We start from the raw sequence: 144,179 nt of genomic DNA on the forward strand, positions 1-144,179 counted from the left end.
TTATGGAAACATGCTATTTATTTATTTATTTATTTATTTATTTTTTTAGTTTACAATTATTAATCGTAATACAACAATATAACAATATATAAGCTTAGTATCTGAAAGAAGATCCAAAAGATCTTACCGTTCAAGAGAAGAAATGTCTTGAAAAGTGTTATGGTGACTCCGCTCCATCAAAAACAACAATAAAACGTTGGTTTGCTGACTTCAAACGTGGTCGTAGAGACACTGATGATGCAGAACGCAGTGGACGTCCAAATGAGGCGGTAACACCAGAAAACATCAAAAAAATCCACAAAATCGTTTTGAATGATCAAAAAGTGAAGTTGCGTGAGTTAGCTGACATCGTAAATATATCAAAGGAACGTGTTGGCTTTACATTGCATGAGCATTTGACTATGAGAAAGCTCTGTGCCGGGTTTGCTCACTGTTGACCAAAAACAAGAACGTGCTGATGATTCTGAGCAGTGTTTGGCCATGTTCAAACGTAACAAACCGGAATTTTTGCGTTGATATGTGTAATGGATGAAACATGGATCCATCACTTCACTCCGGAATCAAAACGATCGTCATCTGAGTGGATAGCAACTGGTGAACCTCGTCCAAAGCATCCGAAAGCACAACAAGCGGCTGGAAAGTTTATGGCTTCGGTATTTTTGGATGTGCGTGGTGTAATATTCATCGGTTATCTTGAAAAAGGAAATACCATCAACAGTGAATATTATATAGCGTTATTGGAGCGTTTGAAGGCCGAAATTGAAAAAAAACGACCGCACATGGCAAAGAAAAAAAATTTGTTTCATCTAGACGTGTCACAAGTCAATCAAAACAATGGCAAAACTACATAAATTGAACTTCGAAATGCTCCCACATCCACCGTATTCGTCAGATTTGGCTCCCAGCGACTATTGGCTGTTTGCAGACCTGAAAAAAATGCTCAGCGGTAAGAAGTTTCGCACGAATGAAGAGGTTATCCCTGAAACTGAGGCCTATTTTGAAGCAAAAGATAAATCGTTCTACAAAAGTGGTATTGAAATGTTAGAGCGGCACTGGAATGATTGCGTTGCTCTTGATGGAGATTACGTTGATGAATGAAGCTAATTTTGAACAAAAAAAACCGTGTTTTCTTTGTTAGGCCCGGGACTTTTCAGCCTTGTTCCTAGTTTCTAATAAATTCCCTCAGGTGGTTTTACTATGTTGTTAAATGATAATCAAAACTAAAATGAATCACTAAAGTAGTAAAGTGAGTGTATATGGAGTTAGACCACTTTACAGTAAACAACACATTTTTTACTTTTTTTCAAAATTTTCTGGAAAAAAAAAAAAAACTATTTCAAATACTCTGTAAACCGGGCTTCATTGGATAAACTTTTCTTCGGCACCTTGAGAACCGCTTAGGTTCATGGTTTCAATTTTTCCATTTACTCAGTCCTTACTCCAAGCAGTACATCAAGTATTCAATATTTTAAAAAAATTTGGTAGATATTAATTTTGGGTGATTTCGTATGGAATTACCCAGAACTAAATATTCAAATTTGTTAAGTTTAGCTCGAGAATTTAAAATAGCGTGTAAAAAGAAAACTGCACTAAAAACTAGTTATTTAAATGCTTAAATGATATTTCTTTTCCAATGCCATTTAAACATTTAAAAATTGACTAGTTTTTAGTGAAGCCTTACCAAAAAATTAAAATTGAATAGAAATGCCGAGCGCTAAAGCAACAAAATGCAATAAATCGTCTCTATTGATAAATAAAACTGACGGTAGGTAAACACTGTTGCAAAGCGTCGCATTATTAGACAAAAGTTGATACTGTCATTATGTCCCTCGATGTAAACCTTATTGGTATTACTGGTTTGAAAGGAAAAGCTGATCGCTTTTGCAGATTTTTTTTTAGAGGTTCAATATTTTAATGTACTTTGAAAAATTACCCTTTTTCGAGGTTCTAAGTTTATGAACAGGTAGTTATATAAGCACTTCTAAGTACGGTAAGGTTGGTACCAAGGCAAGTAATATTTATTGCTACCTGGCTGTACACTTAATGTTATTATTCAATGTCAGATCCCAGATATTTAAATAGTTAATAACTTGTAGGTGTTCCTGCAACTTCTAATATATTACAGAATTGTCAAGGGGATGCTCTATTCAATGAGGTATGTATTTTATACATGCATCATATGTATGTACGCATGTATGTATGTATGTATGTATGTATGTATGTATGTATGTATGTATGTATGTATGTATGTATGTATGTATGTATGTATGTATGTATGTATGTATGTATGTATGTATGTATGTATGTATGTATGTATGTGTATTCATATGTGTATATATTTATGTGTACAAGTGTACATGTGTATGCATGTGTACAAGTGTACATGTGTGTGCATGTGTATGCATATGTACACATGTGTACACATGTGTGTATGCATGTGTACACATGTGTGTATGTTTGTGTCAGTTAGGGTGCATCATCTGTCCCACTATTTTGCAAAATATGTCCAAAACCTCTGTCCCTATTATATTATTTTTCTTATCACTAAATGCAGAAAAACCATAAAGTTTAATAGTGTTTTAGTAGAAAGTCCATTATGTGTCCCACCATGTTGGACATTTTTTCAATACTCAAGAATCATTGAAAATACAGTGCAATATCAAGTAATGTTAATAGCTAAATATTTCTAACAAATCTGTATTAGAGCTCAATTAAAGCTAATGTTGCTTTTTTAAAGAACAGTGATAAACATTATAAAATTAATCTTGTTAATTACTGTTAACCTCCAAATTTTTGGATTAACCAGTCATTTCTCAGTTTTCTTGTGTTTGCTGCTCAAATTTGGCATCTACTTTTAGTCTTGTTCAGCAACTTGCAGCACATTCTAATAATATTCTTTTGATTTGGCTTCTACTAAAAAATCTGAGCTCAGCTTAACTAATCTTTCAGCACAGTCAATAACAATGTTCAATGCACACAAATTTAGTTATGATAAATGATATAAAGCACAACTTAACCAGTCTTTAGTAGCTTCCTTCAAAAGTTTTAAATCCAATCTGAGGATATAGGATATAAACCACAAGTCTATTCTAGTTAGGTCAATTAACGTTATTGAAAGTCTAATGCTCTCTGGTAATTTTGGCCTTCGAATATTTTCCATAACTGGTCATTGGTTGATACAAGTCTTTGATTGACTTCATTCCAGCACCCAATAGCCAGCAAACATTGGTCTGTAATTGGTACCTTATCACTGAACAGTGTAAGAGGTACCAACTCTTCTATCAGGTACCACAGATGATTCATAAGTGCACATGTTGTATTAGCAGATATTAGAGGATGAACAGCTTTGTGCTTGAGCAGATTGTAAAAAATCTTTAAATCATTCCATGGTGCATTCACAATTACATGTCATCCTCCATGAGCTGTAGACAAGTGTTGAGAAATTTGAAGATATTGCCAGACATGAACTGGTAATATTTGAATTGGCTTCAGTTATTCTGCTGCCTAGATCCTAGAATATGTATGTATGTATGTATGTATGTATGTATGTATGTATGTATGTATGTATGTATGTATGTATGTATGTATGTATGTATGTATGTATGTATGTATGTATGTATGCATGTATGTGTGTATGTATGTGTATGCATGTATGTTTGTATGTGTTTATGTGTGTATGTTTTTTTATATACACCCATGTTAATCTTGCAAATTATTATTGAAACTCTCTTAATAACTTTCAGTTCTTGTTTCATGCTGTGTCTTGAATTTACATATAACTTGAATTTACATACTATAATTACATAATTACATACATAATTACCCAATTTACTTGGGTAATTCTTTGTTTATTCAAGTTCAAACAAAATTGATTGGGTGAAAATCTGTCAATTAAGCTGACTGGGGCATTAAATACATTTCATTTTCTTCCATCCATGATTTGACTTCTCAAGCTGTGTAATAAGTTGCTTCATCTTGTTGGAACTGCCACCATTTATTCAATCAACTAACATGACTTCTAATGAAACTATAGAGTTCTCCAACTTCTTTATGTGGATGTATTGGTTAGTTTAATCTGTATAGATATTGCACAGACCTATTCTTTTTAAATTAAACTAGACCTCTTTACACTCTTAATCTCTTGGAGTCAGCATTGGTTTTCTAATGGCTGTAACTACATCTAGTAAAATGGTTTCTTACTGAATTTAAAGAGAGTTTTTCACTATTGTTTTTTAAAAACTTTTCATAAGTTCATGGTACTTTACCTTAGGATTGATTTATTCTTACTTGACAAATTATAACTGTTCTTGCAGTTGGTGGCTTTATTGGGGCTTTAGTATCCAGGATGAGATTGGATGTAATCTTTCTTGTTTAAAGTTAAAGTATAGCTGGTGCTATTCTCATAAAAATTGATATTTTTAATATTTTGCTGTTGCAATTCTTTTATATCTATTATGTGCAAAATTTCATAAAAGTTCTTAAATGTGACTAAACCTGTCAATATTGACCATTTTTATGCAATTTTTTTATAGAAGATAAACAAGTTAACAATATTTGATAAATTAGTTATCCTTAACAGTTTAATTGAAGAGAGCAAAAACTAATTTAAGACATCGTCTCAATATTTGCTTTATCTTCTTTTTTTATTTGGGTGGTCTAAGCCTTTTAATCAAATATGCTGAAGCACAGCTGTAAACTTATTCATTTAAATTGTTATTGGTCAATCATTTTCATACTGAAGATCTGCACTAATATTTGTTGCGTTAGTTTTAAATATTTTTGTTGTTTGTTTAAAGAAACTTTTTTTCTGTTTTGTATAAAGTGAAAAAATTTTCTCTTTTTTCTTCAGTAAAGACTAACAGTTTTATCATTATTAATAGTCTGTTAAACGTCCTCTACATCACTCCATTTATCATCATTATTACATTCTCTACATTTATCCAATTTCTTTAGAAAAAAAATTATGACATAGTTTTAAAATATGCCTAATATTATATTTTATTGCAGATATCAGCCTGCTAAACACAGTATATACTAAATAGTATATACAGTATGTATAGTATATTTAAATAGTTTTATATCTGCTGTCCAAATTGAGTTGCAGAAATTGTAATTGTTAAGTAGCAACCTCTATGGATATAGCTGCAGCAATTGCTTCTTTTGTATTTAATGTATTTACATGTCAAAAGTTTACAAATTATTTTTTAAAAATTAATTAGAGTTTTCTAAAGTTTTGAAGCAAACATTTAGATATTTTTTAAATATGTTAGGTTCTCTTCTAATCTAATATATTGTAAATTACGTTGTTAATTCTTAATGATGTTTTTTTAAAGGAATTTTATTGGCCTTTGGAAACACCATTGGATAATGAGGAATGGTTGGAATTACGGTTATATAATCGTAATAAGATATTTCAAGATAGGTATGTTATATATATATATATATATATATATATATATATATATATATATATATATATATATATATATATATATATATATATATATATATATATATATATATATATATATATATATATATATATATATATAAAGCACTGACATTATATATATGTATATATATAATGTCAGTGCTTGAAAGTAATAAAATCAAGATAAAGTTACTAAAGAATTTAAATATTTATCATTTTGAATAATCAGTGTAAATTTTGTAATTTATTTAAAGTTTGTGCTTCGTTACTTAATGATTGCTGTCTTAACACCTGATCTCATGTTAAATTGTTATATGAATGATTTCTATAGATTAATTGGAGCTTACCGACTATCATTATCAACTATTATTGAAGGAGGTAGTGCAGAAGTTGTCGACAACCTTATTGATATCAAGCATGCAATATTGAGGGTTTTCTTTTACTTTTTGATTTTCTCATCTATCACCTGATTATCTGGTGTTTAATTTTTATTAAATAAGTTGTTATACTTTTTTTTTCAGGAAATGTTATTTTACTTTATTCAATACTATTTTAGTTGAATCAATTCACCAAAAAAATTTACAGTGGGTTGCATAAATAGTCACTACTTTTTTTATGCGAAATTTTTGTTTTTTCAAAATTATCTTTGAAACCAACTAATTAATACAATTAAAGCCGTATTAAATGTATTAATTAATTGATTCTCTATGGAATGGTATATAACTCGCACTCGTTAGATTTACTAGTCTTGAGTAAATATTAATCCAATTAGAACATACCTGTATTTCTAATGTAGCAAAAACATAGAGTCAGTTAAAATTAAGCGTCTTAAGTTAAAATATATCAATTAAATGTTATCCAAATGGTCTAAAATTTGGTGGTTGATTTCTTTCTAACTATATAAACGTTCTTGCGAAAGTAAAATTAAGTTATCATTTTTATATCTTGAGTTATTCGCATTGGTAATTATTTGCTAAAATAAAAAGACAAAAATGGGCAGAAAAGCTGTTTCAGACAACGTATAATGGCAAATTGTAGGTCTGCTAAAAGATAAAATAAAAAGCCAACAAGAAATAACTCAAATGTGCAATGTTTGGCTTAAATGTGTACAAACAGTGTTGAAAAACCACGAGCTACATAATGATGTCAAAGATTTACCAATGCTTGGTAGGCCTTTAAAGCTAATTTCAAGAGACCAAAGTTTTCTCTATCGAATGGTTAGACAAGATCCTAAAATTTCTTACTGCGAACTTGCTGAAGGGTTCACAATTACGCCTGATAATGTTAGTGTTAGTAGATGGACTGTATGAAAATGCCTAGATAAGAAAGGCTTAGATTGCTATTTCGCTGCTTAAAAAACACTTTTGTGTGTCTTAGATTGCCTAAAAAGATTAAAGTGGTGTAGAGAAAGACTTCACTGGTGTGTAGAAGACTGGGCCAAAATAATTTTCAGCGATAAATCCAATTTTGAGGTGATAAATTGCAAGTCAAGATTAATTATCAAGAGACTGGCTAGTGAAAAGTTCAAAGAGTGTTTTTATGTACCAAGGATACAAGGCGGAGGAGGATCATTTAGATTATGGGGATGCTTCTCCCATAAAGGAACAGGGTCATACAACATTTATAACAACAGAATTAACTGGTAGAATTACAAAGAGACCCTCGAAAGTAGACTTTTACCAACAGCCTGAGCATTTTACGGAAGACAACAACAATGGATTTTTCAGCACCATGGCGCAACAGCTCACACTGTGATCTTGGTTAAAGAGTGGCTTAATCAGAAAAACATTACGGTCATGCCTTGGCCAGCTTGTTCTCCAGATCTCAATCCCATTAAGAACATTTGGGGTTGGATAGACAAGAGATTGGTCAAAGAGAGCATAATCAGTGTTGTGCAATTGCAGCAGGCCTTGGAAAAGCCTTGGAAAGAATTTCAAAGAGAATTATACATCAGACAAGTTGAATCTATGCCTAGACATGTTTGTGCATTTGTGAAAGTTCGTGGTGCTCATACAAAATACTAAAATTCACCCTGACTCTATATTTTTGCTCTGCTTTTTGTTATCTTTTTTAACAGTTGTATATATTTCTCATAAAAAATCTTAAATTTTTTTTCTTGAAATAATTTTTTTTCTTATTTTGTTTATAATAGCACTGTTAATAAAGTTTAAAACAATTTAAATTAACTTTTTTGTTTGCTTTAAATTTTTAAAAAACATAAAAAAATTATATTAAAAACCAACTGACTCTATATTTATGCAACCCACTGTATTACTAAACTTTAATCAATTAGACAGTTGTATTTATTAAGTTTGTATTTTGAACAGACTGAAGTACGAATGAGTGTAACATACAGAAAACCTGAACCAGGAGGAAATTTGTATGATTTTGATACCAGATCTGAAGAAAAATCTATTATGGGTAAAAGTGTTTTGTCTAGTTCAACAGCTAAACAAAAAGATAATCAATTACAAGATAAAGAGTAAGTTTTTAAAACTAAATATTTTTATAGACACCAACTGTGTAGTAATTTACTTCTTAATAGTCTTTGAAAATTCAGCAAGAAATTTTAAGATCACATAATTAGTTAACAAGAAACATTTAAAGCTTAGCATGATGTATTTATAGTTTTCGTTTTGCTCTAATTTGCTTTCTATAACTGATTGAGAACTGTAAGGTTTATGACATTTTATTATGTTTCTTGAAAGAAGCTAATTGCTGTGGAGCACATTATCCGTTCTTCATTTTCAACAACAACGATCAAGATTTCAATAATTAAACATGATTTTAGCAATTCTTAGTTTTTCTTGACACAAAAAGAGGCTTATAGCACTCTTGATTAGTTAAATATTAAAATATTATATATAAAATATTAACTGTGAAAGTATTTAAGTAGGGAAAAGACCTCAGGTTCCACTACTTCTACTGCCATGTTTCTACTGCCATATTTGTGAGTGTAGGAAAATGTACAAAAAGCTACTGAATAGTATTTCTAACATGAGTTGTTCCTCTCATATTAAATTGTTTTTCTTAAGATTGAATTAAGTAATTACATTAAAAAATCAAATCTTGAATTTATTAAAAATCTTGAATGGTCTCTAATAATGTTAAAAGTATACAAAAAAAACTTTAGTATGTAGTAAATACATGCTGGTATAGTAAACCATACCAGCATGCTTTTAAAGTAGTTTCTTCAGTTATTTTATTTCATTTTTCCTCTCCTTTAGAATTTACCATCCCAAAATTCAACACCCAAAAGTCATCAACAATGTGATTTCTGAGTGGATCGTAGGGTTTTTTTTTTTTAAACATTTGGAAAATTAAGCTTAAATTTTTTAACTTTTAAAAATTTAAACAATTTACTTTTTTTTTTTTTCTGTTTTTTTCTTATTTCAATTTTTCATATAGGTTCAACTCCGTATAATCCAAGGGAAAGATTTAGCAGGTGTATCATTAGACCCTATTGTACTGATAACGTGTGGTGTTCAAAAAAAGCAGACCTCAATAAAAAAACAAACAAATAATCCAGACTGGGATGAGGTATAAGATGCAATTTAAACTAAAAACTCAAAAATGTTGCTGAAGGTAAAGCAGAAGTCCTATCTTCTTCTTTCACGATTCACCAACATTATTGAGTTTGATTAAGTCAGTTATGTTATAAAAAATACTCTTGATTTGAAATAACCACATCAAATAAATAATCCATTAAAACTTTTACAAATAAAAAACAAAAAAAAAAAAAAAAAAAAAAACAAACAATGAAACAGAAAAAAGGTAAAAATTTTTTGTAAACATTTTGGTCTGATGAACAAAAAAATATTTAAAAAATTATGAAATCACAGGAGTGTCTGTTAAAACACTGGTTCACAGTTCCCTTTTCACTCTATTAATAGCTGCTTTCCAGCTGTTTTCTAACTTTAGGTCAGCATTGAATAATTTCTGTGACTATGTGTATGTTAGATATAAAAATCATAATAGAACTTGATGATCATTGGATGCTTGTGAAACAGAAATTGAGCATTCTGCAACTTTTCTCTGCTGAAGGCAGATAAATATACATGACATCATAAGCTCAGAGGTTGATCCTTGAAGATAGAAGGGTTCTTGTAATTGCCTAACAGGAATTATATTTTGTCACATGAAATTTTAAATGTTAAAAATAAAATGATTTAAAAAACCTCACTCAAGTAGAAATCTTCATCTGACAATTTATCGGGATTCAAGTTATCGCAATTAATATTTTCAAGTTATCAATTATTTACTTATCTTCCAAGTATACAAGCTCAATACAAGTTCTATAAAAGGCACCTAGTGTGCCTTGTTCAGAGATTATACTTGCTGATATCTGCCACTCTTCTTTTTTGACAATCACATGTTCTTGAATAAGAGCTGCTGTCATTCCTGTTTCATTTACATTTCATATTTGGTGTAATTAAAGCCTAATCTTTTTTTACAAAGGTACAACATTATTACTGAACATATCTTAAGATTGTGCCAGTTAAAAGCAGACATGTCTAATAGATGCGGCTTCAGGTTTTTGAAGTGACAAATCTGGGTTACATTTTAGAAATTAGGTCAGACAATCTTTCCCTGCTAGTAAATGTATTCTTTGAATAACTGTTCTCTTCCTTCATTGAAATCCTTCATTGAGCTTATAGAATATGCCTTTGAAACTCATCATTCACTGACTGTCAAGCTTACACAATTTTCTTATCTAAAATGGATCTGTTTATTCGTTGCATTCCTCTCACTTAGAATTTTATTCTGAATGTCTTCAACAGCTTGAATCATAGATCCTTCTCCCCTCCTAACATTTCTAGTTGTTGAACCATAGATTCTTGTCTCCACCTACCATATCTAGCTGTTGTATTTTAGTTATATTTAAGGTTTAAAGTAGAAGGTTAAAATCTAAAAATCTAAAATCAGAAAGTAATCTTTATATTAACATTAGGGAAAAAATTTTTCATTAGAAATTACCAGATTTTTACCAGAATATTTTTCTTATATACTTTTGATGTGTTTAACATTTAATATATATAAAGTAAAATTCTCGAGTAAAATAATATAGCATTTTAATAATCAAATTAACTTGAATGTTCTTGAGTTTTTATAGTCTCATAAGCAATATTCTTGAGAAGATTTTTAAATAAGTCTTTAAAACTACTGTTTGTATTTCATGGCAATTTATTTAATTTATTTAATTTATTTAACAATAAAACTTTCATAGAATTCAAATTTCTTAAAAAAAACTTTTTAGAATGTAAAAAATGTTATCTTCAGCTTCATTCCAACTAGCTTGCCATGTTACATCTCTCAATTTGTTAACTAAGCTAAATATGTCTTTCTTTCTCTTTCACGTCATAAGTTGATTGCGTAGAACTTACAATCAGAAAAACAATCATCGTACAAGTGTTAAAATGAATAACCTATAAATTACTCTTTTCCATAGCATTAGAAAGTTTTATAGCTAAAAAATTGCTTTTGATTTCAAAAAATTATGTTGTAGTTTTTTATGTTTTGGTATTCACAATAAACATTTATTGGCTAAGAAGAATTTTTTGTTGTGAAAATAATTTGTAAAGAGTGTCTCTTAAGGTACTAATTATTTCAATGCATGGTTTTTTCAGTACAGACTTTCCCTAAACTTACTTTGTTCTGAAATAAAATCTTTTAAAAGTTTCTCATGTAAGTTGTGATTTTATTAAGTTTGCAGCTTATATGAAAATTTTGTACTGCGAAATGCGATTTTTTATTACAGCTGTGGAATTTCTATATTTTAGTTGTTTGTTTTTGATTTCAAATGTTCAGATCAAGAGATACTTGATTCAATATTGCTGCTGGAGGTAATTTTTCATTTTAAAGTTTAGAAAATGAAAGTAAACTTTTATTAACAATTTTTTAATAAGCTTTCATTAGAATAATTTTTTTCTAACTTTCTTTTTTTCTAACTTTTTTAATATTAATATTTTTTTAAGTATAAATATTTTTATCTTATTTGCTAGGTATTCACGGGTAAAACTATTTTATCAGATGGCTCCATAATAGGCTTGTTTAAGGTAAGTTTTTTTAGTTTTTTTTATTTTATTTTATTGGGCATCTACAAGATCATCACAATCATGAAAATTGTTATAGTAAAATTGTTATAGTGAAATTGATATAGTAATCATCAGGAACACCAAGAATGGAGGGTTGTGAATGTGAGGGTTTTTTAGAGTAAGAAGCCTGTGATATGAACATAGATTTTTTATGCAAATATAACAACATTTGGTGTATTTACAAATAAAGGCTGATCAAGAAATGTATCAAGTAATTCAAATTTTAACATAGTACATATAGAAAAACCAAAAATTTGAAAATAGAAATTTCTCAGTTTCAATTATTAACCAAAGATAGAGTGGTGAAATTAAATGTTTGTATATTCAAAATATTTTTTCAAAATTGTTGAACACAAAGACATGCTTTATATAAAAATGAAAAGAAAATAGTGTCTAGTTTTTGCATTAACATTTATTATCTGAAAAAAATGTGTATACAGTGAAAAATGAACAGATTTTGACAATGTAATACAATAAAGGTATAGAAAAAAGTGAATATAAAGCTCACATTCATAAGATTTATATCAGGGAATTACAAAATTGTTACTGTAGAATTACCTTATTCTATAGTTTTAAGCTAAATTATATGTTCCTAAGCAATTTATGTGAAATTAGTTTATTTAGATAATCATTTCATACTTAAACAAATCAAAATTTTGTATTAGTTGTGTAAAAGGGCTTAAAAGCCTAGAGTTTGCTAAAGCATTTGTACATAAGCCAATTGAATTTTGGAACCTTGCTTGTTTCTCTGACAACTGAGAAAAAAAGTTTGAAAAAAAGTTTTGGAGTTTGGAGAAGAAAATAAGGCACTTAAACCAAAGAATGTCAAATCAAAAAGTGAAACAGCAGCACTGTTATCAAAATTAGGGATAAGTGCCCTTTGAGCTGACCCAAAAGTACAATCTACATTGCGTGAAAGTGCTGTCTACATTGGGTGAAAGTAAACACATTCTACTGTCCAGAAAATCAAACTTTAAAATCCAGCTATGATGTCTGCAAAAAATTAAATTAACTTTGAAATTGTTAAAACTACTGTTTTCATGCTACAAAAGGTTAGGAAATGTTTATTAAATCCCACCTACAGGCAGTATCCACATAAAAATTGGTAGATTTGTAACTAATACCTATGTTTATAAGTAGATAAAATTTCATGCAAATATTTTGCATGATTGCTGATTTATTGATTATTTAACATTCAAGTAACGCTTTTTTTCCAAAACATTTTCCACTGGGAGACTTCTTTCATGATTATTGGCCTCAAAATAAATTTACTATCTCTTTGGTCCCTTAGGAACCATTTTTATTTACAAAAAATTTCATCAGACCAACAAGCTGTGGTTTGATTTTAAAAAATTAATATTTATGAATTTTTTTCAGACAAAGCAACTTCTTTGACAGATAATAATAAATATTTCTCCAGTCTGTTGTCAGACAGATTAACATAATTAAAGAACTAGTTTTGCTAATTGGCCTTAAAATGTCTATTTGGCCTCTTTTTTTTTGTTTGTTGATAGTAGTTGCATCAAGTGGTGTATTTTTTCTGGGAAATGACAGTGTACTTTTTTTAAAAACAAATTCCAAAGGCATTGAAAAATTTGGTTTCCATTTTCCTGTTCATATATTTTAATTTTACATATGTGTTGCATATTATTTTGAAATAAAACTGCAAAATTTGGGGTGATGTTGTATTTGAGGTGATGTGATAGTGTGAGGATGTATGGCGACCAATGGTGTTAGAAATTTGGTACTTATTCATCAAATTATGACAAAAGAAATATATTTGAACATTTTAAAGAGTACAAAAACTTGAATTGTAGAAATGGTTTTACCTCCAGCAAGATGATAATCCAAAGCATATAGCATGCATTGTGAACCAATTGCTGCTCTATAACACCCCTCATATGCTCCATAATCACCAGATTTAAACAATTTATGAGCCCAATTGGGAAAAACCAGTTAGAAAAATTTAAAGAGCTAAAATTAAAATGAAAATGAATTGAAGAAACTGTAAGAAGAAATTTCATTTTATTTATGCTAAGACTTCTCTAAGCACCTTCATCTATTCCAAAGAATATCAAACAAAGTTTTAATTAACCGTATTGTTATATATTTCCTATAAGTATATTGTATTATGTTCTTAAAATCTGTTTCAATCTCATTTATCACTTTATACATTTTATTTTCAAATGTAAATGTAATACAAAATCTACATACTATTTTCTTTTCATTTTTAAAATATATTCATTTGTTTTTGCAGGCATGCATTTGTGTACAACAATTTCAAAAGAATTTATTGAATTTACAATCATATTTCTGCAATTAATGCAACCACAAATACTAACACTCCTATCAACATTTTGCCACTTTAGTACAAAAATTGTCATTTTAGGGCAACCTTTATCTAAGTGTCAGATTTCTAACAGCTGTATATTTAGTAAAAGTTAAAATTTTTAAACCTACCACATAATTGTTTAGTTGTTTTTTTAAAGACATTTCTTTATATCTTTCAAATCACCTGAAAAACCTTATAAAAGTGACATTTTGAAATTTAAGAACAAGATAGAACAGAAATCAATTTTGCAGATATCAGATAACAGATAAGATTCAAACATTATACAGATAACAGATAAAAATTCAAACATTAAAAAGTTATTCAACTAATAAACTCAAAGGAACCTTAAAAGAACTAAAGAAATTTGCTTCTTTCTCACTGCAGACATTTTGTTCTACTTAGTCGTTATTCAATAAGGTCCAGTACTTATTCAATAAGGTCAATTTACAATTGATTGAAGAAAATGTTAGTCTAAGTACTTCAGGACTTAAACACTTGATCTGTTTCTGTTCTACAGATTTTTTGAGAAAAACCATCAAAAATAAATCTTAAACATAAACATTTTCATATCCTTAACTTTTATTTAATTATTATCAAAATGTTAAACTGATGTATTGTTAAAATTATTTTGGATACATGTAACTAATTGATTTTAAATTGAGCCTTATCAAAGCTATTCCTCAAAACCTCAATGTTTTAAATATCAAATATATTTGCAATTTTTTTAGAGACTTTAACTAAATCATAAACTATGTAAAGCTAAAATCCATTTATTGTTAAAATAGGACAAAATAATGAAGGATAAAAACAAAACCTGCTAAAATGAAAATTATGTATAAGTATGTGTGCTAGATTGCTTTTATACATATCCCATATATACTTTTTTTTTTCATATATGCTTTGGAATCTACAGCATCTAGAAAAAAAAATTATTTTTTTTCAAGTTATGTTACATGAAATATTAATATAGTTTGATATCATACTAAAAGTTTGATATCATACTGCAGTTTGATATCATACTGAAGGTGTAATGTATGGATTTTATTTCATAGTGTGACTTATGGTATGTTTACAACCAGCCTGGTAAGATTTTCTCTGATAACTCTTATTTATAGTTAATTGATTTTAAAGATGTCACACTAAGTTTTTGTTTTTTTTAGTGTTTTTTGCACTTGTTTAAACATTTTGCAATGAAGAAATCAATAAAATCTTGAAAAAATTTTAACTCAAATAATAATTCCTTTTTAAAAACAAATAAAACAAAAACAATTAGTAAATGAAGTATTTCTTTGTTTATAAAACTAAATAAAAAACTTGTTTTCAGATTGAGTCTCTTGTTGAAGTTTAATTAAAGTTTCCCATATATTTAAAAGTATTTGTGTAAACCTTTAATTTTAACTAATTATGTAGGATTGTATATAAAACATATTTTAAATTAGAATACAACGTATTCAATTCTGTTTTATGCTAAATATATTTTTGAGATTATTAGTTGATTTTTCATTCTGAGATTTGGGGAAACAATTGGAAAAACTATTTTTATAGTTCTATAAATCAAGTTTGTAAATCACTCTTTTCAGATCATTCCTTCTTTAGCAAATATGTTCCTCTGCTTGATGGTTCTACTACTGAAATAAAGGTTAATTTATATTTTATGTTGATTCGAAAGTTCGTTTTTTTTTTAAATAAAAATTTATATATTAAATGGATGTTAAAAAAAAAAAAAAAATTGATAGTTTCCTCAATTTTCAATTTCATTCTTTTCTTCCTCATTTTATTCTCTTCTTTCTTATTTCATTCTCTTCTTCCTCATTTCAGTCTTTTCTTCCTCATTTAATTCTCTTCTTCCTCATTTCACTTTTTCAATTTTTCTCTCATAATCACAGGCTTGCAAAAATTATTTTCAAAGTTTATGCTTTCTTAGAAACTAATTTCAAAATATGTTTTCTTTGTTGAGTTTTTTCTTTGTTGGTATTTTTTTAGGGTTATATACGAGTTGATTTGCAGATGTTCACTAAAGGCGATGTTGTCAAGGTAATTTCCTGTAAACACGGATTAATTGACATTTTAGAAAGTATTTAACTTAAAATAAATATTAAAATTTTTGTAAATTTAAAAATTTTACTCTCTAGGATCCTCCTCCAAGAAAAGATGACTTAGAAATTGATCAGTAAGACAAATATTTTGTCTTTTTTTTTTTAAAACAATAAACTTGTAATTTACATATTTTTGAGTTTATTATCGATTTGTGTTTTGATATTAACTTTAGATATTTAACAACCAAACTTAGCTAACCAGTGAAAATTTTTTTTTTACTATCCACAGAATTTCTAAACTTCAGGTTTAGAATGAAACCAGAATGTTTTTAACATCTTACACCTGAGTAATTTAAATATCTTATATTGTTATGATTTGATTGCTTATATATTTTATCAAAGTAAATAATAAATTTTTATACAAAAACATAAAAAATTGAACATAAATAAAGAATTTAAATGTTTTTGTGAACAGCGTCAAAACTTTTTGGCATTCTTACTACAAGCTTTTGGTTTAATATCACTCCAACATGTCTGCAATCTCACTCATGTTGGCAGACACTCCCAAAGTTGATTTAGTCCAGGTTGTCACAGTTCCCTGAGTTTTCTCTCAAGGTCATTTTTTTAAAATGACCTTGAGATAATTTGGAACTTCATTTGAGAAGAAAGTTAATTTGCAGGTTTATGCAAAATTCACTGCACATTTAATGAACTCTTCTCTTCCCCCCAAAATTTAAAAATTTTGAATTTGTAAAAAGCACTTTTGACCATTTAACTTTAAAAACTTATACTCACATGCAGAATGATGTAATTTTTTCACTTTTTTTTTATATTACAGAAATTTAATTCTTCCGCCAAAAGTGAATCCATTTCGACCAGTCCATCAATATCAGATTAAAATATTTGCAGCAGATGGAATCCCTCAAAGTATGAAATGTTTTTGAAATTTTGTTGTTTTGTAGAAATCTTTTTTAAAGGTATTTTTAATGGTTAAAATGACAGAAGGAAAAAAAAAAATTCTGAAAGAAAAAAAAAAGGAATTTCTTATAATTATTGGTTTATTTTACATTTTGAGATTTCGGAAAAATTATTAAAAAATTAAAAGGATTGTTAAAAAGTTATTAACTTCAAATGATATTTAAATTGATCAAAAAATTCTCTTTTTTTTTTTGTCTGCTTTCAGAAAAACTATTTGTGTGTAAATATTTATATAATAATTGTGTAAATATGTAATATTTATAAAATATATGGAAATACTTTCTATTGGGTTTTTGCACATTAAAAAAAAAAGCACTTTATAAAAGTATTTGACAAAATAATGATAATGAAATTTTTCTGATTTAGTGAATACCAATCTACTGGCAAATGTTAAAAAGGCTTTTACAAACAAGGTTTGCTTTCAATCAATTTTTTTTTTTTTTTTTTTTTTTTAGTTTTCTCTGATTTGTAATTTTTTTTTCATTGCTTTATGTTAAGTTATCTGATATGGCTGACCCTTTTGTTGAGGTTACATTTGCTGGATTAACGGTAAATTCTTTTTTATTAATTTATTTAGATTTTCTTCAATATTTCATTAAATAATTTAAATTATTAATTCGTTACTTAGAATTGTCTTTGCTTGAGCATTTTTTGACATATGTACAAGAGCTTGTGAATACTGCATTTAGGCAAAAACACCTGTGATGAAAAACACATATCAACCAGAGTTTAACACTTTAATTACATTCACTGAGTTTGTAAGTTGTTTTTTTAAATTTTTGCTGTTGTAGATGAAAAACACTTATGATTATTAGATATTTTAAATTGTATCAGGTTAAGGATTATGATTGTACACATCTTACAAGTAATGACATTTGCAACAACAAAATCTAGAAATTTTTTTTTGCAAGAGCTCTTTAAAGCAGTGTTTCCTAATGTGGGGACCATACCTCACAGGGCAGAAGAGGAGCAAACGTTAACCCTATTTCAGATTCTTCAGTAAACAATTATGTGTGTGTGTGTTGTATGTGTGTGTGTATGTTTACATATAAGCATATATATGTATATTTTTTTGTTTCGTGTTGTATTATTTTAAGATACAAAACCTTATGCTCATATGAGAGAGCTGAATATTTTTTGTTAATAGAACAATATATATATGTATATATATAAAAGAAAAAAGGTTTATATATATATATATATATATATATATATATATATATATATATATATATATATATATATACATGGCCTACTTTATTTATACAGCCAGATATTTTGCATTTTGAAAAAAAAAATAGAAGGCCAGTTTTTTCGTAAGGTGTTTTTACAACAAATGTTGTATTGTGAATTGTCGTTCAAATTATGATGGTAAAGTTTCTACAGTAGTATTTACGTTTCCAAAAATTGAAGAGTTGAAAAAAAATTGGATTAAATTTGTAAATAGAAAAGATTGGACACCTACTAATTCTTCCGTAAAACGCATCAAACATTTTGAAAAAAAATATTATAAGAAAGTTAATACGAATCAAGGTTTTCGATTAATAAAAAAACTAAAGCCTATTTCAACTATTTTGGATTGCACAAATTTGCCTGAAGAAGGTCCATCACAACTTATAAAATCTTCTAATTCGTTAAGAAAATCACCAACTAAATGAATATTTCAGCCAGATCAATATGGACTGTTTTTATTGAGTGATTTGATTAATAACTTGGATGATATTACTGAAAGTCTTGCTCCAGATGGTTTTTCATTCTTGAAGTATGATGATCATGAAATTTTTTATAATTTAAGTCATAGTACTTTATCTATTCCTGAAGTTACAGAGTGCATTCGCATAAACAATGAGATGCATGTTAAATTATTTTACAAGGGTTCACTCCTGCCATTGCCTCAGTGGTTTCGTCATGGAAGAGACTGTTGTTTATCTTGTAAAAGTATGCTTTATAATTTTCCTACCTACATTAAATCACAAGCTAAACAGTTTTGACTGAATTACAGCAAATTAAGTATATAAAGAAACCTATTTTTTCAGCCAATATTATAAAGTATTCACTGATGTTACGATTTACTTCTACACAATCATACCAACTTTTGCGTGAAGAATTGCCTTTACCATCAATATCTTTACTTAAAAAAATAACTAGAGGAAATATTGATGCTCTAAGTTGTGCAAAACATTTAAAATTAGAAGGGAAGATATCTCAAGACATTTGCTTGATTTTTGATGAAATGTACTTGCAAAAATGTGAAGAGTATTTTGGTGGAGAGATGATTGGTAGTGATGAGTCTGGAGAATTGTATAATGGAATAGTTTGTTTTATGATAGTTGGCCTGAAACAAAACATTCCATATGTGATTAAATCATCACTTAAAAAAACAATCAATGCTGAATGGTTGAAAGAAGAAATTTTTGAATGTCTTCATATTCTTACTGAATGTGAATTTAATGTTAGAGTTATTGTGTGTGACAACCATTCCTCTAATGTTTCTTGTTTTAAAAAAACCCTTTGTGCACCAAATCAACAAGCTGAAGATTTGTTTTTTATCTACAATCTAAAAAAGATTTACCTTTGTTTTGATGTTGTACATCTTATTAAAAATATCAGAAATAATTTGTTAAATTGTAAAAGATTTTTATTTCCAGATTTTAAGTTTGATGGATTTAAAGATCCTATAATTGTATGTGGTGGAGAAATAAAATGGAGCACCTTCCACAATATTTTTGAAAAAGACCTTGCTCTTGATGCTGGTTTGCGTAAAGCACCAAAAATAACAATGAAAGTATTACATCCTGGAAATTTTAAACAAAACGTTTCTTTAGCACTTGCAATTTTTGATGAAACTACTTCTGCAGCAATTCACTCATATTTCCCTGATCTTAAAAGTAGTGAAGATTTTTTGACATTGTTTTACAAGTGGTGGGTTTTATCAAATTCAAAAAGTCAGTATTTAACGTGTAATATTTTAGGTAATGCAGTTGTTTCTGGAGATAAAAAAACCTGAATTTCTTAGGGAAATGGCTCACTGGATTGAAGCTTGGCAATTGCAAAAGGTACCAAACTGTGAGAAGTTTACTTTAAGTGCTCGAACAGCTGCAGCATTGATAAGAACACTTAATAGTCATGCCTCATTGATTGAGGACTTACTTAATGACGGATATAACTTTGTTTTAGCTGGGAGGTTTCAAAGTGACCCATTAGAAAGGAGATTTGGACAATATAGACAAATGAGTGGTGGAGGATTTTTGGTTGGTTTAAAAGATGTCTCTATTTCTGAAAAAATATTAAAAATCAAAAGTATAGTTAAAGAAAGTATTAACTTTGATGATAGTTTGAAAGTACCACTCAAGTCAGAAAATAATTTAACAGATTTGAAAAACTTTCTTTTTGATATCGATACAACTCAGTGTACTCCAGAAATCATGAATCTAGCACCAGAAAGTAGAGAAGTAGGTGCTCATATTGCTGGATATATAGCAAAGAAACTAAAAAAACGCTTTGGTACATGTTGCCAAGAATTTTTGTTGTGCTAATATTGATGAAAGCAATCCTGATCATACTTATTTAACAATTATTTCTAGGGGTGGTCTCACTATTCCTTCACCATCACTTTTGGATTATGTTTGCACATCGTTTGCTATGATTGACTACTCTTATAACAAAATAAAGAAATTTAATTTACATGCATGACAAGCTTTAGAATATTTGTTAAATCACTTTTGTGACTCTTTTCAGACTTTTTCTTGTCCCATGCATGAGAAAACTGGGATAAAACTTGCTGGAAGAATTGTTATCAACATTTTTCTTAATAATAAAAGAACTATCTCTACCAGCGAAGTAGCTGTTGATCATGTAAAATCTTTTAAAAAGAGAAAATTTGTAAAAACTCAATAAATTATATATAATACAATTATTTTTTACTTTGATGAAAAAAGAAAAAGATTTAAAGATTTTGTATAAATATTCTTGTTTTTTAAATTGTGTCTGTTTACTTAAATTCTAAGTTTTAAAATAAAGGCTTGTTTTGATATCTTTTTATTTATTTATTTCTTATATAATATGTGTTTAGTATCTAAATTTATGAATATAAACTACTTTTGTCAACTTTTTAAATTTAGAAAGTAAAATACATTTGCAAATATTCAAAAAGTCTTAAGTTTTCGAAACATTACGGTTTTGAAAACTGGCCTTCTATTTTTTTTTTCAAAATGCAAATTATCCGGCCATATAAATAAAGTAGGCCATGATATATATATATATATATATATATATATATATATATATATATATATTACTCTTCCATTTTATTGCTGCCAGCAGCTTCTGTTACAGTCTAAATGGTTCCTCTATTCTTTGAAATCTTTGAAATGTTCTTTGAAATCTGGACCAATTTGGTTTAAACTTGACATGTATTGCCACACTTCAACATATCTTCCCAGATCACAATTATGATGGTTGGCTAATGGTTCCTCATGGGAAAAAAGAATATAGGTCTTCCAAGTTAAAGGTAACTTTTTGTCAAAGCATGCTGTTAATTCTTGTGAGGAGAGGAAAGAGTTCTTAAACTCATGACAAATTCTTGTTTTCAATGTTTTACTAAAGTAGGACTCTCTAACAGATTGAATATTTTTAAAAAGATTGAACAAATGCTGAGATGAGGAAATGTTTTCCAGCCCTCATACAGAACCAATTATAAGATGGAGTTTTGATGGAGCTACCATTCTCCTTAAAAAGATCTACTGAGAGATAAAGAGTTATCTATCAAGATACAGGACCTGGCAGATAATACTAAGATTTATTACATTCTTAGAGTCTTGCTTTTTTGTACAAGTGGTTTGTTAAAATCAGTCTCTGTGTATTTTGTGTACCAATAATCTAAACTTTAAATCTAAACTACTGATTGCAGGTTTCCTGAGCTTAAGTTAAAGGTCCCTTCCACCAACAGCATATCTCTTTCCAGAATGAGATGTAAAATAAAATGCTGCATTTGCAACTTAAGATCCAAGGGTACATTAATTTAGGGCTGCACTAAATCTTGCAAGTTTAGCTTACCAAGATCATAGTTGGACTTAGATACATCTTCTACAAATTGCAGTGTCTGATATATTGAATGGATTCAAGCTGATCATTTATGTTCAAGAAAAAGGCAGAAATCCCTTAGCAAAACACAATATTTCTATGTAGAGAGGTTAGACGATGGTGTAGCAATCCTGCCCCAATTCTAGAAAGCAACTTCAGCATAAATTTGTCAAAACAAATTTGTCTCAGTTTCAGATTTAATTTCCCATCAGGTTTTCTTTGAATACTAATCTTGCCTTCTTTGACCATTCAATCTTAAGATTCTTTGACCATTCGATCTTAAGATTCTTTTACCATTCAATCTTAAGTTTCTTTGATCATCCAATCCTAAGATTTTTTGACCATACAATCTTAAGATATTAAAATTCAAGTACTAAACCAGTGGCAAAGATGTTGATCTCACAGAAAAAAATCAAAGATTTAACTTTGTTTACAAAAAAAAAACTTTTCCAAAGGTTAAACCTACATTGTAGTTACTATACATGTTCTAGAAATGTATCATGGATATTTTTTTATTTTCTTTCAAAATCTTCTCTCTCCCAGGAATTGTTGAGATATTTCCCTTCAAAATCTTCTCTTTGTGTTGTATATTCAGAAAATATTATAAGTTTCTTTACTCATTTACTTTATGTTCAGAATTTACATCCCAAGTTTTTCCAGGCAGCAGCAGTAAATTGGACAAAGCAACGGAGAGAATATTTTTGTAAAGTCAGGATTAAATAAGATTTCTTTTGTTTGTTTTTTTTGTGTCTGTTTTAATAAATTAAAAAAGTAAAGTACTTCTTTGATGGTGATTTTTTACATAAAACTTCTTTCAACATATTTTATGTAAAATTTCAGGGTCATAAACAAGACTTTTTTTAAAAACCTACATTTTTTTTTTTTTGGATTTAAAAAAAAAAAATAAGGATAATTAAACCAAACAAATTTTCAGATTTTAAAATTTTTCCAGGCAATTTATATGGCTATATTTATATATAGTAAAAAATAATTTGGCGTAATGAGACAATATTTTATCTACTGTTATTTTGTGAGCACTTCATCTATTAAAGCTATCAAATTTTGTCAAAAAATTTTAGGAAAAAAGCTAATAATGTGTTAGTTTTATTAACATTGTCAACTTGCAACTGTATAAAAAAAATAAACTGAAAATGAAATAAACTAAAAATAAAAATAAACTAAAAAAGTGACAAGTCTTACAGTTTCAAAACTTTTTAACTTAAATTTTTTTTTTATTTTGATTACAAAAATGAAAACAGGTATCAGTGTAACAGTAACAGTTTTCATGTTTATTGTTATATTTACATTAAGTTTAATAGCAGAGGTTCTTTGTAATTATGGTAATTAATTGTAGATTTAGTTTACAACCTATTTTGTAACAAAGTTGTTTACAATGTAGGTGTTTTGTAAACATTCCTTTATTTTTAAGTTTCCGCCATTATGCAAGCGAATTAAATTACAGCTCAAAGATAGGTAAGTTTACTTATTTAAGTAATTTTTTAAAGTCATAAAATAAAAAAACTGAGTGTGCAGCAAGATAAATCCATGCTGTTTTCAAATGATCTGGAAATATTATCAACTTCTTGCTCCTTTGTTTTCTGATATTATTATTTTTTTTAAATGTTTAGTGATGTAACAACCAGCGAAATTATCGGCACTCATTTCATCGATTTGGATGAAATCTCAGATAAAGCTGAAAAAAGGAAAGGAGGTATTTTTTTATTACTTTAAGTTGAATTTTATATTTATTTTATTAAGTTATAATTTATATTAGTAAAATTAAATAAAACTTGATAATTTTAGGCTTTATGCCAACATTTGGTCCATCTTGGGTCAATTTATATGGCTCTACACGAGATTACTCTTTATCAGAAGAGCATATTGATCTTAATAATGGGATGGTAAATGTTTTTTCAATGACACATGTATTATTCATAAGCTTTTAACACTTTTCATTGAAGTTTATTCTTTTATTTCTTTCAGTTAGTAATAATACTAATTAAAATAATTTCAAAAAATTTTTAGGGGGAAGGAATTAAAACTTTTAAAAATCATAGAAACTGATTAAAATAAAGATCACAAGATTAAATTGCTTTTAGGGGAAAGGAATTACAACTTTTAAAAATCACTTTTAGGGGGAAGGAATCTCTTACAGAGGGAGAATACTTTTATGGATGGATTGTTTTGAAGGAGAACCTAATGATACTGGTACTGTGGAAGTTGAAGAATGCGACCCAATACCTCCAGTAAGAAGTTGAAGTCAAAATTCTATTTATACTTTTAAGTAACAATAAATAAAATACGAAAAAATGTTAGCTATTACAAATAATACAAATGCTTAAACAATATAAAAGAATATCTATTTAAATGAGAAAAAGTGAGTCTTTCTTGGATATACATTTTTTTAATTAAATTTGGGTTTAGAAAGTATTAGGTCGCGAAGAAATATTCCAGTTATTTTCAACATTTTATGAGGCAAGCATGCTACCAAAGAAAATAGGGGACAAACCAGTGCAATTTGAAGTTACCATTGGTAATCATTTACCTACATAAACTAGATTTTTTCTCTCTTTATTTGTGCTTTTAAATTATAAAATTAATTTTTAAATAAGTTGAATAATATATTTTTAATTTCTAGTAAAATGCAAAGTAGATATATTAAATTTGTAATATGTTAAAATATTAAACTGGAAAAACTGAGAAATGTATAAAAAAAAATCAAATTTTTCTTTTGATAGCACATATAACATTGGAGTTCATACATTATTATAGTAGGTGTTGGTCATTAATGGGTTTTATTAGGGGTTGGTGGTTAATGGTTTATCAATCAAAAGGTTTTTGATTAATTTATGAAATTCAATTGTTTATTAGTTATAGTAGGTCACTGCAAGTCAATAAGTTCTACATTTAATTGAGTCTTAATTATGTCTAGATTTAAAAATCAAATTGAATCACAAATTCATTTTAACATTGGGAAAATTCCTCTCTTTCTTTGCAATGAACATATAATAGGATACAAAGAGTAAATAATCTTTATAGAATGCTGTTGATGTTGGATTTTTAAAAAGCCTACATACAGAAAGAAGGGTTTGTTAAAGCCATTTATCAGTTTGACTTTATAACCTTGTATTTATAAGTTTGACTATATAACCTAGTATTGTAATAATGGTTAATATGGGTTTATTTAATAAATTTTTAATGTAACTTTTCCTCAAAATTGAATCAAGTATAGTTTAGTATATTCCTGCATGGCGCAATAAATATATTTAAATGTATCTAGTAGCCCATGATTCATCATGATTATAAATGATTGTCGTCTCGCTGTGCTGTTATAGCTAATTGTATTACTGGTGCTGAGCTTATATCTTCTTAACTCAAAAAAGTTTTCTAAAAAGTAATTTTATATAAAGTTGCATACAGAAAGGTTTAACATAGATTTCTGATTAAATTATAGACAATAGATACAAATCAAATCACAGTTCTGATTTTATTCAAAGTTTTAAGCTTCATAAAGGTTTAACAGTTTTTGTTTTTTTTCAATATTTTTACTAGTTATATTTGTTTTTAAGAATCTTAAAAAGCACACACAATTAGTAGCATCATCAATTAAATTATGTAATTTTGTAAGAAACCTGCAACTGTAAAACTTTGTTCTGCATATACAGACAAGGGGTGGAAGGTTAACTATAGCATAAATTTGTTTGGTCTTTCTCTAATATTCTCAAGTACTCCCAACTTTAATGCATTTTATCATCTTTGATACTTTTTTAGCTATTGCTGGCATGAACCTCAAAATCAATATTAATCTTATGGTAACACTTTAAATTTAGTAAAAACACATTTTATCTGATTTTATCAAATCATACTTTCTTCTGCTAGAATACTCATCTCAATATTATCAAAAGCTTCAACAATTTTAGAGTTTTTGATTCTTCTTTTCAGAAGTTTGTTGAAGGTTCCACTTTGCTATAACATTTTTTATTCCTAGGAATTTTCTTAGAAATTGTTTAAACTGAAGGTTTGAACTTTAAGCTTAAACTGATCATTTAAATGGTGTTTTGTTTTTACATCCTGAACAACCATAAAATTATTTTTTTAAAGAAATTCTTCATAAATAATTTTTTAATTTTGATTTTTTTGCAAATATAATTCCATAATGATTGTCAAATCAAGCGTCAACTGATTTATAAAGCTCTTCACTTCAACCATCTTTATCAAGCTCTTTAATTTAACTATCTTCATCTCGCTCTTCACTTCATCTAGCTTTTCAGGATTGAAGTTGTCATCTAACTCATCACTAAATGAAATAAAGAAATTAAAGAACATCAAAAAAGCAAGATAAGTTCCATAGCAAATTAAAATTCAGTGGTTTATTCTCATTTTGTATTGCTTAGTTCACTGAATCACCATCATTGACATTCAAGTCATTATTCAAAATTGAGTTCACTGCTCTGTTTGATGCGATTGGTTTAAGTATTTTAATCAGTCCAAACTGTGAGTAACTTTTATTTGCATGTCTTCATGATGTCCAATTGTCAAAGAAACTCAGACTTGATCTTTTTTTTGAGTACATTTTGATTGGCTTCAATCCATTTTTTTCAATTGTTGTTTTTGTTCTTGAGTTTAGTGGTGAATCTAAGTTTTATCAATAGTTTTGAAACAGGGTGAAATGGTGGTGCATAATTTGATATTTAAAATAATCCATAAAATTTGTAAGTTATAAAGCTTTGTTAAGAAGTCAACATTAAGAATGAAATTTTTAATCTTTGAATTTTGTGGCCATTGTTACTTTCTAACCTTTGCTACTTTTGAGAAAAAAATTTATCGTGAAAGTTGACGAACCGTAAAAGAATCCCTATGATTGCTGTTAAAAACTTAAAAATCAAATTTTGTAAAAATTGATTATTGGTGAAGTAACAATTGGTTATTAGATTAACTGATTGCTTAATATTCGCTCCAATCGTTTAGTAATTAAATTAGTTTAAATTCTATTTAATTGTTTTTTTTTCTGTGTCAAACAAAATAATTAAAATTGTTTACTATAAAATTACATTTCTATATTTTTTTAATTTGAAACTTGTCTGAATTTACTGTAAAAAAAAAATTCATACCTTTTAGGGGAGTACGGTTTTTTGCTAAAAGATCCTCTTGAAAAGAAAAAAAAGGACAAAGTTCAAAATGAAGAAGAAGAAGATGATAAGATTTATGCAGAAAATAAAGTTTTTGTTCGTTCACTTACTGCTCCAATTAGGCCATTAGCACCAGAGAAGAAATACTACTACATACCTTTTGGCAGTGATAAACCATGTACACATATTAAATTTCCATTTGAAGATCAAAGAAGAAGGCATTATAATTTCTCTATGTTGAAAAAAATATATAGCATACTGGTAATTCTATGTATTTACTAATGTGCTATTTAATTTCATGCATTGTTTATAGAGTAATTTACTCTCTTAATCTAAATGCAAGTTACTTCTGCAAAATATTAACTGATTTTTTAAATTTTAACTGATTCTTATTGATAATTATTACTTGATTCTGTTTCAGGAAGATAACTTAGAAGAACTCGATGAAAGGGTCCGACTTGAAATTCCTGCAACAAACATGGTGCTGAAAAATGTCATGGGGGATTTAGTTCACCATTGCAGGTGAAAAGCAGTTCTAAAACCTTTAATGTCTGACCGTCATAGTTCATTGATAATGCTTTATACTTATTTTACCTCTTTTTAGTATGTATATTGATCTTGCTGATGGTAAAAAGACTGGCACCCATCTTGGAAAAAATAAACTGGATCAAGAAAGAATAGCAATGACTGTTATGGAAATAGTAATTTATTTTTGGAATTTAGAAAATTTAATTTTTTTTGTATAGAAAAAACATTACACACTTACATTTTTAAGTATGTATTATGTTTTTTAAACTTTTAAATAATTTTGTAAATGATTTCTACTGATATGGTTTGCAGTTCTTTGGTAATCATTTTGACTGTTTTATCTCACTTAAAACACTAATAAAATGATTGGAATAATGTAGTTTGGTCTTTCAAATTTCTGTTAAAAAAATTATTTAGCCTTCACGTTGCATATTTTAGTAAACATTTATATTTCAGAAAAATATTTCACTCCAAGCAGCAGATATTGCACTTAGTTGCACATCTCCAGATGATATTAAAAGTAAAGTTGAAAAGGCACACATGTTGATGCGGACCATGCGAAAAGTATTAAAAGAGGTGTCCTTTTCTAGATTTAATATCATTTCCATAACTTGGCATATAATTAGGTTTATTAAAAAACAATAAGTTATGCAACTTTATCTGCTTATTCTTTAATTCATATTCATTTGTTGTAAATGATTTTCTAAAACCACAACATAGCCACAACATGGTCTCCCTGATGTGTTTGTTTGGATGTTAAGTGGTGGGAAAAGAGTGGCATATACCCGTTTATCGGCTGAAGATCTTTTGTATTCAAAAGTAGATTCAGAGAAAGGAAGAAACTGTGGAAGGGTGCAGACAATATTTCTAAGAGTATGTGTTAATTCTTTTTTAAAGTTTTTTAATGGTTTAAGACTGATACAAGGGTTGAATAAAATGTTTCTAAACTAAAAAGGAACAAACAAATTTTGTTCAAAAATTCTTCTATAAACCATTTTTCACTAATTTTTCCATTTGATTTATCTAACCAAGTTGTATAACATTCTGAGTTAATATTTTTTACTTTTCTCAAAATTTGACAAACAAACTTCCATCAGCAAGTGAAGCTATCCCAAAAAATGTTAGACAACCTCGCCTGCTCATAAAATTGTTTTTGCCTTGTGCACATAAATTAACTTTAAATCACTATTTTGATTACTCTTTTTGTCTTTGGTGTGTAGTGATTGGTCAAAGTTTCATCCATCAGTGTAAATCGAAGATAAAATCAGTTTTATTCTTGATAAAATGACCTAAAGATGAAAATTTTGTATTCAAATCCATTTTTTATCAATTTTTATCAAATGCAGCACCCATTTTGCACAATCTTTTTTAATTTTTAATTTTTCATGCAAAATGTAGAGCGCTTGTTTAATTAAAATCTCTGGGGGCATCAATGATGGGGCATCAGTACTTTTTCATGGACTTCTTAGTCAACTTATAGCCAACTTACACCATTCAACACGTGGAATAGTCTTAGATATTGTTACAGTTTTTGAGATGCCATTGTGTTGATAATCATCAATGCTTGTACAACTGAATTTAAACTTTAAAGTTTGTAAACAGTTTGAAATTCCTTTAACACTTTTACTATCTTGGTGTAAATTTCTGCTGTCAATAAACTGCAAAATTTTCTTTTTTTCATCCTACAAAAAAAAAAACAAAGAGAATTTAAGCAGCTGGTAAGCAACAAATGATTTTCATGTTAAAATAAAATTTTGAAAAATTTTTAATGAAAGTTAAATTATAAAAGATGGCCTAAAAATCTTAGTACTTGCTTATAAATGTTGCATTCAAAACTTTTCATTTGACCCTTGTATTATTGATAATACTTACACAAAGATATTCTTTATTTTTAAACAATGATCAAAGTAAAAATAAAAAGTATTTGTGTAATTTTTTTTCTAAGCTCCCTGGAAAAATGGGTCATGGTGAAAATGGATGGGCAATCCAAGCAAAAGTTGAAGTTCGATTTTGGTTGGGGCTAGTTAAACATAAAACTGATTATTTGAAAGATGCTCCTCCTGGTTTTGAGACAGTAAGTCCATAAAATCACAGAACTGTTCATTTTATGATTATTAGTGATTTGGTAAATAAGCTACACTACTAAAAAAAAATTATCATTTAAAGTTATTTAAAGTTTTAATTTTTATAAATTTCAAAATTTTAAAGGAAATAATTTAAGCATTTCATTTTAACATTTGCTTTGTTCTGATTTTTCATATAGGAAGATGATCTATTGTCACTATTAGCAACTCCACCTGACTTCCTAAGATATACTAGTATGTCTTTAAATTAATACCTTCAAACTTCTATTCTTATTTTTCTTGATGACTTTCCTTTGGCCCATGTCTTTTGTTTTATGTACTGAACTTAAAACTCCTATTTAGCTCATCTTTGACTTTATGTATCTTGGATTGATTTACAAATTTACATAAAAAACTTATTTGCAAAGTTTATTTGAAAAATTATTTTAAATAATTTTTTTTTTTTACAGTTTTAACAAAATTTTTAACAAAATTTTTTATACAATTTTGACAAAATTTTTAATATTACTGTAATGGTTTTGTTTTTAGAAAAACAGAAATTTATTGTTCGTGCTCATTTGTATCAAGCAAGAAGTTTGATTGGAAGTGATGATAGTGGTCTTTCTGGTGCCTATCTTTTTATTTTTATAATTTTTTTTTATTTAGATATTTGAATGTTTTTAAGTTTTTTTTTTTTTTTTAAGTTTTCTTTTTAAGAGTTCAAAATTTTTATAGAAATTTAAAATTTACATTTTCAAAATTTTTTAAAATTACTTTTTAAACGTCATTTTTTTAAATTATTTATTAAACATCGTTTTTTAAAATTATTTTTTAAACGTCATTTTTTTAAATTATTTTTTAAACGTCGTTTTTTAAAATTATTTTTTAGATGTCTTTTGTCGCTGCATTGTGACATATAAATTTCAACAGACATTTGTTGTATGGGAGACACGAAGCCCAACTTGGGATATGATGCTCAAATTTGATGAGATTGAACTTTGGGGAGAAGTTGAAGAGTTTGCAGTGAACCCTCCTATTATTGTTGTTGAGTTATTTGATCAAGATTTTGGAGTGAGTTTTAACAATAATGGTTCTATATTTTTTTAAGAATTCTCTAATTAGTTTCAACAAAATATTAAATTGATACTTTTAGGGTGGAGAGGAATTTATTGGTAGGATTTTGGCAAAACCTGTTGTAAAATTATGTGAAGAAAAGTATGAGAAACCTTTTTTTCCGCCTGTTTTACAATGGTTCCCTGTATATCGAGGGGAAAAAAGAGCTGGTGAGGTGCTTGCAGCATTTGAGATGCTTCAAGTAAGTATTTTATTGGGTGTTCGTATTATTTCTTTGTTAGAAACAATATTTTCATAGGATATATATTATGATTCATCACCTAATAGTTATGTATGTATTTTTTTAAACTATTATTTGTTGGTATTTTTGACCACATTATTTGAACTAAGATCTTATTGATCTAAGCTTAAAAATAATGAAAAAAGTTTTTAAAGTAAGATTAAAAACTTTTTTAAAGGTTTTATGTTTAACTATTATAATATTACATCTGATTTGTTGTCAGGTATCAGAAAATCCTGATGTTGTATCTGAAATTCCTCAAGATCCACCATTACTTGATACAGCAGATGGAATGGTAATGAGAGTTCCAGATGAGATTAGACCTGTTATGCAGAAGCACCGGGTTGAAGTAAATGTTTGCCTAATGCTAATTTGATAGATTTTTCTTAAGAATGATTTTTGAAATATTTTGAAGAAAACTTCTAATTTTTATTAGGTTCTTTTCTGGGGTGTACGTGACTTAAAGAAAGTGCAGTTTATGTCTGTAAACCGTCCTCAAGTTGAATTAGACTGTTGCTATAAAGTAACTAAGCAAACCGGAGAAGAAGAGGAAGTCGTTAAGTCTGTGATAATAAAGAATGCAAGTAGGAATCCCAATTTCCATGATTGTGTTGACATTTTTGATGTGGTGAGTAGATTGTTTTCTTTATTTTTTGTATTCCTGCATCATTCATAATGGTGATTCATATTATCATAACCCTGAAACTATTATTTTAGAAATATCATGTTTTCACATGTCATGTGTTGTCACCTCTTGTTATGTGTTCCTAATATATTACTCTTAATAAATATACTGAGGATGAAAAAAAATTTTTTTCTCTTTAAAAAATTTAGTGGCTCCCAGAAGCAGAAAAATATCTACCCCCTTTAACCATTCATGTTAATGATTGCCGTGCCTTTGGGCGGCAAGTGTTGTGTGGCACCCATGTTATTGATACATTACACAAGTTTTTTATGGACCCTGCAAAATATGAACCTAGAGATATTGAAGGTACTTTTATGATTATTAAAACTCTTTTATTAATTCTATTATTAGTATTACTATTGTTGTTGTTGTTGTTTTTGTTGTTGTTGTTGTTGTTATTGTTATTATTATTATTATTATTATTATTATTATTATTATTATTATTATTATTATTATTATTATTATTATTATTATTATTTATTTTTATTATTATTACTATTATTATTATTATTATTATTATTATTATTATTATTATTATTATTATTATTATTATTATTATTATTATTATTATTATTATTATTATTATTATTATTATTATTATTATTATTATTACTATTATTTTGATTATTATTATTATTTTTATTATTATTTATTATGAGTATTATTGTTATTGTTATTATGATTATTATTATTACATTGTTATTGTTATTATGATTATTATTATTTTTATTATTATTTATTATTAGTATTATTGTGATTGTTATTATGATTATTGTTATTACATTGCTATTATGATTATTATTATTACATTTTTTATTGTTATTATGATTATTATTATTATTAGTAGTAGTAGTTAGTAGTTAGTAGTATATAGATTGATAAATATAGCAATTAATTTTTATATGTAAAAATACTTCACTATATTTGGTTATGAGGTACATTAAATAAATTAATTCTAAATGTGTCTTAAATTTTCATTTCATCTAACATTATTCATTGGATTTCATTCTACACTTTATATTTTATATATTATATTTTATTTACTTATACTATTAGTTTTGCTGAAAAAACTTCAGAATTTTATTTTAAAGTTAATTTTTTCAGATAAAGGAAAGATTTATTAATCAAGAAAAATATTTATCTGTTGCCAATATGTTTTTTTTTTTGATGATGAATTAATTAGAAGAAGAACCAGATAATAAAAAGAAGGCAGTTGAGCTTACAACAGATACTGAAGTGACAACAGAAACTACTGAAGATGTAAGTTTTTGATAATCTGAAAAAAAAAAAAAAGATCACACAGTTTAAGATTTGTTCCCCACACCCTTCTAAAAACGTTCTAACAAATAAAGATGTAACATTCTAATAACGTTCTAATAAAATGCATATTTTTCAAATTTAATTTCAAGCAATTTTAGTGTTTTTATCTAAAGAGCAATTTCAATGTTTAGGTTTTTTTTATTTGTTTTTTTTTTGGATTGTTGCTCTAAAAATAATTTTAAAAAAAAATATATTTTTTGTGAAATTTAAAAGATTAAAAATTTTATGCAATTTTTGATAAGATCTTATGATTAAACAATCATATTTATGCACACAATCACATCTATTGATTGTAAGGGTAACGTGAGTTATTGAATTTTTAGAATTCACAAAAAAAAAAAACAAAAGAAGAACCTGTCGTTGAAGTTGAAGTACTTGATTGGTGGACAAGATTTTATGAAACGTTAAGAGATATGGAAGAAGAAACAACGCCTAGTAAGAAGAAGACAGTTGCTGATTTAAATAAAGATGAGAGTGGAAGCAAAATGAGCAATGTTCCTCGCTTGAAGGTTTCCTTTATGTTTTATATTTAAGTTGATTTTTAGGATGCAATGTTGATGTATGCTGTATTCAATATGTAGATACAATATTGTAAAAGTAGCATAGTTAAAAAATGATTATCAAAAGGATTTTGTTTGGTTCCTTAATAAATCATAATATTATAGTTAAAATTATTATTAAATTTTTTTTTTTGATTTAGATTTTTATGGATGAGCTTGAAAATGTAGAAGGCTTTAGTGGTTTTAATGACTTTCTTTATTCTTTTGACCTGTTGCGTGGTAAGAAAACAGATGATGAAGATGATGAAGAGAGAAGATTTTCTGGCAAGTTCAAAGTGAGCTTTTTTGATTAATTTCTGGGTTTCCCATAATGCAGTCTAAAAAACGTAATTAGCTTTTGGTAGCTGAAAGTTTTTTGGTTAAATTTTTTTTTTTGTTTAGCATTAAAAAACCTTCAAATAAATTGTAATTATAAATTCAAGAATATTTAAATTTAAAGCTATGGTATAATGAACTTTTTTAATTATTGACATAAATTTTTTTATTTGTTAGCATAATTATTAGTATATACCAGTTTAAGTTGGTGTTTAAAAAGTTGGACCTGGTTTTTATAAGTTTCTCTTTGTTGTTTTCCTTTACAATAACATATTTGTTTTGGTAGCTCTCACAGTGTAAATTTAGAAGCTTTATTTGTTTAAATTCATTTTAAATCATTAATTTGCTTAAACCTAATGTAAAAAGAGTGTTTTTCATACGGCTTCTGCGCCATATTAAAACTATTTTAAAGATTAATAAAAGATTTGTTTGTTTGTTTTTTTGATTGATTGACAAATCTGGTTCAAAAGTTCAGTTTGTAGGTGCAATTTAAAATTGTAAAAATAAGATTTCAGATATGTGTAATTTGTTAGGAGAATGTATGTTCTGTAACTCAATGTTTTCTAGGGAAACATTCGTGTGTGGGAGTATCCTCTTCCACCAAATTTTGACACTGAAGATGTAATGGGAACATTTTACAGACTCCCTTCAATTGAACCTATTAACCTCCTTGTCAGGGTTTATGTCATCAGAGTAATTATTTTCTTGTTGTGTGTTTTTTTTTGAAGAAGAAATTTTTAACTTTCAAATGATTTTGATGAATAATTTAGATGATTTTATTTTTAGTGTCTTAACCTTCATCCAATGGATCCAAATGGGAAGGTAAGTAATTTTTAAATGCCAGTCTACTTGAAATACCTTTTTAAGTTATATTGTACAGAATTGTGTTTGTGCTGCTTTGCACAAATAAAAGAAATTGTTGTATTTCTGATAATTTGTTGCAAAATAATTATCAAAAATCTGCTGTGACAAATTTAAATTTAAAGCCTGGGCTTAAATGTTTAATTGTAAAACATTTCTTTCTCTGCAAAAAAAATTTAATGTGAAAAATATTTGTTTAAAAAGTCTGTTCGTGAGTTTGAAGAATTTGGAAATGATACTATAGTATGTGCTAATGTATATATAAAGTGTTCATTACAGGAACATGGAATAGTTTCATATTTGATTAATGTTAAACTGTTTTAATTGATCTTACTTTTCAAATGTTTTAGGCTGTAATTATTTTTTGATTAATTTTTTAATTAATTATTTTCAATTTAAAATGAATTTACTTGTTAAGCTAAAATACAAACCTAAAAACCTGATGAGCGTATTGGGTTTTTCAGCAAGGCAATGAGTTCTTGTTGTTGTGTATTGTTGATGATAATGTTGTGTGTTTCCTAAGGTGTGGAATGTTTAATGACCTGTTTTTCATTAAACTTTTCATCTACCTTTAAAGTTTTTTTAAGACCATTTTTTTAATTATTTAAAAAATTTGCGCTACAGTAATTTGCAATTTTTTAAAAATTGAAATCACCAAGGTGAAAGGTAATTTTATTCAAATTAGGAATGGTAACACTTTTAGTTTTATTTTTATATCTATCATTACAATCTTATCAAAATGTCTACTGTCATTATCAAACCCTGAGAAAACTATTGCTAATAGGTAAAAGCTCTCCAAAAAAAACTTGATATTTAAAAGCACGTATACTAAGAGCAGTGAAATTTAAAAAACTGAAAACATTATCACAGGACTTCTTAACCTAAGGATATTTTAAAAGAATAGTTTAAAATTTTCCTTGTGGTGAATGTTCCTGATAGAAGATTTTTTATCAAAATTTACTCATATAGATTTATGTAGTCTGAGTCATTTTTTTTTTTTTTTTATTAGGCTGATCCATATTTAATATGCAGTCTGGGTAAAAAGAAATATAATGACAAAGACAAATATGTTTCTAAACAGCTTTGTCCTGAGTTTGGAAGGTTTTCTTATAAGCTTCTTGTTTATGATTTAGTTTTGGTTTTTTACAGAATATATATTCTCTTATCTTTTTTACTAAAAGTTATTTTTCCTTTTCTTAGGTGTTTTGAATTTAAAGCTGTGATCCCCTTTGACAGTGTGGTACGATTAGAAGTAATGGATTGGGATATGTTAAGTTCAGATGATCTAATTGGGTCAACTGAAATTGATATTGAAAACCGTTTCTTTAGCAAGCATAGACCTTCATGTGGCATACAGCTAAATTATACAACGTAATCAAAATGAACTTTCTGTTTTAGATGTTTCTTTTCTTTTTCTTTAGATAAGATTTTTTTTCAATTTTGTAATGTTTTTTTTTTTTCAGCCATGGATATGCTGCTTGGAGAGATCCTCAAAGACCAACATCTATTTTATCTAAGCTTTGTAAAGAACATGCAATAGATGGTCCATATTTCAATGATGGGACTGCATGCCTTGGAGGAAAATTGTGGCATGCTTCACCTGTTCTTTTAGATGCTAAAGGTAAAATTTAATATGTAAATTGAAAATAATGATGATTTTAATGAAAATTTCTTGGGCCGTAAGTTTATGCTTAAAAATCATAAAAATAAATGATGCTAAATGAAATACAAATGATGCTAAAATAAGGATTCTTGTCAAGATGACCCAGTTCTATTTACAAATAACAATAATATTAATATTTATATAAATATATCAATACAAATACTATTTACAAATCCTAAAGGTAAAGAAAGGGCTTCTGATGAACCAGCTGCTCTTGAGGCTTTACTTCATTTTGAAGACCTTGCTCCTAAAGGATTTAAACTTGTCCCTGAGCATGTTGAAACCAGATCATTGTTTAATCCAGAAAAAAAAGGAATTGAAATGGTATATATTTTTCTATGTAGACTTCTCTGTCACACTTGTCTAAAAGTCATAAACAGAAAGATATTAAAGTAAAGAGTACAGTTAAAGTTACTTATCTATTCTAGGGCAAAGTCCAAATGTGGATTGATATGTTTCCAATGGATTTAACTATGCCTGGTCCACCAGTGGATGTTTCAGTAAGAAAACCAACAGAATATGAGCTCAGAGTTATCATCTGGAATACATCTGATGTGCTACCAGATGATACAAATCTTATTACTGGAGAAACTAGCAGTGATCAGTTTATCAAAGGATGGTTGGAAGGAAATAGAGAAGATATTCAGCAGACAGATGTCCATTACAGGTTTTCTTATATTTTCATGAGTGTTAACACAAAAATATTAATATAACGTGAATCTCACTCAAAAATATTAAAACCTTTTTAAAAATAACTTTACTATGACAATTTGTTTACAAACTTTGAATTATGCCTTTTGAACCAATCAATTTCAACTATGTGGCTTAAAAAGTATCATTGATAAACATCTTTACATAAAGCGTCCAATATAATTGAACATCTGTTGTATTTCTTTCATTCTATATGAACAAGAAAAAACTTAATATCACCCTAAGTTAAAGAAAAAGGTATTTTTATGCATTCAAAAATTATTTGAATATGAGAATAAAAATCTTTATACCATTATGAAAAGTCTAAGACCGAATTATTGGGTCACTGACTTCAGAAAATGTTTTGTTTCTAGTTTTGCAAATAGTTTTTATTAAACATTTTTTTACAAGTTTAAACATAAAACCATTTTTCAAAAGTTGCTACTATATATATTACTTTAAAACTGGTTTTTTCAACTGTGGTGTTGCAACTTTTCCTTACATTTCTGTGTTTGTTTCTGAGTAAAGAAAATGCAATGTGTTTTTTTTTTCTTCTTTTCTCTAAGTAAAGGGAAAAAATGATTTTTTTTAAAAAATAGAGAAAATACAACATCTGTTTTAATAGCTGGTAATTTGGCATTGTACCCCTCATCCAAAAAAGATCGATATCAAGAAATTATTTGTAAAAATACTGTAAAACTGAAAAATGGACCAAAATAAATACTTTTAAAAAAAACTAAGCATGATATTAAAAAAATGGTTTTAGAAAATTAAAGTGCTTATGTTGTTAGATCGATGGATGGTACAGGAATGTTCAATTGGCGCTTCATATTTCCTTTCAAGTTTCATAAAGCCGAAGAAAAAATAGTTACCTTCAAAAAGGCTAGTATATTCTCAATTGATCTCACTGAGGAAAAACACAAACCATATCTCTACTTACAGGTGTGGGATGCTGATCTGTTTTCAGCAGATGACTTTATTGGTATGTCAAATTCATTGCAAACACTTTTTTTTTTAAATGATAAAAAAACAAGAACTAGAGAAAAAAAATGTAATAATTTCCTTATGATTTCCAAAATATTTGTTTGTTTTAAAGGTGATGTCGTTCTATCTCTAACTAAGCTTCCGTCGCCAGCGAAAACGGCAAAAGCTTGCAACTTGGACATGTTGAGTAAAAAGCACCCATGTGCTTCTTTGATTAAAGTAAAAAATTGCAGAGGTTGGTGGCCTTTTCAAGTCAATCCTGAAGATGATGATGACCCTGATCCTATCTTAGCTGTATATATTTTATTATTTTATCATTTATGTATGTATGTAATGTAATGTACTTATGTTATTGTATATTTATGTGTATTCATATGATATATATTGCTTTGTATTGCTTTGGATTGCTTTGTATTACTTTGCTTTTATTGCTTTGCTAGGGAAAAGTTGAAGCTGAGCTGAATCTTTACACCAAAGAAGAGGCGGAAGCCACACCCGCTGGAAAAGCACGAGACGAACCTCTGCCACTCGAAAAACCGAAGTAAACTCCACCTTTTTAAATATAACCATTTCTAGAAATTGTTAAAAAAAGTTAAAAAGTCTTTTTGTGCGATTTTTTATCGGTTATCGGTTAAACTCAAACAAATTGAGATTAATGGCGATGTAAAAATCAACACGTAATGGCGTGTAAAATTTTTAAAAAAAGTAAATCATAGTTGTTATGGAGCTGGAGAAATAATTTTTTTCAAGATTTTTTTTTTGCAAAATACTTTTGAAGAACACTGTTATTTTACTGATTTCTTAAAATTGCTCTTTTTTTTTTAGTCGACCGAATGATAGTTTTTTCACATTTATGGGTCCGCTAACAATGCTGCGCTATTTGATTTGGGAACCCTACAAATTCGTCATACTTAAAATACTTGTTGTTGTCATTTTAATTGCACTGTTGGCTTTGTTCTTTTACTCGATGCCGGTAAGTTTTTACTTTTTTCAAGTTTAAAAATTTTAAAACGAAACAAAAGCACACAAATCCCTCTCTTTTGTTGAAGACTTAAAATTCGTTATAAAGAAATTCTTAGTTTGTGCATGTGTTTATATTTTTTAGGGGTATCTTGTGAAGAAAATCTTTGCAGCTTAGTCCTTTTAATTGCAGAACCACTTTGAAGTAACCGACGACGTTAAGACGTTTAACATGTAAATTATTTGTAATTTTTATTTAACAATCGATGGTGCTATATTTTATAAATAAAAAAAATGTTTGTAGTTTAAAAAAATATTTTGTATCTAAAAAACGATTTTTACAGCTCATTTGTAAAGCTTTTCTGAATTGCGTCACATTTTTTTGTCAATTGAATTTTTTCGTAATATTTTCCCCAAAACTTTTTTATGCGATCATTGTTTTGTATTTTTAAATCGTTTTACAAGGCTTTCTTTGAGTGGATACATTTTATTCTGATATTTTTTAATATTTTAGGATTATTTTGTATAACTTTTACAATTATTTATATTACAAAGTTGTCATTTCAGATTTGTAAACTTTTTTTTTCAAACGCTTCTTATTTCTATATCCCCGATGCACAAAATTTTTTTTAAATTTTGAAAAAAGTTTGTGGTTGATATGGGGGGTGGGGGCCTAATCCTATAAAGCTTGGTGCGTAAAAAAATACTTCGGCTTTAACCTCTTGTTTTATATTTCAATCAATCGTAATTTTTCTCTAGTGTAAACCTACCACTTTGATAAAAGTTTCTATTTCAAGTTTTTGATGGATTTATAAATATTTTAAAGTTAAACTATGCTTTTCACCCGATGCTTACTTTAGGAAAAATATCAAAAATTTTACTGTAACACTTAATATTCACTAAAATTTTTAAAAATGATGTAACTATGTTTTTCGAGGGCAATTATCCTGCTTTTGATTATTTTCATTTTTTTATAACTTCGGGAGCCTAGAAAATGGTATCTACCACCAGAATAAACAAACTACATTCCGCAGCTGCTCTAATTTTTATTTTTTTTTGTTAGAACCTACATTTTTAACGAGACGTGGCAAATTTTGATTTTAATTAAATTCAATAGAATGAGCTCCCTCGATTCTTTTTGCCGAAAACCAAAACGTTGTTTGGTTTCAAATAATTTTTGTTTTTTTAAATTACTCTTATTTATTGTTACTTTAAAATATTTTAAAGTCTCTTGTTATGTTTTAAGATTTTTTAAAACCACTCCTTTTCAGATGAGGTTGAATTATACGGAGGTAAGTAATTATAACATTAAATAACATTTTTATTAATGATAAATATAATAGACTATTTTACTAGACTGAAAGTGTTTGTTTTAATTTTTATTCAAAACAAACATTTTTCATTAATGAATTAATTTTCTAAGGATTACTTAAATGCAACTACTAAAAAAAAATTCTACTCTTAGAAAAAATTTAGCTGCAAATTTTGGCTGTAAACTTCGTTCTGTTAGTTTCCAAATTATTAGTAAATCAATTTTTATTTTTAGTGCTAAGTAAAGTAATTTGGTTATGGAAGTAATAAAGTCCATTTCTTTTGTTTTAAATTACAGTAAAAGTTTTCAGTTTGCATCTTTCAAATTAAACGAGCATACCTTGTCATCTGAACTTGAATGAGCGAAGCTTCGGATTTTTAATCGCTTTACCTATATTTTTGTTTTAGATTTTTTTTTTCGGAGGAAAAGGTTGCAGAGGGCGTAGAGGGTGGACACAGCATAAAAAGGTTGCAGAGGGCGTAGAGGGCGTAGCACAGCATAAAAATGAAAAACTACTTCTTTTTAAAAATATATCTGCACGTCGATTACAACAACAACGCTTTTCAACGTTAATTGTATGAACCGCCTACCTTTTTGTCATTTCCATAAATAAATATAAAAAAGAAAAAAATCCCTTTTTTAAAAAAATAATTCAAGCAAAAATATCGAGTTGTGTTAAAATCTTTTTAAGCAATTATTTTTAAGCAACAAATTTTAAAAAGCAGAATATTATTTTGACATGGAAATATTAAAAAACGGAAATCGGAGTTTGCAAGCGGCTCATGTTAGAGAATCAACCGACGATTTAAAATTTGTCTTACTTCCGCGATACATATTTCAAACTTATAAAAATTATAAATTTTTTTTATTTGAACTATTTAAGAAGTGCTTTGTTTAGTTGCTGTTTACAACAGCTATTTAAACTGCTGGAGAAGCTTTAGTATCATATAAATGAAAAAGCTTTGCGACAGCATTCAAATCTTCATGATCACGTGCATCTGTGATTAATCTTCGAGCTACGGGCATATGACCGAAGATGTTCCAAAGTAAAATTCCAACTATTTTCTTTTCTTTCAAATAAAACACCACTCCTTTACCGAACTCATCGTTCGTCTGTCGGCCAGATGGTTCACCTTCGACAGCAACATTCTGCTGAAAAAAATGGTGAAAAAAAAAAAAAACAAGAGAAATCTCTGAAACAAAATGGAAGTCTAAATAAAGATTGTGGACTTACGACTGACTGAGCCTCTGATCGGATGTTTTCTCCTGTCGCTTCGGAAGCTGCTTTAGGATTATCATTAGAGGTAGCTTTTGCCCAAACACCAACAGTCGGTAGGGAACTATCAACAATTCCAATTGCTTCATACCCCACCTCGGGTCCAAGATCACTCCTTAAAAAGGTAACTTTTTATGAAAATAAAACTTTATTTAAAAACTAAATTTTACCATATACAAGTTTTAAAACAATAAAAAAACAAAAACAAAATCAAAAAACACACCAAAACATAGATTGATGATGATACGGTTTTTTTGCGCCAGTCATGTTCTCTCCTGCTAGTTTTCCACTGACAACAGCATGATCGTGATGCTCGACACGACGACGACCCAAATTAATGTCATAAAAACAAGCTGCGTCACCAGCCTTTAACATATTTTGTTGAAGTTTACAATGGAATTTGAAACAAGCGAAACACAAAAGAGTTTCTTACAAATATTAACTCTTACCACCCAAATATCTGATCGTGCTTCCAACTCTGAGTTCACACGAAACCCACCATGCTCTTTATCTACCTCTAGGCCTGCAGATGCTGCTAACTCAACATTTGGCTGTATTCCTACGCAAACCACCACATGATCAACTACCAACTAAGTGAGGCAAGTAAAAGTGACGTAAGAAGTGCACATACACAAAAACAACTACACAAAAAGAGTTACACAGTATTAGTCTTCAAGACGCTGTCATTGGTATTCGTTTGTACTACACTTGTCTATTATATTTGATACACAATTACTCAAAAAAATTATAATAAAATATCTTATTGAAATCATGTGTAATTTACAATTGCACAATATTTGGGAGACTTATTTTCATTTTAAAAATACTGGTTTAAATCGAATTTTTTTCTCAGGTGATCGTAAAATTCTCTAGGCAAATATTTAACACATTTTCTCATACTATTATATTTATCCTACTAAATGGATATTCTCTGGAGTGCTTTAATCAATTCGGTTCTGATGAAAAATGGTACCTCACAACACCCACCCTCTCTCAGCAACAGTTCAACTCAAGACATACTATGCAAACAGTCTTCTTCCTCATATTTCATCATCTGGATCTATTTTAAATGTTTTGATGTCGCTTTTGTTTGTCTCAATTTTATGTGAAGTAAAATTCCTTGGTTAAAATTTTGTTTGGGCTGGTTTTCCAGGTTCTTTAATACTTTCAGCTTCAATTGTGCGCCTACATGATATTCACTTCAGGATTTAGTTTTTCTTTTGAAATCTAAACCATGCTCATGTGAGCAGGATAGCTCTCTTAATGAAACCACTTAAGTTTGCAACCAATTAATTCAGGATATTTTATGTAGTGCGAAATTTTCATAGATTTTCTTGTTTTGATTTTTTAATCAGTTCTTTGATCAGAAACTTTTAACATTTTTTGATTTCCATTTTAAAAAATCTACCTTAAAAATCTTAAATATTTCCTTGAAGGATCAACAAATTATACAGTATGGTCTAGAATTATTGAAATTCAGTTCGTAGGTTGTGATGGCAACTTTGTGAGGGACAGAAAAATGAGGGACCAAATCCAGAAAAAAGTCTGTCATTATATTTGCAAGGTGTCAATTAGAAGCAGCATGTCTCACTCTTCTTTACATTGAATCACTGTTGATGATCTTAAATGGAATACCTATAAACAAAATAAAGTTCAACTATTATCAAATGCGACCAAAAAGAAAGGAGAAGATTGATCAAAGGCTTTGCATCAACATGTCCATGCTCCTCAACATTTGCAAATCATTTTCTCTGACGAGAAGATCTTTACAATAGAAGATTCCACGAGTCTCTTATTCACAATCTGGCATGATTTTTGCTGCAGCAACTTTGAATGGAAAGAAGCCACTAATTTTTGTCTAAGTGGGTGTAAAAATAAACCAACATGCGTATCTAGATGTTTTGAAGAGTCAACTTCTTCCTTGGGCTAATTCTGATTTTGGAACACGCATGTGGACATTTTAATAAAATGGCGCATATTCACTCAAAAGGCTTGAAAAGTACAGATTTAGTGCAAGCAAAACCTGCCAGATTTAGTTTCTGATTGGCTTCCATGTTCCCCAGATTTAAATCCTCTTGATTATTCTATCTAGTTGATTCTGGAAGCTAAAGCCTGTTCAAAACCGCACAAAAAGTCAACTTTTTGAAGAAATCGTTTTTCAAAGCACAGGAAGAGCTCAATGCAGCCTACTTGGTCACCATTGTCAACATATTCCCCAAGTACCTCAAGCCTGTATTAACGCTGGTGGTTCACACTTTGAAACTTAATTGTTATTTGTGTTTGATGACCAGTAAATTTTGTTAATCTAATAAATTTTTGCCAGTATCATAACATATTTTGGTCCACCAGCAAAATATTGAGTTGCTGTAATTCTGGACCACCCAGTATGAGCAAACTTTAAGTAAATTGAACACATTTTATAAACTAAACATTATTGTAAAACTAATTCAATAAATGATAACATATTTAAGAATGTTTTATTTCAAATTTAGTGCAATAATGCAAAGGTTGTTAAAATGAAATTAGCGCTGATTATGTGAGCTGAAAAAAAAAAAAAAAAAAATTAAGAGAGAGGTTTGAGAAGTTCAAGGATAAAAAATATTGAAATTAAAAAGTCTTCATAACAGAATAAACCTTTTCACTATTATCAAGGGTTACTTCAACTTTCTCTCCGTATTCCACAGACTGAATTGAGCGGTTTGGCACAGTCAAAACTCCTTCTACAAAACGAAAACCAATAAAAGTAGAAATGCAGAAAAATAATTTAGAAATAATATTTATTGACTGATCTTAAAAATAAACCTTTGTTAACTTTTTGAGTTGTCCATTCGCTTAAATATTTTGGGAGGATCTTTGCCATATTGCCTAGAGAGAAAATATATAACTTCAACATTATTTTTATTTTTTTTTTATAACACTTTCTTTTAAAATAAAACAAAAAATTACCCTCCTCTGCATAAATCTGAGTCACTTTAATTCCAGTTTCTTTACCTAGAAATAAATTTTTTGTTTTGTTTTGTTTTCTAACAATTAAAAAAATTCAAAATAACAATAAGGTTCATAATTCTTTTTTACTAAAAAAATTTACTGACCAATCAATTTTATACCTTCAAACTATTCTTGGTCTGAAGAGTTTTGGTATTAGGTTATTTCTTTTCTTCTTTCATTTAAAATCTTATATCTTTAATGTTTTATTTAAAATCTTATGTTCTGCTTAAAATTTTTTTTAACAACCTACCGTATGCAGAAATAGCACAAGCCAGTTCACTTCCTAGAAAACCTCCCCCAACCACCAAGACATCTTTTTGATTAGTTAATACGCCCATTAGTTTTTGTAGATCTTTCACCTAGAAAAATTTTTATTTTGAATAACTCAGTTAAAATCCAATTATCAAATCATCATGCTGTGTAATAATTATTATGATGTAGGATAATCATCGTGTTGTATGATAATTGCATTTGATAGATTACCAACAAACTTTTATAAAGCAAAAAGCTGTCATTTTATTTAAATTTGTTACAATTTTTTTTAAAAACAGAAATCTCAGATCAACTTTTGTTAAGAAAAAATTACTCACATCTCTAAACATTGTAACATGTTTATTTTCCTTATCAGAATTTTTAAATGCAGGATGATGATTTGGCTTACCCCCTAAATAGATAAAAAGTTATTTCAAGAATAAAAAAAGAGAAAGGATAAATTTGTAAACTCAGTGAAACTCCACAATAAATATTTTGAAGCTTAAAAAAATTTAACCACAAGTATTAGTCATAACCACAAGCATCACTCTTCAAGTCATTCTAAATTTGTTGAGTAACATTTTTCTCATTTCATTCTTTAAGTCTACTGCAGAACTATGATTGTTTGTAAAAAAAAAAAAAAAAAAAAAAAAAAAAAAAAAAATACAGAAAAGACAAAGTAGAACTTCAGCAATAATCTTACCAGTAGCAATAAGCAACTTTGCATACTTTACACTCTCGCCACTCTCCAATGTTACAGTATGATCCAATGCATTAATACTTGTAACCTAATGTAAAAAATCAAACAAACTATAATTAGAGTCGTTTCCACACCTACCGTGAGTTTAACAAAAGTTATTATAATATATTAGATTACTCAAAAAGTAGAAATGCTTTAGAAATGAATTTTTGCAGCCATCAATGTAATACTATAACGGTTAGTTTAAAATTATTCTTACTCTGAAATTTAAATCAATAATGTGTTTATTTTGATCAAACTTTTAAAGCGCAATTTTCCATACTTATCGTAAGTGTTTCACACTTATCGTATATATTGTCGACACTTATCCTATATTTTAAAATCGGCTTTAGTGTCTGGTTTAAAACGCGCTCGCGGTTCCAAATGAAAATTTAATTCATTAGTAACATTTTATTAAACTTTTTTGGGTGTATAAATAAAAAAAGACTATTAAATAAACATTAAATATATAGTAATAAAATATTATTATGAACTAAAACTAAAGATTTTAAAGCATTTCCGTTACTTTAGTACATATCCGTTAAGTTCTTAAACTGGAAAGGATAGAGTTTCATCATAGCTATGGGAATCTTATTTTATAATTATTATCAACATTTTAATGGAACTCATTTTCTGACTCAAATTCAAGGCTTTCTTTTTTTTTTTTCAAAGTTTTCATGTTTTCTCTTTCTTTTTTAGTTTTTTCATTTAATAACTTTTTCTCCATAGCCAATTGTTTCTTTTTTAATCTTTCTTCATCTAATTTTGACTTTTTATTTGCAGCTAATTGTTTCTTTCTGAATTTTTCATCCTTTATTTGTGACTTTTCTTGTACTTTTGTCTTCTGAATTTGCTGCCTTGTTTCAGATGTTACAACCGACGTTAAACTTTCTCCTTTGCGCTTGGACATTTGGACTGGTTTTTTTGGCCATATTAAAACACTTTCGATTGGATTTATGATTTCTGCTGCTATTTTTAAACTGAAACAAGCTGGTTTTGGTTCTATTACAGCTGCATTATTGTAATCAGGCATATCCATATTGGTTATACCTTGCAAATTTTCTAAATTACAAGTTGTTGATTGATTTTTATTACCATGTTGTATTTCATCAGGTAAAATTATGGTCTTATATGTTTCAGATAAGGCTCTTTTCCAAAAATGATACAACTGGAGGTATTCAAGATTACCTTTCCAACCTAAATGTTCATCAGTCATTTTAAACTGCTCTAAAATACTTAAATCAATGCATTTTTCAATAAAGGTTATGGAAGAGGAAGCTGATAAAGTCACACTTGAGTGGTTCTCTTCTAAATAAGAAGCCGGAGCAAAAGTTGACTCAGATAATTTTTGAACAATTTTTTTGTAGTCAACATTATTAGCATCAAATGGAAAAATTCCGGTATTTTTAAAACCACTTTTAATATTACTTGCCATAGAAGGATCGATTATAAAAGAATTTAATGCTTCTGGTACATTTTCATTGTTTAATTCTTGTCCTTCATGGTCAATGCGCCATTGTCAGCAAAACGTTTTCCACTTTGCTTTCATGACCCAAAAATTGCCACATCGAGCAGCTGCAAAATATGTGTTGCATTTGGGAACAAAGCAACACATATTTGGAGCAGCATTTATAATTCGGAGCAGCATTTATAATTCTATTTGGAAGACGAGCATATTTAAAAATTGTTAATGATGGAGCAAAAGTTCCCCTGGCATTTACTGCAAATAAAGTGGAGATGCTTTTTTTATTACTTCGAGCACTTTCTTCATATGTATTTTTTCCTCGTTCACCAATTAATAAATTAGTTTTTGGTGACAACTGAAAACCACTCTTATCCATATTGAAAACGCGCATTGAATCATTTAAATATTGAGCGTTTTCTCCTAAAAGCTTCGGAATTTCAGCAAACCAATCTCTTATGGCTTTTTCAGTTACTCCTCCTCTAGCTCGGTTTAAGTATTCATCTCGTTTTTGAGATAGCTGTTTGTGACGACGAAGAAATGCATAAAACCAACCTTTTGCAGGACGATTGTTGGTAAATTGTGTTTTTATATTGTTGAAATTCAAATATTTTTGCACAGTATCTAATAGCTGTACTACAGACATGGCAAATCCCATTCTGGTGCATGTTAGTAACCACTCGACTAACTTGTTTTCAATTTGTTCATCTAGAACTGATTCATACCCGCAGTGTTGTATCTTCAAAGCAGTTCTTCCAAATATTTTATCACAAAGCGTCTGATAAGGAATTCCAAACGTCTTGCTCGCTTTGTACACAACCATATCTTTTTTAACAGCATTAATAGCATCACGTAATTGACTATCTGTATATTGAAGTCTTCATTTTGAGCTTAAACTTTTGTCTTACATTTTTGTCTTGCCATTGTAAAAGAATCTAAGTAAAATAATATTTATTTTTATAGTAAAAAAGAAACAAGTTGATTATTCATTGGACATACGATATGTATGGAATAACATTTTTTTTAGTTTATACTTATCGTACATTCAAAAATACAACATTGATACTATAATGATGAGTTGTTTTAATAATATTAATAATGATTCATGTTTTATTTACCTGATTAAGTCAATTTAGAAATAAAATTTTATGTTATCTTTTAAAATTTCCTTATTTTATTTGAAACGCTTCTAATAGATGGTATTTAAAAAAAAAGTATTTTAATTGGTGGACGTAATAAACTCATCGAGTTCATATAAGTAACTATGTATTGGGGTTTCTATCTATTGTAATAGAAGTGCATGACGATGTTGTTGATACACAAAATATAAAAATAAAAAAATAATTACAACTTTTTGCAATAATTATGTTAGTATTTAAAACCTACGATAAGTGTTGACTCACGGTAGGTGTGCAAACAACCCTAATTATAATTTTTAAAACACAAATGTTTTTAAAAATCGTAATTAATTATAGTTAAAATCTTAATTATAGTTCCTTTTCTAGAAAAAAAAAATTAAAAAAGAAACTTTGGACTCACATTTCTACCAGTAACAACTGCAACACCACCTTTATCCTCAAGTTCTTCTACATTAGTGTAATAACTTGAATCTTCAAAAAATACACTAAAGTAAGAAAACATTTAAAAAATATTACTTTTTTAAAAACTAATCATTTAGAATTTGATTGATGAACAAAGCGAACTTTAAGATCTTAAAGAAGGAAAGCAATGTGACATCTTTTCTCACAATTTGCTCAACTATTTTCATATTTTAACTAGAGATACTACTCATTTTAGTTCTGTAAAGAATGCATTTATTTCATTTTAGTTTTCTCTAATCAAAATTGAAAAGGGGATTCCGTTAGCTTGCTCAACTGATTCTTGGCAAAAATCTTTCACATAACACTACATCTACCAGCCAGGAGCATTACACAAAACAAACTGTATGGCTAAATTAATTTATTTTTTAAAGTTCTTACTCTTGTATGTGATTTGTTTATGACAAAGATTTAATTACAGTCATAATTTGCTTGCCTATTTTTGGTTTAAGCACCAAAAAATTAATTTGCCTAACTCTTTAAGAAATTTTTGTTGGTTTTGGATTGCTTAGAGAACTGCAATAAGAAATCATATACAAAGCTGCGTTAAGAAGTTGCATTAAGAAGATTATCACTAGAAATCAATTATTTGATTTCACATCACAGTAAATACTCAAAAGCTATTTCTTACCATTGCGCTTAAGAAAGATAAAAAAAAAGTGCATTAAAGATAAATAATTACAACAATTAGTATAGGTTGCAGCCCTATGAGTTAATTAATTACTGCCAATCAAAAGAAAGAAAACTTTTTTTTACTTCTACTAAAATCATTAACCTTCTTTCTTTACCATTCCATGCCTTATACACCAGATTGCGAGCAGTATCAGCTTGTGGATTGAACCACAATTCTTTAGAAAGTGGTGGTCGCATATACGGTAGCACATCTTCATTTCCAATTATTAAAATCTAAATAAAAAGTTATATTTGGTTAACAAAAGTTTATTTTACTCAAAAAATCAACAACTTAGGTAACGCAAGTTCTCAATAAACACTTTGAAATTTTTTTTTATAATTATTCTTTTAGCATGTTTCTTTAGATACCTTAGTATTTTGTTAATATTATCATTTTTATTTTTAGATAAAAACACATTTTAAAAAACACAATCAAAAAGCAAATTTATTGTGTAATAAAAATCTGAACAAATTAAACACTTTTGCATTAGGTTCACGCTTTCTAATTGCTCTACAAGCAGCATGGGCAGCAGTACCAGCACCAATAATTACATATGGGACTTCACTTGGTAACTTAAGCTTTACTTGCACTAAAAGACAAGTTTACATAACTGTTAGTTTAAAAAGAATATTTTAATTTTTTAATTATCAATACAAAAGTACAAATAAATTGTAATATAATAAACACATACATACATACATACATACATACATACATACATACATACATACATACATACATACATACATACATACATACATACATACATACATACATACATATATACATACATAAATACATACATACAATGCCAATATGCAGCACAAATTTTATGGCTTTGCCATCTTAAACACCTTATTTTTGCCTCATTACTGAAGTACAAAAGTTAGGATGTCTCAGGATATGGTCTTTTTCTAAAACTTGTATTATTACAATGAAGTGTCTTTAAAACCTTTACCTATGACCCTGTGATACTACACAAAGTTCAGCTCATTCAGGTAATAAATAGAGTAAAATTTTTTCCTGCTTTATTTTAACTAATGCATAATACTAAGTTTTCGTTAATAGCAAATTGAAAAAAAAAATGAGGGTGGCAGTTTATCAACCTGCTTTTTTAAATATTGCTTGAGTTAAATAAATACAGCTTTAGAAATTTTGTTTCATCATTTCCTGGACTTCCCTTTTAACAAAAATAAGATCAAAAGTTACCAAATATAACTTTAATTTTCAAAGTTGACTCAAAATGTTCAGAGCAACACAAAGTGGTCATAAGTCATTATTTTTTTCCAAAATAATTAACATAATACAAATAAAAATTAAATTAAACTAACCCTGAGACTCAACAACAGGTTCTTCTTGCAAAGACACTTCAATGTTTTTATCATTTTCATTTATTTCAATACTAGTTTGATTTTGTAGCTCACTGCTAGTGTCTTGTTCAGCATGTGTGGACAAAACCTCCACATTTGAAACATTCTGAAAAATAAACAAAGAATATTGCTTTTTTAATTTCTGATACTACAAGTGCCATCAACATTTAGTGAAATAGACTTAAATGTAATTACCTTTTTTTCATATATGATACTTTTAGGTAATGGTTTAGTAATATAGGAGTAGACCTGTAGTAGGAATATTTAAATAAAAAAGATATATATAAGATTAAAATGACAAGAATTAGATTCATAGAATTAGTCTGACTTAAATAAAAACTAAAGGAAATTCAAACCAGAACACTGCTGATTGCAAAAAGTCCAGTACCAGCTGCAATCAGCATACCATCATTATTGCTGTCCTTAGTAACAGATGAATTATTTCGACAACCAGAATTGCGTCCAAACACGGAGGGCTTTAGAGAAATGTAGGATCTACAAAGCGTATTACTGTTTGGTTTGATTAATGAACAAGCTTTCCATAATCGCAACATTCTATGTTTTAATTACAAGATCCTTGCTAATAAATGAAACAGTAATTTATATATGAAGTCTAGAAAAGTTGAATTCTTTATTTTCCAAAAACAAATGTATTTATATTTTTATGCAAGAGCAATCAATACTTCCAAAGTGCTCTCAATAAAATAAAAAAACGAAAAAAATTGTTTGCTTAAATTAACTAGCAGTTTAGAATGAAATAAAATAATAAAAATAAAACAAAAACATAAAACTTTTTTTTAGTTTTAAATAGTTTTTTTCATATTTCGAATCTAGTGGAAGTATTACATATTCAATTCCAAATCAAAACATAAAATTCTCATTTAAAAAAATTATCATTTTTCCCTTCAAACTCAAACAAATACTGTTTAAAATGAAGAGTTTTTTTAAAATTTAACCTCACCTTGAATTTAAACTAAATCTTACACTCATAGCCAGCGAGAGAAATTTTGGGCCCTGGGGAAGTTTTCTTGAAGGGGTCCTCTTTATGATCAATTATATACCCAGGACTAATAGAAGCGTGCTCTGGTCATTGAATTTAAAAATGAAGTTAATTAAATCTTTTAAAAGTAAAGACTATTTAAACCTTTTAAAAATTATTTAAAAAAATTATTTGTACACACATGGTGCCTCGGGAATCTTCCCCGTCCACACCCCCCTCTCGGCAGCCATGCTTACATTAATAAACTAATAGTTACAATAGAAACAGATATTCCAGCCCAGGAGGAAGAAACTACATAGTTCATGTGAATTATTAGGTTTCACTACAAAAAACTGTGTTTTTAAGAGGGTACTGTAAGTTTTTCTTGAACTATCTCTATAGTTTTTGTCTGGAAACAAAATATTGCTTGTTTAAATGGGGATATTTCTTTATGATAAGTTATTATTATTTTTTTTTATGTATTTAAACTGATCTGTGGTGTAGAATAAATAGGCCTAACACCATAGTAGGAAAAATGTTTTCATATTGGGACTTTTTGAGCTAGCGTGCCACACTTTTTCCACTTTAGCTTTAATGCAATACTCAGGGGACGTATAATACAATGTTGGCAAAATGTTTCAAAAGAAAATTTTACTCTCAGGCCAAACAACTTTATTAAATTCCTTTGTGTAACTGATCTGTTCTTTGTGCTAACTGATTCTTTTCTGCAGTGCTCTTGTATGAGATAATTGATTGAGGATACATCGTAGTACTTTGCAATGTTATAAAGTACTAAAAAGTATCCCTAGTCAATTAAATCAATTGTAGTACTTTGCAATCAAATTTCAAAATAGTTAGATTGTTTCTCCAAATAATCTTTAAAGTGGCCTATTTTACTTAATAAGAATTTACTTTAGATGTAGAAGGGAAACATTTGCTTTGTTATTTACAAAGAAAAATTCCAACATTGAGAACCAGAGGGGTAGCCTGTTGGAACTAATTCTGAGAAAATAGCAAGTTTTAAACTAAAACTTAAAATCAGATGATTATATTGTTGCCCCAATTCAACAGTGTAAGATCTCAAAAATACCCAATGTAAGATGTTTGTTTGTTCTGAACAATAATCTTTCCAGTGCTGCACTGCAAAATATCAAAATAATTTATTTTCCATGGTTTTTTAACATATCTTTTACTATTTTTGTTAAAAAGGCATATTCTTTGGGTCAATAGGGTTGTATCACAAATTAGTGTTGTTCCAGCAAAATTTTAAAAATAGATGTAAATAAAATAACCTATTTTAAGTAACATTAAAAAATGATAGTGATGACTGGGAATGGACTTTAACTTAGTTTTGACAATCTGTCAGCACCATGTGATGATAGAAGAATGTGGATTACAGAAAATAATATATTGGAGGCAGATTTTGTATAGTATGACTATCTTGAAGAACAAACCAATAAGCCTGCAGAAAACTATGTGTTTACAATTAAACTGTCAAGCTATTTTGAAAATTTAGAAGCTAATAATGATGATGACCATGAGCAACAGTTAGGATCCTAATGATAATAAACATATACTTGATGTTGCCTATGACAATAGTTTAGAAAATAATGGGCCAACAAACATACAGAAAGAGAAAAATTCGCAGTAAATGAAAAGAAAAACGTGGCTAAAAGATGTTTGGATCAAAAATGTTAAGAAAATGAAAATAAAATAAATAAAAAGAAAAAAGGAAAGTCCTATTGAACAAAAACAGAGAAAGTAGAAGCTGAGAGAAAGTAGCAACTGAGAAAAAGTAGTAGCTGAGAGAAAATAGAAGCTGAAAAAAATTTAAAAGCAGGCAATAGGTGCAGGCTGTTGTGATAAGTACAGACTAAGATGTGGCATACAAATGAATGTACATAGCCAACAAGAAAACTTTGAAAGCAGGCTGTGGTTATAAGTGAAAGCTAAATTGTAGTGTACAAATGAATCTACATTAGGGTATGTCTTACTAAAATATTTTTGAAAATGACATTTGGGGAGTAATTTTTTTATGGGTTGGGGTAAGTTAAGCAATATTCAACCAAAAAAAATTTTTTTGTGTGTAAAAATCAACTTGAAAAATGTAAAAATATGATAAAAAATACATTTTTACAACAAAAAATTAACAAAACTTTACATTTTTAATTATCTAACTTAGACAAATGGACTTAAATGGATTCTAAGTCCATTTGTAATTGTAATCTATGAATTATAAAACACAGTTACTTAGTACTTAGTATTTGCTTTGTGTTAGTAGTGGATTTATTCATGTGCCTGCGATATCAAAAAGTTGCATATTTTGTTGAATTTTTTTTTGTGGTTTTTTAATAAGTATTTTTGTTTTACAGTGAATGAAACAAACTAGACATAATTCTACAACTATCTTAACTAAATATCTTGGAGTAGGAAAAGATTGGCTGGAAACTGAAGTTCCTATATTGAGGGATGTACTAAGGAAAGGTCTACATATTCAAGAAAATTTGCTTCTTTCTGACAATCTTGATAGGTGAGTTTCAATCTATACCTAGTGGGGCACAAGACATCCGATGACATCCGTAGGACATACATTAGCCATCTGGATGTCCGCTGGGTATCTTTGGACGTCAAGTAACCACTAGGTAGGAAATATTACAATAATAAGTATTTCTAACAAACAATTTTTTAACAGTTTAAGTTTTATATTTTTTGTAGGAGATGTCATCTATCTGTAAAAGAAATCTCTGTGGTATTGGCAGACTTGGTATTAAAACAATGGTCTCAATCTAATGCTTTGTTTAAGACTCCTGTAGTCATATCTCAAAAGACGCTTTCAGATAAAATTTTAACTGCCTGGATTAAGTTTAGAGACATTTCTAATCGAAAAGAAACAAAAGAAAAAATTGTCAAATTGTGGGAAGGAAAGCTTGAAAAATTGTTGGATGTAACAAAATGTAGATGCAAAATATTACTTTGTACAAATGAAAATTCTCTATGTAAGAAGCTTAAAAAATGTGCTGCAGGAGTTCACATTTCATGCAGTTGCTCTAAAGTAGAAACAGTAAGACAGGTTAAGGCAGGGAAAAGAAAAATAATAGATATTGCATCTTCAGAAAAAAGAAAAAATTTGATTAAAAAAGCTCATATTAATACAACAGGTTCAAACAGAAAATGCTGAAGATGAAGTTTATGAATCAGTGGGGCACAATGATATATTAAAAATAACTAGATGTCTAACTTTCGCGTATTTTTTGAAGCAAAAATCGGCCATTATGGGGGGCAAATTTAACAAATCAAAAGCTTCGTATTTGTTTTGTTTTGATAAATAGCGTAAAGATTTTGCCCCCCATAATGGCCGATTTTTGCTTCACTTTTTCTTATACCGATTTACGGCAGTTAGACATCTAGTTATTGTTAATATATCATTGGTGGGGCATGACTTTAATCAAGAAACTTCACTTGAAAATATTAGGAATGCAAATGAAATATCTTCTGAAGACAGCTCTAAAATATCAAACAAAAAACTTCCCCATTTGTTACCATTAAACAGAATTACCTGAAGATCCCCAATACAGCACTAGCATCTCTTCAATTTGACATATCACCTGCTGCTACATCTGCAATTGTATCAGCTTTTCTTCAAGATTTGATCAAATCTAATTACTAGACTCCGAAAATGGCTAATTTAGCATATGATCCTAAAAAAATATGGAGAGCGAGACAAGAGCTTATGGATAAAACTAGAGTTTCATCAGAAAAACTAATTGTTGAAGTACCTATCAAAGGTATATTTGTAGATGGAAGAAAAGATCCAACTCTAATTTTGATTGAAGATTCAATTACTAAAACGTTTTATCGAAGAAAAGAAGAAAAGCAAGAAAACATAAGTGTTACTTCTGAACCAGATGGAAGCTATTTTACCCATTACACACCTTCAAAGGGTCCAAACAAACCAGCTAAAGAAGCTGCAGTCGGGCTTTATAACTGGATGGTTCCTAGAGGTATTGATCAAACTATAATTGTGATTGGATCAGATTCTACAAATTCAATGACTGGGTCTGGTAACAATGGCGGATTATTAACTCATCTGGAGAAACTTATTGGAAGAAAATGTTTTTGGTCAATTTGCATGTTGCATAAAAATGAGCTACCTTTAAGACACCTAATTGCAACTCTTGATGGGCCTACACACTCCAAGAATGGATTTAAAGGGCCTATAGGCAAACTATTATCAAAAGTAAATCAAATAAAACGACTAGAAAAGTTTGAACCAATTAGACAGATTGAACCTCTGATTAAAATTCCAGATGAAATTTTAAAGTCAATGTCCACCAACGCTCTACTAAGCTACAAGTTAGTTTCTTGTCTTGAATCAGGTATCTTGAATCCTTCACTTGTCAACAAAAAATGTGGAAATCTTTGCCATAGCAGGTGGCTCAGAACTGGTCAGGCAATCCTCTGGTTTTACATTTGTGAGGATGGCTTGGAAGGTGATATATTAAAAATTCTAAAAGTTCTTTCTCAGTTCGTGGCTCAAGTATACTTTCATATGTGGTTTAAAACCAAGGTGAAACACTCTATTGTTGATGGGCCCCATCATCTACTCAAACTTCTTTATTTATTAAGAGGTCAAACAGTCAAAGTCAAGGATGCTGTTACAAAGTCTATTCAAAATGGGTCATTTCATGCTCATTCTGAGTCTCTTCTTACTTCTCTTCTTGCAAGCTCATCAAATGAAAATAGAACTTTTGCAGTTAACATAATTCTGAAAGTCAGAGGAGACTCAGAGCAAGGTGATGTAAGTGTAAGAAAACGAAAAAAACCAACACTTAACTTTGATGCAGTGACTCCTTGAACTTATTGACTGGAGTAATGAACTAATCTTGGAGCCGAATTTCACATGCAATATGACAAAAGAAGATTTACAAAAAGTAGTAGATTCTCTTATGGAAGTGCCTTACTATCCTCTCCACACCCAGTCATGTGAAAGAGTTGTAAAGCAAGTGACTGAAGCAGCAGCTGCTGTTTATGGTTTTCAGAGACGTGATTTTATCAGAGCAAGAATAGAGCACAGAGATGTTGTTCCAAATCTGAAATCCAAGAAAGATTTAATCAAACTGTTTAGTTAATGTTCATTTTCGTGAAAATTTTATTTTCCATCAAAACATGTTTTTTTTTAAAACATTTTATGTAATTATAGTATATTCGGATAAATCCGTGTACGTCTATAAAACATTCTGATATTTCAAATATAACAGCTTCAGACAGTTCAATGGCAAGTTTTAAATTTCTAATACTTTTTTAGTGTTTTAAAAATTTATACCACATGCTATAAAAATGTAATGTAGTTTTATCCATTGTTTTCATTTTAACGGTATTTACTTAAATATTGCAATTTTCATGTTCATTTTTAACCAAAAAAAAAAAAATTTATTTCAATGTTGTTTAGAAATACCTACCACATAATAAAATCACTCCCCAAATTGTTATTTTTGAAAATTTAAAATTTTTTTAAAGTATGACATACCCTAATGTACATATCCCACAAAAAAAAAAAAAGTATAAGAAAATATTTGAGACATTTATTATTAGTTCAACTTATGAAAACTCTAAAAAGTACAATAACTCATACAGGTATTATCACTGAAGATCTCCAAGGAAAAAACCAACCGAAAATAGATCTTTTAGTAGTGAAGAGCATTTAAAAAACTGAGTCTTACCACTACCAAGGGAATTTATTGAAGGAGATTTGAACACAAATGTACAGGTTATACAAAGCTAACTGCATTGAAAAAGGCATTGCATATACTAAAAAGCATGAAAATATAGACATAAAAGTTATGAAAATATATTTAATACTAAGTTTAATATTAACTTTTTGGTGCCAAAAAAAGACAAATTTCTCTAAAAATGAAAACTGAAGCCGAAAAAAGAAATGAAGGTACACAAAGAAAAAGACTTATACAGTCAAGAAAAAAAGAAGACAAATACGGCAGCAGGGAACTAGATTCTGACATTATTGTAGCTTTGAACTGCTGTTATACAAACTCCAAAGGACTAGATTTTAGCATTTTACTATAAAAGGTAATTGAACACTTTTAATTTCCTTAATATACGATACCAAATCTAAGTAAGGGTACAGTTACATTTGGGATAAAGGATGTGCAAAACAAGGTCCTATAAAAGTAGGGATAGCATCATATTTCTGATTTTTTGAAAGAAAATCAGAAATGTGATCCTACTTTTAGGTAGGTAGCAGCAAGAAAGTTAATTTTTATTCTGATAACTGTAGCAGTTAAAATAAGAACTACATTCTGTTTACCATGTAAGTGTATGCAGTTCCAGGTAAAAGAAATAGATACAGATGTATATAACAGGAAAGCAATAGAAAGTTTTTTATCAAGGAAATACTTTTTATCTAGAAGTTATAGAGAGGGTTTTCTTGCTCTCTATCTACTTTCTAAAAACCTAAATGAAATAGTTCAAATTTATTGCTCTCCATCTACTGATCAAGACAAAGAAACCAAACATGAAAAAGCTTATTCAGCTCCACCTTGAATTTAAAAAAGAAGAAAAGTTGATCTTACAAGTTTGTGTGACTCAAGAATAATACTTTATAATCTGTATAACAATATAATAATACTAATAATAGTACTTTATAATCTTTACTCAAGAAACAATTTATCACCAATTTTTTCAAGGTCTGAGGACTAAGGACGATAATTATTAGTTAAATACTGGACTGGACTTTAACATAATATTAGAAATGTTATGTTTTACATAATATTTTTAAGCCTTAAAAAAGTTGTTTAAAAACAAATAAATTATAATTTAGTCAGTTACACAATGTTTTAATAACAAAGCATATTAACCATATTAACCATATTAAGCTAAAATCTTACCACCCAATGTTACTTGTTTCTCAAAGCAAAAACTGAAACATCTAAAAATAAAAGTAACTTCTTGAAATAATAAAAAATAGTCAGGACAAACAATTTTGTAACAACTGAAAGTCATCTCAATTAAATTATTGAAAAAATAATTCCAACATATCTTTAATCTTAAAAAAAGTTAATTTACTTGGGCAACTAACTAATCAAAATTTAACTTAACAATCAACCAATCGAAATGTGGTAGACAAAGATTTTAATTGATAATTTAGAAAACTTAATTTTTCTTAAAATGTCTGGTTTTTAAATGGTACACTGTTGAACTGGGGCAACGATATGTCAACAAATATTTTTACACTAACAAATACTACTATTCTACAAAAATCACACTTTTTGAGTAGTTAATTAGAGGGCCACATAAAATGTAGTTAGGAAGATTGGAAGCTTAGGCTCTCAATACATCAATTTATGTTTTTAATTGGCAAACTATTGTTGTTATTATATATTTTGCTATTAACTTAAACATGCTTGTTTTGATAATTAAACTATTCAAAATGACTTTCATTCTATCATTTTTGTATTACACTATTAAGCCTATGAGCAAACTATTTAGAACCAGAAATACAAATACTAACATACTAATAATAATAGTAACATACTATTAGTTAGGTTACTAATAGCAATAAGGTTACTGTTGTATTGCTATTTTTCTGAACACACCTAAAAAATTATAAAACTACTAAGAAATTCGTTTCTATAGAAATCAATATACTGCTTGAAGCCCTTTAAATATTTATTGCAAATAAAAAATTTATAAGCTGATAAAAATATTCTGAACTGTAATACATTTTTGTTAAAATATTTCCGTTGATCAGAAATATAAAATATAATTTGATCTTAAGATTCATATTCAAGAATTATAGAAAAAAAAAAGTTTTAACCATTAAAAAAACTATAACCAGAAAACAATCAAATTTATTCTGAAAAAACATGTTGCTTGCAGTACTCCCAAATCATAATGGCACCACTTATATGAACATTTAATGATCGAATAATTCCAACTTGTGGAATTTCTACACACTCATCAAGGATCTGAATTAAATCCACTGGAATTCCTAAGCAAATAGAAATGTTAACTTTTTAAAATAACCTAATAAGGTTGTTATAATCAGAAATCCAATAAAAGTAGACATTAAAACATCTAACCTGTTCGCTCATTACCAAGAATTAGTACGGACTTTTTCGGAAACACAAAATCTCCAATTTTTTTGCTTTTGGCAGTTTGTTCAACACCAACCAAAGTGTAGCCATCTTCCTTTAAATCTAGTAAATATTGTGTAAGTTTTATTGGGAGAACTTGTTGAATATCAAGCCACTTCTCAGCAGATACACTTAAAGACTGAAATTCAGGTTCATTTATGTAACGTTGACTTCCAATAAGAAAACTAGAGATGCCAAATATCTCTGCTGTTCGACACAAACCTCCAAGATTTGGAATTTTTTCAACCAAAACACCACACAATATTAAATCAGATTTTTTCATATCTTGTTTGCGTGCAAATTCTGAACGGAGAACTTGATCATCTGATGGAGGTAAAACTCTCCATGGCATAATTTTTTTTTGAATATCAGTTAACTGTTTGTCTAGCAAGACTCCGTTTAAAATATCTGAAATGAATTATTAGAAACATGAACATGCATCTAAGCAAATCAATTAATAAAAATATCAAATAATAAATATCAACTTTACCTCATTAAAATAAAAAAAAACTTAAAACGTTAAAGGCATTTATCAAAAGAAATTATATCAAAGTCATAAAATATATTAAAGAAAATTATAAAATAAGTTTAAATTATAAAATATATTAAAACTGTAAATGGGTTAAAAATAAAAATATAAAATATGTTAAAAATATATTAAAATTATAAGATATATTAAAATCATAAAATATATTTAAAATTATAAAATATATTAAAATTATAAAATATATTAAAATCATAAAATATTTTAAAATCATAAAATATATTAAAATCATAAAATATATTAAAATCATAAAATATTTTAAAATCATAAAATATTTTAAAATCATAAACATCTTATAGAAAATTATAAAATAAGTTTAAATTATAAAATATATTAAAATTATAAAATATTAAAACATAAATTACCTAATTTTATGTTTATATGTTTTAATTTATTATTCTTTAATATTTGAAAAAAATCAATAAGGAGAGCTCAGGCAACAAAATCTCGAATTTGATATTGCACACTTATTAAGCTAACTACTATGCTTATATAAGAAATTGCTCTCTAATGTAAATATAACTATAAGTAAGCACTAAAATCATTAATAAATGTCAGCTTTTGTAAATGTTCAGCAAACAATGTTTCAATTTTAATTTTTTATTTTTATGTCACATTAGAGTAAATAAGATAATTTACCAAAATTATTCTAGACTTCTTAATTAAATATATATAGCAATACAGTTTCTGAGATTTAAGAACCAGATGAAACAAAAACATACTAAATATAATCATTCAGTAATTATTGTTATTTAAACTATAAATATAATGGCTATTACACCATAAATAAATTTGAACTAAAGATAAAATGAATTAATAATATTAGTAAAATTTGTGTAAAAAAGCCAAATGCAATGTATCAACATATTTATTCAATAAATATGTTGATACATTAGGCTTTAAGATTTTGTAAAACTTTATTATAAAGCTGTTTACCTTTATTAACCCAAATTTTAGTTATAAAATTTGGCAATAAGTAATAAAGGTGCTTTTTTATGATTTATAGTGGTGGCATTACTTTTTATGACTAAAGTGATGGCATTATTTAGGACCTCAAACAGTAACTTATACTGATACCAATGTAAAGGACCTCAAACAATCAACTGTTTATGTGGTTTCATAGACATACAAACCTTTTGAATATTGTTAAATGTCTTAAACCCTAAAGCTTAAAGTAAATAGTGTGAAATTATTTACCTTCATTATTTGAATGACTAAATTGAAATGATCTTTTGCCATCATCAAGCAACTTCAGATTTTTAACCTTCCAATTGCAATGGAAATATTCAACTGGTATCCATTCATCAGATTGCAACTCAGTGTGTGACAAAACTCCTTTGAAGATTGACTCTAATGAATAATGTCGCACAGGATCAAATGAATGGTAAAAGAAGTTTTTAGATATTTCTAAACGGTGTTTAACAACTGATGAGTTTTTTTCTGTTAATGTGAAACAATGTTCAATCAAAGAAAACTTTTCTTTCAACTGAACATGGTCTACGTCAATAATTCGATTCCAAATTACCTTTAGTGCAGTTTGAGATAAAATTCTAGATGTCATGTGCTGTGCTTGTGTCCATGGAAGAATGAGAGGGATAGCAGTAAATGAGAAATCTACAAAATCTTCAACATCAAGCAACTTTGCCAACTGTATTGATATTGATAAGACATTTACTACAGTTGTCAAAATTTTTTCTGTTGCAACTTCCATTTTTTTCCAAAGTGATTTTATAAAATGTGGATTCTTTATGTAAATATGAACAATTGACCATTCAATAAAACGTCTAACAGAAGGTTGATTGTCAATTGTTAAAGAGTCATACAGTATATCAAGAAGATTTTCATACTCAAATCCTGAAGGTAATAAATCAAGTAATACTAAAACCATCTGCCATATACGAATTTTTTGTCTGTGCATTAAAGAACTAGGATAGTAAACAAACTTTGATTTTAAAACTGTAGACTCATACTTAAGCAGCTTAAATAGAAATTGAACATAAACTTGATCAAAACCAGGTAAAGATTGCATTTCTAGCAGAAAATTTACAAGCGATGCTCTGACATAGCGATCTTGAAACAAAACAGAGTTTAATTTGGGCACAATATTGTAACACTTTTCAGCATTTAAAAAGTCGATAAGATGGTTGTAAGGCTTGACATCTTTATTGTGTAAGGGCCCAAATACACACACTTCAACTAAAATATCAATATATTGCTCTACACTGGATCCAGCATTTGTTCCGATAGCTCTACAAGCTTTTGTAAACTCATCAAATGCAATATTAACAATACCTGATTTTCTCATTCCTAACTCATACAAATGTAGCCAACAACTACGTATAATATCAAACAAATCTTTAATTTGTAAGAGTTCGGGATGAATAATTCCTGCAATACAATTTTGGTATATTCTCCAAAACAATCGATCATTAGAAGTTTCCCTTATAACTTTATGGAGAAAAGTAATGAGTGTATTAATACACCCTAAATTTTCTAAAAATAAACTTGATAAATGTTTTGAAAATTCTAGAATAATTTCTTGTGTTGCATAAGATGACAAATCCATATCAATATAAAACTGCTTCAAAATGCATTCTTTTTGCTTTACAATTTCCTTTTTACTCTCACTGTAGGTGTAAAGAATTGAAAAACATTCCCAGCATGCAGCTATAAAGGTATCACAAGTGAAATAAGTTAAACTATTTCTACAAAGTTTATTCAGCAAACTACGATTTACATTTAGAAAAGTAAAAATCAACTCTTGATGGTGAAATGCACATGGCTGCTCATAGATCATATTTATCTTTAAAAAAATACTTATGGCTTGACAGCAATTAACTACACTGAATGAATCACTGTATAAATGTTCTTTCAAAAGAGCCAACTGTGCTGGGATAATTTGTTGAATATTAAAACATAGAATATTGATTGCAGGCTTACAGACATTCTTGAAATATTTTGATCTGCTAGCTAAAGATATATATTGAGAAACAACACCTAAACATTCTTCAATATATCCATGTTGCAAGGAGCTGCTCATCTGAAGGATAAAGTAGTCAGCAATATCTTTAAGTAAACACCCAAGATAATCTAGCAGAGTGTGTAAGGATGAGTCAATGTCTTCTTTGACTTGAACACCATTTTTAATAATTTTCAAAAAGTTACTAATAATTTGAAAAGCGCTTTGTTTTTTTTTTTTATCTAAGTATGGATTGGTATTTAGTTTCAAAATAACATCTGTTATTGGAGATATGTCTATTGATTTCTCCAAGCCTAAAATAAAGGAAACAATAACAAACTTGGTGCTAGCTGTATTACTCAAAAGCATCAAACTCAGAGTTTCAGAGGAAATATTATCTGTTCCAAAACTCCTTAGCCACTTAATCCAAACAGACCAACAGCAATCATTGTAAGCCAGCAAACTTTCATTTAAACCACGAATAAAAATTTCAATACCATCTTCAAAATTGTCATTTGAAGATTTACAGTTCAGAGTAAAGAAAGATGTAACACTATGAAAAATTACTTGCTGATACTCAATTCTATTTAATGGGAGAAAATTAAAAAGAAATTTTTTGAGCAAGTTTATTTCATCCGTTGACCATGAATCAACAAGCTGCAAAGTACTAAAAGCTCTTGTAATATAAACAAGCGAAAGATCACATAAATCCACATTGGAAAGTAATAACAGAATCTAAAGTTCAAGATACCTTAAGTCAACAACATCTGTGAATACAATATAATAAACAATGTAAATTCACAATATATATACACACACACATATATACATATTTAGTATTTCATTACATGTATGATATAAATAGGATAAATTCTACATTTATTAACATACTGATGTTTTTTTTATATGTTATTATATGTATGATATATAGGATAAATTCTACATTTATTAACATACTGATGTTTTTTTTATATGTATTATATGTATGATATAAATAGGATAAATTCTACATTTGTTAAAATACTGATGTTTTTTTTTTTTTTTTTACTGAGTAGTAAAAAGTTCTTCAAAAAAAATTACCTTTGAAAAAAAAAATCTTTTTTGCTCATAATTGGAATTCTTTAGGAGGTTAACAAAAAAACTTTCTAACATTGAATATACCACTGGAGGATTACCATGTTGAACATCATCATCACAATTAAACACATAAATTGACTTTAAAGATTCCATTAAATCATTGAATATGAAGGAAAGATTTTTCTGAAGCAGTAATGGAAATTTGACTAAATCCATTTGTAAAGCATATTGTAAACCCCACTTGCACAAAGCTTTACATTCATGGGTCATGATTCGACGGAGCAGTACCAAAAACCAAGAAAAGTGAAGGAAGTTCAAATCTAGATAAACACAACAAATCCCAACTAAATTTTTAATGTTTCAGAAAATTCTAAAACTTTTAAAGTTTTACGTCAGCTGGACACAAAAACTGGACAGATTATCAGATCAAATGCATCTCACCTTACAAGTACACTAACTTACTGAATTGTAATATCAACAACAAAACTTGGTACAACCACAATAATTTAATCATTGACTAACCAACTACTACTCTGTTATGGAAAAATTTTTTGTTTCTAAACACTTCACTGGATGGTATTTTGCTGCATTTTCACTTTTATAAGATCTCATAACTATTACTTTTATAAGTTTTTATTTCTCTTTTTCTTTTTTTTTTTCTTTTTTAAAACTTAATTTTTTTTTGTTTTGCTTTCATAAATCTATTTTTAAAGTTTTACTTTTATGTAGGATAGCCTGTATACTACACTGCAACTTTAGGACTTGAAATAATGCTTGATCCCATTTCAAATACTATCCTATGTTAAAATACTATTTTAATGTATTAACATATCTTGAATCACTTTCTACTTTTGACAGGTTTTCCATCAGCCACAACATAACAGTGATTGCTACCACAACAACTCCTGCAACATTTTTCCCAATATGTTGACTACTAATTGATACATAGCAACCTCTACAACCAAAAGTTGCACCTGGAGCAATTGTTACTGTAGGAATCACTTATCACCCAACTATTTGGGGTATCACCTACCCAAAGTAATAAAAATAAGTTTTCTCCAGAACAGACCTGAAACTAGACCATATAACAGAAATACTTTTGGACTTCTAAATCAAATTAATTTTATTTAGAAATTAATTTTAGTTCTTAAAAGTAATTTAAATCAATGATTACCTAAATTAAAGAAAACTACAAGGTGTTCATAAAATCAGTTCAAGTCTTTGATGAAATATAGCTAAATAAAGAAATAAGATAATCAGTTTATATGTATTTTATTCTAAAGTAGAATTATCAATAGTATTTATAATTAGAGAAAAATTTTCAAAATGAGCTCCTTTTGCTGTTATGCAGAGTTTCAATCGATCAGGTACACTTCTGCATACTTTCTCACACATCAATGGCTTTAGCTCTGCACAGGCTTGCTCGATTCGGCTGCGTAGCTCAACAAGTGTGAGGGTTTGACCCTGTATACTATATCCTTTAAGTAGCCCCAGACGAAAAAGTCTGGTGGAGTTAGGTCAGGAGAACGTGCAGGTCACTTGATAGGGCCTCGTCTGCCAATCCAATGACCAGGGAACTTTTGATTGAGCCACTCTCACTACAAGTGAATAGTGGGAAGGCATTCCATCCTGTTGAAAGTGGAGACGATGCTGTTTAACTTTAGGCCAAGCATTTCCAGATAGGACTCGCCAGTACAGAACTATCGAAGAAGTATGATCCAATAAGTCTACCTGAAGTCATTCCACACCATACCATAAGTCCTTCATTAGATGTGCCAACCTGAAATATTTCATTCAGGTTAGAGTAGGCCCAGTAGCAGCTTTGCGACGATTTATAACTCCATTCAAAGTAAACTGATTCTCATCCAACCACAAAAGCTTGTCAATCATACCTGAATTTTTGGAAAAATTGTGTTTCACAAAATTGCACTCATCTTCACTAAGCTCTTGGACTTTGCTTGGTCTAAAGGGTCAAAGGCCTGACTCTTTAACAGCATTGTAATAGCTGGTCTGTTTCAAGCCCAGAGCTGCAGCACTATTTCAAATTGAGAAATCGCTCATTTTCACAAGTTGCTCAGTCACTCTTTCGACTGACTCTTCTGTCACAGCTGAGCAAAGCCGGCCCAATCTCTCTCGATCATGAATGCTGCCTGTCTCCTTGAACTTGTCAACCAACTTTAGAATTGCCAGCTTGGAGGGTGGCTGAGTGCCAAGCTGTTTTCTACACTCTCGTTGAACTTGCTCAGAACACTCAAATTTAACATAGAGAAGAACAACTTTAATTCTCTCTTTAAAAGATAGTTGGTAGCTCATTTTTTTCTGAAATTAAATTTCCTAGAATCAATCTTTAAAACATATTTAAATGGATAAATCATTATAATGAGGAGAAATTTTTAATCAAAGACTAAAACTGACTTTACAAACACCCTGTATAAAAAATACAAACTCTATAATTATTTTAACTAATATGAAAGTTTATGAAAACAAAACTAAAGACTAGTCAAATTATATATTGAAACAACTTTCTTCTCTGACCAATTGCATAAATTGTATAGGAAAAAGGACTGCATATAAGAAAATTTATGATGTTAAAGTTTTAATAACTGATAATTATTTAGAGGCTAAATAGTTTTTAAATAACATTACTACCATCTTTTAAACACACAACACTTCCACCATCTTTCAAACATGCAGCATCAAACACAATTTCCATTGAAGCAAGAACAGGTGCAATTACATGTAACTGAAAAATAAGACAGCTTATTACTGTATATTACTGGTATAATATTCATGAGGTCATTTCAGGTCAGTTATTGTTATAACTAAAACTTGAACAAGTTGATTAATTTAACAAGTTTTAAAATTATAACCACAAGAAATCATACCCTGTGCTTCATTAACACACACAAATTTCTAAGCATTAATCCCCAAAAAATTTCTGGCTATTCTCTTTCCAGCACCAGATGTTCAAAAGTCCCAAATATCTAATCATAACTTATACATAAAAATTCTGATCAATATTATAAAAACTAACTTGCTTTTCTTCTAATGTCTCAAATAATAAAATAATAGTCTTCCAAATACTCCAGAATTTCTCATTTTTCTCTTCACTCCAAAACATCAATGGTAGATCATTATTTACAAACTTTGTTGAAAACTTCTTTATTGTACTAAGATAATTAAGGAGCCATTTAAGAACATATAAACCCCTTTTACGAGTCAATGGATCTTCATCTATCAGACCATCTTGTAGAATTCTCCAAAAAGATTCACATTCTATCATATCTGGGGACATAGTTAAATGTGTTACATTAACAGCCAGCAGAATTAACAGCTTTTTAATTTCTTTTTTATCAGATAAAAATGATATGCAACGCCACAGCCTCTAAAATAAAAATATGGTATAAGAGTGGTATTTAAAATTGTTAGTACTATTTTTAAAACCTAAACTGTAAACTAAATTTTTCCTAAATTAAGTACTTTGAAAATGTTTATTTTTTCCAAAATAAATACATTCAGATAATTTATTAGAAAACAAAAGAGAATGAAACTTTTGTAAAGCAAAAAAAACTTTTCTTAAATTGAAAATTAACTTTTTAAAAACTTTAAAAGTTATTCCTAAGTAAAGGTTCATGAATGTACCATAAGACACATAATAATTAAATGTTAAATTAAATTACCTTATCTTCAGCATTGTTTGAAGCATCATAGATTATGCTAACAAAACTATTTATTGAATTAAAATCTGATTCACTTATGAAATCAGATTCAATTAAATTCATGCAAACATCAAAAACATCAGTAAAATCTTTTTCCATTTCTAAATTGTTTAAAAGATGCAGAATAAATATTAAATTCTGAATGCTAATTTCAGGCAAAACTTCAGTTGACTCAGTTGCATACTTTTCATTATCAACATGAACTTTTAGTGAATTTAAACAGTGCAAAAAAATCTTAGGAAACACCAAACTGCAACAACATAACTTCAACAATGTCCCAGCCAGATGATTAGCATGATTGCTTCTGTGTGCCTTTGTTAGGTAAGGAATACAAACTTGAAAAATTACTTTCTCTTTTAAGGTTTGATCAGCAGCTTGCTTTTGAAGGTAATAAACTAGAATTTGACAGTGCTCAACAAAACAATCATTGTTTTCAAACTTTAATGAGGAAATGGCACCTGAAATTATGGTCTCTGCATCAAACGAAAAACTCATCTCATATATAAGATATAAATATAAGCTAAAACCTATAAATTAAAAAATATATATAATAAAGTGAGCAAAAGCAATTATACTTTAGTAATGTTAAACAAACTTAGGTAGTTTTGTTTATTAGAAAATTGTTACAACTCAACCATGCGTTATTGGTTACCATTTTTTTATTTTTTTTACTTAAAAGCTGAATTGGCAAATTAGAGTGACGTTTTTCTTAACCGCATTTTTAAAAATAAAATGCTTAAATCACTGATCTCAAAATCTTGATAGTTGTTGTTGAGATCAGTGGCTTAAATAGATCACAGGGTAAAAATGAACTAAATCTTTATAATTGTACATAACTGTTCTAAGATCGTTCGCTACACGTGATTTTACTTATTGGAACAGATTTTTACTAATTGAAGCTATTTCAATAGTTGATTGATTTTTTCAAATGTATTAATATACAAAATAATTAGACTCATATTGACAATACTCCTATTAATTATATAGCGGAGGAGGGCGGCATGCAAATCCCCTTTTTTTTTCAAAAGATAAATTTTTAAAAAGCAAAAGTTTCTGAAATAGGTACATGGCCGTAGACGACTTATTTAATCTGGGGGGGGGGGGGAGCTAGAAAGAGTAGGGGCGCAAATAACATGTCTCTTAACAATAAAACTCTTCGGAACTCTGTAGTAATGCCTATACTGTATGTATTACACTAACTTTTTTTAAATGTGATATCTTGAAGGTTTTTGAAGTAACTTATTACCTAAAAATATTTTTAATAATATGAAGTAAAATTCGGCCTAAAAATTTACGAATTTACGAATGCGTACGCGATTCGGAAATTAAAATGTAGATCAGAAACTTCAAGTTTTATAAAGTATAAGAATTTTATAAAACATTACAGCAGTTTCTATATTTTTTTTCAAAATTGTCCAAATACAGTTTTTCTACCTTCACTTCGGCTACAAAAATCATTGGCTATATCTATCATGTTAAGTTCATCAGTCTTTTGTGTGTGTATATTTAACAGCATACACCAGTTTAACCGTGCTTGGTTCATGGTACTTCTTAACCAAGTTTCGATTCTTCTTAGTGTGCTGAAAGCTCTCTCGCTATTGGCGTTTGTTGCTGGCGGTTGGTATCTGCCCTTTCCAACATTTCCTTCATTTACGACGCTTCCCTTCCGCATCTGACAATTTTCGTTTTAAAGACATACCACTAAAGTAAATCATGTAGCAGATTGTTACATAATGTTATTGTAATTATCACAAACTTATTTATATCTAATTTGCAAACTGTAATTATTAGATGATAAATACCATCAAATAATATTTAAATTTGATTATTAAATTCATGAAACTTAAAACTCTAAATAAAAAAAAAGGAAAATGCAAATTTATTAAAAAAAAAACGCCTTACATGAACAAAACAACTTTTTATTAGTTGTAGCAAGTTCAAAACCACGTTCTAACAAGTTCTATACAACGAGTTCTTTTTTTTTATTCGAAATGTAAAATTTACAGTTATTTACTAAAGTTTACATATTTGCGGTATTTTTATTTTTATTATTCATTTAATTGCAAAATATTTTTTTATAGTTGTTTCTCAATTTAAAAAATTACTTATAGATATTTAAATAACGAAGATTATATAAATGTTTTCAAATTGCTTATAAAAATATTATTAGAGGCGCAACAAATCGTAAAAGTAGGGGGGGGGGGGGGCCTCAAGCCCCTACTTGTCTACGGCCATGAGGTATAAAGATGAATTTTTAGGAAATATTTTTATTGGCACCATAGGCGTTTTCAGTGGAGCCAAGTGTAGACAAAAAAAATTATGGCATGTACCTGCTTCCGCTTTTGCTTCAGTTATAGCACTACTGTTACATCCCTATTAAAAATTGCGCTTCTTCAAACAAGCTTGAAGATACAACGTCAAAAAGTGAATTATTTACAATGGCTAAATGACCAATAACCAGTTACAAAATGTTTATTTTCGTCAAGCTATGTAGCTCGGCGCTACACGTCTCAGCTAATCATATTATACTGCACCTAGGGCCCTATGATTTTTTTTTTTAAATGATGACATTCTTTATTATTATGTTTTATAATGATTTAAATTGTAAAATTTATACATTTCAACCACAAATAGAAGTTGCAGTCATAACAATCAATGTTCATAACAATTGTCGTCATGAATATTTCCTAATCAACAAACAGTATTAAAACCTAGTTACTGTCGAGTTCTAGTTCTAGCAGTATTTATGTAATAACATGGTTTGAACAGAACAAGAGAGAGTTGATCAATATTTCTAAAAAATTTGAGAATTGATCAATATTTCTAAAAAATCATTATTAAAGAGTTGTTGTTAAAGTATAGAACTATAGGTAAAAGGTATGTAAAAAAAAGTACATAACAAAAAAAATATAGGTAAAGTGTATATAAAAAAACAACAACTATCAAATCACATTTTAAAATAGGCTTTTTATTCATATTATATCTGGAGCTCGCTTAACAGAAGACACAATTGCTGTAAGTTGATCCTGTCGGCCTTCTTTAAAAGTGACAGCTATTTCTAATCAAGAACTCAATTTTTTTTTTTTTGTTCTTCTGAATCACATCCAATGCTGACTTTAATTATAAGCCCCCGAAAGAAAGTTACAAAAAAGAGCAAAAAAAATACAGTATAGCTTAAGCAGCATATTCACAAGTCGCATATTTGATTCCCTCTACCTTCATGTGCAGATCTTCTTAATTTCCCCCCTCCACATGGATTTTTTTACTTAAGGATAATTTCCACTTATAGAAGCCTTCCAGAGATAGCAATAAAAGTTACAAATAACTTTATTCGAAATAATTTTGGAAAAATTCTCCTAAATGGAAATTGGCTTAAATAAACCATTTAATTTTAAAATGTCTATAAAAAATGAAAAGCTCTATTGATCTCTCCAGTAGTCACTTGGTGACATTAATTTTTTTCTGAATTATTTGATAACTACATATAATATGATTATCAAACAATTATATAGTATAACCTATTGAGGGAATTTTACTGTGCGAGTTTCTTATAATATGAAGAAGAGCAAACAATAAGATTACACAGATCATTTTAAGGAAAGTTCTCTGGCTTTCGTTTTTTTCCCAGGCTTTAACAAAAAGCGATGATTAATACTACATCAAGACTATTTAACCTTGAGTGACCATTACAAATTTAGTTTAGTGTTACCCGGCCTATCTCAAAAACTAACACTGTAATCATAATAATGTATATATTTATTAGTGAGAATGATGTAGTTATATATATTAAACAAAATAAACAAAAAGTATACGTATATCTGAGTTCACAACTTCAGCTTGGAGTTCAAATCAGACACTAGATAATCGATATCGAAACTCGGTCATCTTCAGGTAATACGATACGATATTTTAAAGTATCAATATCGAGATCACGCAATTCTGGTATTGAAGGTATCGATTATATAGGTGTTGTTTCAGTACCGATGGTATCATTTGGTATTGTAGTTCGGTTTTTTACGAGAACTTATATTTTATTTTTGTTCAACAATTAGTAATTGTGAAATAGTAAACTTATATAACAACTGAGAGTTAAGTAATGGACTCATATAGTATAATTGAAATTCTCAAGGATTTTGTGGCATGAAATCATACTTGTCATTTAATGTTTAATATAGTATCGCAATTTCAATTTATCTTTTAGTTAATTGTATGATAGCGTCTCAGTAAATTAATTTCTCATATAGTATCGCAAATTCAATTTCATTTATCATGTGCTATAGCTTACGTAATTTGATATCTCATCTGGTATCGTTATTTTAATAGTCTTGTGGTATCGTAATTCTCGTCTGGTATCTTCTTTTCATGACTAAAGAAGAATGATCTGTCGCACGCAGTGATCATATACTCAAAACTGCACTACAAAGGACAGTTAAGATTACCCAGGAACTGAAAGAACTTTTCACAATGCCAGATCGCTCACCACCAGGCTTCATAAATCAACAGCCTTCAGTGCTACGTTAAAAGATGCGAGTTCATCGTTAGGTGTAAATTATCTCAAAATACCCTCCACAGTAACCACGAGACGGAACAGCCATTATGACATGTCGTGCTTCTACTGAAGGTTTCACTCATCTACTTACATGATAAAGAAGGTGATGAGATTAGAAGAACACCGTACCTACAGATGAACATTTTCTACTCTCTGAAGCTATCATTTCAGTGCATAAATCAGTTATAGAATCATCAGTCTTTTGTTGTTAGACACATAGATTTAAATTGACATCTCACTGTGGGAAGTGACCGCACTCATCAACTTTATTGAGAAAGAAAAAATCAATCATCTTACTCAAGAAAACAACCAATCAGTGGAAAATATCTTGAAGGACTTTTTATCAGATTTAAAGAAGAGATTCTAATACAAAGACTGTTGCCTTACCTTGATGAAGAGTTCTTAGGGGTTTTTTGGTTGTGGGGTGGTTTTCAATAAGCTTTTGGATATTTTTATCATCAACCTATGGAACAAGAAAGTGAAAATGAAAGCGATATGGAACTTAAAGCAGACTTATCAGGGTCAACTTTAGAAGAAACTGCTCAAATAACAACAAAAGTACAACAAATGAAAAAACAACCAATAGAAGATACCCGAAGTCTTCTAATTGGTAAAAAAAATTAACAAAATCTCCAAAAAGCTATCTTACATATCTTTCATATCATTTTTTTTTTTTTTTTAATCATTTTTTCATCATCATCATCATTTTTTTTTTTTTTTTTTTTTATCGATAATAAACGAGACTATGCGACCATTTGATATCACAAGATTCTTTTCATCATCGGTATCGTGTGGTATCGAATCGATATTAATGGTATCGACATTACTCCCTTGATAACGACTTTAAAGATACCGATACATATGTTATGCTTATACAATTCCAGCCTGAGGTCAGGAAGCCCTATTTACTTGCTCACCACGAAATTATAATAAAAAAAACTACAAGAATCTACAACTAATATTTTTCTTAAACATAATATTTAATAGTTTAAAGGAAGTTTTCTCCCAAAATGAATAGTATTTTTATTTTTTATTTTACACATCACTCACGTGATATGTTCACGTATATAAGGGGGGGGTGCATAGGGGGTTTATCGGTGAATATTTTCATGAAGTTATTTTTTAATATACTTCGATAATTAAATAAAACAACTTACAATTTTTTACATTGTTAATTAAATTTACATAGTAACCTAGGACTAGGAACTTCTGAATTAATTATATTCTATGGATTAAATTATTTTACAGCAGTCTACCTATAATAAGTAAAGTTAAGAATTGTTTGCTGTAAACAAAAAGTTTTCCACTGTACAAAGTCTTTAAAAACTTTTTTTTGATTTAAATGTTTACTTTTAAATGTCTGCCGTGTTCTGTAAGTATGCTTTTTAAGTAAATACTAATTTGTAAAATACTATCAGTAATTTTTTATTATTACTATTATTGTTTTTTTTATGTATATTTTTGGCTGGACATTTATCAATCAGTTTGCTAATTGATGTGCAAAATTTACAACGATATATATTTATGGTTATGAAATTTTTAAGAAAATGTTATAATTTCGGAATACAAATTTTCATTTTTAGTGCCAGATAAAACAAAAATAAAAATAAATGGAGTCTGAAGCTGAAGTTACTCAAACTGAAGTTTATCCATGTTATGTAAAGGTTGCCGATGATGATCATATTAATGATGTTATTGAGATCCCGACTGAAAAAGATGGTACAATTATGTTATCAACAATACAAGCGCAGTTTCCAAATGCCATAGGTTTAAAGTATAAAGGATTAAGTGGTGCATGGAGAGGGGTTAGAATATCTGGTAATATTCTTGACCCTCCATTTGAAGGCTGGGGTGAAAATGTTTTTTGTACTACAGTTCAAAAAACAGGTATCTATCAAACAATTAAAAATTATATCCAAAATTTAAAGTTATTATAACTAATATATAAAGTGTAAAAAAATAAACTTATAATAAATAAAATGTTATACACACATAAATTGAAAGAAAAGTTGTTCTTAATCAAATATCAAACTAAAAAAAATTTTCTTTCACTAAGTTTTCCATATATATTATTATCATTAAAAAATTTATTACAGCAATTTATTTATTATTTAATTAAGACTCAGTAAAGCGAAAGTTAGATGAGTCCCCAAATCGAGAACCTGAAGCGAAGTTAGTAAAGACAGGCACTGAGAATGATTTTCTATCAGATCTTATTGTTTTGGGTCTCCCTTATAAAGCTACAAATCAAGATTTAAAAGATTATTTTTTAAAATTTGGAGAGTTGGCCATGTATGAGGTGAGCTAACCTTATCAGTTTCATTATCTATGAAAAGATTAAACTCTTACTATTCTTTTTTAGAATGACAGAAATTTATATAGCATTAGGTTAAAAATATAAACAACAAAGCTGTGTACTTACTTTTGACTAGTATTTGTCTAATAAGAGAAATCTGTTTTTCAGATTAAAATTGATCCTCTTACAAAAGAATCTCGAGGCTTTGCATTTATTCGCTTCAAGAATGCGGCTGCTGCTCAAAAAGTGCTGAAAGCTGATCATAGTATTCTTGGAAGGAGATGTGAAGTTCGGCTACCAAAAAAAAAAGTTGGTTTTGTTTTTAAGTCAAATTTATACTCTTTTTTGTTTTAAATAAAAACTAAAAGCAACTTTATAAAGTATTAAGGTAAGTTGTTAAGGTATGTTGTCATGCCTAAGATTTGTGCTTGTTTAACCAAATTAGACTAAGGTTCACAGTATTAGTTTCTGTTGTCATGTTACATATGGTGTTACTTTGCTTCTTTTAAAATTTTTTTTTTTTTTAACCTAAATGTTTTTTTAAACATTTCACTTTATGGCAAATTATTCCTAGAAACAGATAGTGTATGAATCTTAGGCAATACTAGCCTGTATTTGATGCAGTTCTTAGTGGAAGCATTTCAATAATTTAGGTCTTATAGCAAAATGAAAGATTAGGGGAGTTGCCAAGATAGGAATAATTTCAACTGCTAGCTAAACTAAAATAAAAATTTTTACTTGATTAATACATTTTTATTATTTTGTTGTTAAACTAATTTTATTATGTCATCTGCTTCCTTATATTATGTAGCTATGTTATTTGATAATGTTATGTAGCTGTATTGAAGTTTACATCAGATGTTTAAAATATTATTCTTATTTAGGAAAAAATATTAGTTATGGCTCTTTTGGACTAAGCCCACTTTTTTTTCTTAACTTTTTAACCAAAAAAAAAAAAATAATCATCAATAATAATAAGTTCTTTCAATCATAAAAATAATAATAAGTTCTAATACTTCATAAAGTAAATAATACAAAGCAAAATAGTATAAAGATATATTTTTGAAAATGTTCTTTTTGAAATTTTTTTTGGTAACAAAATACTTTATTTGAACTCTTAAATTGCAGGAAAATAAGCGTGTAAAACTTTTCATTGGTCGTTTACCAGCTGATACAAGTGAAGATGATTTACGCAAATATTTCAGTGATTATGGAGAACTCACTGATGTCTATCTACCAACCCCATTTCGTGGTTTTGGTTTCATCACCTTTGCTCAAGCAGATGATGCACAAAATGTCCTTCACAAATCACATTCCTTAAAAGTTAGTTAATTTTTTTGTTTTTATTAATTATTTTAACAAGTTGAAATTTAGTATATATAGAGCTCACTACGTATATATTTGTGTATACCAGTTAACTCTGTGTGTGTGTGTGTGTGTGTGTGTGTGTGTGTGTGTGTGTGTGTGTGTGTGTGTGTGTGTGTGTGTGTGTGTGTGTGTGTGTGTGTGTGTGTGTCTATGTATGTACATGTATGTACATGTATGTCTATGTATGTATGTATGTATGTATGTATGTATGTATGTATGTATGTATGTATGTATGTATGTATGTATTATATACACACTCAGTCTACATGTAATATTAAGGGTAACAGGATGAATGTCACCATTGCTGAACCAAAAGGAGAAACTCGTAGAGATCTTGGTCGTCGAGAAAATAGCAATCGCAGCTCCAGACAAACATTTGACTTTGAAGATATGCGGCGAATCATGTATAACAATACTAGAGGCTATTCATCATCATTGTCTAATGGATTTGTATCTAATGAAAATTATGGTTATGGGAAACCTCGACCTGCTGAACCTAAAGAGGGAGTTACATTCCTTCCAGATGCAGCTCTTCAGCAGGCAGCATCACGAAATTTCTGGACACCTGAGAATGAAAAATAAGGTAATTTGAAATGTTTAATAACAATTCAATTGTAGAAACCATTGTTGTGGGGCAGATTGAGGTAAAATGAATATCCAAAGGAAATATATTTTGTATGTTTTTATTGCACAATATTTATGAGCTCAGCATTTGCAGAAAGAACCATATTTGTATATTCAAGTATTGCCCTATATGGCAAACTAATGACTATAGTAGCATGGTGAACTGCTTTATGTTCTTGGAGCAAGAGATTCCAAAAGTGGTTGCTCTTTCTGTAAATTCTTCTTTCATGTAGATTTTAAGAATAATAATTTCTTGGCAATAATCTATTATTATCAAGATAAGTTCTTAGAGGACTAGGCCTCCATTGTTATGCATGGCATTGACAATAGAGTATTCAGCAAACAACTTAACTCAAGATGTTTATTACAATTATTTGCAAATAAAATCAGCATTGTTTTTTTCATTTCTTTTTACTGGGCCCAAAGTCTATCTTATAATTATTATTACATATGAAACTATATATTTCAGAAATTTGCAGTGCTTAGTAACTTTGCATTATACAATTATATGTGTGTAGATATATACATTTACTTATACATATACAGGGTTATTCAGTTAAATTCAGCTAATCAATAAACACACAGTGAGTGTTCGAGAAAATCTAGCTAGATTTTTGGAAGGATTTTTGTAAGATTAGATAGGAGGATTTTTATGAGATTGGATAGGAGGATTTTTATAAGATTGGATAGGAGGATTTTGGTGAGATTGGATAGGAGGATTTTTATGAGATTGAATAGGAGGATTTTGGTGAGATTGGATAGGAGGATTTTTATGAGATTGAATAGGAGGATTTTGGTGAGATTGGATTTTTATGAGATTATATAGGAGGATTTTCAGAAGAATTTTTGGGAGATTTTTAAAAAGAGAGTTTTGGGAATAAAAAAAAAAAAGTAAAAGGACATTCTCAAAAAGAAAGAGAAGATTTTTAAAATGAGAAACTGTTCTGATATAGAATGTTGGATCCAAGTGTAAAAATTCACCAACAATAACAGCAAAAAAATTCTTTGTAATAAAGTGGGCAAAAGTAGCCTTTGAAGACATTCTTCTAACTTGAGCTACCAACCAGCCCCATAAAAAGAAATTGCAGGGATTAATGTCTAGAGATGCAGCTAGCCATTTTTCCTTACAAATGATCTGAAAATTGTTCCTACAGACGGTCTGTTTGCTTCTTGTAGTGTGGCTGGTTGCACTATCCTGCTAGAAGAAATATGGTTTGTCTCCAAAGATTGCTTTTGACCACTTTAATAAAAATTTCTTCCTAATTAGTAATTTTGACTAATTTTCACATCTGGATCCATAAATTTCAGATTACTGTCTCTTCATCCAAATATGGCTTCTAAAACCATCACTGATGCTGGCTTCTGTGAGTGAGAAATCTAAAGATGGTCTGTTTCTATAGCCCTAGTTGTGACAGCTTACTTGCATTTTGGGATTGAATTTTTTTTAATTGTGAAAATCTTCTTGTCACTAAAAATGAGATTCTATGTATTGAGTTTCCCATGCTGAAACTCGTCTGAGTCTTTCTTGAGGACCACCTGTGGCATAAAGCTTACTCTTCCACCATTTGAATGTTGAAAATTTTGTTTATCTCTAGTAATGTGATAAACTTTTGTTTCAGTTTGATTGCCTCCTTTCTACTTTCTGATGCATGAGAGTTCCTCTATTCTTTCTTTTGATAAATCAGTTCTACAAGAATTCTATCCCTGTGGTAGGTGTTGTACAGAGTTTTACATTGGATTCCTGTGGTTCCCAGCTTCTGTATGACAGTTGAGGGTTGACCTCCTTGCTGAAACAAAGCAACAAATTCAACGGTCTCTTCCATTCATCACTGAATTCTAAGAAAGAGTATAAGAAGAATGAAAATATAGCTGCAAATAATCTTTTTATCCTTGGCAGACATTTTAATCATTAAATGAATACAATTGGCACATGCAATGCCTGTAATAGCCTATTATGCTGGTGTAACTTTAGCTGAATCCCCCTGTACATTATGGTTATGACTTTTTTTATAACCTTTTTGTTCCTGTGTCATAAATCAATGAGCTTTTGTTCAAATGTTATTAGAGATAGTAACTTGATTTAGTTTTTATAGAAAGGTCCACCTAAACCACTAATTTTTGTAAAGTTTTACAATATTGATTAGCAATATAGCATTTAAGATTGTAGAGTATTTTGTACAATTGTAGCATAATATGCATTTATTTTGTTTTTAAGACAATTTAAGCCTACGTTTCTCTTTTTTACAGATGTTGTATCTTGAAATCATTTGACATAAATCCATTTTTTGGTTCAGGAGTGATCTTTTTCAAAAGCTAAATTAATCTCCCATCACTTTTGAACAAAGGTTCATCGGTTTTTGATACAGTGACATTGGTTTAAAAAAAATTGGTAACCCTAACATGTCTATATGTAAAAATATAGATTTAGATTAAGATATACAGATATACAAATATACAGATTATACTGGTCCAAAATTTCTGAGTTTTTTTTTACTAAAATCAATTTTGTGTCATAATTGCTCTTGTTTCTATTTATGAGAGGAGCCCTTAAACCAAAAAAAAGATTCAGTAATATTTAGAGGTGACACAAAGTTGAACAATTTTAGCTGAGACAAAAACATATTAGGTAGTTTTTTAATTGCTTTTTTTTATATTTGAAGTTGTTTCATTTGTTATTTGGTGGTTTTGTTTTAGATATCTTAACCTTTACATCCTAGAATAAGTACTAAGTAATGGTAGTTTTAGTTCGTGTGAAGTATAACGTTTATTAATTTTACAATAAATTGAATATAGTAATCTATAAAATGAGGTTTTAAAAAGAAGTATATTATTTGTATTTCAACTTTATCTGCTTAGTTAATTACAATTTAGTGATTAACAATTATTTCATGTGCAGTTTGCCTAATCTCTAATTTGAATTCCTCAAATGTTTTAAAGTAAATTATATTTTTAAGATTAAGTAAAGTATTTATATATTGATTGATCATGAACTGAAATTTGTTATTATTAACTTACAAATTATCATTTTGTAATTTTGACTAATAGTAGTAGTATAACTAAGCTCGCTCAATCCTTCATTATGTAAGTTTTTAAATGTCTGCATGAGACAGAAGTTTTCTTTCACATAAATAGATTTGGTAATTGCTAGACAATTGTTGAATTGTATAGGTGAAAATGGCTAAAACTCCAACACCAAGAAGTTCTGACAGTGTTTGGTTAATTGGAAAATCAATTTAAGAGTTGGAATACTCCAGACTTGCTTCAAGCAATAATTGCTGGCAAATTTTTTCTACTACCACGAGGAAGAATAAAAATCATTAAACTCAAGTACCAACATTACCATATTATACATTTTTCATATAGGGAAAAGGCTAGGATACCGACTATGCTAATCATATATGCTGCCAAATGTTGCTGAAGTTACATAATGTCTACAAATCATTCAAAAAAATTACATGAAACATTTTGAGAGATACAAAAAAATGATTTCAAAAATGATCTCAAAAATGATTTACATAAACTGTTTGATGTTGCAAGATCAGGTGCATTTCAAGTTCTGCACAATTAGGAAGAGGTATGGATAAGCATTTGGCCAAACTGGAATCTTGAAAAATGAAAAAAGCAAAAAAACATTTAAAACAAAAAGAAAGGGATACTGAAGATGTCAGGAAAAACTAAGAAGTGGTCACTTGAGCTCTACTATCAGGACATTCTTCTAATTCTTCTGCTTCAGAAACTGAGTTTATATCTGTTGATCAAATTTCAGTGTTTCCGCAAGATTACCTCATTCAGGTCTGAAAATCGCAAGGAATAGCATTCTGACTTCAGAGTTGAGCATAACACTTGACTGCATTAACATCAGTGATAGACAAGCTACTTTTGTTATTGCTACAGTTTTCTTATGTTCTTGGACATGTTCTGGATAGCTTTCCAGTCTCTTGCAGCACTACCTGTCGTTTTAGAATGGTTACAAGTCCAAGTCAGTTAAGGACCAAAAATCATGTTTCACCCAGGTACCACTTCTGTTGTACTGGGATGGAAACGTCCCACCAAATAATGTCCAGACAAGTGTAAAGATAGACAGAATTGCAATCTTAGTTTTTGGAGCTGGAGAAGAAAAGTTGCTTATGGATTCCATTATCGTAAGGGGACCAGGTGATGAACAATCTAGTGCCTGCATTAAGCTGTTGGCATCTCAAAGTTAAAATACATGCAGCTTGTGTTTGATACAACAGTATCTAACCCTGTTTTGAAATCTAGAGCTTGCACTTTTGTTGAACAAACTTTCCACTGGACCTGGTAGGTTTATTCAAATGATTTCAAAAAGAACAACATTTGATCAAAGCAAATATGCTGCTGCTGATGAAACTCTTTTGATTGGATCCATGACTGTTTTTTGCGATGAAGTGGTTGAATACTACAAAGAAGCTGTAAAAAGCCATCACTAACACCAAGACTATGATGAGCTTCAACAGCTGTACCTTGTCTTTCTTGGTGGTTGGTTCAAAAGAAGAAGGCCATGCACCACGCCATGCTGTTAACAAACAGGATCTATTCCATCAAAATCCTTCTTTTGAAAAATCAAATGAATTTCACAGCTCTTGAAAGAAAAGCTTTGACTGATATCAGCTTGTTTGTTGCTCTTGTTACTGGAAAATTATGGCATAGAGTTGGCTTTTTTTGACCTCATTGATGTTCATACAAAAGCTGTCATGGTTAAGAATCTTAAACGCGCCGAAAAGAAAAAATTACCAAAGAGAATTGAAGGTTAAAGATTCAACTTAGAAAACCCACTGGATTCTTTCGTTCCAACTCGAACATCTCGCCTTTTAAACCTTCTACAACGGGAAAGAGAAGACTCAGGTTTTCCTCTTGAAGCCACCCAACTTTTGGCAAATGGATCCAATTTATATTCAGTTCAGGGAAACTCCTAGGCAAATGAAAGTGTTAATGGCTGCGGAGAGAGGTGGTGCTTTAATCTCCAGACCTTTAACTCTTATGTAACAAAAGACAAAAAGCAAAAGCAAAAGCAAAACCTCTTGCAGGTTGTCAGCATTGGAAAGTCTTTCTGGTGCCATTGATGCATCTGTTGAAAAAAGTCTTGAAAAATCAATGAATTGCATAACAATATGTGAATTAAGATCAGAACAACTGAAACCTCTTTAAGTCAGGATAATTTGTTTGGTTTTTGTTTTAAAACAGTTTTCTTGTTGAAGAAACAAAAATTTACATTTTTCTTTTCTACAATCGCATCAATATTAAGTGTTCAGAATTGCGGCACTTCTAATTAAATTTAGAAATAAAAAAATTAGCCGAAGAGGTCCATATGAGAAATAAAGTGTACCACTGTAATACAGATGTACAGATATATAGATGTGTAGATGTATAAATGTATAGATAGTACAGATAAATAGATATACAGATGTAGATATGTAGATATGTTATGTGTGTATACATATGTGTGTGTGTCTATACATATATACAGTACTGTGAATAAGTTTTAGCCCACCAATAAGTTTATAATTATTTTTGATTTTATTGTAAAAATATTTGATAAAATATGATACGAAAATATAATTTGATAAAATATGATACGAAAGTTTAAACGAAAGTTTAAACGATTGCAGAATTTTTATCAAGTATGTTTGGTTTTTGTTTAATAAAGAAAAACTGTAAAATGATATTGACTTAGTTTTTTTTATTTATTAAAGAAAAAGTAATTAGCTTTAAAATGAATATGAACATGTTATAAAAATTTTAATATTTAGTTAGAAAAAAGCTATTACAAAAAATCTTATAGGAAAAATAAGAAGCACAAAAGTTTAAACGAATTGCATCATTCGAACAAAAAATGAAAAAAAAAGCCAAATTAATATTTGAAGTGTCCTCCTTTGTTTTTATAACAAAGATAAACTCGTTTATGCATTGATTCAACTAATTTCATGCACATCACGCAAGGTACCTTCAGCCAGTACTCACTCAAAAGTTGCTTTAAATGCTGAGTTGATTGAATTTAATGGTATGTCAGTTGATTGTCGATCCAAGACCAAGTATTTTCGATTGGGTTGAGATCTGGTGATCTAGGGCACCAGGGCATCACATTGAACTTTTTTTTCAAAAAATATTCTTTGATTGAGTGTTCTGTATGAGCTGAAGCCCCATCTTGTTGAAAGATGAATTGCTTGCTTCTGCCATACAAGTGTCTGATTGATGGAACTAAACACGTTTCCAATGTGTTCTTGTAGGTGTATTGATTAATTCGGCCTTCATATAGCTCACAGAAGCCTATACCTTTGTGAGAAAAACATCCCCAGATGCCAACCAAACCTCCACCGCCTTGTCGACGATGTTGCAAAAACCTGTCTGAATATTTCTCAGTTGCAAATCTTTTGACATAGATTCTTCCCTTGCGGTTTACAACTTGAAAGTTAGCTTCATCACTCCAAGTAACTTTTGCCCACTGTTCTACAGACCAGTCCAGCCTTTCTTTGGACCACACTCGTTGTTTACGTTTATCCTTGATTGAAAGAATAGGTTTTTTAGCAGCTATGTACGTTCCAATACCTTTGTCCGACAATGTTCGTCTCACAAGCTCTCTGCTAACTTTTGGATTATTTTTTGACTCATTGAAGATTTGTGCTAGCTTTTTGTAGCTGAGTCTGGGGTTTTCTCTGCTCATTTTGAATATACCATTTTTGTCACGGTTGCTGAGTTTGGATGGTCTCCCAGTACTCGGCATGTCGGAGACATCCTTGGTAAGTTTCCAGGTTTTGATGGTTTTTCTAACGCAATATTCAGAAATGTTAAGTATTTTGCCTATTTGAACGTTTGTGTGATTTTTTGTCCGCGCCATACCAATAACTTGCCATTTGATGTCACTAGAAACTGATTTTCGACCCATTTGCACGCAATTGAAATTAATTTGAAATTCACAATATTTTAAGTTGATTTTTAATGAATTAAAAGCTGCCTGATGATGTCGTGATGAATTTTTTGATTGAAAAACTACTCAATTATTTGCTAATTAATTGATAAATTCGCTGCGAGAAAAAATTTCGCAGCGGATTTATCAATTAATTAGCAAATAATTGATCCTAAATAAAATCGTTTAAACTTTTGTGAAACCTCTTAATTTGTATCACCTACCTTTTAATGAAATTTCTGAGTAAACGGTAATGAGTCAAAACCTACTTTTTTTTATTCTATTAACAAATAACCTATTTACCAAATTGGAAAAATAATTATTTTGATATCTATTTCCGTTAGATTTTTATTCAAGAAAAACCGAAGATTAGATTTGAAAATTCTGCAATCGTTTAAACTTTCGTGAATAGCTGTACAAAAAGAAAGAACAATTAATACTTCGTATGTCCACCTTTTGCGTTGATCACAGAAGTGAATCTCCTGGGAATTGATTCATATAAATTTTTGATGAAATTTTGTGGAATATTGTCCCACTCTCTTTTTAATATTCCAAAACATTCTTCTATATTTTTGGGGTTATATTCAGCCTTTTTTTTATCCAAATAATCCCAAACATGTTCAATAATGTTCAAATCTGGACTTTGAGGAGGCCAGTTCATTACTTCGAGAACTCCCTCCTCACACATGTCCTGTAAATATTTTTTGGCCACTCAGGAACAATGTTTGGGATGATTGTCTTGCTGTAGAATGAAATTATTACTAATTAGTCTCATTCCAGATGGTATTACATGATGTTTTAAAATCTCTTTATACTGTTCTCCTGTCAGTTTGCTTACTCCAGATGATGAAATACAACCCCAAACTAAAACAGAACTTCCCTCATTCTTGATTGTTGGATGTAGACAATCAGGGCGATAAGCCTCTCCTACCCTTCTTCTTACATACTGTCGTCTTCTGCTACCAAACAATTCAAATTTTGAATCATCTGTGTATAGTACACGGTTTAACATTCCTTTCGTCTAATTATTATGCTGTTTTGCATATTTAAGTCTTTTTTCTTTATTGCCACAACGTAGTAAAGGCTTTCGAACTGCAACACACCCTCTTAACCTAGCTTTTAGTAAATGTCTTCGAATGCAAGATGAGGAAACATTTTTCCCAGTCGCAGCCTGAATGTTTTGGGCTAGTTCACTGGAGTATTTTTTCCAATTTCGCAGAGACACATTTTTAAAATACTTTATGTCATGTTTTGTAAGCTTTGGAGGTCTTCCATTTCGAATTTTATCCTCAAGAGATCCCGTGTTTTTAAATTTTTTTATAATTTCTCTAATTGCTGTCCTTGAAAATTTTGTTTTTTTGACAATTTGTCGTTAAGAATAACCTTCTTCATGAAGCATGATAATTTTTTATACGTTCCAGTAGTGGAATTTTACCTATTTTATTACTTAAATAACAGTAAAAATAATAATACAAAAGAAAAAAAAAAAAAACAACGTAAATTAGAAGTTTCGCTCTTAAAAAAATAAAAAATAATATTAAACACACAGTATCTATGAAATATCTTTGTAAACTGTACTATCATCTAATATGAAGCCTTCACAGCAATAAATAAACAAAAATGCAAGAGCAAACTAAAAACAAACGAGCTGATACGAATTGGGTTCAGATCAGCATACAATAAAAATAAACACGTTAGGTATCTAAATACAAAAATCTATGTAAAATTTTGATAAATATTGCTTTTGTTTGCTAAAATAGTGTTTAGTATTGTTTGAAGTTAGACATTATTTTATATGAAAAAAAAAATCGGAAGCTATTATTCAAAATCTGTTAAAAAAACATGAGTTTTAGTAAGTGGGCTAAAACTTATTCACAGTACTGTATATGTGTGTGTGTGTATATATGTGTGTGTGTGTGTGTGTGTGTATGTGTGTGTGTGTGTGTGTGTGTGTGTGTGTGTGTGTGTGTGTGTGTGTGTGTGTGTGTGTGTGTGTGTGTGTGTGTGTGTGTGTCTACACACAAACACATATAGACACACACATGTGTGCATGTATGTATGTATGTATGTATGTATGTATGTATGTATGTATGTATGTATGTATGTATGTATGTATGTATGTATGTATGTATGTATGTATGTATGTATGTATGTATGTATGTCTACACACATATACATTTATAGATGTATAGATATATACACCTTCCTATCGTAGATTTACTTTCGTTCTCGTCTGGTAATAAAAGTTATAGAAAGCAGCAGCTAATAATTGCAGTCGTAAATCAGATGTCGGTTTTTCTGAGACTTGACTTTGTTTTGGCATTTCAAAATATGATAATGCAGTTGCATGCAGTTGTATTTCTATGCCATGTTTCTCTCTCTTAACATATCTAGATAATAAACTGGAAAAAAATTGTTACTGAGAGATAAGTGTTTTAAATAAGTTTTTGTGTTGAGTTTATCTGTTTTTATCAATAGAGAATGAGAAGTGTTTCGACCAGAATGTAGTTTTGAGCGAATGTCAACGTTCCATGAAGATTTTCCGAGCGTGTCAAGAGTAATGTAAAAGGACGTGAGAGAGTTACAATGACTTCTTTAACGAGTGAATTTAAATGAGTTGAAAATATAAAATAGAAATATTTGTACAACGATGTTGTTCATAATGGTGTAGTTTCTATAAAAAGTAATAATAATTTTGAAGAAATCTTGGTGTGTAATAATGATAATCGAGACAGCTGATATACCAAGTTGCTTTTGAGGGAAGTATTTGTTTGTACATGTTTTTGATTGAGCGAGAATTAAGGCTGAATCAGCAAGCGTGCGTTTATTTTATTTTCTGAAATTACTTTCAGGTCAACTTTGGTAAGTGATGAACATTAAAATTATATAAAAACGTAAAAACATTTTTGTTCTCTACAGTTGAAATAACGAAATTTAGTTCTGAAAATAAAATGAGGTTATTATTTTTTGTAATAGTTACAGTATAACTTACAAGACTGCTACCATAATCAACTTTGAGGACTGCAGTTTGTTAATTATGTCAGCTGGTAACCACATGTTAGTCGCTTCTAACCAAACGGTTACATTAAAAAAGGTACTTTTCTTTTCTTTTCTTTTTTTGTAAGATACAGGTAGAGTGTTTTAGCTGATAACTTATGTGACTGTTTAAGAAAAGAGATGTAAGATACGATTAAGAGATGTAAGATACAGATTGATAAGTTACATCCGAAGGAACTTTGTTAATTTTAAGTTGCATTTTTTTTTAGTTCTGATTGCCAGCAAATATGTTCAACACTTTTCGTACGTCGCGATTGGTTAACAGGTGAAGTAAATAGGTGCCTAGAATAGTAGGTGCCGATGGAGTATCGCCAAAAAGCAAGCCGTTACAAAGTTTCATATATTTAAATAAACGTTAATTGATTTTAAACCAAAGTCAAACGATTAGAAATTTGATGAACAAGAAAAAAAAAGTTTTCTTTTTGTTGCAAATCTTATCGTTTCTAATTTGTTTGTGAGTCTTTCTCAATGTGAACAAATTCATAATTTCAACAACATTGTTGAATGTGAATGAATTCTCTTTGAGAAAACATGAAAGGAAACATGAAGTTTTTACAAAAAAAGTTTCATCTCAGATCTTAATGTAACAGCTGAGATGATCACTCATGAGACAGGACAGGTTGATCACACAGCTGCAATCCCATGCAAAGTCTCGTTAATATTTTGCAGCATTAGAGTTTTACAGCGCTCTTTATTATTTTTGCTGTAACCATGTAAAGCGGTAATGAAATTAAGGAATTTGGGAAACTTGTACTTAAAGAACATTCAGTAAATAAATGTTGCTTTAAAGTTCAAGCAAAAAAACTGACAAAAAAAATATATTAATGCATATTTAACCTAGTTCGGTAAGGTTCAGACAAAAACTCAGACAGTAAAAAAAACCTTCATAAAGGACTCAGCCAAAATTTGGATTAAACCCTTAGAATGTCATGATACAATTGTGTTAAGTTACCGATAAAATAATAATTTGTTTATCGGTAAAATAATAATTTTAAGGATGGCGGCTAGCGACAAAAAAACACATTGTATTTTAACAATATTTTTAACTGGTATTATAACACAAATAATGCTTCATAAAAGCCTAACTGTATTACATAAGCTTCAAAAGTTTAAATTTGATAATTTTTTAAATATTCTTTTACGAAAACGATCACAATCACTTTAAAAGATGAAACAAGCAAGAGAGAGGCGCCTTAAAAGAAAAAATCGCAGTTGCTGGTTTAAAACTGGCAGAACTGATTTATGGTGGCATAATATAGTAACTGGTGTTGCTCCCATTGATGTATGGAAAACAAATTTTAGGCTTTCATGGTTTCTTTTCATGAATTTGGTTTCAGAGTTAAGCCCTTATTTATCTCCTGACCCTTTTTCGCCTTACTCTAGAGCTCTATCAGCAGATAAAAAAAGTAGCTAATGCTTTATATTACTTAAAAGATACTGGATCTTTGGTAAATTATAAAAGCAAAACAATTAAAATTTTAAGTACACGGAAGTTGCCAGTTTTATTATTAAATTTATCATTTTACGCGGAAGCTTTCAAATTTAAAAAATGTAAGAATTTGTACGCATGCGTACAAATTTGTGTAAGAAATTAATCAGGCCGTTTGCCGAGATCTCGGCAAAAAACAATGAGATCTCGCTACCGGGCTAGCTCGGTATTTGTAATTTATAATTATTCATATAAACGCAAAATAAAATTAAGTTCAAATATTGATGACGTCGATATCTCGGCAAACGGGCTGGCTCTTAGGCCCTTAACCTTAATGTTTTCTTAGTTGTTTGAGTCAACACGTTGCTAAGAGCCTGTCTTGTCATGTAATACAATGAGCACAACAATCTTATAATCATTGATTTGTATTTTAAAAGGACCATAATTACACATAACTACATATTGAATATCAAAAAACATTGAATCTCGTGGATTTATTTAACCAACTTCAGCCGTTATTTTCGATTATCACAACATCGTTTACAAAAAGTAATTCAAAATACTATTAAGGATCAACTTTAAGTTTTCTTTTCTCGTAAGCTTACTCCATCTTGAATTTCAAAATCTTTGTTTTATACAAATAACTCGTGTTTTGTTTGTTAAATTTTTTGTTTTCTTAACTTTTTTTTTTTTTTTGACACATAAAAAACGCAGCTCAAAATATTAGAAGTAAAAACTTAGCTTTAAAAAACTGAATAAGATAAGATTAAATAAATTACATGACTTCATCAAAAGGCGTCCAAAAACTGCTACTGCCACTCCATTTTTTCTGATGAAGATTGATGTCGCAAAAATCATCTTCCTTTGAGTTCCATTGAATATCCGGAAGCTTGAATACATCCGAAAGCAAAAGTAAAATGCTACATTTTGTTTTTGGAATGATTCATTGTCTACGTTGTTGCAAATACTCCTTTTTGGTTTAAGACTTTTTCGTCTTTTCTTGACCTGCTCTAGTCTCCTTTTGCGTTCCACAAACCTTTTTCTGTTTAATCCACGATTTTGATTGCTGATTTGCTGATTGTGCAGTTATTTCAAAACTCTTTACAATTGCTTTTTTTCTCGAAGACAATTGGTTAATATCTTTTGTTTTTAACTATTTGACTTGTTTCTTTTGAAATTGAATTACAATAAGACGAATTATTCTAAGTTTTATTTGTTGAGTACTGGACTTTTATTTGTTGAGTTTGCTTTCAATAAATCTCTTGATCTTTTACTAGTATTAGAGAGCATTTAGTTTGGATTGGAACAAGTTTTAATAGTTTTTTAAAGTTAGAAAAAGATATACTTTAATAATCCTTCACGTACCTTTTGAACACACGTATGTAATTAACTTTTGAGCATAACTTAGTTTAAAGTGACTTTGAATCGAATTTGATTTTTGAAATACATTTTACGTATACACACAATTTATGTGTTTAGCTTAGCAAGCTCACGGCGCGTGATGGCTTAAATACTCTTTGATCAAAGAATAATACCAAGTATGTATTACTTATTATATTTTCAAAATCTTTTACTGCCTTGATTTATTATACGCCGCGATTTACCAAATTATTTTATATTTAAAAGCTATTTATGCTAAAATAGTTTAGGATAATGTTAAGATTACTTGTGCCCGCTATCATTTAATGGCTGTTTCGTTCGTAAATTTAAAATGTTGGTGTTTTCATGATGGCAAGCACCGCAAGTAAAAATCTCCTCTGATCACTTTTGTATATAAAATGTAGAAAGCAAAAAACGGAAAAAAACGGGAGTTTTTCTTTTTTCCTTTTTTCTTTTTTTTTCACTTTCACTTTTTTTATACTCATCTTATTGCTAAATTTCAATGTTTTAATGCACAAGTAATCTTAACAATATCTAATACTATTTTAGCATAAATAACTTTTAAATATAAAATAACTTGATAAAGATTTAGAAAATATAATAAGTAATTCATTCTTGGTAGTAATCTTTGATCAAAGAGTATTTAAGCCATTACGCGCCGTGAGCTTGCTAAGCTAAACACATAGATAGTGTTTATACGTAAAATGTATATATATAAGTTGCTAACAGGGGCGTTGAAACACTCGAGCAATGTCATTTAGCTTTGCTTAAACAATGGTTTGAAAACGTTTGCACGAAAGCAAACTTTGACACGATTTACGCTTAGCATATTATTATAGTTTGTTTATTCATCAATAGCTTGATACATATGTATTAACAAATACTGTATACTGCACTAAAGTTCACTATAAACATGTATTGTTATAAAATGTATATGCAGTGCATAGCTAAATGTATTAATTGTATTATATATGTTTACTTATCAATACTATAAAGCATAGTTTTGATAAACAAACATAATATAGTTTTATTTTTGTAGTAGTATGAAATATATCATTCATACTTCTAAATGAATACAAAAATATAATAAAAAGATTTAACAAATAAAAATATAGTATAAAACACAATAAAATATAACATAAGAAATAAAAATAACATAAAATAAATAAGTATAAATCACTTTTTTTTTTTTTGTTCTACTTATAGTTTCAACCTTTCAAAATCATCAGGAATAACCCTTATTTCTGATATTCCGTCTTTTACGGTAATAAAGTCTGGTCTGTCAAGATTTGTATCACTCACCGGCATGAATAAACTTTAAAATTTTTGGAGCTCGAAGCGTATGTAGGAAGTATAATACTTCACTTAAGGGTTATTTTTCACCAGTATGAAAACGCCAGACAAAAAATATTTACATCAACATATAGCGTTAAAACTTTACTTTTCTCGTGTGGATAGATTTTTTGAAAAGCTTGTATGTACTAAATTTCGCGTACGGTCACTTCGGAACATATTTTGCGTGTATTTTATTTCTCGCGTGAAGACCAAATTCGCAAAATTCACGAAAATTACCACGAGGTATTTCACTCTTAGTTGCGTTCGCCGAGTAATCAAATTAGCTTTAACAGCATGCCAATGTTGTTTTCGTACTAAAAAATATTCTTCACTTTATTCATCTCTATATATTTTAAAATCTAAGCATGGCACTTATGAAAAATGGGGAGTTGTGCAAAGGAGTTGCATATCAATATCATAATTTATTAACTTTAAATACCATTATTTATCAACTTTCAATATTTAAAACTCTTTATTGAAAAAAAAATCTGCAGTAAAAAATGATGTAATAGCTTGTTTTATTACGGTTTATAAAGTTAGTTAATTTTTGTACTTACGTATTGTTGTCTACTTAAAAATATTAATAATATTTTTTCAAAAGATAAATGGAATACATAACCATTAGAGATAGGAGAAATTAAAGTTCTGATTATTGTGAATGTTTTGCAAAAAGTTCTCACTTAACAATTCTGGGTTTATCAATGATCTACATGAGACTAACCATATTCCAAAAGGAGATTCCTCAAAAACTTCTAATTCAATAGGAAGTACAGGTTTCCTACCAAACATTGTTTGAAAGGAAATATATACTTTTGACTCTTGCCTTGAAGTGTTATATGCAAACGTACAAGTATCCAATTGACTATCCCATGTACTCTTTCTGTCACTGCAAAATTTCAACAGCCTTTTAACTGAATGGTTTAATTTAATTGCTCATCAAAGCCATTGGCCAAAACATAACAACATCAACAAGTAGTCTTTCTTCTTTATTACTTTTAAAAAGCTGCTGCGATTCTTTGCAACACTTTGCTTAAAGTCGGTCAACTTATTCCATTGAAGGATACACTACTCTGGAGAAAATGTCCTACCAGACCATTTACTCCAGTGGATAGTTTTCTCCATTGCAGGAGAACATTTTGTTTATAAGAAGCAATACAAAACAAAATTGATCATTTGTTACCCTCTTGGATTTGCTTAATTTTTTTTCTCTTTATTAATATCCATTTTTGTTCTTCGATGTAATGAACGATTGAGAGGAACAACCAAATATTTTAATGTTACAGAAATATAAAAGATAAATGTATGAAAAATTTTTTTACTTTAGCTAGATAGTTACTATGCAATGAAGAAGGATAACATAAAGCATGAGTAAGGGGAGGTAATATGGAACATTAAGTGTTTTCTGAGTTAACAGTTAAGATAACAGTTGAGTTAAGATAACACCTCATCTTCATTATACATATAACATTTTGAAATTTTCAAAGTTTGTAACAATGTAATGCAACTAGAATCAAATGAGAACCAGCAAAATAACTTTTAACACTATGATACAACAGACTGGATACATCAGAGTTCACTAATAATGATATGGATTTTACTATTTAATATCCACCTATATACATATATATATATATATATATATATATATATATATATATATATATATATATATATATATATATATATATATATATATATATATATATATATATTACATAAAATAGTTTTATGTATGAATTTATTATGCATTTTGGATTTGTTTATAATGTGATAAAATACAAATAAACTGTTTACATTAGCCTTGCTATAAACACTGATTTGAAAACCTACAAATATTTAATAAGTTGTCTTTAAAAACAAAACATTAGCTATGTGAAGTAAGTTGATTTTTTAAATTTTTCAATTTTTCTATGCACAACATACTTATATTTCACATTAGTTTTACTGTGGTTTATGAATACTTATAAATACTTAAGTGTAAAAATAGATCTTATTACTTATTATGAAGAACTGTTGCCCTAACTTGATGCAGGTTTACCATTTTTTGCTAATTTGGAGTTATTTTTTAACTTACAGGGAACTCTGAGTCAGCCCCGAAACTTCACAAGAGAAAAAACGCTGAGGAACCTAAGTTTTTCCTTTCAATGATATGTCTTAGCACTAGTGAAAATATATTTTTATATTAAACTGCATCTTTTAAACTGCATTTGTTTATTTTCAAATGCAATATATTATTAAATATATGTTTAGACAGGAATAAAAGAAATTTTTTTTTTTTAATCATCAGCTTGTTAATGATAAAAAAGCAGAAACTTTAATTTGTTTTGTAGAATTTTTTAATATTTGAAATAATTTTTACCTTCACCTAGGGATGAAAGGTTCATTTTTTAAAGTTTGCAAAATATTTTACAAATACTTTTTCTTTTTGATGTTTTCAGTAACAATTGTAACTGGTTTTAATGTATGTATTTTAAATATCTATTTTTTATTTAGCTTGTAAATATTAAAAATTGTGTTAAAAGAAAAATGTCTACAGAAAAAGATGATAACAAGAAATGTTGCTCTTCAAATGTAAAACTTGGAATCTTTATTTTAATTGGTATAATATTGACATGCCTTGGTATATGTTCTGTGATGTTTTATAACAAGCTTTATATTTACATGGTGAAAAAGGTAGGTCTACTTTGTTTGTAGTTGTAAAATTGCAGTATTTAGCACCAAAGTAATTTGTTATTACTAAGAAAGTTTGAAATTGTTTCTAAACCTCCTTGGAAACAAATCTAGCTCAACAAATGCATGAGCAAGATGCATGTCTTATGTTGTTAGAACTTAAGGTAATTAATCACAGAACTCAGTTCTAAAAAGTGTTTTCTTTGTATCACAAAAAAGTAAATAAATACTTTATAAAAAATGGTAGTGATTGCTATTTACTGTACTTTATATATAAGTTCAATTTGTCACGCAATACATTTCTGGTAATAAAAAATATAAAGTTGATATAGCTTAATGTTTGCTACATTTAAAATTCAATTTGCACATTCTCTGAGGGTCATTTAATGTCAAATAATCAAAGTGGAAAATTTGGTTTTTGATTACTGAAAAAAAAAGAGCATGTTTTTTTGAAGTTTAGATGCAGCACTGAAAATAAATTTTAAGGTTTATAGTCCTATAAGTCTTTATGAATTTGATCTTATTTGTAATAACTTTATAAGAGCAGTTTTTGGTGTTGTAAACAACATTGTGTGCCTGTAGTGTGTTAACAGTAGAAAGTCAAAAGCTCACGTTTTTGTCTTAACTTTCCTTGTTTGGATGTTGTTTTTGTTTTAACTGTAAAAAAAAGGCAGCAAATCCTGTGACTAAAAGTTACACAACTGGATGATTTGATGTGGATTGACTCTGCACAGTATGGCAGTCCTTCTTTCATCCTACTTCCTCGGCATTCTTCTTCTTCTTTAAATCAACTGCAGTTACTCATTCTATTTTTGTTTTTGTTGTTATTATTATTATTGCTATTATTATTATTATTATTATTATTATTATTATTATTATTATTATTATTATTATTATTATTATTATTATTATTATTATTATTATTATTATTATTATTACTATTATTATTATTATTATTATTATTATTATTATTATTATTATTATTATTATTATTATTATTATTATTATTACTATTATTATTATTATTATTATTATTGCTGTTATTATAATTATTATTGCTGTTATTATTATTATTATTATTATTATTATTATTATTATTATTATTATTATTATTATTATTATTATTGTTATTATTATTGTTATTATTATTGTTATTATTATTATTATTATTATTATTATTATTATTATTATTATTATTATTATTGTTATTATTATTATTATTATTATTGTTATTATTATTATTACTATTATTATTATTATTATTATTATTATTATTATTATTATTATTATTATTATTATTATTATTATTATTACTATTATTATTATTATTATTGCTGTTATTATAATTATTATTGCTGTTATTGTTATTATTATTATTATTATTATTGTTATTATTATTATTATTATTATTATTATTATTATTATTATTATTATTATTATTATTATTGTTATTATTATTATTACTATTATTATTATTGTTATTATTATTATTATTATTATTATTATTATTATTATTATTATTATTATTATTATTATTATTATTATTATTATTATTATTATTATTAATATTATTATTATTATTATTATTATTATTATTGTTATTACTATTTTTATTATTATTACTTTTATTATTATTATTATTATTATTATTATTATTATTATTAGTATTACAACTATGCTGTTGCTGCTACTGCTACTGCTATATATTTGTACAGAATGTAGAAGGATATACATATAGAGTATTCACAGCTCTGTTTTCAGCTTGGCTCTGCAATAGCGTGGATGTTTAATACTACCATACCAGCTTCAAAGTTTATAAAAAGTAAACTATAGATTAAGTTGATCTTTTTAGAAGTTTTTTATAGTGATATTTCTTCGGTAAAATACTGTTCAATTTGAATTTACTTTCCATATAAAAAAGAGCTTTAAATAAAATTTCAATTTAGCATCAAAAAGATTTTACATAAAGAAGTAAAGGAAACTTCTTCTACTGACTTTTCGGTTATGAAAGTAGTGTTCAGGAAACTTATCCAAAACTCACTTAGAGTTAGTTTAATGTATTGCATTTAAATAAGTGACTCTTTGCCTTTGACTTACTTTTTGAGTGTATGGTGAACAATAGAAATAGAAAGATAAAAATTTTAATAAATTTAGATAAATAAATTAGAAGTTAGAGAAACTATTTAGAAATTATTTAGTGGTATATAGGATTGCATTGGGTGACTGACATTTACATAAATTGAGCAACTCTTCCAATTTATTAGAATACCACTCTGAAAAATGTCTTCTAAAAAGAGATCATACTAATTAAAAATCATTACTATTTTTAAAAAAGAGACTAAGAATTCAGAGAAATATAAGCAGCTACAATCGGATTTCAAGTTATTGAAGAGCTTTTTAAAAATATTTTAAAGGAGGAAACAGAAGGAAAAGTAGAAGCTAATGTCAAAATCAAAGCTGATGGTGAAAAACCATGCAAGATAAGTTGTGACTTAAAGGAAAATTAAACAGCCGGATTAAAGAACTTAAGATCGTGATCGTGACAAGAAACTTCATTTGCTTAAAAGCAAAACAACTTGCTACTGCAGAAAACATTAATGGTTTTAGTGGTGGATGTTCTTGGTGTTTAAGACTTTTGCAATGGCAACAATTTAGTACTAAGTCACAAAATAAAGCTGTCTTAGAAATTGGTAGAAAATTTGGAAGAAAAAGTGATTAAATTCCCAGCATTTATTATAAAAAGGCATTTACAATTTGCTAAATAGGTAAGATGGGTTAAACCTGAGATGGTGTCATTTGGAGATGATGGCAACTTTAGTGAAGTAAACCTTTTGATACTTTAAGATGATCAAATATCTCATAAACAAATGGAGGAGCTTTTTGGTGACGAAATTAGTATCCCTACTGAACTGAATAATAGAAATCCCTACTTTTGGTTTTTGTATAATATTATGCATATTACCAATTCATTTGTTAAAGCGGGTTTTCTTGTTTTGCACACTTATATTAAGTGACCTGCTATCAAGGTAGTTCTGATGACTCATTACATGTGCCCTGGTCTTTCTTTGAAACCTAAGTTTGTTTTCAGAGGGGTATGTTTTATATAATTTTATGGGGGAGGAGGGGGGGGGGCATGTAAAGATTTTGTAAAGGAATGTTTTATGTGACTTTATTGAAAAAATTTTTCTTTAAACCTAAATTTGTTTTCAGAAAAGCATATTTTATGATTTTATCAGAAAAAAATTTTTAAAATTTTTTATTGAAAAATTGAATAATAAGATTTATTTTATTAATTTTTTTATTATTCTAAGGAACTAGCTCTTAAACCTGGTAATGAAGCATATAACAACTGGTATTCACCTCCTACTCCTGTTTACATGCAGTATTTTTTTTATAATTACACAAATTATGCTGATGTATTAAAAAATGGTACTAAACCACAAGTACTTGAACTTGGACCATACTCCTACAGGTAAAAACAACATAATGTAGATTTTTTAACGAACATTCATTAAAAATGCATATCTGTAAAAAAAACATGTTCCATTAGAGAAATACGTATCAATGCAATTGTAGAGCAGAATGACTACGAAATAACTTACCTCCAGAATTATTCTTATGTCTTTGATCCAGCCACATCTTGTGAAAGTTGCAAAGAGAGCGATATGATTTGGACTCCAAATGTGCCCACACTGGTATGTCTGTTATTTACATCAGCAGATTAAGAAATCTTCATTTTGTTTATTGAAACTAAAAATTATGCAACGAAGACTTAACACTGCTTTTTGTATTTATTTTTTATAATTTAAGCTAGTTTCATATTTTATAAAAGTTTTAGAACCAGCTACTTGTTTTTTTTGACAGCAATTTTTATAATTTTAGGTTGGTTGTTAACTAAATTTGGTGTTAAATAATGAATTTTTATGCAATAATTTCCTCAATAACAACAACTATTCTTCAAAATAAAAATCATCATTGATTGATCTTGAAGCTTGTTTTTCTCCTTTGTCCAAAATGATTGGTTGACCGGGACATTCCCTGTCTTCAAGAGCCAAATTGAAACATATGAGTCATTTAAAAAGTTTTGTATTTTTGTTGTTAGACATCTTAAAAAATGAATAAATTTTTGATAATAGCCATAAAACTGGATTATAAACACACAAAAATATATAAAAAAACACTTTAACACTGCACAAATCTTTTCCTCAACTTAATATTTTAAAAATGTCAGGTTTTGTAACTAGTGAATAATCACTAGTTGTTTCTAAAAATTTATACATCAAAATCCTTGTATAATTTTTGTTTTCTTTTTTAGACTATTTTAAGTGTCATCAAAGCCTTAAACATTACAAAGGATTCATCATTTATACAGAAACTTGAAATGGATGGAGTAAATATCTTTCTAAATTTAAACAAAGTATCACTCTTTCAAAAACGCTCAGTTTATGAGTTGCTATGGGGATACCAAGACCCTTTTCTTGAAAAGATAAAGGATTTAGAAGATATTGCTTCTAAACTTGGTTTAAAACTACAACCAATTGATCCTTTTGTTGCTTTGCAGGTAGCTACATTGATTTAACTGTTGTTGCAAAGGACTTAAACACAATAAAGCATAATTACAAAAAATTATGTTATTTTTTTTTCTCAAAAGTTTATGTACCTCAAAATAATGTGATTTTTTAATTTGAATATTTAGCTTTTGAGAAACAACTTGAAAAGGTTTTTTGGTGTTATTTTTATTTAATATTTGGTAAAAGGTTTAAACATCAGCTTTCGCCTAACCTGAGAGAAATAGTTTGATCAAGATAATGATCATTTACTAATTACTTCTTAAAGTCTATTATTCTGTCTTAGCGTAATGGAACAAAAGAAGCTGAGAGCATTGGAAATCTTACAATACTTACTGGAAAATCTAATATTAATGATGTGCAGAGAGTTATCAGGTGGAGAGGCCTTGAGTAAGAAATAAGTTTTATTATGTTTATATACATTTAAGTTGACTCCAACTATTCAGTTAATTGTGTAATTGATTATGACTGATTATTTTTATAGTCATCAAATACTTTCTTTAATCATTCATGTTTATGCTGAAGTTCTAGAAGGTTCCAGAAATTTCTGAGAGCTTCCAGAAAGTTAAAGAATGTTCAAATAGTTTTGAGAACTTATTAAGTTATTACTAAGTTATTTAGCAATTGTATGATAACTAATTCCTCATTCACGAGCGATCTGATCATTATTCAAACTAATTAAATGTTTTAAGTATGATTTTAAAAGTTTGTATTTTTTGATATTTTTTAATTTTGTTTAATAGCCATACTAATGAAACCTACTGGCAAACCAAGTATGGTAGGATGCTAAATGGAAGCGGTAAGAAATTTTTATCCGTTTATACTGTCTGGCTTTGTATATTCTAGGCAGCTGTTAGTAATTTTCAGCTATTTATCTGCATTTCATAAGTTTCAGTACATTTGAAATAGAAATGTTTACTTTCTAAATCTTTTGTTATAATGAAGTTGCAATTTTGTAAAGCTAAGTGTAGCTAAAGTTAAAAGTTATTTCAATGTTTTTACATAAGGGTTAATAAAGTGTTAATAAGTTATTTCATATACTTTCTTGTTAAGTTGGTAGTTTTTCAAATGTTCCAAACATCAACTATTTTTTTCATCATCAACTGTATTTGAAAAAAATGTTCCAAACATCAACTACTTTAGCGTAAAAAATGTTTTAAACTGTATTTGAAAAATGTTCAAAACTTTAGATGGCACTCATACTAAGCCTTTCCTTGAGCGCAACAGTCGAGTGTATTTGTTTACACCAGATTTAGCGAGGTGTGTTTTTGCAAAGTTTTTTTTGGTAGCATATCAAGTATTTTTAGTTTTTGTTGGGTAAACTGAACTTTTTTCTGATGTTTTTTTTTTAAATTTATTGAACTTTGCTTCATTTGTTAACAAATTCAGTAACTTTTGTGTTACATTTTAATTTTGCAACTTTTACATGTAACTTTTTTAATTTAACAATTTAAAAACATTTTGTTATTTAACTTGTTTAAATTGTGGTTTTGAATGTCTGCAGATTTTTAAAACTCGCCTTAGCTGATGTTTATTTTTTATAGATCTCTATATGTTGAATATGAAAGTGATATAACGGTATTTGATATTACATTGTACCGCCATACAACCTCACAATGGTTGTTTATGAATAGCTCTGTGAATCCTGATAATCGGGCTTTTTGTGGACCAACAAAATGTTGGGGAACTGGTTTACTTCCTATTGGACAAACCCAAGAAGGAAGTAAGTCAAAAAATATGTTTACAAGCACAATAATTTATACCAAGTTTCAGTTAAGTTTTATTTCAAATGTTTTTCCAGAGATTTTTTTTTTTTTTTTACTGCTTTCACTGTTTTTACTATCATCTTTATCTTTTGATTATTACTATTATTATTATTATTAATATTATTATTATTATTATTATTATTATTATTATTATTATTATTATTATTATTATTATTATTATTATTATTATTATTATTATTATTATTATTATTATTATTATTAGTATTAATATTATTATTATTATTATTATTATTATTATTATTATTATTATTATTATTATTATTATTATTATTATTATTATTATTATTATTATTATTAGTATTAATATTATTATTATTATTATTATTATTATTATTATTATTATTATTATTATTATTATTATTATTATTATTGTTATTATTATTATTATTATTATTATTATTATCATTATTATTATTATTATTATTATTATTATTATTATTATTATTATTATTATTATTAATATTATTATTATTATTATTATTATTATTATTATTATTATTATTATTGTTATTATTATTATTATTATTATTATTATTATTATTATTATTATTATTATTATTATTATTATTATTATTATTATCATTATTATTATTGTTATTGTTATTGTTATTATTATTGTTATTATTATTATTATTATTATTATTATTATTATTATTATTATTATTATTATTATTATTATTATTATTATTATTATTATTATTATTATTATTATTATTATTAATATTATTATTATTAATATTATTATTATTATTATTATTATTATTATTATTATTATTATTATTATTAATATTATTATTATTATTATTATTATTATTATTATTATTATTATTATTATTATTATTATTATTATTATTATTATTATTATTATTATTATTATTGTTAGTGTTATTATTATTGTTATTATTTATTACTATTATTATTATTGTTGTTGTTGTTGTTATTATTATTTATTATTAGTATTGAATATTAGTATTAATTATTGTTATTATTATTACTACTATTACTTATTTTTTTGTTATTGTTATCCTTATTATTTTTGTTTTTATTGTTCTTTTTATTGTTCTTTTTATTTTTGTGAATATTGTTTATTATTTAGTATAATTTAACACTTAAGCTTCACCACATTTAAATTCTAATTTTTACTATATTTTCAAAAGCACATATTATTGTAGCCACAATTGAAGTCTTTTAAGCAAATTTTGATTGATATTTAACCATATTCATTCTTCTAAGTTTGTCAAAAGTTGGTTAAGACAATCTTATTTCTTATTTTTTATTGTTCAAGTTGTCAATTGTTGTGTAAGTTGTCTCTTGAACCAACAGTAATAAAGTTTCAATTAAAGGAATATAGGGTTTAAACCAATTATGAAAATTATGGACATTATGGAAACATGGTGATAAAAACTTATGTCCTTTTATGAAATTATCCCATTTTAGTTCCAAGAGTCCCTTTTCTCTCGTGTTCAATTTTACCCAAGTTGATGCAGATATAGTGTGAACTAAGGTGTTGTTGTTGATTGAAAAACAGAACTTAAAAGAGTTTCATTTTCTATTCATCTGGTGATTGTCTACAGGTTATATATAATACCCTGAGTATTAAAGTTGTTAAGCTAAAAGAGGAAGCTTGAAGATTATTCATTAACAAGAATTGAAATTATGAATTAGTTTCTACATATAAACCAGTATTTTACTAATCTTGTGATAAACTCATAACAACTGTACTGACAAACTCTGACATCTGGCTTGAAATTTCTCAGCATCAATGAATTTCCCTTTGAGAATGTTTAATATGTTTCTTATCCACTGCAAGGGAAATTATTATTTTTATTAAGGATTTACATTCTATTTAGCGTATTCCTATTTTTTAAGAAGTTGAGATTTGTACAATTTAACTTTCAGATCCCCCTTTGTTTATGTCAAGTCCACACTTCTATCAAGGAGATCAAAAGTTAATTGATGCAATTGATGGTCTTCATCCAAATAAAACTTTACATGCAACATTCCTTGATGTTGAGCCAGTAATCTTTTATTTCTTGATGTATAATTCAGTATAATCAAGTAATTATTTGCTACTGTATATTTAGAGATGTTTCAGAAGTTGTTTGCAAGTTAATTAGTAAATTGCTTGCTATTTAGTAATTATTACATACTTTTCTAGTAGCTATGTAACATATGGTTTTTTTTTAAACTTTTTATTATATTTGTAGATAAACACACAGATAATGATTGCATGAAATCATTGTTTCTCTGAAAATGAATTACAATAAAAACAATGAGTTTGTACTAAAGTTTACTAGGAAATAACAAGACTTAAAAATTCAAATAATATTTTTTATTATACCTTCATTTAAGTTTTTTGTTACAAATTTAATTTTTTTATTGGATTTTATGAGAATGAAATTAATTTTTTGTTAAATGTGTACAATTGTAAGTCAACTTTAATAGTTAAGTTTTTCGATTTATACCCAGATGAGAATTAAAGCTTAAAAGTTGCATAGCATACCAAATGGTTAGGAAATAGTTCTCAAAAAATTAATCTATCAAATGGTTAGCAGTTGACAGTAGTTGCACGCTTCAATGTTACTCAACCTTATGTATGCCAAGTAGAATGACTTGGCATACATAAGGTTGAGTAACATTGAAATTCTCAAGTACCAAAAGGACATGATGTGATGTATGATGATAATATGATGTCTCTGGCTCAAAGAGGATCATTACCTGTTAAAAATGATGAATGTTATTTTTAATTTAGCAATACCAATTATTTTCAAAATGTTTATTTCTGTTTTTTTTGACATAAATTCAGCATCATTGTTAGATTGAGGAGAGAAGAAAACTTTATTTCGATACTACTTCTTGTTTGGATGAGCCTTTTTACCAAAGGAATTTCTCACCATTAAATTGTTTGATTGTGCTATTCAATAAAGATGTCTTTGTTTCTTATCAAGAATATTTGTTGAACAATTTTATAAAAAGAAAAAAAAGAAAAAAGTTTGTGTTCTAAGTTCCTTCATGAGAATGAAATGTGTTTGTAACAATTAAAAAGTGTTTTTTTTTTTGTATTGTTCTTCTTTATAAGAAGAAGTTTTTCCTCTCTCTTCATTCCAACATTATCTGATGCTAAGAAGATTTATTTGATGCTAAGAACATTTATTTGATGCTAAGAAGATTTATCTGATGCTAAGAACATTATCTGATGCTAAGAAGATTACAATTTAAAAATTCTCTTAAAAAGTTGCAACTATTGTTTGTACAAATATTATACTGCAATCTGTTAAAAAGCAAGATATGCAATTATGTTTTATTTCAGAGCTACAGTTTCTAATTTAACTTAAGAACATTTTAAAAAAAGATAATAAGTAATAATCATATAATACTTATGGAATAGTTATATAAATTATTATATAAATAAATTATATAAATAAATTATATAAATAAATTTATATAAATAATTATATAAATAATTATATAAAGATAATTAATAGGAAAAACTAATAGTAATCATGGTTATTAGTAAATAATCAGAAATAGAGAAAGAAATAAGAAATGTTAGGCTTAACTTTAGAAATAAGAAATGTAAGGCTTAACTTTAGCATTGTAAATCTCAAAAGAAAAAAAAGTTAACTATTACACCACAAATGTCATTCTAACATCTGTATTAACACACAATGGCGCAGGTAAAATTAACCAATTTGAGTTTTGAATTTACTTACTTTAAAAATGGGTGAGGTACTTTCTCTATCAGTTTACATATGAAACTGAAAGAGTCAGCTCATATTTTTCGTTTGGTTTTAATAACTTGTTTTTTCAACATTTGCATTCTTAAAAATGTTAAGGAGCCATAAATTTTTTGGATGTCAAATATTGAAAGAAAAGGGCACCTATGATCCACTTAAGGTGAACTGATGAGATTTGTTATCTTTTAAAAAATCATTCCATGATTCAGGCATCTCATAGAATTTTTTATGATATTCACAACAAAAAGTTGAGTGGATAAAAAAAAATTGAATTAAAAAAAAAGTTAAATTAAATTTAAATGAAGCTCTTTTTGTTGGTTTTAGAGTATTTAAAACATTAAGTTTTAATTTAAAAAAAAAATGTTATAAAAACTTTTTTGCACAATATAGCCAAAGAATGGATAAACGGTAATGTTCTAGATAATCCTGATGATCCAGGAACCAGTACATCTGGTACATGTAGGAGAAATGATTTTCCAAACAGATTATTGGATGCCAAAAATTAGTTGTAAAAATATTTAGAGATGGCAAAAACAATGTCTTGTTTCTGCTTCTCAGAAGAAAAAGTTTAAACTGTCTTATGTGCCAGATCTGTAATGTACCCCTTCATAAGGGAGATTTATTTTTTACATACCACATATTGCAAAATAATTAGTGTAAGTAAATATTTTTAAAAAAACAATAAAATAGTCATGTTATATTGTTGTAATACATTATAAATTATAACTTTTTGCAATTTTATGAAATATTATTGAAATATGTCAATGTATATATTAGACTTCAGTTGTGCAATTTTTTGCAATTTTTGCCACTATGCATGCAAATTTGGTTTGTTTGACTGACCCATCTAAAAAGTGTTAATATCCAAAAGTAATAAAAGAAGGAAAAAGAAATGCCAAAAGAGTATTGTTTAATGGAGTAAAGAGAAAATGTCTATTTAATTAAGTTAATAAGTTACTTAAATAATTTACTTCTTATCATAATAATAAACAGTCATAAAAATACAAACTCCTTTGCTTCTTTTTTTTTTTTGGTTATTTCTGAAATATTTACTTGTAATTATTTTTAGAAACTGTTTAAATAAATTTTTTGGAAACTGTTTTTGTTTTTAAAACATTCAAAATAAGGTTTACCAAAACTCTAAAAAAGGATGCTACACCACATAAATATTGGAAATGCAGTTTATCATTTTCCAAACTTGTTTTTACCACATTTCTGCTGCCATAGAAACTCAGCTATCTATGATTGAAAAAGCAGCCCACTGGTCCTATTTTAACAGCACAACTACTTCTTTACTCACATCCCAATGTTTTCGATAAGCTGAGTATGCACAGTGTAGTCATTGGAATCAACAAAGTTCCTTTGGTAAAAGAGGACATTGGGTATATAAATACCATTTGAAATTTACAGAATATCAACATGAGATGTCCAACATCAGAGATTATTCAACTACCAGATAAAATTCATTGTTCTTTTATGGGTAGCCCTATTTCTTGATGTCTATCAGGCACCTTTACAAGACAGCAGCCTTCTAAATGGTGCTCTATTGCTGTCTAAATGATGCTCACAAATTTCTCTCAAAAAGTTGCACCAGTTTTTTTCAAACAGCTTTTTTTCTGGAGACGCAAAACTAAAATATTGAGAAACAGGTTACTGTTTTTAAGGGGTTATTAGGGTTTAACAGGTTACTGTTTTTAAGAAATCAACAATAGTGCACATTTTTACTAAAAATGTCTGCATTTAAAAATCATTAACATAGTTTGCCACTAATTGTTGTCTAGCTTTATAGTGAAAAAAAGTAAAAATCATCAATGAACTCTGCAAAGAATAAAAGTCTTGTCGTTTTTATTTCAAACAAAGTTTGTGTTATAGATAAAAATTTTTTCAAAGTGAAGTGAACTCTTATTAAAGGCTTACATATTATTCATTAAAAAATGAAAAAAAATATGCTTGGTTTCTTTATGGTTGATACACAAATCATATGACCAGTTGAAACACTTTGCAAGAATTAATAGTGAAGTAACCAGCATAAAAAACACAGTTTAAAAAAACAGAAGTTTTGATAAACCTTAAAAATTAGAATAAATGATGTAGCCAAAAAAGGATGGACACTCAGTGCAAACTAAGTAAAATAATTCTTGAAACAAATAATCATTTAAGCTTTGGTTTTAACTGATAACTTTTGGTTTTAATAGTTTTGTTTAACATTTGATTTGTCAATGTAACATTTCCTTTCTACATTTTTTTTCTGGATATTTATGCATATGCATTTGCGGTATAATGGATACTTTTTTTTTCTCAAGATTTATGATGCTAAAGTTAACCCTTAGCCCACCTTTATGTACCAATATATAACTGTCTATTGTTGTATAAAAGTATATAGCTGCTATGTTATGTAGCAGCAAAAGTGTAAATTAAATAAAAAACACTTTAACTCAATCTTTCTTTTTGTTTGTTTTTTTCCATGTATCTATGTGTATATATGCAAATTTACTAATGCATTTACATGTATTTAGATTGATAATAGCATCATATTTTCAATTACTTCTAGATAACTGGTATAGTGATGCAAGCTCACAAGCGTTTGCAGATGAATGTACTAGCTCAACCGGTGCCTTTTATTACGTATGTTTTAATTATTTTATTTTGTTAATGCTAGTGACACCCACATGACAATAATGATGATAACTGTAAATGTGTTTATAATGATGGTTGCTCTGATTGATAAAACAGTGATCTAAAAATATATAGGGATATGTCATGGATGACTTTTTTAGCATTAACTCTTTTTTAGATATCTCGTTTTGAACTAATTTAAATTTCTTCCCCCTTTAGTATAACAGAAAAGATTCACGAAGAAGAATTATTTTTACCTATCTTATACATACATGAGGTTATACATACGTTTTTGATGATAACTTTTAAAAAACAAGAAACATTTATAAAGGATTTATGAAAATTTTTACAAAGAATTTGTAAAGAATTTATAAAGCATTTTTAATCTGTAAATTTTATATTGTTTTTTTATTATTGTTTTATTATATGTTGGTTTTTTAAATTTAGCTTGCTACAATTGATCAGAGTTCTGCAGAGAAGTTTAAAAAAGCAGTCATAAAACCAAAGCAATATTTAGAAATTGGTTCCTACTGCATTCTTGGTATTGGTATTTTAATAATGTCGGTTGTAATCGGGGTTATTTCTGTAAAAGCTTGTAAAAATAGCAGCAGCTCTAGTTACACTAAGGTACTTTTTAGTTATTTTGAATTTGTCTCTTGAATTTGAATTTATTTAAAATGCTTTTGTGTTTTATATTCAAAAAAATAAAGAGTCCACAGGAAAAACAGCAGGCTGACAAATTTCCACTTTTGAGATCAAAAGATCAGTATAATCAATATTATTAAGATCAATATAATATTGCAGAATTTATAATTAATACAAATAATGCATAAATAATATAAATATTACATAATTACACTTAACTGCAAAATTAACGCACCACTTATTACACATTTCGAGTTAATTTAATTGTCTTCAATATTATCATATATTTGACAAACATGTTAAGAATAGAACACACGAACACAATTATTTCAATGATTATAATAAAATTGACTTTGAGGATGGTGAAAAAAAAAACTAAAACTAAAAATATGGTTCGTTTAACAAAATAAAGTAAAATGATTTTTATTGTTATGCACACTAATACAGCTTAAATTGAAACATTTTTGACTCATCAATAACTAGTGTTATCACCTCTTGATGTTATTACAGCCTGACAGCGCTGTGGCATATATTCGATTAGAGATCTAGTCGCTTCTTAAGGGATATCTTCCCACACGCGGATAAGGCTTTGTCACTGACCACTCCAAAACTTGAATATTAACAATATCAGAACTTACAAGGCAAAACCTATCATGTATTTCCCAATTCATATGCCTCCTTGTAAAAGCCAGTCTGTTTCTTCAGTGGTCTACAGAAAATCTGGGACCAGTAGTTGCTGCCAATATAAAGCACGAAGTCTTATGGTATCTTGACTAACAGCAGTTGCATGAGCCTCAGCAAGTTATATTTGGAGATTTCGTACAGTAGCGAACTGTTCTCTCAGTGTTCGAAGCATTAAAAATCGGTCCTCCACGGTAGCTCGTGGTCTGCCTTGACCAAGTCGTTTAGCGTGATTATTGGTCTCTTCAAACCTTTGTAGAACCCTACCGACCGTTGTATGAGACACTCCAAATCTTCTACCAAGTTGGCGATTTGTTAATCCTTCATTGGACAAAGTAACAATTGCAACATTCATCACGGCTTAGATTTCATCTTGAACGCTGCATTGCGAACAGATGTGTTGCTCAAATGACAGTTATCTTTTCTACTGTTAAAACAATTTAAAACCAATACATACTTTGGTTTTAGAAGTGAGGTTTAATTTCAGTAAAACATGCTACTTACAAAAAGCTGCTATAATTTCGAAATTAAGTAAGGGCAGCGGATTAAAACCTACAAAAGGCATAACATTATCATCATTGTAATTGATAAATCTGGGAAATACATAATAAGTCGAAATTTGTATGTGGTGCGTTAAATTTGCTGTGTATATTCAAATAATTAATTAAGTAACCTATAAATAATTAAGTTAAGTAATCTATGAACTAATTCACTATCACCTACTTATAGTTTTGACTGAAATATTAAACGATGTTTTCTTATCTAACAAAAGTTATGAATTTATCTAAATTCAAAGAAATAAATAGAAATCAGTCCTTACAATAATTTTTTTTTTTCATCACTGTTATTGGTGGGAAAAGTCTCTGCCAGTCGTTTTAGGTCTTGTTGACTCGACTTCGTGGTTTATGTTTTACATTCTTCAACTCCACATCTGATGGGAGAAGGTAAGATAAAATGAAATGGTTTCATAAAAAAAACCTCTTAATAATCTGCAACCAATCCATGCAGTGAACAGTTGCGCCAAATGAGGAGTCAATCCAAGCTCAAATTATTTGCCATCTGGTAGAGGTGAAGAGCGTTATCAGAATGTGCTTTAAGTTGCTGAACAGGGATAGCAACAAACACATCTGCAAAAAAGCAAAAGAGTTGCAAAACAACTGAACAGTTTTTAAATTTTTGTGAAAGTTTGATTTTTCATGCAGAGGTACCTCATGTTTTTTTTCTGGCATAAAAAAGTACGAAGAAAAAAAAGTTAAAGCAGTTCAATTGCAAGTAATATATTTTTAACTGTTTTAAAACTCTGGAATTTACCCAATGCACCCTGTGATCTTAAGAAGGATATAAACTAAAGCAAGTGTTTTTTTAAAAAAAAAATTTTTCTTAATGAAAGCACGAGTTGATACAAAAAAAATGAAAAGAAAGTTTTGGTTTCTGCCATTTTAATTCTTTTTTGTAACTCGAGGAATATTTCAACATTATTTCCAGATTATTTTAATATTATTTCCACATTATTATAGTGCTTTAAAAAAAAAGAAAAAAGAAGTTTAAAGCTAGGCGCAGTAGATTTTACAACCACATATGGCTTTAAAACTTTTGATAACTTAAAGCAATTTTTAAAAATACTTTAGAAAAAAACATTTTGGTCCAAAGTCTCATGGCCAGTTTCAGTTTATTCTTAAAGATAAAACGTAGATATTGCAACACTTTTATTGTCATTATCTTAATGGTTGTCATTATCTTAATGGTTGTCATTATCTTAATGGTTGTCATTATCTTAATGGTTGTCATTATCTTAATGGTTGTCATTATCTTAATGGTTGTCATTATCTTAATGGTTGTCGCTTTACAATTTATTTTTGTATATATAACTGTTAGCGTAGCGACTTCTTAAGCTCAGATTTTTATTCACCGTTATGTAACTTTTATGAAACCATTGTTACATTATGTCTTTTGTTGTGCACCTATTCAGTAATTTTTTTTGGCAATAATTGAAAATGATTCTGGCTTTAAGAAAGCTAAAGCTGAATCAGCCCATCTTTGACAAAGGACATCTTCAGAAGTATTGCGGGTTAAATTTTGGGACTATTTCTAATTCGTGGGTCTGTACAACCTGTAGTAAAATGAAACGTTGAGAGATCGCTTGCTTGGTTTGAAATTGATTGACCCTTGCAGAAAGGAAATCCGAGGTTGATTTTTTTCTTAAAAGAACCGAAATCAGAAATCAACCTAATTTTATAGAAGCGTAGCCTAAATTTTTATTATTTCATATAATAACTCAAATCATAAACGAAAATAAGATTAAAAATAAACTTTTAAAAAACTCGCAGCAGAATCTAATTATTTGTTTTTTATTTTTATAAAGCATTTTTAATCTATAAATTATAATTACTTTTAGTTGTCGAAATCTGCTGTGGCATAAACTGGTTTCCACGTGTTGGTTTTATTGTTGTTTTCTTTATTTTAAACAACCATGTTTAATTCAATCAACATTCTTTGATATTTTATATCCGTACTTTTTATCATTACACCGGGGCCTTTTTCTGATGCTATGAAGATTTTATAGAGTTTTTGTTACGGTAGTTTTTTAAATCTTTTTAGAAAATCATTTTGATAGCATATATGTCGAAAAAAACTATTTATACAATTAAAAACTCCTGAGTAACCTCCTGGTATAGTGCATGTGCAATTTTTCTTTCATTTTGTAAAAAAAATGACATTTAGAGGAATTTCAAACTACAAGGCTTTGTGTTTTTAAATTCATGTCAATTCTTACGGGTTTTATATTTGAAAATTCAGAATTTATATATTTGAAAGAGATTTTTTTAACAACGAAATTAAAGAAAAAAGTTCTCTTGTAAATTGTTTAATTTCAAAAGACGATAGTTGTTGGCTAAATATTGTTTAAAAAATATATGAAGCAAGCAAAAGAATTCTTTACTCTTGCTCATGCGAGAGTTGATATTAATGCTTCTAGAAATCTTGTTGACCTATATATTCTTGAAGGAGATCCCGATAGAGCATTATGCAGGCATGAAAGATCTCTGCAAACTGCTACGTTTCCTCCAAGCCTACAACTATTTATATCTTTTACTATGTATATTTATTTTAAGATCAATTAACAAAACTCGTTTTATACAACCTTAAATTCGAAGGGAACTCAAATTTTTCGTGTCTCTATTTCATTTTTGTGCGCATTCCTTATTCATGTAATTCGTATTACGTAATTACGCAATTATCACTCTCAACAGTTCCCTCCTGTTTGGGATAGAGGAAAGACTTAGGAAGTTTTTCCGATTGTAACGATTAAAGAATAAAATTACGTGCTCTCGTAAACTTAACCGAACGCAACGATTAACGGTATCAGTTAAATTGTAATATTGAAATTCCGACGAGTAGCTGACTCAATTAATTCGTAACTTCGAGTAATTTGCTCGGAAGGTTCGTTGTAGCTTACGTAAATCAATTAATTTGCTCGAAATTTTCGTTAAAAACTACGAGAACCATAAATTAATTGATTACAATCCTTACCAGTTAAATTGTCACAAAATTTCGAAACTGACTATTCTCATGATAACAGTGATCGAAGATTTTTCTACAAACCCATTCGTTACTAACGTACTATTAAAGAATGTTATTAACATAGATTAGAACAATTCCACTTTTATTGAAGTTGCCGTAAAGATGTTAAGAATTTTAAACTATGCGAAAAATGTTAAACTTGCTTGCACATATATCTTTTAACAACAATCACAACTTGTCATTTGACAGCCTTGGGTAAGTCGTATCTTCTCAGCTAATTTCCTGGCTGGTGTTCTGACATGCTCTTCTGTTGCTGAGTACTGAAAGGTGTTTTGAATAGTAAATCCTTTTTTACTTTCATCATCTTCATTCATTCAGCTTTTCCTCTTAATCCGAGACCTCACTGTTTCTTTTCTCTTACGAGTCATCAATTAGAACCTGACCACTCTTGCTGACCTTAGCAAACCATCGCCATATGGGGGATCTTGAGATGTTGATGACTCCAGGACTGTCGAAATTTAGTTGAAAAAAAATGTCAAATTTCGTAACTGACGAAGATTTACGTTTACGAATCGTAAATAACGATTAAAATACAAATAACAAAATAAAGTTTCATTATTAATATCTCATTAAATTCAGCAAACTTAACAATACTAATAAAAATACCAGTAAAGATAAAACTTTAAAAACTCTTTCTTTAAAATGAGAACTGATTTGATATGTGGAGCACAATTTTGTAAACAAATAAAATTATGTAAAAAACACCATTTGTAAAAAAAACCATATCGTTATTTATTTACGAACATTAACGCAAATTATTAATGGAAGTTTCGTAATTGACGTAAGATACAAATTATTACGATTGAATTTTCAATTAATTTTATTAATTGGAATATGATCGTAAGTTACGAATCAAATAATGACGTTTATTACGAAAAATGCAATTAACTTAATCGATTTTCGGAAGGTCAAAATTTTCCTCGTTAGCAATTAAACTGACGCCACTTCAGTAGAAGGAAAATGAGAGTTCTAGCGCATTGGTACTTTTTCCATACTTAAAGTCCATCCAAGTTTTTGAAATAGATGAGAGCAAATTTCATCATGCAGCTTTTTTTTTTATCAATCGTTTTTAGAAAAAATAAGTTTTTAATTTTGCATGGATAATTTCTGTTTCTTAAAAGTTGAAACAAAATATACTGCGCGTTACTTGATGCTTTTTTTATTGGAGTTGACGAGAAGGTTTAAAGCTTGAAATTTGCTTTTTAGTTTTTCAAAGATTTCCTTTTGAACTTTGCATTTTTTGCTTTCCGTTGTATTGTTTGATGTGGATTGGATTATTGAAGTGGATTATTCTTGACGAGTTTCTTTTGTTTGTGTTGAAGTGATAGTAACCTATTTTAATTTCTAGAGTTTCTTGTTGACAAGAACATTTTATGCAAAATTTTTTACCGCACTCATCCATTTCAAACTTGTTGAGGTCTTCATTTGAGCAATATTTGCATTTGTGCAAGTAGATTGGTTTTTGCTCAATTTTAATATGAGTCCACTTTTTAGAATCGACAAGTTTTGACGCTGTTTAAAAGTATTGTCTTTGAATGTCTTCTTTTTCGGCGTTAAATTTTTTAATTTCTTCAAAGGGAAGTTTTGTTTGTAAAATGTCTTCATACCTTTGAACAAGATGAATGGTTTTTGCAATAAAGAAAGCTTTTTCAGTTTTTACTTTTTTAAAGTTTTCCGTGTCTTTTTCAGCTTCAATGTCAAATTGCTTTAAAATTTTTTCGTTTAGTGAAGTGATATTCATGTTTATTAATTGCTTTATAATGATCATAAGCTACTATATAAAAGTTTACAGATCAGATGAATCCTTATCATCCGGACCGAAAAACTTCCAGTAGTCGATCAAGTTAAATCTGTTTTTGTAGTGTCCGTGAGCTAAAGTGCGAATTCCGTCTTCCAAAATGATTCTTTTATCATCTTCAGCGCTAGTGCAACTTTGTTAATCTCTTCCGTGTAAATATCATGCTTATGAGATCGGATAATGTTCATTTTTGCAAAGATTTCTTTTCTATTCATTAAGCAGTCTTTGTAGTTTTGATGCTTTATCTTTTTATCAACAACGCTTTTCTTTACCCCTTTGCACTTTTTGTGTTCTTTTTCTTCAAGGATCTTGTAAGAGTAGAGCTTAGGTCGAAGTCCAACAAACTCTTCAATTTGCTTTCCTCCGGTTTCGTCTTTGAACATTCCGATGACTTTTTTTGTTAGCACCAACTTTGAAACCGACGTTTTTAATGGCTGGATGACTTTTATTAAAGTCGCTCGTGTCAAACCTGCTTTCAACATCTCCAGCAATATCTTTATAAAAATCTTCAGTTTCGATTTCGTAAATGAGCGAGTCTGTGTCAGTCATAAGCAGCTTTGCGCGGTCATTATATTTTGGTTTGATGTAGTCGTAATGGAATTCGAACATTAGAGTTTTGCTTAAATCCAAGATGCACATTCCTAAATAAATGGGTTTGTTGTAAACAAGTTTTGTTTTCTTCATGTGCACGGCAATCAGGTTTTCATCAAAAATGGTTCGACTTTCGAAATTAGGCTTTTTAGACAATTTATTAGCTTCTTCTTCTTTAGTGACCAGCCTAACGTCTATATGATTTTCAATATTCTCCATGGTTTTTCCAAAGACGGAGTTGTTCATGAGCTTAAAAAAATCTTTTTCAAAGTCGCTAGCGGCTTTTGTTCTTAAATCGGTGTTAAGATCAATGTATTGTTTCATCCAAGGTCTTTCTTCAAATTTAATACCTCTGTGTATTTTTGTAATTTTTAGCCCCAATCGTTCATACAGCTTTAAGTTTGCATGATGTATGACGTAATTCTTTTTATTGTTTAAATTCGGAACAAGCTTGTCGACTTTGTTGAGAGTCATTCTTTCAGGAGCCAAAGGGTAATCATTGTGCTCGTTGTGAAGATGATCAGGGCAGTCCAAATCGACTTCTAAAATACATGGCATGGATTTCCAATTTAAAAGTTCATCTTCAGTCATCCATTCAAATCCGTGAGTAGGAAGAGGTTTGCTCATCGCCCATCCGTAAAGATTGTTAGCATCTAAATATTGGATGAATTTAGATGGTTTGTTAGGATCATACGAATCGCCCATATATTAATTGTTTGAAGTTCCATGTCGGTTTGAAATCATGCTGATTCCACCACGTATTCCTTTTTGAACCATGAGAAGCATATCAGGATCGCTTAGAAGTTCTAACTTTATTACAGTAATTTTCAAGCAAGCGTCCCAGCCCAAACCTGGAGAGGTATAATACCAAGCAGGGTATAGTCCATAGTTTTTCATGCACACGTCTCTGAAATTTTCAAAGACATCCGCTAGTATTAAGACGTCAGACACATTGTACAAATCGTGATAATCTTTAAACGTTTCACATCCAAAATCAGTCCAAACGGTTTGAGCATGCGCATAGTCTTCGTCTTCTATTTCTTTATCGTTGAGTTTGGAGAAAAACTCTTTTTTTGGAGGCAATTGCGTTTCAGAGAGTTTATCAATCGAGTCAACCCAATCGTAGGGGTACACACCTTTTCCTAGCAACAAATCTCGTTTTGTTCCACTATACATTAAATTCAGATTCTTAAACATAGTATCAGCTTTTTTTACGCTTCTAGCTTTACAATCGCAATCCTTTCCTTTGTTTTTTTGACAGCTCTTCTTACACGTTTGCACATCTAATGATTTACATTCAGCGCACAAATCTTTAATGAGGTTTTCTGCTAAATCTTTTAATGAGCAAGCCATTAAAAGATTTAGCAGAAAACCTCATTTGAGAGACTTTATTCTTTTTTCGACTCCATTTCTTACATCACTTACGGTTTTCTTTACCGTCTCTGGAACGTACGGATCAATGGTTGTAAGCACGCGGTTAAAACCATTCGTAACCACATTTCCAACAGCTGTTGTAAACCTTGAAAACAAGCCAGGAACAAGCATAGGCGTTGAATCAACAACAGGCTCGTCAAGAATATGATTCGAAGTAATGACAGACCTTTGAACGGCAGGATTTTGCAAATGAGCTGGTTTTGGAGGAAGAGGAGGCTTTAGCACGTCAGACTTCACAACAACAGGCCTTGGTGGAATAATGGATGGTTTCGGAGCAATGACAGGTCTTTCAACAGGTCTAACAACAAACCTTACAGAAGACCTTTGTACAGGTTTAACCAGTCTCACAACTGTAGGTCTTTCATCACGACGAGGTTCAAACCCATCATTGGGTTTTGTATTTTTTATAGCTTCAATAAGATCAGCTTTTCGCATTTTTGAGTAACCTTTGATGCCACAGTCTTTGGCAGATTTCCGCAATTCTCTAACGTTCATTTTGTTCATTTTTTTAATAAGGGAAAATATTTTTCTTAACCTAAATTCAATTTTTTAAATTCTTTTAGAAGAATTGAAAAATGTTTAAGCAGTAACAGCATCCAAACTAATAAAATGATGAGTGTTAGATTTATCAATAAAATAAAAGGCATTTAAATCAACATTGAAATAAATAAAACGTGGATGACCAGATTCCTCAATAAAATACAGACGATCTAATTCTTTATTCCAATTAATAAAACGCCGATTGCCATTTTCATCAACAAAATAATTAAGACCTGATACTTCATCATATTCCATCAAATACCGATTGTTATTTTCATCAATCATGTAATTTATCATCTTTTTAAATATGAATTAATTTATTTAACTGACTTTTCATTTTTCCGAAAAGAATTGAAAAATTTTTTAAGTAGCAGGAGCGCACATTCTCATTTCTTCCGATTTAAAAATTTCAAGCAATGTTTCAATTCTTAATCTATGATTTTGTTCCTCTTCGTCGTCTTCCCACTCATCTTCAGAATCTTCTTCTTCTTCTGACGAATCTTCTTCTTCTTCAGACGAATCTTCTTCTTCTTCAGACGAATCTTCTTCTTCTTCAGACGAATCTTCTTCTTCTTCAGACGAATCTTCTTCTTCTTCTGACGAATATTCTTCTTCTGACGAACATTCCAACTTTCCTAACCTTTCTTTCGCACGTTCAAGTACCTCACTTTCTTCTCTAACTATTTCATCCATACGTTCCCAATACTCACTTTCTTCTCTATAATTTTCTTCCAAATCTTCAAGTCTCTCACTTTCTGCCCAATTATAATTCCTTAACTTTATTAATATTTCTTCTTTCAATTTTATCAATTTTTCTTTACTTAATCTCCTGTTTTCTCTTAATCTTATCAATCTTTCTTCACTTGATTCAATAATTATCCTTAGTGTTTCTTCCAACGGATATTCTTCTGAATCATCTTCTGATGAATATTCTTCATAATTAAAATCAGCAAGATAACGGCAGATGCTAGATCCATCAGAATCAAGATCTCGAGGTCTATCATCATTTTCATAAAAAATATCATAACAAATATCATAACTATAGTCCATTTTTTCATTTGGAAATATTTTTCTTAACCTAAATTCAATTTTCTTTTTTAAGCCGTCCCACAGGTCTTTCTTCCATCACGTCTTTCATCCATTCGCTTTTGTCAATCAGATGGTTCTCCACCGCCAGCATCAACAAAGACATTTTTCTTTTCGACGTTTGAGTAATTCCGTTATCTCTCAGCAGCTTTTTCAAATCCTTTTTCGTATACCTCATTTTTTAACGAGCAAATATTATTTATCAATAAACAACACTCATCTTTTTACCGTCGGATTTAATCCTGAGCATTTTGTCAGAGATCACCACGGCAAAGGCTTGAGTGCCTGCAGGAACGTTTGCATTAAAGGTGGCCTTGATTTGAACGTCGAGCACTGTCGATTTTAACCTCTCTGCCTGCTTGCTCACATCAAAAACAAAATGCGGGCAAATGTGTCTGTAATTTAAGCCGGTCATATTAGGCTGAGCTACAATGTCGTCAATTCCGTAAAGCCTATTGTCAAACTTGCACGCATCTCTGTTGGTCTGGAATCCAACCACGACGTACCTCGGTCTTTCGCTAGCAGATCTCGCACTCAGTCTCCAACTAAATGTGTTTGCCACGGAAACGGAAATGGAATTTGCTCTCTCCTATTTCAAAAACTTAGATGGACTTTTACGCCCACTTTCTAATTATTGAAAAATTTAGTCGCTGTCGTAAAATAAGACGGAAATGTACATCAATGCGTCAGAACTCATTGATCTCACTAAAAATTAGCACGAATATCAAAAATTAGCACGAATCAAAAAATTAGCACGCTTAAGTATGGAAAAAGTACCAATGCGCTAGAACTCTCATTTTCCTATAACTTACTTCGGTTAATCACAATCGTAAGTCTGTTCTCTAGGTTGGGAAGACTTTTATTATCATATTAGTAAACCTTGGCGCTCAATGATAAAATCTCACCGGTTTATGATTTGGATTGGGATACGATTTCCTATCAGCTTTCGTTCTTTCGTTATCATTTACTTGTATTTCTTTTGTATAAACTCATCAAGCTTTAAAAGCTTTTTTATAAATTGTATGTTACGCGCCAACTCGTTTCTTTCTTCATCTACTACAACAACTAAACTTTGACTTCTTTCTTTAACTATTTATTTCTTGTTTAAATATTTTGAATCTAATTTTCTTCCACGCCTATGACGTTTTACGAGAACCGGGTCTCCTGCTTCAATATCATGTCTCTTAATTGTATCATGCTTTTCGTCAAAATATTTTTTTACTTTTGCATGCTTTTTATCTTTCTTTTCTTTATCGTATGGTGATTTATTTTTGATGTTTCTATTAAATAACAATGTGGCTGGTGATTTTCCAGTTATGGCATGAGGAACGCATCAATAATTTCGAAGCATACATTGAAGTTCCTCTCTCTAATTTCCACCCATAAAGTGAGTTGTTTTTATTGTTGCATGAATCTCTCCACTATACTTTGTTTGCTTGCAGATATCGTGGTGATATAGTGGTGTTATCTTTAGTATGTTCTTATGTTAACATTTTTAAAATTAAAAATTTAAAGCTTTGAAATAGTAGACCGTTTTCACTTTTTATTTTGATGGGATAACCAAGTATAACATAATTTTTCTAGTTTATTTGTTACTTGGTGCTGTTGTGATTTTCATTAGATCAACAAACGTGTTTCAGGAATATATCTTCTATAAATAAATACTCTCCTGACGGTTATGGTCCAAAAAATTTTTAATTCATCCCAATCGTATTCTGATAAAAGCGACATTTTAATTGGTTCAGGATTTGGCATGCGTGAATTTGCCTGGCGTCCAAGATATTTTTCAATATGTGACTCAATATTGGTATTCATAGTGACCCAATACACTTTTTGATACAATAATTCTTTGCATTTTTCAACACTTAAATGTCCTTCATGTGCAATTTGTAAAGCTCTTGTTTGAAGAGACTTTGGTAAAACAATTCTTGTTTCTCTTAATATAATCCCCTCATGATCAGTTAACTCATTTTGAAATCTACAATATGGTCTAAGTGTTGGGTTGTCATACCATTTACCAGACAATAATTCATTCTTTGCTGCAACTAAACTGATGTCTGTTGCTGTCTCCGTTTTTATATCTTCAAATGATATTGATATGGGTGCCATTTTTGTCACTAAAAAAGTTACATAAGCCGCCACTTCATTTTCATCTGACTCATTAGGTATTTCATTTAGGATACAAATTCTGGATATAAAATCTGCAACGTTCTGTTTTTTATATATTATGTAAAACCGTATGCTTGAAATTTGATTTCCCATCTTGCAACGGGTGCATTTAGTTTAGAGCCAGAAGAAAAAAAAGCTTGTGTGATTTGTGGTTCTTTACAACCTTAAAGTTTTTTCAATACGGGTGTATACAAATGTAATTTTTCAATTGCCCATACCAAAACAAGAGCTTCCTTTTCTGTGATATTATATTTTAACTCAGCTGCTGTCAGTGACTTATGTAGTAGATTGGTTTGATTTCATCACCTTCCTTTTGTAAAAGTATTCCTATTATAGCATGATTATATGCATCAGTAATTAAATGCACTTCTTTGTGCGGATCTTAAAATCCAAAACCAATTCACTTAATAATACACGTTTAAGGATATTAATTGCTAATACCATTTAGAAATCTTTTGCGTTGATAAAGTCCTTTATTTGTTTGAAAAATTATGATTTTTCTGGACTCGACATCTAACTCTGAGTATAAACTTCTTTCATGCCTAACTTAACAAATATTTTTGAGCCATACATTTCATCTATTATGGAATCCAATGCAGGTATTAGGTATCTTTCGTTTTAGTAGCTTTGTTGATGGTTTTAGCGTCTAGACATAATCATACTGTTTTACTTGCTTTTGGTGCAATTACAAAATTGCTTATTCCATTCTTGCAGTCCTTCAAACTTTTAAATAAACTCGGCTTCTTCAAGAAATTTTAGTTCCGGTTGAATGTCTTTTCAAAGATGATAAGGATAGAGACGTAAATTTTGCGCAATCGGTTTTTATGTTTTTTGTCTGCATGAAGTTTGGATTAATAGTTTTTATAGCTTACCGTCTGCTTTGAATATATCTTTATAATTCGCAATCAATTTTAACAAATCATTTTTGAATTTCAAAGTCACTTCAGTAAACACAAAAGTAAAGTTTGCATCAAAACAAGTTATTATTATTTTTTTTTGGTTTAGTAGATATTTAATTGCATCATCAATATTTTTTTATTTTCAAAATGTTGCATAGTTGCATTGGACTTATTGGCCAATGAATTTTTAATTCCCATGATATTTCCAACATTACTTTTATTTACAACATACGATTTTGTTGATAGTTCTTTTGTTTTTTGTTTTAACCATTCAAATATCAACCATAATATATCATGGTTATTCAACCCATCAACTTTAGTGGCGTTGAAGAATAAGGAAATATCGCTCTTGATGATTTTTTTAATAATAAATTAGGATTGCGGTTTTAATCTTTTCAAAAGTGTCTTTGTCAATTAGATTAGACTAGAACCTGAATCAATAGTCATTTTTCTTATAACATTTTCCACCAGCACATTCATTGATTTTGTTTTATAGGATTGTCCTCTCAATTTCGAACTGAATGTTAGCACATGCGCTTCCTCTAATTCATTTTCTGAGCTGCTTTCATTTTTGTTTTTATTATCTCTTTAACTTGTTGCATTGTCCTGTAAGTTGTTTTTAAAGAACTTCTGCAACAAACGGCTTGATGATTTTTCTTTTGACATTTATAACATGCTACTTCATTAGCTTTGGACTCTTTTTGGTGGCCAACAAAATAATTCTCCCCACATCGAAAGCATAACAACTCATATTCTCTTTTATATATAATTTCACTTTGGTTAGGTTCTGATTTAAAATCTGTTACTTGTTTTTGTCTTTTGGAAACAGTTATCTTTTTAAAATGTTCTACCAAGTGTATTAATTTGTTTTTTGTGTTAGAAATTTCTTTTGCTTGTTGTTTTGACATTTCCATATTGCGACCAGTTTTAACACATTTATCAATATTCATTTCTCTATCCTTCAGAAGTATCTGCTTTAGTTTTATAGAATGGCATGCTAATATAAATTGATCTTTTACTGCCAAAGCAATATCTAGAAAAGCACAATATCCGACTTGTTTTTGTAATATCCGACTTGTTTTTGTAATCGACAAAGCCCACAGTACTCTCCTCTTCATTTTGTTTTATGTTCTTAAAAATGTAGCGTTCATATGTGATGATTTTTTTTTTGTTTAAAATATTGATTGAGCTTTTAACACATAGCAGCATATTAATCTGTATCGCTAAGTGCAACAGTAATGCCTTTTTTTGCATCTTGTATAACTCCTATCGCAATTAAATACGACTCAAAATCTTCTTTCCATGTTTCCCTCTGTTTATCTAAATTTGTTATGCCAATTTCTTTTATAATAAATTGTTCTACACCCGGTAAATTACTAATTGCTTTTGCCATATTTTAATCTTCGTCGCCAACTGTTACGCTTCCCCCAAACATATAACTATTTACATCTTTTACTATATATATTTATTTTAAGATCTCGTTTTATACAACTTTAAATACGAAGCGAACTCTAATTTTTCTAATATCTCTTTATTTTATTTTTGTGCACATTTTTATATAATCATTCCACATTTACGCAGTGGCGGCCGGTGAGATTAAACTTTGGTGGGGCCAGCAAATATTAACCAAAAAATATCGCAATTTTTTGAACTTAGCGATGTTTTTAAGGTTCTTTTCTTCAAGGGCCAGTTCAATGAGGCCCTGCGGTGCGTTTTTTCGTCCCATCTGAAAGCACTACAAATTCTGCGCGCGCATCAAAAATAATATTACTACAAACAAAATAAATAGGGCCAGTAAAAATCGGCCCAGCCGTTATTGGCAATGAATTAAAATAACGCTACAATACTTTGAATAAATTGCAAATAAACATATTACTTATAAAGTAATATAGTTTAAAATTAGAACTAACTTAGAACTATTTATTTTTATAAAACCTGTCGGCAAATAGTTTAGGCTAATAGTTGCATGTTTAGATATATATAAATACATAATTACATTACCAAATACTTTATCTTAAATAAATATAAGTGGGGCCGGGCCCCTATGGCCCCTATTGACGAGCCGCCACTGCATTTACGTAATTCGTATTACGCAATTATCACTCTCAACACAAACTCTACTTTTTTTTCTATCATCCCTAAAAAAAGAGATGAACAGATAAGGAAGAAATGTCCTACTCAGTTCATCTCTTGTGTTCGGGAAAGTATTATTTACTATTTGTAAGAAAAGATTCATTAATGGTTGAGTAAACAGCTTAATGCTAACACGGTTACTAAAATTGTTATGTCCATTCATCAAAATTGCTTGAATCCAAGCTATTTTGCTGGATTTTACTCCAACTTCTTAGTGTAACGCGCTTGAATTTATACTACCATATATTAATTATTGTGTTGTTTATACCATCATATCTTTATTTATTGCTCCTCAATAATACCAACTAAATTATTATTTTTAATGTCTGAGGATGCAACTGGTTCTTCTTCCTTAGAAATGAAGTCATGAAAATTCTCCCTGCAAACGGTCTAGTTGCTTCTTGCAGTGTGGCTAGTTTCACCATCCGGCTAGAAAAAATATAGTTCGTCTCCTATGGTTGCTTTTGACCGCTATATTTCTTGTACATTACTTCCCTTTTTTCTTAAACACAGATGTACAGATATATAGATGTTTAGACATTAAGATGTATAGATGTGTACATAAATAGATATATAGGTATATAGATTTATATATATATTGGTATGTAGATTTATATATAGGTATGTAGATTTATATATATAGGTATGTAGATTTATATATATAGGTATGTAGATTTATATATATAGGTATGTAGATTTATATATATAGGTATGTAGATTTATATATATAGGTATGTAGATTTATATATATAGGTATGTAGATTTATATATATATATATATATTTATATATATATATCAGGCGCGGATCTAAGGGGTGGCCATTGTGGCAATGACCATATAGTTTAAATTTAACGGCAGCCACGTTAGTTTCGGGTTTTTTCGCCTAAGAAATATTCCTAAAAATTTAAATTTGTTTACCGTAATTTACGGATTTTGACTATAGAGATTCCTGCCATGGCCACAACGGTTCTTATTATACTTTACCGACGTTTTATTCAATCAATAAATGCTGTGAAAAAGTATTAAAATATTGATCTTTTATCAAAATTTCAACCATAAAAATAAAAAAAATAAAATTTGGGCTTAAAGTTAAAAGGTCCTGGATCTGCGCCTGTATATATATATTTATATATATATATATATATATATATATATATATATATATATATATATATATATATATATATATATATATATGCGCATACACATTTCTCGTCTGGTAATAAAAGTTATAGAAAACAGCAACCAATTATTGCAACCGTAAATCAGATGTTGTTTTTTCTGAGACTTGACTTTGTATTGGCATTTCTAAACATGATAATCCAGTTGTATGAAGTATTTCCATGTCTTGTTTTCTCTCTTAACATAAATAATATCACATGTCAAAATGTTTTAGAAAATTTAATCCGAATTTTAGCCGAAATATTTTAAAAATCAAACTTTCAAAAAATTGCATCAAAACAGTCGTCAAGCCTTCCAAGTTTTAACCAAAACCAAAGTTCGTTGATTTGAAATAAAAATCGGTGTAATGGTGACAATCATTGAAAATACATTATATCAAATAAGTATATTATAATCAAATAAAACAAAATCTCAGATCTTAACATAGCAGCTGAGATGTTCTAGATCTAATCACTCATGAGACAGGACAGGTTGATCACACAGCTGCAATCCCATGCAAAGTCTCTCATTACTCAATATTTTGCAGCATTACATTTTTACAGCGCTCGTTAATTTTTGCTGTAACCATGTAAAGTGGCAACGAAATTTTGAAATTAGCAAAAAGTGTTGGATAAGAAAGTAGTTTACTTCTTGCAGGATTGAAAACCTGCATGAAGAAAAGGGTTAGGGGAGTACATCGCTTGGAAAATTAAGAGTAGTATTTCGCTCAATTCTTTTGTCTATGTAACCTTTATAAAGTGAAGCCAATATAAAATATAAAAGAATTGGCTAAAAAAAATTGAAGCATCAAAGTTTTGTTTTTCAGTTAATAACGAATAAAAGATAAACTTCTATCTTTGATTTGAAACTTCTATAGTTGATTTGAAACTTCTATGTCGTTGATTTGAAATAAATCAAACATCTTATAATTTATATACAAAAGCATACAAAGATTTCAGAAAAAAGTTATGAAAACCTCGCGCACCAGGCATTATTTTTATTTTTTCAACCTTTCAAGACATTGTGTAGAATTGCGAATTTAATAGATCCAATCAAATTAATTTCCTAAAATAAATTTTTGTATGAATATAATCTTGTCACGCCAAAAAAACCTGGCTGTTTTTTTTTTTTTGGTTGTTTTAAACTCATAAAAGAGTTCTTTTTAAAACTTTTCCCAAACTTCAATTTATCGCAACAACAACTTCATATAAAAGCTGGTACTTTATTCGTTAGAAGCGGAAAAAACCAAATGCTGATGCTTATCTATATCTCAGGCTAAAATCAGATTCTCTTTGGTTGATCCCATGCTAGATTACTATACTCTTCATCTAAATAAACGCAATTTCCTTTATTCTTAACATCAAAAAATTTTAACTTGGGGAATTTGGACTTTGAGAATATTCAAAATGTAAATATTGTTTTAAAGTTCGATAAAAACTGTTAGAAAATATGTTAATCTATATCTGACCTAGGCCCTTATGACGTAGTAGTTCAGATATAGAAGCTACAACCGAGAGTAGGGAGGGATGAGTAGTTTTAAAACTGCTGCTTTTTATTTTAAACAGAAAAGGTAAAAGTTGAATAGGGTAAGGAAAAACCAAACTTTGGATTAAGACGCTTAGACTGTCATGATGTGTTAAGTAACTTAGTTTCAAAACAACGTTTTGAAACGAGCGGACCATTTCTACCATTATTTTAGTGAATAGAACACCACTAAAATATTAAACTTTAAGAACCAGATCTCACTTAAAGTTTTTAGTGACAAAACAACATTTAAAATGATTTTTTTTTCTGAAAGAACAATTCGAGACGTCAGGTGGTCGATTTACGTGGATATTTTTGCCACGTAAGATTCCTCCCAGCCAAATCAATTTCAGTAAGCTTCGCATTCTGCATCTTCAGCCTTACATTGTTTGTTGTTAAACCATTGTTTAATAAGCTATTTAGCCTTAATGTTTTCTTAGTTGTTTAAGTCGACACGTTGCTAAGTGCCTGTCTCGTTATGTAATATAATGAGCACAACAAACTTGCAATTAAAAAATTACAATTAAAAAAGAACTCACAACTTCACAATGAATATAAAGAAACATTAAATTTCGTGGACTTCTTTAACCAACAATACAAAATATTGTTGAGGATTAACTTTAAGTTTTCTTTTCTCGTAAGATTACTCCATCTTGAATTTCGAAATCTTCATTCTAAACCACTGATCTCAAAATATAACTGTATAGCGTATAAGAAAAAATTTTTTGAAGCCAGTTTTGGCCTTCCAAGATGGCGGCGGAATTAAGGAATGGTGATATGAAAATTAAAAAACTGATGATAATCAAGTTTTATATCTTAAGCTAAAATATTGATAAATATATCATTTTCTAATAAAAATCTAGCTTTTTTGTTTAACATAAGATTTTTTTCATTAAAATAACGGAATATTACATATTTACATAAATTTCAAATATAAATATTTTTTATTTAACAAAACATATTCTTACAATAAGTTGCTCTATATTAACTTTCTGTTTTTCGTTTTTTAGAATAAATATAATAAAACAAAAATTCTCAGTAAAACTAAGTACAAATTTTAATTTTAATTTGCTTAAATTTAGTTTGTTTAATAAAAGTAAAGAAAAAGTATTTGTTTGCTTGTGCAGAAATCTCAAGTTTCAAATAGTTAACATTTGTTATATAATTTATGTACCTTTTAGTTCTTAACTACCCAATGCTGTGTGCTAGAAGGTTAATAACACAACGGCATGGTAGGCAGCTGATTATATTTTTAAGATAAAATGTTTTTTAGGCATTAGTTCATCAGGTAGGCACTAAAAATTACAAATGCTGCATGAACTATTAGCTGAGCGCTGTGATTACACACAACTCTGAGGTTCCTTCTAGAGTTATTTTATATATATATATATATATATATATATATATATATATATATATATATATATATATATATATATATATATATAATATCATATCATATTATATCATAAAAATATATCATATCATATCATAAAAATATTTTTGATTGGTTTTTGAATAGGATAAGTTTTGTTAATTGCTTCCTAAAGCTTTTTTCCAGCTATTTTGGCAGTTTGTTTTTTACCCAGGTGATAAAGATATATTTTTGCATAGTTTTTTGAAGTAAGTTTAATCAGTGCAAATAAATGGTTATCAGTTATAGCTAAGTCAAACATATGAGAAGTTTGTTCATTAAATATTTGAGTAATCAACTGATCTCAAAACAGCACCAGAAATGGCATTTTGAATTCCTATTTCATTTGGAAGGTTGCCATTTATTGAGGCAAGCAACCTTTGGAAACATCTTTCAGTTTCTTCGCATATGATAGCAACACTTTTAGTTGGTTTAATTACACCTCCTCTGTCTTTGAATTTTAAAAAACTGGTTTGTTCGAAATGAAAAGAAAGTACTAATGCATTCCAACATTTAATGCAGATAGTCTATTGTAAATTTACGTATCATAAACTTTTTGATAAGATACATAATGTTGATAATGTTTGATAACATACAAAATATATGTTATCAAAACATTCCCTTACTGATTTGTTTTGAATAACAAGTTAAAAACAATTGTCTCAATTATTAAGAGCTGAAATATTACAAAGAATAATATATAAGTAAATTAACATATATTAAAAAATAACATTTTGTACTTAATATTTTTATTAAATACTATATCCATTAATTACATATATGTATTAAATAATCCTAGAAGGAACCCCTGAGTTGTGTGTACTCACAGCACTCAGCTAATAGTTCATGCAGCATGTACATATCTGGTATCTTGCTACAAACATTGAAAATATAAAATTTGTCAAAATTGTAAGTAGACACCACTGCCGCTTACCATACAGTCATGTTATCAACCTTCTAGCATACTGCATTGGGTAACTAAGAACTAAAAGGTAGGGGAAAGTTGCCGAAATTGGAAGAGCTCCTTAATTGGAACACTTAGCTTTATTTAGAAACTGGAACTTATTCTACTTTCATGAATATTTTTTCTTGTAAAGAAAATAATTTTCTTTATTTTTTGAAACTTCTAGTATTTAAACTTAAAAACTGCACGTATGTGAATAAAATTACTTTTTTTTAAAGAAAAAAATTTTTGCGATCTAATTTTATCGTTGCATTTAAACGATTACAGAAGCTTAACGATATTGAGTTTGATGATAATTTTTTTAAAATTTTAAATTTTAAGGGTTTCAAGTCTATGTGATGTTAAGAGCTTATATCGTAAGTTGTTACTTGTATGTAAATATTTTGCTACAACACCATGGTCCTATGTTGCCCAGAATGGAACTTCAAAAGTTGCCTTAATTGAAACGATTTCATCTCATAACACGCTACTTGACGTCCGAATTATCAGAAAATTTCATTAGTCCGACTGTATAATATTTTTTAAAGCGAATTTCTTTTATAGACATAGTATTATTGTTAGACATTTGTTGCTTTTTTGGAATTGGTATTTAGTCTTGCTTTAAAGTATGAAATGATTTTTCTTTTATCTTTTAGTAAAAAATAAAATGTAAAAGTTTTACAAAAGTTATACATTTCTATTTAACGGATAAACTTGTAAGACAACATAAAGTATATACCCAGCATAAGTTTTTTACTGTATATAGAAGTTAATATATAAAGTTGCAAACTTTATATAGTTTATATAGATTTTGATTTATATAGTTAATGATTAACTAAACAAAAATGATGAAAAATAATGATTATATAATGAGTATATAATTAACTTAATCATATATGAATAACAAATAAATATATGAAAAAATAAGCCTGTAATAAGATTATAAAACTCTCCTTATGTATCTTCATAGTAATTTGCTTTTATTTTAGATGCAAACACCACGAAAATATGGAAAATGGAAAGTAGAAAACTTGAAAAAGGCTGTTGAAGCAATAAAACAAGGAGAAATCAGCTTAAATGAAGCCGCTTATGAATTTTGTATTCCAAAAGCAACTTTGTCAAGGCATATAAATGAAAAAAACAAAGTTGCTGTTGCAAATGTGAAATTTCATGGTCGACTTACCACCTTACCTAATGAAATTGAAACAGAACTAGCTGATCACTGTTTATTATTAGAATCGATGTACTTTGGATTAAGGATTGATGATCTTCGTCGTCTAGCATTTGATATTGCGGAAGCTAACAACATCACACATAATTTTAACAAACAAACATGAATGGCAGGAAAAAAGTGGTATTATGCATTTATGCAAAGGCACCCACAACTGTCGCTTCGTGGGCCTGAATCAACATCAATTGCACGTGCACAAGGTTTTAATAAAGAGCGAGTGCAATCTTTCTTTAATTTACTTTCAAAGTTATACATGGAAGAAAAGTTAACTCCAGACAGACTTTATAATATGGATGAAACTAGTTTATCAACAGTACAAGATGGTCAGATAAAAATTATTAGTGCAAGGGGCAAAAAACGAGTTGGAATTATGACTAGTAGTGAACGAGGAAATTCAGTAACAGCTGTAGTTTGTGTATCTGCAGCAGGATTTTATGTTCCACCAATGTTAATATATAAACGCAAAAGAATGAAGCCAGAAATAACAAATGGTGCACCTCCAGGAACTGTATTTAGTACTCAAGAGAAAGGATGGATGTCAAATGAAGGTTTTTTAGATTGGCTCAATCATTTCATTAAAGTTGTTAAACCTTCAAAACAATCAAAAGTTTTGTTGATACTTGATGGTCATGTTACACATTCAAAAAATTTGGCAGCGATATATCTAGCACGAAATGCTGGAGTGCGTATGGTATCACTACCTCCCCATACTACACACAGACTGCAACCATTAGATGTTGCGTTCTTTGGACCACTTGGTACATACTATGATGAAGCTATGCGAAAATGGATGCGGTCACATATATCACAACCAGTAATAACTTGGCAAGTTGCAGAATTATTTGGTGACACATATAGTCAGGCAGCATCATTGAGAATTGCTATGAAAGGATTTCAGGCTAGTGGGTTGTGGCCTTTGGACATAAATGTATTCACTGATTCTGATTTTACAGCCTCTTCATTTACTGATGTTGGTCCTTCAAACAATCTTCAGTCATCTGAAAGTATAGATGGGATGACAAAACTATCTACAGATAAATCAAGTGAAAAAAAATTAAAATGTCATGTTTCAGTTTCAACTTTGTCTCTTTTGCCAGTGGTTTCATTTGAAGTAAAAAACAAAAAAAGAAGATCACGAACAACTCAGGCGGCTGATCTTACAAGCTCCCCATATAGACGTGCTCTAGAAATTACACCAAGAAATCAAAAGCACACACTAAATCAAATAGCTTCCAAACAAATTAAAAAATCTACAAAAAAAAAGCTCACACTAAATCCAATAACTGCCAAACTATTGCAAAAACCACAGGAAAGCAAAGTAGCACTTGACTCAATCACCATGGACCAAATGAAATTGAGCACATCAAATAAAATCACCATCGCCACCACAGCACACCACATATCACCACTACCATCCCAAGTGCAGAAGCTGCAAGAAAAAAAGACTTATGAATTGCGAAAAAAGGATTAAATATTTGTTGTAATTTTTATTTGTTATTATATCTTTTAAATATCTTTTATTAAAAAGCTAATCAATTAATTTTTCCTTTGAGCCATAAGTTTTATAGCTGTAATTTATTCAAATATTAGAACTGTTCTAATTAAAGAATATATGTGTTCCATTCAAGGAGACCAGTTGCCTTTATTGGAACAAAATGGTGCCTTGAAAAATCAAAGTTTATATTCAATAAGGGTGCGATCAATAGAGTCGAATCATTAATAAAAGCATAGTAGGGTTGTATATCTATATTATTTAATTCATAAATGTTTTCATAGTTAAGCCATCTTTGGTTAATAAATATTTTTTCCTAAAGTGTTCCAATTAAGGCAACTCTCCCCTACATAGATTATGCATAAATATTATTTAATCGTAAAGTATATCGAATATTTTGTACCTTAGTATCAAAATAATTACTTTAATTGTATGATTTTTTTAGAAATCATTTCATTTCTTTAGAGTCATTAAAACTTTATTTCATAGTCTAGTTTTTCTTTCAAAACTCTATTTATTTTCTTTAATATTTCTGTAAAAAGCCTTATAAAACGTACATCGATCACCGCTAAGAGCTCCGATCGCCGCCATCTTAGGAGGCCAATTTTGCCTTCAATTTTTTTTGAAAAAGGCAATTGAATACGCTATCCAGTTATATTTTGAGATCAGTGTTCTAAACAAATAACGTTTTGTTTGTTAAATATTTGTTTTCTTAATTTATTTTTTTTCTGACGCATAAAACGCAGCTCAGAATATTGGTTTGCAACTTTTTTCTCTTTAGGTAAGCGATTTTTTTTTCTTTTGATGAGCGATTTTTTCAATGAACTAAAACTTTATGCTTTCACTAACGCATTTTTATTACCTTGTTAACATCGTTTTTGTGATAAATAATTTTGTCATCCTCGAAAATCAACGTTTTAGCGTTGTCGATATACAATATCAGAAAAATTTTTATCATTAAAACACTTGCTGATATAATGAATATTTTTATTTACAAATAATAAAGAGACACCAAAATAATTACGATGGCAAGTATATTTTCAGTGTTAAATATTTGCTAGACAGTAAAAACTTAACTTTAAAAAACTGAATAAGATAACATGATTTCATCAAAAGATTGAATAAATTATATGACTTCATCAAAAGATTGAATAAATTACGTGATTTCATCAAAAGGCAAACTGCTTCTGCCAATCCATATTTTCTGATGAAGATTGATGTCGCAAAAAAAATCATCTTCCTTTGAGTTCCATTAATGCTTGAATATCCGAAAGCAAAAGTAAAATGCTACATTTTGTTTTTGGAATGATTCATTGTGTACGTTGTTGCAAATACTCCTTTTTGGTATAAGACTTTTTTGTCTTTTCTTGACCTGCTCTAGTCTCCTTTTGCGTTTCACAAACCTTTTTCTGTTTAATCCACGATTCTGATTGCTGACTTGCTGATTGTGCTGTTATTTCAAAACTCTCTATAATTGCTTTTTTTTTCTCGAAGACAATTGGCTAATATCTTTTGTTTTTAACTATTTGACTTTTGAAACTGAATTACAAAGACGAATTATTCTAAGTTTTATTTGTTGAATACTGGACTTTTATTTGTTGAGTTTGCTTTCAATAAATCTCTTGATCTTTTATTAGTATTAGAGAGCATTTAGTTTGGATTGGAACAAGTTTTAATAGTTTTTTAAAGTTAGAAAAAGATATACTTTAATAATCCTTCACGTACCTTTTGAACACACGTATGTAATTAATTTTTGACCAAAACGAAGTTTAAAGTGCCTTTGAATCGAATTTGATAAACCGCGACATGTTGCGTATTAATACGTTTGAAGTTCCCGTTATAACACGTGCGCTATAATTACTTTAACAACTTGTTATTTGGTCTTGAAATGGTATCACATCTTTTGTGTCGTTAATGTGTTTTTTAAACTATGCTATTTTTTGTAAACACTTTGTATCGCCCAGTAAAAATATTGCCGATAACATATTCCAAAAAGAATGTTAAATACAACAGTGTGTAGGATACAACGATAACTTAACGATATACAGGATACAACGATAACTTAACGATATGTAGGATACAACGATAACTTAACGATATGGAGGATACAACGATAACTTAGGTATAAGCGATTACAAACGCGAATGTGTACTCGGTCTGTTCATCAGGTAAATGTTTTTACTACTGGGTTTTTGAAAATTACTTTTAGATTTAAAATGAAACCCTAAACTTTCTAATTAAAGGTTTATCATACTGTATAACTATTTATTGGGAAGCTTGTATTTTAAGCTGTATTTTAAACAGTTCTTCGGGAAATTGGTCACTAAAAATATTGTTGTATTTCTAGGCGCTACATCTTTGTTGATCTGTTTATTATAAAAATTAAGTTTATTCAGAATTCTTTTAGAGTTTAAAGTCTTTATCTTTTTACAACTATCTACAGAGAAATTAATTACATTCACTTATAATTTTTGTTAGAACATTGAAATTTAGCAATAAGATGAATATCAAAGAAAGTGAAAGTGAAAAAAAAAAAAGAAAAAAGGAAAAAAGAAAAACTCCCGTTTTTTTTTCCGTTTTTTGCTTTCTACATTTATTTTTACATTATTTTTACATTATTTTTACATTTATTTTTACATTATTTCTACATTATTTTTACATTTTTTTCACATTGTTTTTACATTTATTTTTACATTTATTTGTATATTATTTCTACATTATTTTTAAATTTATTTTAACATTTATTTTTACATTATTTCTACATTATTTTTACATTATTTCTACATTATCTTTACATTATTTTTACATTATTTTTACATTATTTCTACATTATTTTTACATTATTTCTACATTATTTTTACATTATTTTTACATTATTTCTACATTATTTTTACATTATATATACAAAAGTGATCAGAGGAGATTTTTATTTGTGGTGCTTGCCATCATGAAAACACCAACATCTTAAATTTACGAACGGAACAGCAATTAAATGATAGCGGTAAATGATAGTAATCTTAACATTATCTCAAATTATTTTAGCATAAATAGATTATAAATATAAAATAATGTGATGAATCGAGGCGTTTAATAAATCAAGGCAGTAAAAGATTTAGAAAATGAAATAAGTAATACATAGTTGGTATTATTGTTTGATCAAAGAGTATTTATGCCATTACGTGCTGTGAGCTTGCTAAGCTAAACACATAAATAGTGTTCATACGTAAAATGTATATATATAAGTTGATAACAGGGGCGTATACCAATATAGTTTTGAGAAGAACATAAAATGTGGTGGTAACAGGTCATTTTAGTGGTGGGTGTGTGTAGAGTTACGGCAGGACATTTTATTCCGGAGTAAGCTTTACAAGATTGTCTTATCCGCCCGTCAAGAACAATTTGCTCCGGAGCAAACTATCCGACTTTGGAGTAAACCGAGTGACTACATTGCGGATAATTTACATTGAAGTACTCGAGCAATGTCATTTAGCTTTGCTTATGACATTGCTTGAGTGCTTGCTTATGACATTGCTCGAGTGTCATTTGCTTAAACAATGGCTTAAAACGCTTGCACGAAAGCAAGCTTTTACACGATTTATGCTACGCATATTATTATAGTTTGTTTAATCATCAATACTTTGATACATATGTATTAATAAATACTGTATACTGCACTAAGGTTCACTATAAACAAGTATTATTATAAAATGTATATGTAGTACATAGCTAAATGTATTGATTGTATTATATATGCTTACTTATCAATACTATAAACCATAGTTTTGATAAACAAACATATAAAATATTTTTAATTTTGTTGTAGTATGAAATATATCATTCATACTTCTAAGTGAATACAAAAATATAATAAAAAGATTTAACCAATAAAATATATAGTATAAAACACAATAAAATATAACAAAAGAAATAAAAATAACATCAAATAAATCAGTATAAATCACTTTTTTTTTTTTTTTTTTTTGTTCTACTTATAGTTTCAACCCTTCAGAATCATCAGGAATAACCCTTATTTCTGTTATTCCGTCTTTTACGGTAATAGAGTCTGTCGAGGTTTGTATTACTCTGCGGCATGAATAAACTCTTACAAACTTAAAAATTTTTGGAGATCGAAGCATATGCAGGAAGTATAATACTTCACTTAAGGGTTTTTTTTCACCAGTATGAAAATGCCAGACAAAAAATATTTACAGCAACATATAGCGTTAAAACTTTACTTTTCTCGTGTGGATAGATTTTTTGAAAAGCTTGTATGTACTAAATTTCGCGTACAGTCACTTCGGAACATATTTTGCGTGTATTTTATTTCGCGCGTTAAGACCAAATTCGCAAAATTCACGAAAATTACCACGAGGTATTTCACTCTTAGTTGCGTTCGCCGAGTAATCAAATTAGCTTTAACAGCATGCCAATGTTGTTTTCGTACTAAAAAATATTCTTCACTTTATTCATCTCTATAAATTTTAAAATCTAAGCATGGCACTTATGAAAAATGGGGAGTTGTGCAAAGGAGTTGCATATCAATATCATAATTTATTAACTTTAAATACCATTATTTATCAACTTTCAATATTTAAAACACTTTATTGAAAAAAAAATCTCCAGTAAAAAATGATGTAATAGCTTGTTTTATTACGGTTTATAAAGTTAGTTAATTTTTGTACTTACGTATTGTTGTCTACTTAAAAATATTAATAAAATTTTTTCAAAAGATAAATGGAATACATAACCATTAGAGATAGGAGAAATTAAAGTTCTGATTATTGTGAATGTTTTGCAAAAAGTTCTCACTTAACAATCCTAGGTTTATGAATGATCTACATGAGACTAACCATATCCCAAAAGGAGATTCCTCAAAAACTTCTAATTCAATAGGAAGTACAGGTTTCCTACCAAACATTGTTTGAAAGGAAATATATATTTTTAACTCTTGCCTTGAAGTGTTATATGCAAGCATCCAATTGGCTATCCCATGTACTCTTTCTGTCACTGCAAAATTTCAATAGCATTTTAACTGAATGGTTTAATTCAATTGCTCATCAAAGCTATTGGCCAAAACAAACCAACATCAGCAAGAACTCTTTCTTCTTTATTATTGTTCTGTTCACCCATTTTGTAAAGGTAGTAAAAGTACTTTTAAAAAGCTGCTGCGATTCTTTAAACAACACTTTGCTTAAAACCAGTCAACTTATTCCATTGAAGGATACACTACTCTGGAGAAAATGTCAGACCATTACTCCATACTCTAGAGAAAATGTCAGACCATTTACTCCAGCGGATAGTTTTCTCTATGGCAGGAGAACATTTTGTTTATAAGAAACAATACAAAATAAAAATGATCATTTGTGACCCTCTAGGATTTGCTTACTTTTTTTTTCTTTCTATTAATATCCATTTTTGTTCTTCAATGTAATGAACAATTGAGAGGAACAACAAAATATTGTTGTTCCTCTCAATTGTTCATTACATTGAAGAACAAAAGTTGTTCATTACAGAAGTATAAGAGATAAATGTATGTAAAATTGTTTTACTTTTGCTAGATAATAACTATGCAATAAAGAAGGTGTTATCTTAACTGTTAACTCAGAAAAAACATTAAGTGTTTTCTGAGTTAACAGTTAAGATAACAATTGAGTTAAGATAACACTTCATCTTCATTATACATAAAGTATTTTAAAATTTTCAAAGTTTGTAACAATGTAATGCAACTAGAATCATGAGAACCGGCAAAATAACTTTAAATACAATGATACAACAGAATTCACTAATAATGATATGAATAATTATTTTTTATGTATGAATTTATTATGCATTTTGGATTTGTTTATAATGTGATGAAATACAAATAAACTGTTTACATTAGCCTTGCTATAAACACAGATTTGAAAACTTACAAGTATTTAATAAGTTGTCTTTCAAAACAAAACATTAGCTATGTTAAGTAAGTTGATTTTTTAAATTTTGCAATTTTCTATGCACAAAATACTTATATTTCACATTAGTTTTACTGTGGTTTATGAATACTTATAAATGCTTAAGTACAAAAATAGATCTGCTAATTTGGAGTCATTTTTTAACGTACAGGGAATTCTGAGTCAGCCCCAAGATGTCACAAGAGAAAAAATGTTGAGGAACCTAAGTTTTTCCTTTCAATAATACGTCCTAGCACTAGTGAAAATATATTTTTATATTAAACTGCATCTTTTAAACTGCATTTGTTTGTTTTCAAATGCAATATATTATTAAATATATGTTTAGACAGGAATAAAAGAAAACTTTTTTTTAATCATCAGCTTGTTAATGATAAAAAAGAAGAAACTTTAATTTGTAGAATTTTTCAAGCTTTGAAATAATTTTTACCTTTACTTAGGGATGAAAAGTTCATTTTTTAAAGTTTGCAAAATATTTTACAAATACTTTTTCTTTCTGATGTTTTCAGTAACAATTGTAACTGGTTTTAATGTATGTATTTTAGATATCTATTTTTTATTTAGCTTGTAAATATTAAAAATTGTGTTAAAAGAAAAATGTCTACAGAAAAAGATGATAACAAGAAATGTTGCTCTTCAAATGTAAAACTTGGAATCTTTGTTTTAATTGGTACAATATTGACATGCCTTGGTATATGTTCTGTGATATTTTATAACAAGCTTTATATTTACATGGTGAAAAAGGTAGGTCTACTTTGTTTGTAGTTGTAAAATTGCACCAAAGTAATTTGTTATTACTAAGAAAGTTTGAAATTGTTTCTAAACCTCTTTGGAAACAAAGCTAGTTCAACAAAATGAGCAAGATGCATGTCTTATGTTGTTGGAACTTAAGTTGGTTAATCACGGAACTCAGTTCTAAAAAGTGTTTTCTTTGTATCACAAAAAAGTAAATAAATACCTTATAAAAAATGGTAGTGATTACTATTTACTGTCATAGGTGCCTAGTCCATGGGGGCAACAAGGGGAGTGCCCCCCCCCCCAGGAAATTTATACTAATAATATATTATCACGGATTATCATGAGGGCGAGAGTCTCTATTTGCCCCCGAGATAATCTGTGATAATATATTATTAGTATAAATTTCCTGGGGGGGGCACTGCCCCTGTTGCCCCCGTGAACTCGGCACCTATGTTTACTGTACTTTATATATAAGTTCTATTTGTCACGCAATACATTTCTGGTAATAAAAAATATAAAGTTTATATAGCTTAATGTTCGCTATATTTAAAATTCGATTTGCACATTCTCTGAGAGTCATTTAGTGTCAAATAATCAAAGACGAAAATTTGATTTTTGATCACTGAAAAAAAAAAAGTTTTTTTGAAGTTTAGATGCAGCACTGAAAATAAATCTTAAGGTTTATAGTCCTATAAGTCTTTATGAATTTGATCTTATTTGTAATAACTTTATAAAAGCAGTTTTTGGTGTTGTAAACAACATTGTGTCCTTGTAGTGTGTTAACAGTAGGTAGTCAAAAGCTCACGTTTTTGGGTTAACTTTTGTTGTTTGGATATTGTTTTTGTTTTAACTGTAAAAAAAGCAGCAAATTCTGTGACTAAAAGTTGCACAACTGGATGATTTGATGTGGATTGACTCTGCACAGTATGACAGTCCTTCCTTCATCCTACTTCCTCAAATGTCAAAATCAAAGCTGATGGTGAAAAACCATGCTAAATAAGCTGTGACTTTTAAAGGAAAATTAAACAGCTGAATTAAAGAACTTAAGATCATGATCGTGACAAGAAACTTCATTTGCTTTAAAGCAAAAAAACTTGCTACTGCAGAATACATTAATGGTTTTAGTGGTGGATGCTCTTGGTGTTTAAGATTTTTGCAATGGCAACAATTTAGTACTAAGTCACAAAATAAAGCTGTCTAAGAAATCAATTGAAAACTTGGAAGAAAATATTATTAAATTCCCAGCATTTATTATAAAAAGGCATTTACAATTTGCTAAATAGGTAAGATGGATTAATCCTGAGATGGTGTCATTTGGAGATGATGGCAACTTTAGTGAAGTAAACCTTTTGATACTTTAAGATGATCAAATATCTCATAAGCAAATGGAGGAGCTTTTTGGTGACCAAATTAGTATTCAACTAAATCCCTACTGTTGATTTTTGTATAATATTATGCATATTACCAGTTCATTTGCTAAAGCGGGTTTTCTTGTTTTGCAAACTTATATTAAGTGACCTGCTATCAAGGTAGTTCTGATGACTTATTACATGTGTCCTGGTCTTTTTTTGAAACCTAAATTTGTTTTCAGAGGGGTATGTTTTATATAACTTTATGGGGGAGGAGGGGGGCATGTAAAGATTTTGCAAAGGAATGTTTTATATGACTTTATTGAAAAAAGTTTTCTTTAAACCTAAATTTGTTTTCAGAAAAGCATATTTTATGATTTTATCAGAAAAAAATTTTTTAAATTTTTTATTGAAAAATTGAATAATAAGATTTATTTTATTAATTTTTTTATTATTCTAAGGAACTAGTGCTTACACCTGGTAGTGAAGCATATAACAACTGGCATTCATCTCCCCTTCCTGTTTACACGCAGTTTTTTTTTTATAATTACACAAATTATGCTGATGTATTAAAAACTGGTGCTAAACCACAAGTACTTGAACTTGGACCATACTCCTACAGGTAAAAACAACATAATGTAGATTTTTTAACGAACATTCATTAAAAATGCATATCTGTAAAAAAAAGCATGTTCCATTAGAGAAATACATATCAATGCAATTGTAGAGCAGAATGACTATGAAATAACTTACCTCCAGAATTATTCTTATGTCTTTGATCCAGCCACATCTTGTGAAAGTTGCAAAGAGAGCGATATGATTTGGACTCCAAATATGCCCACACTGGTATGTCTGTTATTTACATCAGCGATTAAGAAATCTTCATTTTGTTTACTGAAACCAAAAACTATGCAACAAAAACCTAACATTGCTTTTTGTATTTGTTTTTTGTTATTTAAGAGTTTTAGAACCAGCTACTTGTCTTTTTGACAGCAATTTTTATAATTTTAGGTTGGTTGTTAACTAAGTTTGGTGTTGTGTTAAATAATGAATTTTTATGCAATAATTTCCTCAATAACAACAACTATTCTTCAAAATAAAGATCATCATTGATTGGCCTTGAAGCTTGTAATTCTCATTTGTCCAAAACCATTGGTTGACCGGGACATTCCCTGTCTTCAAGAGCCAAATTGAAACATATGAGTCATTTAAAAAGTTTTGTATTTTTGTTGTTAGACATCTTAAAAAATAAATAAATTTTTGATAATAGCCATAAAACTGGATCATAAACACACAAAAATATATAAAAAAACACTTTAACACTGCACAAATCTTTTCCTCTACTTAATATTTTAAAAATGTCAGGTTTTGTAACTAGTGAATAATCACTAGTTGTTTCTAAAATTTAATCATCAAAATCCTTGTATAATTTTTGTTTTCTTTTTTAGATTATTTTGAGTGCCATCAAAGCCTTAAACATTACAAAGGATTCATCATTTATACAGAAACTTGAAATGGATGGAGTAAATATCTTTCTAAATTTAAACAAAGTATCACTCTTTCAAAACCGCTCAGTTTATGAGTTGCTATGGGGATACCAAGACCCTTTTCTTGAAAAGATAAAGGATTTAGAAGATATTGCTTCTAAACTTGGTTTAAAACTACAACCAATTGATCCTTTTGTTGCTTTGCAGGTAGCTACATTGATTTAACTGTTGTTGCAAAGGACTTAAACACAATAAAGCATAATTACAAAAAATTATGTTATTTTTTTTTCTCAAAAGTTTATGTACCTCAAAATAATGTGATTTTTTAATTTGAATATTTAGCTTTTGAGAAACAACTTGAAAAGGTTTTTTGGTGTTATTTTTATTTAATATTTGGTAAAAGGTTTAAACATCAGCTTTCGCCTAACCTGAGAGAAATAGTTTGATCAAGATAATGATCATTTACTAATTACTTCTTAAAGTCTATTATTCTGTCTTAGCGTAATGGAACAAAAGAAGCTGAGAGCATTGGAAATCTTACAATACTTACTGGAAAATCTAATATTAATGATGTGCAGAGAGTTATCAGGTGGAGAGGCCTTGAGTAAGAAATAAGTTTTATTATGTTTATATACATTTAAGTTGACTCCAACTATTCAGTTAATTGTGTAATTGATTATGACTGATTATTTTTATAGTCATCAAATACTTCCTTTAATTATTCATGTTTATGCTCCATGAAGTTCTAGAAGGTTCCAGAAATTTCTGAGAGCTTCCAGAAAGTTTAAGAATGTTCAAATAGTTTTGATAACTTTCTTATTAAGTTATTACTAAGTTATTTAGCAATTGTATGATAGCTAATTCCTCATTTACAAACAATTTGATCATTATTTAAACTAATTAAATGTTTTAAGTATGATTTTAAAAGTTTGTATTTTTTGTTATTTTTGAGTTTTGTTCAATAGCCATACTGATGAAACCTACTGGCAAACCAAGTATGGTAGGATGCTAAATGGAAGCGGTAAGAAAGCTTTATCTGTTTGCGCTGTTTGGCATTACGTATTCTAGGCAGCTGTTAACAATTTTGGGTTATTTATCTGCATTTCGTAAGTTTCAGTACACATGAAATAATATTTACTTTCTAAATCTTTTGTTACTACACTCTTAAACAAAATCAGGAAACCGCAACTGAAATACAGGGAAAACTCACTGAATTAATCATTGCGTTTAGGCACAATTGATTTTCAGGCGTTATTGCCTGAAATTCAGGGAATTATTTTTTTTCTGATAATCAGGGAAACCAAGTCTTCTGAAAATCAGGGTTTTTTGTTGCACTGAAAGTCAGGAATTGTATTACTGTATATTCAGGAAAAAACTTTCACCAATTTGGGTTTTTATACCGACATAATATTTATCATATTGTCTGCATTTTTATTGTGGATAAAATTGATTTTGAAAGAATTTCGCTATTGCTGAATTGAGTAAAGTTTTTAGACACACCTAATTTAACCTAATTTAGCGATTCAAAAGCTATATTATACTATGTTGTTCGTGCACTTCACATTCATAATTATTCGACTATTAGTTACTTAAATTTATGATTGAATTCATTATGATTTCATTAATCATGTTATTTAGTTCTTACTTGTAGGTAGAGATGATTACAATAATTAAAATTAAAAATTTATTAATATAATTACCAACATTACAATGCAAATAGTACTATTTATATTGTACACTTGTGTTGATAAATACATGTCGAAAAAAATATAACTATAATTCAAACACAAATATATTTGTATACATGTATACATGTCAAATAAGATAAAAAGATTTCGTTGATGTATGGCACTTGTATAACATTTTTGACAATGTTCCTATCTCAGAATGTGAATTAATGTTGCTTATTTAAAAGAGTGTTAAATATATTTAACGCGCTTTTAGAAAAGTAACAAGATCCCGTACACATTCTGAGATAGGAACATTGTCAAAGATCCCATACAAATGCACCTGCAAAAACTGCCAAGCATGGCTTACACTTTGGTCGTACTCAATCTGACCGATGTAGTGTAGCTTGAAACATTCGTCAACAGCAGAGACCATACAGCGCGACTCAATTATTTCGTTTTCTATAACGACAAATGATTGGCTAATATTGCCAGTTACACCCAGTGCAATAATTATAGGTTGCTTAATTCCTTCACTTTTAATTTTCTCAAGAATTTCATCCATTGAAGTTCCATACTAAAAAAAAGTAATATAAATATTAGGGTGGTTCTTTTTTATTTAAATTTTTTTATTTAAATCTTTTTTGTTTAAATTTTGTTGACTTATTACTTCCTTTTGGTCTAAAAATTAACTGTGCAAAGTTTTAGGTTGAAAAAAATATATATTTAGGGGTTGCTCAAGCATATCAAAGTCTAGAATATTTTGTGGCTTTGCAAAAAAAGTTTTCAAAATAAGAGTTTTTGCGTAGACTGTATTTTTTATTGTGTTTAATCATTGTGTTTCATTATTAATGTAGAAATATTGTATAAATTTCTTATTCATTCAGTAGATGTCAGCACTATACTTAGTATACTTCTAGAATAATTATTACATACAATTTTAAACCCCCTTTTTTGGTAATATTATAATTATTAATTACTGAATTAACTTTTTGAATTAACATTTCATTCATTTTAATAGAATTTGTTTGCATAATTTATTGCAGGTCAAATAGTTTAAAATAAACAATGGCTAAAGCTGCAATAAATATACCAACATGAAAAGCAACAGGAATATATTTGATTTGGCAACCATTGGAGAATTTTGGTGAGTGATTCCTTCCAACAGAAAAAGATGATCTAAAGCATATCTTCTTGTTTGTAACCAACAGTCAAGAGAATCGCAAGAAGGTCGTCGATGAAGTGCTGTTCTTGTGGACAAAGGCACATATTCCAGTTATGGAGACCCATGCAATCATTGCCAAACTGCCAAAAAAAAGAGCAAATAAAGAAAGAGAAGAAAAAAATGGAAGCTCAAAGCTTAAAGGTGCAACTTGTTGACTCGTCACCATCCTTTTCAGACTCTGAGTCATCTGAACATGGCTCTCCTCAAAGGCGTAATCGAAGATCAAAGCGATCAATTCCTTCCAAGAAATTTTAAATGACTCCAGAGTTGGTTTCTGCGTTGGACCATATTAACATTTCAGACCGGCGCACTGTTCACATTTTGAATGCCATAGCAGTAACACCTCTAAGCAACAGATCAATCTCCAGGAGCTCAGTTCGACGTGCTAGGAAATATAGCAGGGCCATCACAGCAGCCTTCGTGAGGGATTCCTTCATCAATGAAGTTTAACAGAAGGATACCTTTTTAGTATTACACTGGGATGGCAAGTTGCTCCCAGACTGTACAGGAAATGGAAATGGCTTAAAGGTGGATCGTTTTAGGAAGGACGCAGAAGGCTTGAGAAACTGAAAATTGTAAATGATGGGGCAGAGAGGGGAGTTGCAATGATTTCCACTTTCAATGATTCTTAGACAAGGGACGAAGAGACAAAACAAGCACTACTACAAGTTGTAGAGCACCATGTCGTCTCCACCCCCTCAAATGAATTTTCTGACATTAACGAACGATGTGAATGATTGTGTTCTAGTTTTGTTTCGCTTTTTACATGTTTTGATTTTCAATAACTTTTCAGTGATTTTTAAATTTAAATTTGTCTTAAATTCATTTATTTGTTCCAGCAATTTGCATTATTTTGATAATATGATTCATTTAATCTATAGTTCTTTTGTAATTTTTAACTGCTGAGCCAGAAAAAAAAGAATAAATGAAAATTACACAGTATTTACACCGTGGCATCAACTATGAAACTTTGAAAGCATTGAGCGACCTCTAAATACAGTCCAAACTATGTAATATTTTGCACAGTGGCTTTTTTGAACAAAATGAACAGAAAAAACAACATGCCTCTGCATTATATGAAACTTGATTTTTTTGGACCACCCTAATAAATATATAGTTTATGCATTTTTACATTTTGAACAAATTTAACATAAAATATTGATAAAATAAGATAAACGTAGCTATTGCTTACCAGATGAAGCTGGACAAGTCGCTTGCACACTTCAGCAACCGAGGCACGTTGCCTATTTCGCATAGGTACACTCAGCATAAGCGGAAGTAGTAACAGAGCATATTCTTCCTTTGTTTCTGTAAAAATGTTGCCAAGTACATACATTACATACAATTACCAAAAGTAATTAAAACAGTATAATATAATTTTTACAAACTTAATAATAAGTTACTTTTAACTTATTTAATGATAGGAATCTCTATTTAAACTTGAATAAAATTAAACAAATATGTACTTTCAAGTAGGTTGTTGTCAGCTGCTACTTCGTCAAGTAATATTGCAAGGTCAGTTGACAACCCTTTGCATTTTCCTTTAGCATACAAAAGGATCCGTGAAAAACAGTCTCCCAGTCCCTCCACTATCTGTTTGCTGTTGGGTGCAATTCTGCAGAATTCCTCCTCAAACTAAGTAATTTAATTAGTTTACAAGATAAATCATTAATGTAAACAACTAACAAACAGTGCCAACTCATAATTTCATCAACTAACTACACAATGATTACTGAAAGTAAGTTAAAAGCTTACCGCAGATGAGTAAATATTTCTTAATGGGGGAAATGATAAAAAAAATATTTTTAGTGGAGGTCTTCCTTCCCTAACCCAGAGACTATGACTTGCATAAGTTGATCCCATAATAATATTTATGCGATCATCGTTAGGTGTCTCGTTTATAAGTTCATGGGTAAGCGCCCTTTCATGTTCTGTAAAATAC

The 144,179-nt window shown here is 28.8% G+C and overlaps 7 protein-coding genes, 1 long non-coding RNA gene and 4 pseudogenes across 23 annotated transcripts in view; 7 read left to right on the forward strand and 5 right to left on the reverse strand.

The window, feature by feature from the left end:
* Positions 1–1,471: 1,471 nt before the first annotated feature.
* Positions 1,472–39,656, forward strand: LOC145182790 (otoferlin-like). 5 transcript variants are annotated; one of them, XM_090079614.1, is made up of 50 exons: positions 1,472–1,901; positions 2,097–2,155; positions 5,334–5,422; positions 5,763–5,862; positions 7,759–7,913; positions 8,659–8,719; positions 8,840–8,971; positions 11,212–11,274; positions 11,434–11,487; positions 14,911–14,941; positions 15,439–15,497; positions 15,842–15,892; positions 15,991–16,028; positions 16,733–16,821; positions 17,239–17,285; positions 17,371–17,421; positions 17,562–17,630; positions 23,384–23,427; positions 23,583–23,665; positions 23,758–23,855; positions 24,090–24,200; positions 24,379–24,487; positions 27,073–27,344; positions 27,505–27,605; positions 27,688–27,784; positions 28,068–28,187; positions 28,332–28,484; positions 29,557–29,685; positions 29,875–29,929; positions 30,224–30,301; positions 30,564–30,745; positions 30,828–30,989; positions 31,252–31,377; positions 31,465–31,656; positions 31,863–32,019; positions 32,897–32,973; positions 33,357–33,542; positions 33,734–33,868; positions 34,476–34,601; positions 34,695–34,730; positions 35,779–35,870; positions 35,970–36,140; positions 36,233–36,390; positions 36,614–36,756; positions 36,861–37,099; positions 37,914–38,104; positions 38,219–38,400; positions 38,547–38,647; positions 38,932–39,079; positions 39,212–39,656. In XM_090079614.1, the coding sequence occupies exons 1-50, from the start codon at positions 1,823–1,825 to the stop codon at positions 39,242–39,244; spliced, it is 5,514 nt and encodes a 1,837-aa protein (XP_089935740.1). In that variant the 5' UTR covers positions 1,472–1,822; the 3' UTR covers positions 39,245–39,656. The 5 variants fall into 5 exon arrangements, with proteins under 5 accessions (XP_089935740.1, XP_089935741.1, XP_089935742.1 ...); XM_090079615.1 differs by having other exon boundaries at positions 1,743–1,901; positions 15,455–15,497; XM_090079616.1 differs by lacking the exon at positions 24,379–24,487 and having other exon boundaries at positions 1,752–1,901; positions 15,455–15,497.
* On the forward strand, positions 17,717–20,769 carry LOC149891477 (uncharacterized; annotated as a pseudogene).
* A 1,241-nt stretch (positions 39,657–40,897) lies between the features above and the next one.
* On the reverse strand, positions 40,898–51,351 carry LOC145187394 (apoptosis-inducing factor 1, mitochondrial-like). Of its 2 annotated transcripts, none has more exons than XM_090077592.1 (16): positions 51,093–51,351; positions 50,932–50,985; positions 50,698–50,842; positions 49,846–49,955; positions 49,469–49,599; positions 48,635–48,719; positions 45,598–45,682; positions 45,233–45,306; positions 44,893–45,001; positions 44,601–44,645; positions 44,457–44,519; positions 44,289–44,374; positions 42,104–42,244; positions 41,878–42,020; positions 41,613–41,769; positions 40,898–41,527 (listed from the first exon to the last, which is right to left on the reverse strand). In XM_090077592.1, exons 1-16 carry the CDS (start codon positions 51,288–51,290, stop codon positions 41,297–41,299), a joined length of 1,857 nt encoding a protein of 618 aa, XP_089933718.1. In that variant the 5' UTR covers positions 51,291–51,351; the 3' UTR covers positions 40,898–41,296. The 2 variants fall into 2 exon arrangements, with proteins under 2 accessions (XP_089933718.1, XP_089933717.1); XM_090077591.1 differs by having other exon boundaries at positions 40,898–41,530.
* Positions 46,126–48,040, reverse strand: LOC149891478 (uncharacterized; annotated as a pseudogene).
* Positions 51,352–59,380: 8,029 nt separating the features above from the next.
* Positions 59,381–68,827, reverse strand: LOC145182802 (tRNA (guanosine(18)-2'-O)-methyltransferase TARBP1-like). 5 transcript variants are annotated; one of them, XM_090077593.1, is made up of 7 exons: positions 68,126–68,827; positions 67,480–67,830; positions 67,095–67,188; positions 64,449–64,765; positions 61,607–64,103; positions 59,812–60,273; positions 59,381–59,720 (listed from the first exon to the last, which is right to left on the reverse strand). In XM_090077593.1, exons 1-7 carry the CDS (start codon positions 68,657–68,659, stop codon positions 59,581–59,583), a joined length of 4,395 nt encoding a protein of 1,464 aa, XP_089933719.1. In that variant the 5' UTR covers positions 68,660–68,827; the 3' UTR covers positions 59,381–59,580. The 5 variants fall into 5 exon arrangements, with proteins under 5 accessions (XP_089933719.1, XP_089933721.1, XP_089933720.1 ...); XM_090077595.1 differs by having other exon boundaries at positions 67,331–67,830; positions 68,126–68,825; XM_090077594.1 differs by having other exon boundaries at positions 67,092–67,188; positions 67,331–67,830; positions 68,126–68,825.
* Positions 68,828–74,000: 5,173 nt separating this feature from the next.
* Positions 74,001–87,412, forward strand: LOC145186268 (TAR DNA-binding protein 43-like). 2 transcript variants are annotated; one of them, XM_090079619.1, is made up of 8 exons: positions 74,001–74,085; positions 74,297–74,600; positions 74,834–75,012; positions 75,178–75,318; positions 76,138–76,332; positions 76,657–76,960; positions 86,402–87,017; positions 87,190–87,412. In XM_090079619.1, the coding sequence occupies exons 2-6, from the start codon at positions 74,324–74,326 to the stop codon at positions 76,957–76,959; spliced, it is 1,095 nt and encodes a 364-aa protein (XP_089935745.1). In that variant the 5' UTR covers positions 74,001–74,085; positions 74,297–74,323; the 3' UTR covers position 76,960; positions 86,402–87,017; positions 87,190–87,412. The 2 variants fall into 2 exon arrangements, with proteins under 2 accessions (XP_089935745.1, XP_079918515.2); XM_080062389.2 differs by having other exon boundaries at positions 86,900–87,017.
* A 2,230-nt stretch (positions 87,413–89,642) lies between these two features.
* LOC149891479 (uncharacterized) lies at positions 89,643–93,490 on the forward strand. The gene is made up of 3 exons (XR_016450346.1): positions 89,643–89,787; positions 89,889–89,947; positions 93,201–93,490. It is a non-coding gene; the product is annotated as an uncharacterized LOC149891479 (long non-coding RNA).
* A 113-nt stretch (positions 93,491–93,603) lies between these two features.
* LOC149891480 (platelet glycoprotein 4-like) lies at positions 93,604–110,755 on the forward strand. 2 transcript variants are annotated; one of them, XM_090079263.1, is made up of 13 exons: positions 93,604–93,797; positions 97,106–97,266; positions 97,345–97,489; positions 98,110–98,355; positions 98,649–98,752; positions 99,106–99,161; positions 99,553–99,622; positions 99,907–100,085; positions 102,049–102,167; positions 106,438–106,511; positions 106,722–106,779; positions 106,950–107,129; positions 110,224–110,755. In XM_090079263.1, the coding sequence occupies exons 1-13, from the start codon at positions 93,651–93,653 to the stop codon at positions 110,245–110,247; spliced, it is 1,563 nt and encodes a 520-aa protein (XP_089935389.1). In that variant the 5' UTR covers positions 93,604–93,650; the 3' UTR covers positions 110,248–110,755. The 2 variants fall into 2 exon arrangements, 1 of the variants encoding a protein (XP_089935389.1); XR_016449941.1 differs by lacking the exons at positions 106,438–106,511; positions 106,722–106,779; positions 106,950–107,129; positions 110,224–110,755 and adding an exon at positions 102,777–103,140 and having other exon boundaries at positions 102,049–102,703.
* Positions 110,756–113,193: 2,438 nt separating this feature from the next.
* LOC149891481 (uncharacterized) lies at positions 113,194–113,844 on the reverse strand (annotated as a pseudogene).
* A 13,761-nt stretch (positions 113,845–127,605) lies between these two features.
* Positions 127,606–144,179, forward strand: part of LOC145193210 (uncharacterized) — a 145,863-nt gene continuing 129,289 nt past the window's right edge. The window contains exons 1-2 of the mRNA XM_090078344.1: positions 127,606–127,726; positions 128,090–130,069. Of these exons, the coding sequence (XP_089934470.1) occupies positions 128,438–129,802 (1,365 nt within the window). The 5' untranslated portion in view covers positions 127,606–127,726; positions 128,090–128,437 and the 3' untranslated portion in view covers positions 129,803–130,069. The remainder of the gene's footprint in view (positions 127,727–128,089; positions 130,070–144,179) is intronic.
* The window catches only part of LOC149891482 (lysosome membrane protein 2-like), a 40,530-nt gene continuing 26,877 nt past the window's right edge, over positions 130,527–144,179 (forward strand). For 2 of the 5 annotated variants that reach the window (XR_016449729.1, XM_090078304.1), the window contains exons 1-6: positions 136,318–136,515; positions 138,320–138,480; positions 138,560–138,704; positions 139,307–139,552; positions 139,846–139,949; positions 140,311–140,366. Coding sequence is in view for 3 of the 5 variants with exons in the window: in XM_090078304.1 (XP_089934430.1) it covers positions 136,369–136,515; positions 138,320–138,480; positions 138,560–138,704; positions 139,307–139,552; positions 139,846–139,949; positions 140,311–140,366 (859 nt within the window). In the remaining 2 variants the exon portion in view is untranslated. Of the gene's footprint in view, positions 130,605–135,702; positions 135,783–136,317; positions 136,516–138,319; positions 138,481–138,559; positions 138,705–139,306; positions 139,553–139,845; positions 139,950–140,310; positions 141,200–141,324; positions 141,600–144,179 lie in introns of those variants that run through there. The other 3 variants (XM_090078305.1, XM_090078306.1, XR_016449730.1) reach the window with 3 other exon arrangements.
* Positions 144,013–144,179, reverse strand: part of LOC149891483 (uncharacterized) — a 5,467-nt pseudogene continuing 5,300 nt past the window's right edge.

This window comes from Hydra viridissima, unplaced genomic scaffold (assembly GCF_058129835.1).
Source record: "Hydra viridissima isolate aposymbiotic clone 2 unplaced genomic scaffold, HvirCarnegie_v1 scaffold_2, whole genome shotgun sequence".
Lineage (NCBI taxonomy): Eukaryota > Metazoa > Cnidaria > Hydrozoa > Anthoathecata > Hydridae > Hydra > Hydra viridissima.

Excerpts from the sequence above, each read along its gene's own strand:
- LOC145182790 (XM_090079614.1), top strand. The coding sequence starts at position 1,823 with ATGTCCCTCGATGTAAACCTTATTGGTATTACTGGTTTGAAAGGAAAA. Across the intron at positions 23,666-23,757 it reads AGCTGAAAAAAGGAAAGGAG|GCTTTATGCCAACATTTGGT; the intron begins GTATTTTTTTAT and ends TGATAATTTTAG. Across the intron at positions 24,201-24,378 it reads AATGCGACCCAATACCTCCA|AAAGTATTAGGTCGCGAAGA; the intron begins GTAAGAAGTTGA and ends ATTTGGGTTTAG.
- LOC149891480 (XM_090079263.1), top strand. The coding sequence starts at position 93,651 with ATGTCTACAGAAAAAGATGATAACAAGAAATGTTGCTCTTCAAATGTA. Across the intron at positions 97,267-97,344 it reads CTTGGACCATACTCCTACAG|AGAAATACGTATCAATGCAA; the intron begins GTAAAAACAACA and ends ATGTTCCATTAG. Across the intron at positions 106,512-106,721 it reads CAACCGGTGCCTTTTATTAC|TATAACAGAAAAGATTCACG; the intron begins GTATGTTTTAAT and ends TTCCCCCTTTAG.
- LOC145186268 (XM_090079619.1), top strand. The coding sequence starts at position 74,324 with ATGGAGTCTGAAGCTGAAGTTACTCAAACTGAAGTTTATCCATGTTAT. Across the intron at positions 74,601-74,833 it reads TACTACAGTTCAAAAAACAG|ACTCAGTAAAGCGAAAGTTA; the intron begins GTATCTATCAAA and ends TATTTAATTAAG. Across the intron at positions 75,013-75,177 it reads GAGAGTTGGCCATGTATGAG|ATTAAAATTGATCCTCTTAC; the intron begins GTGAGCTAACCT and ends TCTGTTTTTCAG.
- LOC145182802 (XM_080058052.2), bottom strand. The coding sequence starts at position 68,659 with ATGAGTTTTTCGTTTGATGCAGAGACCATAATTTCAGGTGCCATTTCC. Across the intron at positions 64,766-67,091 it reads TGTGTGTTTAAAAGATGGTA|ATTTGAACTTCCTTCACTTT; the intron begins GTAATGTTATTT and ends GTGTTTATCTAG. Across the intron at positions 59,721-59,811 it reads TCTTGGTAATGAGCGAACAG|GAATTCCAGTGGATTTAATT; the intron begins GTTAGATGTTTT and ends CTATTTGCTTAG.
- LOC145187394 (XM_090077591.1), bottom strand. The coding sequence starts at position 51,290 with ATGTTGCGATTATGGAAAGCTTGTTCATTAATCAAACCAAACAGTAAT. Across the intron at positions 45,307-45,597 it reads AAAGTTGCTTATTGCTACTG|GGGGTAAGCCAAATCATCAT; the intron begins GTAAGATTATTG and ends TTATCTATTTAG. Across the intron at positions 45,002-45,232 it reads ATGTTACAATGTTTAGAGAT|GTGAAAGATCTACAAAAACT; the intron begins GTGAGTAATTTT and ends AAATTTTTCTAG.